The 123059-nt window shown below is 43.3% G+C and overlaps 8 protein-coding genes across 16 annotated transcripts in view; 6 read left to right on the forward strand and 2 right to left on the reverse strand.

Annotated features, from left to right (window-relative positions):
- Positions 1-2700, forward strand: part of ndufv2 (NADH:ubiquinone oxidoreductase core subunit V2) — a 6981-nt gene extending 4281 nt beyond the window's left edge. The window contains exons 6-8 of the mRNA XM_076021752.1: positions 1003-1112; positions 1736-1812; positions 2504-2700. Coding sequence (XP_075877867.1) covers positions 1003-1112; positions 1736-1812; positions 2504-2597 — 281 coding nt within the window. The 3' untranslated portion in view covers positions 2598-2700. The remainder of the gene's footprint in view (positions 1-1002; positions 1113-1735; positions 1813-2503) is intronic.
- Positions 2701-3855: 1155 nt separating this feature from the next.
- ankrd12 (ankyrin repeat domain 12) lies at positions 3856-38490 on the forward strand. The gene is made up of 13 exons (XM_076021753.1): positions 3856-4046; positions 17456-17569; positions 19530-19680; positions 21577-21648; positions 22071-22208; positions 22459-22662; positions 22926-23068; positions 23413-23560; positions 23742-28144; positions 29359-29457; positions 29632-29775; positions 29880-29975; positions 37263-38490. Exons 2-13 carry the CDS (start codon positions 17510-17512, stop codon positions 37446-37448), a joined length of 5844 nt encoding a protein of 1947 aa, XP_075877868.1. The 5' UTR covers positions 3856-4046; positions 17456-17509; the 3' UTR covers positions 37449-38490.
- LOC142885361 (leucine-rich repeat and coiled-coil domain-containing protein 1-like) lies at positions 30373-34241 on the reverse strand. The gene has a single exon (XM_076021750.1). It carries the CDS (start codon positions 34043-34045, stop codon positions 31199-31201), a length of 2847 nt encoding a protein of 948 aa, XP_075877865.1. The 5' UTR covers positions 34046-34241; the 3' UTR covers positions 30373-31198.
- A 628-nt stretch (positions 38491-39118) lies between the features above and the next one.
- On the forward strand, positions 39119-69957 carry tep1 (telomerase-associated protein 1). The gene is made up of 56 exons (XM_076021781.1): positions 39119-39285; positions 39850-40340; positions 40433-40618; positions 40777-40926; positions 43780-43944; positions 44658-44795; positions 45001-45072; positions 45244-45368; positions 45619-45776; positions 46375-46484; positions 46574-46652; positions 47139-47331; positions 50821-51085; positions 52528-52680; positions 53555-53611; positions 53983-54107; positions 54196-54264; positions 54638-54781; positions 54901-55192; positions 55713-55834; positions 56052-56165; positions 56332-56449; positions 56601-56792; positions 56897-57081; positions 57174-57315; positions 57388-57567; positions 58084-58176; positions 58398-58533; positions 58657-58816; positions 58895-59028; positions 59109-59197; positions 59516-59630; positions 59775-59801; positions 59886-60093; positions 60203-60323; positions 60523-60647; positions 60734-60833; positions 60942-61097; positions 61339-61548; positions 62220-62276; positions 62367-62502; positions 62731-62982; positions 63497-63648; positions 64015-64122; positions 64248-64352; positions 64450-64579; positions 64706-64776; positions 64915-65041; positions 65142-65272; positions 65354-65475; positions 67090-67233; positions 67896-67998; positions 68184-68295; positions 68407-68489; positions 69178-69282; positions 69521-69957. The coding sequence occupies exons 2-56, from the start codon at positions 39852-39854 to the stop codon at positions 69644-69646; spliced, it is 7761 nt and encodes a 2586-aa protein (XP_075877896.1). The 5' UTR covers positions 39119-39285; positions 39850-39851; the 3' UTR covers positions 69647-69957.
- Positions 69958-70574: 617 nt separating this feature from the next.
- On the forward strand, positions 70575-87821 carry apol1 (apolipoprotein L, 1). 5 transcript variants are annotated; one of them, XM_076021756.1, is made up of 33 exons: positions 70575-70824; positions 70924-70980; positions 71955-72026; positions 72385-72447; positions 72581-72649; positions 73018-73089; positions 73166-73237; positions 73370-73432; positions 73933-74001; positions 74101-74169; positions 74347-74466; positions 74549-74620; positions 74726-74785; positions 75220-75285; positions 75569-75616; positions 75712-75783; positions 75945-75992; positions 76158-76226; positions 76326-76379; positions 78827-78877; positions 79094-79159; positions 79259-79318; positions 80474-80557; positions 82426-82479; positions 82587-82682; positions 82829-82879; positions 83166-83258; positions 83581-83637; positions 83989-84042; positions 84728-84805; positions 84896-84935; positions 85320-85371; positions 85886-87821. In XM_076021756.1, the coding sequence occupies exons 1-33, from the start codon at positions 70822-70824 to the stop codon at positions 86853-86855; spliced, it is 3024 nt and encodes a 1007-aa protein (XP_075877871.1). In that variant the 5' UTR covers positions 70575-70821; the 3' UTR covers positions 86856-87821. The 5 variants fall into 5 exon arrangements, with proteins under 5 accessions (XP_075877871.1, XP_075877872.1, XP_075877873.1 ...); XM_076021757.1 differs by having other exon boundaries at positions 74347-74418; XM_076021758.1 differs by lacking the exon at positions 72581-72649.
- A 702-nt stretch (positions 87822-88523) lies between these two features.
- Positions 88524-107755, forward strand: LOC142885366 (uncharacterized). Its single transcript, XM_076021755.1, has 48 exons — positions 88524-88598; positions 90870-90922; positions 91790-91816; positions 91927-91995; positions 92972-93052; positions 93315-93374; positions 93590-93655; positions 93802-93879; positions 93975-94028; positions 94408-94512; positions 95197-95259; positions 95356-95424; positions 95594-95662; positions 95762-95830; positions 95957-96028; positions 96108-96164; positions 96248-96319; positions 96572-96634; positions 97032-97100; positions 97408-97467; positions 97569-97625; positions 97796-97807; positions 98126-98188; positions 98332-98403; positions 98540-98590; positions 98686-98757; positions 99100-99153; positions 99235-99309; positions 99488-99553; positions 99627-99695; positions 99799-99870; positions 100149-100214; positions 100375-100428; positions 100518-100583; positions 100697-100765; positions 100852-100926; positions 101034-101105; positions 101617-101679; positions 101961-102014; positions 102108-102167; positions 102293-102364; positions 102603-102656; positions 102891-102953; positions 103143-103217; positions 103436-103475; positions 103718-103769; positions 104186-104600; positions 105429-107755. Exons 2-48 carry the CDS (start codon positions 90875-90877, stop codon positions 106992-106994), a joined length of 4830 nt encoding a protein of 1609 aa, XP_075877870.1. The 5' UTR covers positions 88524-88598; positions 90870-90874; the 3' UTR covers positions 106995-107755.
- A 2330-nt stretch (positions 107756-110085) lies between these two features.
- On the forward strand, positions 110086-116642 carry LOC142885368 (heterogeneous nuclear ribonucleoprotein C). Of its 5 annotated transcripts, none has more exons than XM_076021761.1 (9): positions 110086-110243; positions 111888-111997; positions 113567-113832; positions 114375-114447; positions 114556-114606; positions 114873-115042; positions 115297-115410; positions 115508-115683; positions 116258-116642. In XM_076021761.1, the coding sequence occupies exons 2-9, from the start codon at positions 111993-111995 to the stop codon at positions 116369-116371; spliced, it is 969 nt and encodes a 322-aa protein (XP_075877876.1). In that variant the 5' UTR covers positions 110086-110243; positions 111888-111992; the 3' UTR covers positions 116372-116642. The 5 variants fall into 5 exon arrangements, with proteins under 5 accessions (XP_075877876.1, XP_075877878.1, XP_075877879.1 ...); XM_076021763.1 differs by having other exon boundaries at positions 115511-115683; XM_076021764.1 differs by having other exon boundaries at positions 114559-114606.
- A 400-nt stretch (positions 116643-117042) lies between these two features.
- Positions 117043-121551, reverse strand: LOC142885370 (putative ferric-chelate reductase 1). Its single transcript, XM_076021766.1, has 7 exons — positions 121402-121551; positions 120963-121060; positions 120208-120411; positions 118952-119050; positions 118581-118701; positions 117903-117992; positions 117043-117612 (listed from the first exon to the last, which is right to left on the reverse strand). Exons 2-7 carry the CDS (start codon positions 121056-121058, stop codon positions 117548-117550), a joined length of 675 nt encoding a protein of 224 aa, XP_075877881.1. The 5' UTR covers positions 121059-121060; positions 121402-121551; the 3' UTR covers positions 117043-117547.
- Positions 121552-123059: the final 1508 nt, after the last annotated feature.

Here is a 123059-nt window from a genome sequence, read left to right on the forward strand (position 1 = left end):
TATTTAATATGTGACAACATGATTTCAATTTCACTTTTGTTCGGTGGTGTTGATTGATTGTGCTGTTGGGTAATACTGTGTTTAGTTAGTACTTTAATTTATGCCACACCCAGGTCCTGGATCTGTGTGACTTTTTGTTGTCAGTCGCCGTGGTACACTGTGGCGACTAACCACATTTTCTCAGTAATACACAGTACAGCAAACTACAATACCATCTCATGCTAACACAGGGGGTCCTGTTATGTACATAATCAGTGTCATAATCATATAACATGCACTCTTACTGAGTGTTGTGCTCTGTCAGAATAAATCTAAAGCTGTTTTGATTGTGGTGAATATGCTGTGTCATTTTGCAGAGGATCCTGCAGACGAGGAGGCTGCGTTAATTCACAGGGAGCTACACATTTGGCATGAAATTATTCTCAGATCACTCCTGAGTCTTCAATGAAGGCTTCAATGAAGATTTTATTCCCAGTCGATAACTAGTGTCTGATTAATGATAATCCTCAGTATGTTTGTGACTGCAAAATACAGTTTGCTAGCTTACCCTCTACCGATAGGATAGGATAGTTGATCAACAATTTTCTCTCATGCTACCTCTTTCTATCCTTTGCTAGGATTTTTTTCTCCGAACAATATGTTAAAATTCATATGTTCATATACATTTCTATGAACATGTGACACTTTCTTGTTCCTACAGTATGTGGACTTCCTCTTGTTGATAGTTGCTATGGTGACCTGTAATGGCTTCATTAATGTGGGCTTTTTTGTAAATTGTGGAGCGCACGCTTAACTCGGAAGGAACAAATTTAGAGTTTCAATACCCAGAGTGCATCAACGCAGAGTCCATGGCTACGGTTAAAGTTTGTTACAGGTCTTTCATAAAATAGACTCCTAATCTTGCCACCTGAATTCAAAATGGTTTGTTACACTAAAATGGTCTGTAGGATGTCTATAGAAACCTATTTGATGTAAAGTGCATTGCCATTTGCTTCTCCATAGGCATCAAGGTTGGCGAGACGACTCCAGACAAGATGTTCACACTAATAGAGGTGGAGTGCTTGGGTGCCTGTGTGAACGCACCAATGGTCCAGATCAATGACAACTATTATGTGAGTACTTCACAAACTGTCAAACTTTCTTGCTTTTTAGGAATATTTCTGAACAGTCCGCATAGGTCTCAAGGGCATGAATGTCAATTATTTGGAAGTCAACAAATATAATCAAGCTAACACTTAAAACAACCAATATTATGAATTTGGTTTGAATAATATCATTTTGTTCATGGTTTCTGCTTGAGCAAAATTAACTTCAGGTGGAGGCACATCTAACACAAAAAAAAAATAACTTGGTCCTTTCCATTTCTGGTCAGACAGTATCTGAGTCTTATTCTGCACTGTGGACATGTGACTGATTATTTTTTTACACCTAAAATTGCTTAAAAACAAACAAACCTGAAACACGTTGACCAAAAAAAGTATTATGCAGGTTAGTACTATTTGTTAACAAATGTATTTTTCTCCATTGAACATTTGAAACCCAAAACACTGTAAATGTTTTGGGCTCACAAAAACTGTAATTTCATATGGGTCACCCAATTTGCTGTTACCAAGTCTGTTTTGGTTGCTCGGGTTACAGCAAAATTTCCCTTAGCAACTGATCTGTACAACTACCATGGAGAATTGTTTATTATTTTGCCTTCCTTTCATGGATCCTTCTTTTGTCTGGGTTACAGGAGGACCTCACACCAAAGGACATCGAAGATATTATTGATGAACTTAAAGCAGGCCGAGTTCCACCACCTGGACCCAGGTTCATATTCAGTTTAAATGATTTTAGCCTGTTTCTGAGCTACGCAACTCATTTTCGAGTCCTTTCCATTTAATCCACAATGCCCCCAATGGGAGAGCAGGCCACGATTTTCCACTCTAGTGGTGGATGAATTTCTGATATGTCAGAAATTTTAATCAGCCAAATCAGGGTCTCACCAAGTTGAAGCTAAACCAAAAGCAGCTTCCCCTATGACAATGCCTTTTGTCCACACTGTGCCTGGTGCAGGCGACAGGGTATATGAAAACACTATGGTGAGCGATGTTAAAGGCTGATAACTGCACAACAGAAAAAAACTACTCGAGTACCTAGTACTAGTTAGCTGCAGAATAGACTAGCCATACTGTCGGTATCTTCAAAGCTTAGTACACCTCCATATGCACTGAGACACACACAAGACAGCTCAGACTGGTAAGGTTCACATTCATTAAGCATACCTTGCGGTTTTCAAAATAATCTTTATTGGCAACTGCCAATCTCAGAGCTGGAAGCCACAGCTGACAGGGCTGAATAGATATAAAGGGTGAGCACTCGGGTCTTGGCTTATACAGGATGGGGGGAAAAAACATTTTGGTGCATGCCCAGCGTAACCAGCCATCGTTCTGTTTGGGCAGTAAAGTTTTTGGGCTGAAATGACAACTGCACTCTGACGATATGTTTTCTTTCTCACCAGGGGCGGGCGTTTTTCGTGCGAACCCGCAGGTGGGTTAACATCTCTGACAGAGCCACCTACTGGACCAGGCTTTGGAGTAAGAGCAGACCTGTAGACATTTCTGCCTACCATCTGACACATTTTCCCTAAAACCTGTCCTTGAAGATGAACTGTTCTATTCAAACACACTGTGTAAATAAACTGTTAATGTACCTAAAGTCTCTGCCTCGTGTGATTGCAACATTGCATGGGGAAAAAAAACAAAATAACAAAAAACAGGAGTGCAGATTGTGAGCTATCATAATATAAACTTTGAGGATATTTTTGTGAACAAACCATGGCATTTTTAACATGAGGCCAAACAGCATCTTTACAAGGATGTTAGTTGTTTGGGTTTTTTTGCGTTGGAATTTAATTTTTCACATATTTAGTCAGATTTTTTATTTTTTTTAAACGTTTCCTTTGTCTATTCCATTAATCCTCTTCACCCATTAACGATTTCAAACACTGTTTATATAATTTGGTTTGAAAGGTTAGTGAAATGTATCGTGATAAGGCAACGGGGGAAATAAATAAAGTCCTGTTAAATACAGCCACGAGCTATTTTTAAATGAACTATTTATTATTAATCTGAGGATTTTTCTCCCCCCCTCCTACCTAATCCGGTCACGTTATCGTGAGACAAATCCGACTCGACGCACAGCCCCCTTTGCTACAACCGCTCCTGTCATTTCCAGCACGCCCCGGTGGCGTTTCTCGCGTCTCGCCTATGCCCCTCCCCCCACTTCAATTTCTTCTCCCAAACTCGTTCTGCAACAGAATGCAACTCGACGCATGCGCACACTGCGCGACACGATGCAAATATCACTGCGCCACCGACTCAGCCAGAACCGGCCCGTTGCGAAACATTTCCGCGACGAAAACGCAAACGAGGCCCTCGCTCGTGAAATGCACACGTCAAACTCGCGCGAACTCTGCCGCCACGCTCACACGGGACGGCTAAACTCCTCCACCGCTCTTTTTCTTCGGGAAAGTTCCCACCGACCGCAACACAGCAGCGGAGAAGATGACGTCAAGAGCCCGTGACTGCTCGCTCACTCAGACCCTTTCGTTCCAAGATTCACACGTTTCTAACCCATCACCGGACACTGCACACGCCACCAACCGATGCATAAGGGAACGCATTCCTGACATTCGGGGTCTAGAGCTCGCAAAAAATAAAACCATTTTTTTTTTTCTATCATCGATGAAAACGAGTGAAATCGCTTGACACATACCCCGCTCAGTCTACCCGGGCAGACGGACAACTTGGAACGTTGCTGCTGCTCAGGCGGTCACGTGGTTCCGTTGGACCAATGAACGCGACGCTTGCATGTTTTGCTCGGCTTATTTTTCGAGAGGACGGCCGACGAACGACTGGGATGTTTTCAAACCAGCCATGAACGTCACACAGCCGTAGGCTACGGTTAACGTCCAATATTTAGGAATTAACTGCATTATTGCGCAATATTCACGTATAGCTTGTCCAGAATGAGTCGACGGGAACGTGAAATCCGGCGTAAAGGTAAGCTTTAGATCAGGCTTAATCGCTGTTGCGCGAGATTGTATTTCATATAAATCCTTAGTTAGTTCACGTTAGCCATCTGGCTAAGTTACAAGCAAGCGGGCTGCGCTGAGCAGGCTAATGGCAAGCTAACCTGAAGTAAACTGCATGCGAAAATGGTTTTGTTATGTGACTGCGGGGTTTTGTGTGTGTGTGTGTCTGTGTAGTTGTGTGCCACGTGTGGTACACACACTGAACACTTTCCCATCGCTTTCCGACATCTGAACGCAATATTTTGGCTCCCAATAAGCAGCCGCACGTGAAGCGAGAGTACAAAAGGGCGATAGGAAAATGTCGGGGCGAAACGGAGGGAGCTTGTGTAGCCACACACACTCAGCGGCGGTGGTGCTGCGTGCGGCTCGCAACGAGCTCAGTGAGCTAGCTAGCTCGATGGATAAGGCGCTGGGGAGGGGGACGTTCTTAAGGGCAGCCAAGGGGCTGCGGTGAGCTTTTGTTTCGGGCTTGTGCTGTGGATCGCAGTGCAAAAATATTTTCAAACGGTTGAAATTAACTCGGGACGTCTTGATCGCCGTCTCGCGCTCACATACGCATCGTATCCACGCGTGGAACACCTCAGAGAATTTTGTGAAAGGCGCAGTAGCCCTCATTCTGACTGATATTACGTAGAGACGCATTTAGAAATGTAGCGCTCATACATAAGTACGTCGCCTATCGCTGCACTGTGGACAAGCGCGGGCGACAGTGTCATAAGGAATGTGTGTCTTTTATAATCATCGTCAACTCACCATCGTTTAATTACCCTATGGCCGGTTGCGGGCACTGTAACTGTTGTAAAAGGGCACTTTAGAGCTGCTAATTCTTACAAGGGACTAGCACAGCTCGAACAACCAGGAGCTTGCGCCTCCCTGCCCGTGTCTGTGACATCTTGGGGGGTGTGTTGCCTGATACAAAAGCTGCCTGTTTTGAGACGTCTGGCCATGCAACGATGGCTCTGCACCATTATGTTAACCTAAAATACCAATATTGTATTGAAATAAATTGTTGATTCGGAGATTATTTAAATGGGCTCAGATTGTCCACATCATTTGCAAAGTCACTGCAAACATTATAATGTCAGAATTGCAAGTTGCCTTGCACGTCTGTACACCACTAGCATTATTTGTGAGAGAGGTCGTAAGTCGTATAAAATATAGCTCTGTTTGCTGAGATAAATATGAACACGTGGTGATGGTTAAGACTTTTGTTTTAATTTCTTTGGATTTAGATTTTTTTTTTATACAGCGTTTTATTAAAAAAAAAAAAAAAAAAACATTATTCTAGATAGGTAGAAAATGCATTCAATTGCAGGCTTATGAGCACAACAATAAGATTTCTCAAATGGCATTTTGTAATTGGAACAAGTCACTTGTCTGTCATTACCAGGCTGTCATGACTTTAACTAATTCATTATTTATTTATTTATTTTGCCTTCCACTCTATTTGCTTTATTTAATAAAATAAACTACCAGTACTCGTTCTCTTTTTTTTCCAACTAATATATTGCAGTTTACATCAGTACTAAATCACAGTAAATTAAGCAGTATTTGTGGTGCCCATTTGGAAGAGCTCACCTGGCTTTGCCTCACTCCTATTCACAATCTATAAAGGCAACATTTTAAAAAAAAAAATGCCATTAGAATTGACAACCTTTATTATCCATATTTAGTTTAGCATGTAGTCATTCATTTTTCAGACTTCCAGTGGTTTGATTTGTTGAGTGTATGTTCATCTTAATGAAAAGGTCATTGTTATTGACGTCAAAGGGAAGAAACTCTTAACCATAGCATTGACATCTTCGACCCTAGTACTTCATATTCAAGTGTACCAAGCATTAATTACATTAATTACAAATGACAGTGTATTTCAGTTTGTAGATACTACCTAAAATGAAAGAAGAAGCTCGCCTTTTAACCTTGGTCCAAGTCCTTTTGGAATTAATTTGTATAGATGAGTAAACTTAGTTAGAGACCTCTGACTTTAGTCCTGACTGTCATCTTTTCTTACGCTGTCGTTGCACCATTTGAACCAATATCAGGAAGTGGTAACCACGAGTAATGTTTACATCGATTTCGGTGTTCGTAATAAAGCAAGATGAAAGTAGTTGTGTAGTTACTGTTTACTTAGTAAAGCCATCAGAAATGTCCGATATCAGAAATGTATGTGCGTGCGTGCATGCTTTTGTGAGAAAGATACCGTTTTCTCTTTTTCATTTCTGTGCCCTAGGCCTACACCATAGTCTTTTGGCTGTTAAAAATGGGGGTTTTATGTTTGTTTGTTTTTACCTAAATAGTCAATAGCCTTGTGAAATTAAGTGATATTTACTGCATTTATTGCTGGGGGAGATTTGGCGTGGCAAAAATGCTGGTGCTAAGTGTTCTTTGGGAACACTCAGTTCCAACATTCATCCTCTGACCCCTCCCAGACGCACTGAGTGACAGGTCTGGGAGCAGAAAAATCTGATTTCCCTCTAATTTCTTCTAGCTAGTGAAAATCCAATGAGGCGGGGCTGCAGGCACATCAGTTGTGCATGTATAGGTCATGCGTGTGTTCATAAAAGCTGAGACAGGGAATGGGTGAAAAATCAAATGTAGATGTATGTAAATTCCTCAAGAGGCACACAATGGAGTCCTTTGCTGTTATCTCGGAGAAAGATATATATATATATATATATATATATATAAATATATATATATTTTTTAATCTTCAATATTTTCTCAGTCCAGAAATTGAAGTTTTCTGTATTTATGAAATAGTCAGCCCATACCATGGCTATTCAGAAAGAGAGTAAGCCTCTTAGAGGATGGCGTTCTGACCAAGGTGCTTTACAAAAGGAATCATTTTGTAAGGGCTTGTCCTCCCATTATGTACTGGCAGAAGCCTAGTATGTCTGAAATTGCTTTTGCATTTTCTGTCTAGACAGCCATTTCCTATGATTTCGTATAACCTGTTCCTTGAAATGTGAAACGTTGCTCAATTTATCAGAATATATTTCGAGTGTTTCTCATGCATTCATTTTTGTCCCAACATTTCTTTTCAAGCAGACCTTCAATAGACGGCACACTGTCTTGACATCGTCATCAGTCACACAGTTAAGATGTGAAGTGCAGCACAGAGGCCTGAAACTCTGGCTCTGCTTTTTCAAACCAAAATGTATTTCAGCAGCTTCTGTAGACCTTGTTGCTTAATTATTGGCATCAATATTACAAATGTTCTATTTTACTGTTTAGTTCTTTTTACGTCTCCCCTCCACCACAGATGCAGTCTGCAACAACTGAATTCCTAATTTAGGAGGCATTGATTGTCATCTGTCTCATTTTGTCTCTTTCTGTTTTTAGAGAAAAGGGAATGGCTGACCAGCAGCAGCGGTTGACAGTCCAACCTGTACTTTAATTGCTGTCATTTTTTCTTTTTCTTTTTTTTTTTAACTCTCACAAGTTTCATTGTTCCGCGCTGTCTGAGGATTTGCAAGAGAAGTTTCAGGTCTCTGTGCAGAATTGTGCTTTAGTCTCATGTGTTTAACGTAGCCAGACCCAATGGATGCTGTCAAATTGTGTCGTTTTGCTTTCCTTTTTTGTGTAAATTGTTGAAGATTTTAGTTAATAGCCTCAGCGGGTGCCAGGTCGTTAAAAAAAATGAGCTGAAAGGAATGAAATGTTGCTTTGCCAATGACCAACGGTATCATATGATTGGCTTGTTGATTGATCAGTGTCATGATTGGCTTGTACAGATTCCTAAAATTGAGAGCAGTGATCAGAGCACTCCGATTCCCCAGGCAATGCTTTCTTCATTACTGGTATTGATAGCGTCCCACCTATATCTTTTTTTTTTTATGATTTTGACCTGAAGTCTACGTTAATTTTGAAAGCACTAAATCTCAGCCGAAGGTGTCACGGAGCGCTTTACTGATCCCTCTGGAGCAAGCATGGAGTGAGGGTGGCCAGGAAACACTCCAGTGGGAAGAAACCTTGGACAGACCTCTGCTTTAAATCTTTAACCTTACTTCAAGTGGGCTCTGAAGGATGCTTGGCCTCCACTGTGCCCCTCATGAGTATCAAGAACAGGATCGAAAACTTTTCTTTCTGCTAACTGTACACCGTCCTGCTAGCATGACACACAATATTTCATTGGTTGTCACAATGAGCTATTTCTTGTCCCTCCTCCATAGTCACGTGTGATACTTTAATATGACACAAAGACCTTAGCACATGGCTTAATGTAGTCAGCAACTTGTTTAGAATGTAAACGGTCACATTAGAGGTACCAAACTGGACGAACTAGTTTTTATTCCCAGTGAAATCAGTGCCTTATTGGTCTTTTTGGATCACTTGTCAATTAGCACATGATGGTTTTTTTCTGATAGATATATAATGAACTTTCTAATGAGTAAAAGGTATTTTACTATATGTCAGAATGTGAGACACCAGATGTCTCTCCTAAATGATCTGTCATACCTTCAATGTCCACAGTGAAGGACATTTCCTCCCGTAAAATCTTTCGCTAAGTAAATGGACTTCAAAAGGGGTGAAATTAACTTTTAACTGTAGAATTTCATTATTTGTTGTATGTACAGTATATTTTGCGGGCCATCTTTGCCGTATTTCTTTCATTAACATTGATAATGTGATCTGAAAACTCTAAATAGTATTTCACATTTACATAACAGTTGTTTATGTTTTCAGTTTGTGAGGGTTCCTCTTTTCTCTCTGATCACTCGAGCCCTGTTCAGGGATTCCCCCTGAAAACGGCTAGTTTTTGTTTTCGTCATCCTCTCCCTCGGTGTCAGCTCAGCTCACTTTGAGCGTCAACAAATTAGTGTGAGTGATTCTTTTTGGTCTGTCACTCAGGTGTTCTGGTCTTTTTCAGGGAATCCCTTCTTAACGTGGTCACAAGCCAATGGACTTTCATTTTGGGAGGAGTTTGCTTTATTTAAAACGGCACAACATTTTTTCACTTTTGCGTCATCAGATGGGAATACTTTTATGGTGTCTCAGTTCAAATATTTATGACGCTAAGATCCTTTCCAATGTGAAATCCATAACGCAAAGTGTTGCCATCTCTAGCAAGCGGTTGGTTGTGTTTATCTCTCGGAGAAGAGGGCGTAGCCCCCTGACTACAGAATGTGTGATAGCTTTGCCAGCAGTCGAATATGGTCAGTGTTGTTTGAGTTTGGTACTGTGCGTGTTCTTGATGCACCATCCGTGATCTGTCTTTGAGGTGCCGTTTTGATAGCCTCTGATTTTAGAGCCAAACTCTAGGAGAAGGCAGGTGCGTGCAACGCTACTGTTTTAGCTTCATAGTTTGTAGTAATTTTTTCCTGTAAGGAATATTCAAATAATTTAGTGGCACAATTTCACAGTGGTTGTCATTTTCATACTTCATTGTAATTTAAATATGATTATGCATTTACATGGCCACTTTTTTTTTGTCAGTTTCTTTGAATCGTTTTCAGTTTGAGAGTTCAGATTGTCCCTTTTAAATGAACTCTGACTAATGATCCCACCCTAGCGATACCCACTAGCCCCTCAGTATTTAGGACAGATTTGTTAGCTAGACTAATTAAGCTTCTTGTTTCTTATTGCATTAAAAAAAAAAAAAACTAACACCAAAGAAACATTCTCCTTGTTTGACGCAGGAGCAGGAAGAGACCAGGGCATTGTCGCACAATTGTTGCGCTACGTACACAGCTATGAAAATGGGAAGCTATCCGATGTGCCATTTGCATGGACTGAGATCGGATCAAATGCAAAGTGACGCCACCACCCAATTTAATTGGAACGGAGTGTCGGCACAATGTGACTTAAATCATATTGCCGTTTAATCTGATTTCTTAGGGTCTGCACTGATAGAGGGGTAAAGATTTCTAGTAACAAAACAGGGTAATGCATACTTCATTCAAGTTTTTATATTGCATTATTTTTTCAATTCTTGTTAAACAGGCACAATTTCTAGCTTTAAAGTGGTGCTTTTATCATTGGTGCTGGTACGATTTCTGCTTCCTCATTATTCATCATGTGCTTGTTTCAATTTGCATAGTATAGTGGTAAGCCCGGGATTTAAAAACAGCCCTACGTAGTCAAATCTGTGGGAGGTTTCACTGTTATCCAGGTGATGAATGTTGGTGTCCACACTTCTAGTTTATTTTTATTTTATTTAAATATTGGCAAGTAAAGCAAATATGCATTAAACCCAAGGATCATTCTGCATGTGTGCGCGTTTCTGAACGGCCGTGCTGTGCCGTCTGCTCTGTGCCCTGCTGTCCGGCAACACCCACTGGCTGCGGCAGGCGCTCAACTCCAGCCTGATGCAGTTTGGTGTTAAAAACCAGAGAGGAGAAACACGATGCGTCTAAACCAATGAGCTGAACAACGATCCCCAAAACAGCCGTCCCATTCAGAAAAAGGGTTGGGCGAGTGACCCGTCTTTGCTTCTTGGTTTTCTGCCTTTAGGGATGTTAATAATTTAGAATCAAGTACTGGAACGATAATTATTATTTTCATCTGGTAAGCGGTTATCATGTCTTGTTATTGGGTGAGTTAGCGTCGTAAAATTGGAGACGCTGTGAAGAGCGGATGCATTATTTTGTCTTGGCACTGGGCTGTTCTGTGCCGAATTGCAGTTTTGTGCTCTGAATTGGACACAAATAGAAGCTCTGCGTATTTGCTGTGAGCAATGAAGGGCCAGTGTAAACCTCGAATACAGACAGCTCTGCTGTCTTACTGGAGCTAATGTGCCGCGCAGTGCACATGCGTCTGCCGTCATTCTTGTTACATGTGATGTCCAAAATACATTGCAGAAGCAATAGTGTTAAAATAGAAGGTTAGCTTTCAAATGCATGTGTGTAATAAGTGTTGAACTTGCCATTCATTCATTTGATGATAGTTGCACCACAGGATGTCCATATCTAGATTTCCCACCATTAGAGTGGATCACTATCTCCCACTGACGATCATCTTTTCTTATGACTGCAGCTGCTTCAGGAAACACCTTCAGTTCCCTTGAATTAAAGTGAAGTTGCAACTCCACAAGTATACAGGAAATCTGTGAATGAATTTGTGCTACGAATTGTGACTTCTTTTAATATCTTGAAGTGAAAGTTGCTTTCTTCTGCCATGTAGTTCTATGATTTGAGGAGGTCAAACGAATTTACATAAAAGCCCAACACATCTATGCTCTTCTCACTCCTGCTATCATGTTATAAGTCATAATATCAATAGTTGTTTTTATTCATAGAGAAATAAAATTTATTATTAGATTCTTTGATTTGAACCTCTGTGGTTTTCCAATTAATAAGTAGATTAAAAAAAACTTAATCAATGTAGTAAAGACTTTCAAAAGACCAGCGTTTCTACACTTTTTATGAAAATGTATTGGATGCTTCACACAGATGATGTGTTCTGCAAAGATGCCGAGTCACTCTCTACTCTCTGGTGTTGCCAGTACTTTGCTCCACTCAGCTTTTGGTTCTGGCACAGCTTGGCCTGCCATGTGTCAGGCCTTTGGATTGGATCAACTTGTGATCCAGCCTAGTTGGCCGTGCAGACACTGAAGTTGAGCCTCGCATCTACTCACGAGAACTGAAACATAAATTCCCTCATGCTTTGTTTTGCATGTTGTGTGCCATTTCCTTAATTGTTACTCGGCTTCTTTATTTTAGCATTTGGCATTTTGGTTTCTTTGAAGTCGGACTTTCAATAGTTCCTCACTGTTGAAGGCAGTCAGTCATGTGAGTGGTGGAAGTGGACGAGACCCAATCTTTGCTCCAATCCCTCTTTTTGATTTAGCTGAAACGGTTAAACAGTCCCTCTTGGCTAAGTGTAAACCATATGTGGCAAGGCGCAGAGGGCCCGGGCGGGCTTCGAACCCCAGACTCCCGGGTAACCATTCGGCCAAAGCGATATCCCTTTAGCCAAGTAGCCAGGGCGCATGATCAATTGGAGGTCACACATATACAGTAAATTACAGCAAGGACATCTAAACCACCCTGAGAATATTGCTTGAATGAAAGGAAACAAACTCTAGAGCTAATTTTAATTATTTCTTTCGCTCAGTGTGGCATTGTGTAAATGACATTCAGTGTTGGACTGGTTGAACCAAAGCGTGGGAGAAGACTGACTGACTTTTTTCAACCAAACAACAGCTGTGACTGACGCCAGACTGGTTGGAAGGGCGGTGTTGTGTCTGCCTGGTGTGAGGGCAGTGAGGTGAGCAAAGCGCCTTCAGGTGTTCAGTGTCATTTGCTGTTTGCTCATCAGGTTTAAAGTTTGCCTGCTGTTTACTCAAACCAGGCTTCTAAAACTGAACAATGTGAGTTGCTTATTAGATAGATTACATGCGTTTGACAGTTGGTGCTGAGGAGTTGACTGCTTGTGACTAAATGACACAGGTAAGAAGTGTGAAGGATTACATTTTTAGTGTTTTATCTTTTCAATTATTTATATTTTAATTGTTCCTTGCATTTGGAGCTATGTCAGGTGGTGCCACAATACAACATGCTTGTATTATGCCTTGTTTTTTATGCAAAGTGTTGTTACTGTACAGTCTATCGTCACTAGTCAATAGTCCTGTATTTAGACTTGGAAGTGATTTTGTCTGACAAGTATTTTTTGTGTTCATTTTATAAAGACACAAACTTGGAAATAATTATTTTTCATTTCAAATATTTCATGTAGATCATTTTCAATTACTTCTCTCGTTTGAGTGGTAAATGTTTGTCTGGTAATTCTGATGGCGGTTGATTGTTATCTATACATCACTGATGAAGCGTCCATGTATCAGCGTACAAGCAAGTGAGATGTTGCATAATCCGTGCTTGGAGTCTGGTTGTGATCGCGCTGAAGATGGCTGGGTATTGTTGCTCTCCCCTCTTTCCTGCAGTCACGGTCATCGGGCCTTTGTGCCTGGCTTTGTCCCTGCTCCTCATTAGGGAGTCAGGAGGAGGAGGAGGAGCAGACGAAGGCTAGGGATGGATAAGAGCTGGGAGAGGCCTCCCCCATCATTTAGCCTGACAGCGGAAGGGGCCACGGTCACATGACCAGCTGTTTACTGTTTGCGGTGGCAGGCGTAGCGAGTCTTCTAGAGCCTGGTGCAGGATTCACTCCGGCACCACCGCTTTAGGCTCAAATGAAAGCAACAGGAAAGGAACGACTTCAGCTTTGGTCGACATGTTGAACTATTATTTTGGTCTCTTAATGTTTTGTTTGTTTGCTTCTTCTTTTTTACATTTTATAGATGTCTTAAATTCATTCTTTTTTGATGCCAGTAGGCTCCTTTTGCGTGCGGAGTGGGAAGCACAGCTCAGACGTAGATGTATTATTTTCCTCATGGCTGTGTGCGAGCGCTCACAGGAGGCTGCGCTCTGGAAGCTATAGTGGAGCAATGTCATCGTCGCTGCTGCTGCTGCTGCTGCTGCTGCTGCTGCTGCTGCTGCTAGCGACGTTGCCTCTTCTCTGTGTTGGGCCCGATGCTATTCTTAGCTTGCTCCCTTCCCTGTCTCAGTCCAGCAGTCGGCGGATCAGGTTACTGCACTGTGTGCTCCTCATCCAACGTTCCACCCAACCACGGCACCCCTCACAGCTAGCCGCTAAACCCCTTACCGGCTTCATTCAAGCAGGGCCACACACACACACGCACGCACAGACCGAGGCAGCAGGTCCAGCGTCAGGCTTCAGCACTTCACTGAAATGGTTGTTGTGTTGTTTTGCTAGGGACTGTGAAGACTCGAATGTAGTAGGGCAAGGTTATAAACAGTGATAGCAGCATATTCCAAGGAACTAGCGGCGTCACTACTATGTTAAACTTGCCACCTTGTCACTTGTGTTTTTGCCCTTTTATGTATGTTAATACCTTATAGTAGACAAAAGAGACTTTGTATTTGGACACAGGGTAACAAAAAAGATGAACTCTGAAATAAAGAGCCTGGTTGTACTGTCCTGCATTGCTGGACATTGCATATTGCTGTATTGTGTATATTGGTGGATATTACTGCACTTTATTCCCCTTTATTGTGCTGTCCTTAATCTAGCATGTATAGCCATGGTACCCCATTATCAAAAAAAAAAACTGAAATAATAAAAGCTGTAATCCAGTGGGCATCGTCATCATCATTATGTCCATTCGTATTCATTGGGTTATTGTTCAACTTGACCTCACTTTGTGCACATCTGCTATTTTGCACATTTACCTTTGGTTTGGCAACAAAATAAAGAGTACATCTATGATCCTGCATTAAGTAACTTAGTGTCTGGGGTTTAACATTTCAGCACAAGATTTTACTCTTAGCGCCCCCCCCATCAGTCAAGAAGATGCAGATAATGAGTCGTTATAACTTGGGCCTCACTAGGTTTTGTTTTGCCTCTTCGTTGTCTCCTTGGCTGCTGAATTATTTACTCTACCACATAGCTGTGGAAACCAGCCACCCGTGAGTGTGTTTTGTGTCTCCATTGCAGCCTCACAGTTTTGCTTATGATTCTGTAACTGTTTAACTCGGGTTATGGCGGTCCGGGTAACTATTGCCGTCACAGTTTCCACCGCTAATTGTCCAGCGTTGAACCGATCTTAGCTTTAGCCGAGACATTGTAGTAGCTGCGAAGGAAAGGCTGGAGCTTGCCTTCAGCCGGGGTCCAAGGTGAACAGTGGAGCTCGCGAGGGCCTGTGCAGCCCTGAGCTGCTCATGAAACTCTGCAAATTCGAACGTCAAACTGGCACTGGGCCAAATACTTGTGTAATTGTAGTCACACCCTCTTCACCTCGGCTCTCTCCGGCCGGATTGGAGACCTGTCGCCGTTTGTTTTCTGGTCTGGTCCCATGCTAGCATAGCACTTAAATGCCAGCGATGCACGAGCCTCGTTGCACCAGTGTGTCCTCTGTGCTTGGTGTGGACTGCTGCTCAATTCCCCCTTTCAGCAGCCTGAATGACGATGCTGCTGCATATTTGCAATCTGCTGACTAATGTTGGAGCCCTTGGCGCACACCAGGTGGCCAACACATCTGTGTGTTTTCTCTTTTTTTTCCAAGCATACCTTCTTTTTTCTTTTTTTTTTATCTCTTACCAACGATGGAGCTGCGCAGGAGGATCATCAAAAGTTAAGGCAGACAGGCAGTTTTAAACTTTTGATCTTTATTAAGGTACACCATACAACACTATGTGTATTCACCTTTATATTTTGTGGCTTCTAACAGAAATGATTCCTTTGTGTATGTTTAGTTTTACTTCTGTTACAGGGCCTTTATAAGTAAATGCAAGATACACTGTAATTTGTAAAGTACCTCTGATTGTGCAGTAAAAGTGAAACCATTTCAGTCCGTCACTTGTCATTACTTTTAACTTTTGTATTGATTATTATTAAGTACATTACAGGAACAAGCAAAAGTCTTTGCCAGTTGAATAATTTAAAACATTGAAAATGAACCAATTTTTAAATTAGCTAATGAGGTTTTTAAGTATTGTATTCTGGAATTAATTGTAATGGGTCTTTGAGGTTTTAAGGAATTTACTCATTTAATTATTTATTTTTAAATCAGATCAGCTTTTGACTTTGTTCAGTTTCAAATGAATACTCAGTTAGCAAAGTTAATCACCTCGTGTGAAAGCAGTGTAGACCAAATTTAGATGTCCTGTTCGGTGCCGTCTTGGATTGAAAGCCTGCGGATTTCATTGACCCATCGATTTTCATTCGTTGCATTAGTTTCAAGTTGTGATGCAGATGCTAATGTCAGCTCTTGGCTCTTGAGCTGTGTGTCCTAACGCAGCTGCCACAAATTATCCACAGTCTTGAGCTGCGTTCACACACTGCAGGCAAAAGTGGACAAAATCTGCCCACTTATGACCCATACCCGGGTCTCCGCATTCAGGTAGACACATGATGTGTTGCAGTGCAACATCTCATCTCACATTTCCTCTGACTTTTCCGCCTCTGAAAAACGTCAAACCTCACAATCTTGCACCGGAGGAGGCGGGCGGGACCCGGCAAGATCTGATGACGCTACAGAGGAAGCTAGCAACAACGGGGATTGAGCCAGTCTGTGGGAAGAAAGTGAAATGTTGTTATTATCACTTGGTCATGGTTTTATTGCACAACATGCAAAACTCCCCATGCTGTGCCAAAAGCAAACGCATATTGCACAACAAGAATTGACTTGATTGACACTGCTGATCCCTCTGTTACTCTGATAAACTCCTGTGTGATTGCAGTTTGGTTGTACTCTGGTGAATTAATCTAAAACAATCCAAAGTATATGCTTTGGCCTAATTGTACGCTGTTGCATGCCAACAGTGGAGGTCCTGGGTTGACGAAGGTCAGCGGTCTCTGGCTAGGTTACATTGCAGGCCGAAAAGCTTGGGAACGGATGTTGTTTGACGTGGTTGTTGGCTGAAGGATACTTTATTTCATGGCTGTACAGCGCAGTACCTTTCTCTGGCTTCATGCTTGGAGTAGACCCACTCCTCCTCAGCGTCTTATGAGAGGTAGAACCTCCAGTTTTGTTGTCATCAGTCAGGGGAGCCTGTTGCAACCACCCACCCAACACACAACTTTGAATCTGTTGGGAAACACTGGTGTAGTGCTCATTTAAATAATCACATGTGTGTTTTTCTTGCTAAATGAAATGCCAACTGTTCTGGAGTTGAATGTGGTGCGCACTGAGTCACGGGGGACGTCCCACTCATCCACTACGCAGCGTAACAGCAGCTTTCACATCACTGAATATAGACATTACCATTTGTCTCATAGAAACTGATGCTAAGAGTTGCTTGAATAGTAATGCCCGCAATAATGCTTAAAATGCCCTGGTCACTAAGATAAGGTTTTGTGCGAAGGTAGAAAAAGTGAGACATGGACGCCGGCTTCATCCTGCGTGTGTAAAGCCGACGTGCCCACAGTGCTCCCACTCGGTCTGCATGTGTTACTATGCCGAGACAGACCACATCAGAGGGAGCCTGCTTTCCACTGATGAGAAGGTCACGGTGACTGCAGGCGAAGGGACCGGTTTCCTTGATGAACCTTTTAAGAGTCCCCAAAGCTCTGATTCACACCACCTCGTGTGCTTGTTTCCTGTCTCATTGTTGAAGTATGTCTCACACAGTGGAATGGAAATTTTAGCAAAAATCCCAGACTACTGATCCATCCACTCAACCCACGTTCTGAAAGCACAGCTGATGTAGCAGCCCCGTGTATTTCTCCTTCTCTCGTCTCTGAACTTTCAGAGTTCTCTCTCACGCACGACAAAAACCTGGAAACACTCTGAAAAACATTAATCAGCAAAGCTTTTCTGTCCTCTTGCTCTCGGCAAATTGTTCCTTTTGACCGGTATATCAGTGTTTGAGCCCTTCTCACTGTTGTTGTTGTTGTTTTTTGTGGGCTTTGTGTCTCCAGGTGCATGATGAACCTGCTCTGCTATAGCTGTCACAGCTAGTCAGGTGCCACGCCATGGCCAAACCTGGGAGCGACAGAGATGGAGCCATGGTCGACAAACAGACGGGGAAGAAGGTTCGTAAGCTGAGATGCTAAACAGCCGTACAGACGCCCTCCAATAGCCTTTATTATTATTCATTCCTTCTTCTGTCCTCAGTTATTTGATTTTCTACTGTTTTAAGCAACATGATACTGGACTTCTTTTTTTTTTGTTTTTTTTTTGCTTTATAACGCAACCGTTCCTTTGTTTGATGTCCTGTGCTTACAGAAATAACGAGGTCTAAACGTTTTTACCCCCTAACAGCGTACAACGTAATGCAAGTACAGAGAGCTCAAGGTTGAAGTTAATTGGCTCTTCTGGTTCTCAGCACTGTTTCGTTTGCTGAAGCATAATTCATGAATAATATCAGTAAATGCTAAATGTTCTGAAGTGAAACATATTCACATAAATAAAACTTTCCACACTAACAGGGATACAAATTCACAACCAGAACCCAGAGAGATGACTGAGTAACAGGACATTGTGAAGGTTCAGAGTGCTTGGGCAGGCAGTATGCAGTGTTTGCTTATTTGCTGCTGAGAGAAGAATAATATAGAGGTGATCTAGCAAAAAGAATCATCACTAGTGCCACAGTGCTGCTCCGGGTTAAAACTTTTTTTTTGTTTCTATCTTCTGTTTTTTTCCATTCGGTTATACATTTAACTGATGCACGCATACACATCTTTAAATAGAAAGCAGTGCAGTTTCTGACTTGCTTGATCTTCACTTGAGTTTCCTATTTTCTCTCAAGGCAAACACTGTGCCTTTTTCTTTTTTACTGAGCGATTTATTTGTTTCACATCTACATTTATATTTCAGGCAGATGCTTCTCATCTTAACTTCTCAAACTGCCAGGCACTGCAGGTTTTGCACAGTTGGCACGTCGCTGCTTAGATCAGAGAAATCTTGCACTTCAGAAATCTTCCTCCTGCCAGAACTGTCTTTAACTCCACCAAGTACAGTTCACTAACATTGTGGTACTGGACCGTCTTTATCTGCAGAAGATGGCCGAGCATTTCATATATAATTGAGGATCCAGGACTCGATTGTTAGTTGTGTAATTTCATGGACTGAATGAATGCTATGACTGTTAACCTATCTCAAATATACGACCATGTAAACACAGATATCAACTCTGCGTCTCTTACATTTTGCAAAGGCAAATTGTTATCAAGGTAACATCTGTAGCGCAACTTTGCTGGAACAAATCAAAGCTTTCTGCGGTGACGTAGCTTTTGATGGGTGCATCTCGTTTCATGTTCCAAGATCAAATGCACCGGAGATGCAAAGTAAGAAAAACATTCAATCATAAGCAAGCAAAACAAACTGTGTTGGGGAGACAAGAGAGGTAGCATGCTGGTCCACAACTTTCCTTCCTTCCTTCCTTCCTTCCTTCCCTCCTTCACTCCCTCCTACTCTTTCTTTCTGAATGAGTTTCGTGAATCTCGCCCTGCAACAGTCAATGTGTGGCCTTGAACTGTGATGCAGAAGTGTACCGTTGCCTCGGCTACTTCACATTTGGTATAACTGACAAACATTCAACATACGTTAAGTCCTTTGTTCTAACACAAACATTATGTGCATGGTTCATGGCAGTTTGTCTCCAGGTGTTTAGGTCATCCTGGCAGCCTCCGAACTTCACATTTTTTATAATTTGGGTTTTTGTTTTTGTTTTTTTGTTTGTTTTTTTTAAACATGCACACACCTGGCAAAGCCCATGTCTGCTGCAGCAAAGTTGTGAGTCATAGAGCAAAACCTGCTGGTTGCTCTAAACATTGTTGTGCTGTAATGCAGTAATCTGCACATTATGTTAGTCTTGTTATGGGAATTCAGGCTCTTCCACTTAGCACTGAGCTCTTTAGTAAAGCGCTTTGTTGGGTCCTCTCAGATGCACATATGTTGCCCTTTGTCATAATCCTCACCCCTCTAAGATGCATGTTTTGATCTGTTTGATGCAAACTGATTTGGCTGTTTTCCTTTTCCTCATTACCACAGAGCAAAGACAAGTTGTCCCCATACACCAAAACTCCGAAACTGGACCGGAGTGAATTACTGGGGAAGGAAGGGAAGGCAAAGCCCTCCATGAAGCGAAAGATTTCCTTCACTTCCAGTCCGGTCCGGACAGAAGAGCGAGACTCAGACACTGGTAAGAACAGATCTCGTTCCCTGTCTGCCGTTCTGCTGGCTTGCTGCCATGTGTGCACTGCCCTCGTGTGGCTCCTTGTTGAAAATGTCTCCCAGAACTGACCACACCTGGGAGGGGTACTGGCGAACGTTGTGACAGACACAACCTGCAAGAGCTTTCATGTTTTCTGGGTGTTTTGTTGGAGGCAAGAGCTTTATTCTGTTCAAATTAAACAATATAAACATAATGAACTACACGACTGACTCAGACAATTACTTTGGACTGACTGTAGGCTGTGTGGTGGTGTGGCTATGTTTGTTGTGATTGCCTACCACCACAAAACCCCCATGCAATTTAATGCTAAACAGATGGACCGTACTCTGTGAGACCAATCCTTTGTTACCTGCATTTCAAAATGTGTTACTGTGTCATTGCAATTCAAGCTGAAAGTATGAGAAGCTCCTCGGTGAAAACAGAAAAACACTAAACCCCTCCTCACTTTCTGGACACTAGACCACCAGCTCAGTGGTCTAGTGGTAGAGTCAATACCAAAGACTGTAAAAATGGTACCCATTGCCTCCCTGCTTCGCACGCAGTATTCAGGGTTGGACCGTGGGGGGGGTTGGATCACCCAATGATTTCCGGGTGCGGCACTGCTGCCGCTCACCGCTCCCTCAGGGGATGTTGGGTCAAATGCGAAGGACAAATTTTGCATCCTTCGGAAGTTTAACTCTTGTGTGGGTTACATTTTAAATGGTGGTGACAGCAATAACGTGTAATTTGGAGACGGTGCCAATGAGGAGAAGACACGATACAGAGCTGTAAGTAGCACACTGGGGTGGTTTGGACAGTGGATGTCTCGGTAGAAGGATGCTGAGGTTGGAACTGGGAGGCAGGAGGTCTAGAGGAAGACCAAAGAGGTTTATGGATGACATGAACGAGGACATGAGGTCAGTTTGTGTGGGATAAGAGGATGGGGACAGGGTTAAATGGAGGCAGATGATTGGCTGTGGCCACCCCTGAAGAGAACAGCGCCAAGGGGATGAATTTTGACGTCGGTGCAAAACCTGGATGTGCAGAATTACTGAAATGATTCATTAACACGCAAGGCTGATTAATGTCACAGTGTATAAAAAAAAAAAATAGGTGTGACTGACAAGTGGGAAGATGGATCTCGAGCCGTGACTGTGGTCTTGTTCTCCTGTCATTTCTTCATCTTCATCTTGGGTCTCTGGAGCTCAGTGCTGTCAACATGCTTGGTGCCGAGAGCTCTCTGCCTCTCCGACCGTTCAAAGCGCTGCTCTCTTGTTTGGGTAAACCTCCCGACTGTATGTTTACATCCTTGTGTCTTTGAATCGGGTTGGAGAGCTAAAAATGTTTTGGTTTTTTTTCTCCTCGCATTTTGTTCAGCCATAATTCTGGTAAACAAAGTGCAGTAATGCACTGCAGACCGCTCGGGGTCTGGCCGACTTGCCTTCATCTCCTCTGTAGAGCGGCGTTCTCAGAGGGGACGACTTTCATCGTGTGGACCCAGCATTCTTCTCCCAGGCGAGAACCGTCAATTTGTGAACATGCAGCGTGTAATTTATGTTGCACGCCGGCGTCCTCCAAGACACGTTAGCCGTGATGATGGCCGTGCAATCCAGCCGCCTTCCTCCGGTGCCTCCAGTTCCTCACAGAGGGCGGCTGTAGAAGCGGGAGGCGGGGACCTCGCCGACCTCCTCGGTTTAGAGCTCTCGTCTCCTCTGCCGGGACTCGTAATCTGTGCGTGGAGTCCGCCTCTGTGATGTCTGTGTGAGGAGGGTGAGCGAGAGAGAGAGAGAGTGAGAGAGTGAGCGTTAACGCAGTGCTTTCCCACTCTTCCTCTCCCTCCCTACCGTCCCCTCCCCTCCTCATCCTCTCTGCTTTGCACTGTAGATGACTCAGACCCAGGCCAAGCGAGTGAGACCTGGGGAGAAAGATTAGTGCCTCCCTGCGGGATATACGCAGGTAACCGCTGCAGCTCCAGCCCCGGACCCTGCGCCTTCTACCAGTCATGTCACGCCACGCACTTTGCGCCGCTAAACTGCTGTAAACACACATGCACGAGTGTGTGGTTTATTGTTTAGTTTTTTTTTTGTTTTTGTTTTTTAATTCACCCTCCGTCTGCCCCGTTACAGCTCATGCATGTCTGTGTTTCGTTGAAACTTAGCAATGGAGAGGCTCAAAAAGTGCTCTTTGCACTTGTCTGGCTTTAGAGAATGCTTCTTTTTGTCCCTCTTCCCCCCCGCCCCCCCCAAAAAAACCCTCACACTTGTCATCTGATTCTTCGTACAGATACAAGAGAAGGAGGGAAAACGTCATTCTAACAACGTATTTGTGGCCTTCACTGCAACTGTTTCTCAAACATATTTCTTGGGTTTCTCTTCTAGACAAAGATGGACCGGACAAAAAGAAGATGAAGAAGGAGGGTGGAGGCAAAAAATCCCAGGCCAATCTTTTATTTGGGTATCCTCTGTCTGAGCGCAAACAGATGGCTCTCCTTATGCAGATGACAGCCAACAGTCCAGGCAAGTGTGCGTGTGTGTGTGTGAGAAAATCGCTTTTGTCATTAACAAGCAGTTGTATAGAAATATATAAAAACAAATGTAAAACATGTTACTATCCTCTAGTTTTGCAGCAGGCGGTCTTTTCAAAGTAAAATCGTGTCCACTAGTTTGGGGGCAGGGAGTTGACAAATTTAAGCAGATTTTTAGAGAATTCAATTTAAGGATTGTCAAGAAGCGTCAATTTGTTTTTATTCTCTTCTGCTTAATTTAGACTCTACTCCCAGTCACCCCTCCCAGTCAACCCCTGTACAGAAGAAAGTCCCAAGCAGCGCATCATCTCGGCAGAAGGACAAGGTCAACAAGAGAAACGAGCGAGGGGAGACTCCACTACACATGGCTGCAATCCGTGGAGACGCCAAGCAAGTGAAAGAGCTCATTAGCCTGGGAGCTGATGTCAACGTCAAAGACTTTGCTGGTACGCTGCCCCCAGCTGGCGATCATCGGGACACTTTCATCTTGTCAGTATGGGCTGGCAACAATTAAAGCTTACCATCGGGTCCTTACTGTAGTCCTGCCACAACCACATACGTATCCACAGTCTTGCTTTGCTCCAATATAGAAATCAGTCAACATTTTCAACTTCAATCTAGAAAGCTTCATTTTAATAGATGTAGCCCTGTGAACACAGAGTTTATGAATTGTGGCATCTCCTTGATGAATGTTTTCCTTCCTCACCAGGCTGGACGCCTCTTCACGAAGCCTGTAATCTTGGTTACTATGACGTGGCTAAGGTCTTAATAGCAGCAGGTGCAGAGGTGAACACACAGGGTCTGGATGATGACACGCCACTGCACGATGCCTCGAGCAGCGGCCATAAAGACGTAAGAGCTCTCTTTTTGTACGCGCTGCACATGTTTGTATGGATAACTTTGAAGAGGAACTTCTGGATGTACAGTGACTTGTATAGGGACTTGGACCCATTGTCCTTGAAAATAGTTTAAACTTTAATGGAAAAAATGGAACAATTCTTACATTTGAAATGTGAAAAACTGACTGTGTATTGATGTTTGTCTTCGACAAGAGTCAGACAGAATGTTGCTTCTTCACGAAAAAAAATCAGAGCAAAGGAAAAATATGTTTGCTCTTATTTTACAGTTCCTTATCACATATGCTTGTCTGCAACTTTCACATTCTTAAGTTTGTCACTCTGGTTTTTTGCTTACAGATTGTTAAACTCCTGCTTCGACATGGAGGTAATGCCTTCCAGGCCAACAAGCGTGGCGAGCGTCCAGTGGACGTAGCAGACTCCCAGGAGCTGGAGCAGCTATTAAAGGGAGAGGTTAATGTGTCTGATCAGGATGATAGTTCTTCAGGTAGGAGCACAAATCAACGTATCTAACATTATGCTCAATATTCAATATTCATTATTTGTACATAATGTTGTATTAAGTGTACCAAATAGTTCTCTCAGTGTGCTCTGTGTAAAAAGAGTAGCTTCTAACGAAATGGTTCGTTGTATTTTATTTGAATAAATCTTTTTTTCTCATCCCTCAGAATCTGAAGACCCGCCGTCTGTCAACCCATCCAGTGTGGATGACAACATGGACGACTCTGATACAGAAAAAGACTCGGATGGCAAACCAGCCACAAAAGCATCGTCATCCATGCCAGGTCTGGATGAGTACGAGTTCAAGGATGAGGAAGAGGAGGAGGACCTTAGTAAAGCCCTCAACGACAGACACATCCTACGGAGGGAGCTGCGGCAGAGAGAGAAGGACGACAAGCATAGGAATCACGTGGCAGGAAAACAGAGCAGCAAAGCGGATTCTTCCTCAAAGTCCAAGAAACAGAAGACGCCACGTGTGCACTGCAGTTCCGATACCTCCAGCGACGAACTGGAGAGCCTTTCAGAGAAGAGGAGTTCGCCCACCTGCTCTCAGAGCTCGGAGACCGTCAGGACGGACGCGGGCTCTAAAAAGGAGAGTGCCGAGCAGAAGGAGAAGGGCAAAGTCAAGAGGAAGAACAAAAGCCAGAATAAAAACAAGGAAAACCAAGAGGACGGGAAAGAGAACAGCAAAACTCTGCTCCTTTCACTTGCGACTGTGTCCGAAAGCACCGAAAAGGGAAGGGAAGAAGACTCCTTCAAGATGTCTTTTAGTCCAAAAGACGACTCGTCCGTCCACCTCTTTCATTTGTCGTCTATCAAGTCCCCGAAGCATAATCACAGCCTGACTGATAAACAAACGCCACTCAAACAGGAAAATACTAAAATGTGCATCTCCATCAGTGACACCTCGGCCTCGTTGGACGGTGTCAAATACAACCACTACACAGACACGGACTACTGCACCGAAGGCTCCAGCACCAAGGGCTGCAAGCACAAGGAGAAGAGCAAACACCAACAGAAGGACTCCATTGCAGACGGGGATGACGTCCATTCCAGTCCTTACAAGGATGGCAGCATAGGAAACAGTGTCGACGGTGCCGACAGTGCCTTACGGAAGAGCGACCTGGATGGCAAAGTGGTGAAGAAGCACAAACTGAAACACAAGGAGAAGGACAAACACAGGAGGGAGTACGAGGCAGAGCGCAGCCGCCACAAGCAGAAGGAGGCCAGGAAAGACGGCCACAGGAATTTAGAGTTTGATAGAGAGTTCTGGAAGGAGAACTTTTTCAAAAGTGACGAGACGGACGAATCCGTGCCAGTGAAGAAGGAAGGCGACGACAATGGCTCGCTGCAGAGGACGTGCGACTCCTCTTCGGTTAAAGAGGAGAGAAACTCGAGAGAGAAGCACACCAGCAGCAAGGACAAGCAGCGCACGAGAGAGGAGCGGGAGAAAGACAAGGCCGTGAAGCGAGAGCGGAGGGAGGAGAAGGCCAAAGACCCGAAGCCGAGCGAGCGAGATGAGAGAGCAGACGGCCACAGCTCAGGGCGGATTCCTGAGGAGACGCTACAGAGCAACAGCATGAAAGAGGAGACGGAAGAGAAACCCGTGAGCGGAGCGGCAGCTGATCAAGAACAGCTGGAGCTCTCTGAGAAGGTCTCGCGTGAGAAAACTGACAAGAGGCTCCCAGGAAAGGAGAGGGATCAAGAGCGGACGGAGAGGAGGCATCTGGACAAGGAGAGAAGGGTGAAAGGGGAGCATGGCGACAAGACGGAACCGCAGACTTCTCTGGAGCGCTGGAAGGAAAGGGAGAAGACGGGAGCGCTCTCTTCCCACTCGCCAGGAGATAAAAACTACAAAGAGAGCGAAAAGCTCAAGTCCTTGTCCACGGCCAAAAAGCACGAGGACGGCAGGCGAACGAAGGACAAGTCTGACAAGCGGTCGGACAAGGAGAGGCAGGACCGGGAATACAGTGCGGCAGATCACAGGGAGAAGGATCGCTCCAACTCAGACAGGAGAGGGAAACCGCAGGAGAAAACCACAGATCACAGCAAGTCAGAGCGCTCCAAAGACAAAGACTCTGACAGGAAGAAGAAAGACAAGCTGAAAGACGGCACCTCCTCCAATCTGAAGCTGCTCCTGGAGGAGAAGAAGGGCTACCTGTCCGAGAGCAAGTCGCTGTCCCTGAAATCAAAGGAGGACGTCTTGAGAACGCCCGAGAAGGACCGCGAGCGGAGAGACCGGGACCGAGACTCGGACAAGCACAAAGACAAGGAGCGGCACAAGGACCGCTTGCAGCAGGTCAAAATCAGCAAGAGCAAACCCGCCGAGGCGGACGCAGACCGGGCCAAGTCCAAGGCCTCGCCCGCCACCAGGGACGCCAAGCCCAAGGAGAAGAGACTGGTGAACGACGACCTGATGCAGACCAGCTTTGAGCGCATGCTCAGCCTGAAGGACCAGGAGATCGAGCAGTGGCACCGCAAGCACCTGGAGAAAATCAAGCAGAAGGAGCGCGAGCGGCTGAAGCAGCGGCCGCAGCCGGACTCGGCCAAGTCCAGACCCAAAGACCGGACCAAGAGCGAGCCGTCCCTCAGCAAGGAGCTGACGCGCTCCAAGAGCTCTGAAACCTCCGACAACCGTGACAAACCCCCCAGGGACGCGGCGGCAGCCAGAGCCGCCTCGCTTGACGGGAAGACGGCGCCCCCCGCCGGCGTCAAGGCGGTGTCGGCGGTGGAGAGCTGCCTGAGCCGGTCGCCGCGGCCGGACGGCGAGCGCTGCATCCTCATGCCCCGGTCCATCTCCCTGCTGTCGGTCGCCAGCTCGGAGGACTCGTGCCAGGCGGCCACGCCGACCCCCCGGCAGGCCGAGTTCGACTCGGACGCCAACCCAGAAGCGTCGGACTCGCAGACGGCCTTCCTCCAGTCTTCCCTCGTCATCCAAGCCGCCAGGTCGTCGCCGCCGCCTCCGCCACCGCCGCCACCGCCACCTTCTCATGACAGAGACGTCAGCGGCCACGGGAACGGCGGCGGTCTTCCGGACATGTGGCAAAGTCAGTGCACGCCGCAACCGACGGCCAGCAGGCAGCCCGAGACGCCGTGTCTCAGGGCCATCCTGGACGAGTACGGCGAGCCGTCGGGCGAACGCACGGGCGCCGAGAGCCAGTGGAAAGCGAGCACGGAAAGCGAAAGAGACGGTCCCACAGAAGCGGAGGACAGTCCTGCCGCTCAGCAAGTGAGCACGTGTCCATCTGCCGAGCCTGTGCAAGAGGGAGACGGCGCTGCTGCAGCCGCCGCTGCTGCTGCAGCCACCGCCGCCGCCGGGTCGTCGCTTCCAACAGGACGAGACCCCGAGGTGAAAACCCTGCCGGTGACGGAGAGCAGCACCCCGGCCGAGCAGAAGCCTCCCGATGCTTCGGCCACAGCGGACGAGAAGCAGCCAGAGTGCAGCGTCAAGGACTCGGAGCAACCGTCGGCGCTGGCGGGTCGGCTACCCGCCGACCCAAATGCTTGCCGGGAAGGGGAACCGGTCCCCGTTTGTGGAGCGGAGAGCTTTCTGCCGACGGAAGCGGCGCCCACGCTGGAGGAAGGCGCCGAAGGAGCGGTGCAGGAGAGCGTCGGTGCCTCGGAAGTCTCGGAGGCACCGAGTCCCGGACCCTCCAGCAGTCTGCTCATGCCCTGCGCGGCATCGCCCGGCTCCAGCCAAACCCCACCAGGATGGGAACGCTCCCCGGAGGAGGTGGACGAGGACTGCAGGACGTCATCGCGGCCCTCCGACGACGATGCCGCCGACGCTCAGGTGGAGAAGGACGGCGCTCCGCTTGCAGCGTGCGGCGGCGCCAGTCCCAAACACAAAGTCGAACACGCCGGCGACGTCGCACAGCCCTGCGACGACAGTAACGTGGTTCTTTCCGCTTCGACAGAGTGCAACAGGGAGAGTTGGCCGGGCGAGGGCGAGGCCCTTGTCGCGCCGGAGGGCTTAGCCGAGTGTAAAGCGGAGGACGGCTCGGAGCCCATGGAGGTGACGCCTGCTGACGAGAGAGCAGAGTCGTCTCCACCTGCCGAGGAGCAGAGCAGCAGCAGCAGCAGCGGCGTCCAGTCCACGCTGCACACGCACTCCAGCAGCTGCTGCAGCAGCGGCAGCAGCAGCACCACCGCCTCAGGGAGCTCCTCGCCACAACCCGCAGACCGAGACTCGGACGCTTCGGGCGCTCGGCTCAAGCTTCGCTTGGCGGATGAGGACATGGACCTGCACGTGCCCCACCCTCGCAAGAGGAAGATGCCCAAGCTGTTGGGCTCCCAGGCCTGCGGCAGCGCTCAGCAGGACAGGGAGCCGCACCAGCAGTCCCTCGCCGCCATGGTGGACTCGGTCAAGCTGGAGGAGATCGAGCCCTACCAGACGGAGCGAGCCAACCCCTACTACGAGTTCCTGCACATCCGCAAGAAAATCGAGGAGAAGCGCAAAGTGTTGTGCAGCGTCACTCCCCAACCGCCGCAGTATTATGACGAATATGTGACCTTCAACGGGTCCTACCTCCTCGACGGGAACCCACTCAGCAAGCTCTGTATACCAACAGTGAGTTCCTCTTTTTTTTTCTCCCAACCACCAGGCCGCCTGGGTTGAAAAAAAAAAAAAAAATCTGTTATGTAAATATTTGGCTTTTTTTCTGCAGAAAGTGTTACATTGTGTAGTTTACTTTACTTTGCACAATTAAAAAATAAAAAATATATACAGCACAAGAAGAGGCAAAAATACCAATGGGCGGATTTGAGGCCTCCATCTAAATTGATGTTAAAATAACACATAGAGAAGACAGAATTGACATACAAAAACAAAAATATACATTAGTGTTGACAAACTAAAATACAAAACAAAGTCTGTGTGTGCATGCACGCATACGTTTCATTTATTTCTTAAATAATAGCAGCAGGAGCATTTCTTTTAATTTTATGTGCAGGGTCAAGTTCTTGTTGAGAAGAATTGGTTGCATTTCAGATCAATTTCTATTTAGGGTTATGCTGCTTTCCACTTACTTCCTGATATTTTATAATACATTGCTTATCAGACTGAGTTTTTCCCAAGGACGTTAGTTTAGTTTACACATCCATCTGGGATGAAGCTCATAGACGGCTTTTAGAAAGAGAAGGCCCTGTCAAACACATGGAAGGTGAATTAACAAAGCCTTCGATGAAGTTTGGCCAATCAGTTTTCTTCTCTTTTCTGCTCAACTGCTCGCGACCTCCACAAAGACTAGCGGCTCATGTATAAAGAATCCTGTTCTAGCAAGGGCCGATGCAGGGTTCAGTTGACCTCAGTCTGATCAAACACCTTGAAAAGAGCTTCAGAAGAAAAGCATGAACAGCTGAATGACTGTGTGATACTTTAAGAAATTAGTTAATGGTCAATTTAAATTCATCATTTTTAACACAATGCACAATTTTGTAAAGTCGTGTTTGTACAGTCAACTTATTTTATACATAGTTTGTACAGTTAATTTTGTGCTTTCACTGCAGAAAATTAAAATTGTGTGTCAAAGCTGCACAATATTATTATATAAAAGTGTAGGCGCATCTCAAATCTGTTGATTAAGTGATGTATTTTTTGCCTTTACTAGATGACCCTTTTCATCATTGTGTTGTTATTTTCTCCAATCTGAAAAAATAGCAGGGGCGCTACATAAGCAAAAAAGAGAGGGAGCCATCTCTCTTTACAATGTTCCCTCGTGAGGCAGGAGACCATAGCCTCCATTCATTTGTGTTTTTATTTGTCTTTTCTCGTTGTCTAACCAGATAACTCCGCCCCCATCACTACCTGAGCAACTTAAAGAGATGTTCAAACAACAAGAGGTCGTCCGCATGAAACTGCGACTGCAGCACAGCATTGAAAGGGTATGTAGTCTGTATGTAGGAGCTTTTTTAGTATAGTTTGGTGCATGCAAACTCATAAGTCTGACTGTGTGCTGCTTAAAATAGAATTGCTAGTAAAATGGCCTGAAAGTGAAGCTGTCTAGTGTGTTTCAGACTGAATGTGCAATAATCACTGTCCCCCCCCCATACACACAGGAAAAGCTGATTGTTTCAAATGAACAGGAAGTCTTACGAGTCCATTATCGAGCTGCAAGAACATTAGCCAATCAGGCTCTGCCTTTCAGTGCCTGTACAGTGCTACTGGACGCTGAAGTGTACAACATGCCACAAGACATTCAGGTAACTTATTGCTATTTTTGTGAAAAGTTCTCCTACTGTACAGCAGTTTTTGTTGTTGTTGCTGTTTGTTTATACAAATGCTTTGGTGTGTGTTTGTGTCACAGACTGATGACGGCAAAACGTCGGTGAGAGACCGATTCAACGCTCGGCAGTTCATGTCCTGGTTACAAGATGTGGATGACAAGTTTGATAAACTGAAGGTATGATTTTTGTTTTCCCATTGGTGTGCCTGGTGTAAGGTTGAAGGGGCTGCTGTGGATTTTTAACCTCATCTGTCTGACCATTTCAAAGGTTTGCTCGCAGTGAAACGCTTTTAAAAGCACATGGGCCTAGCTAGCATTGAGAGAAGCTTCTATTGTTAACAAAAGCAAGACATGTTGCAGGAGGTAATTGTGTAGTAGGTTCACTAGCTGGCCTTTGTTTTCCGTTTACACCCAATTGGTCAATGTCGCATGGTATTTACCTCTAATTTACCTGTAAAAGCGCGACTATTTCCCTGTGAAATGTCGGGCTTTGCTCTTGGTGAATTGTTGAGTTTCAGTTCGACGCGCCCAAGCGTGCTTGTGATAAACAATAATTCTGGAGGATGCGGCGATCCACTGTTCAGATTGTTTATTTGTAATCCAAAAACAAAAAACAAAAAACAAAAACGGTCTTACCGCGACAGCGGACAATGCGGCACAGGTTGTTTGCAAACTCACAGATCGACAAAGTAATCCAACAATCGTCAAAAAATGAGAAATCCAAAGAGTGCTTGAAAAGCGGTCTAAAACTGTTTGGCTGCATTCAACTCAAGAGACCTGCCGGCCCCGTTAACCACCCTAATATAGTGCAGGTGCTGCAGTCACCTGCCTATGGTGATGTGGGGGCGTGGTCCTTAGCGCAACCAATACTAAGAAAATACTAAATAAATAAAACAATTACTTTTGTGTCCATAATTAACACATTAAGCCACAGTACCAATAAATCAGAAATAAGGAAAGAAAATAACTATTTTGGCTCCAACATTCCGGCCCCTAATTGGCATGCAGGAAACAAATGTCAATTATCAAAACAAAACAGAGGAGCCAAAGTTCTTTCACATCTTGTACAATATTATCGTCTTTTTTTTTCTTTTTTCTCTCTTTTTTTTTCACAATATTGCAAACTTTTCAGTCTCTTTTGAAGATCTGCAACAGTTGATGAGTCCAAGATGTGTGCATATGTGTGAGTGAATCTTCAGGTGCTGCTTGTAGGTGTGTGTGGTGGGAAAGGGAAGTGTGTGTGCGTGAATTTGTGCGGGGACGGGTGTGAGTGTGTGTTTGGCATGTATATGCGTTAGTCTCTGTCTGATGCCTCCAGAAGAAGCACGAGTTTGGTGATAGGCCGGCAAAGAGTGCTGGTCTTGGTCCGAACTTGTACTTGTCTTACGGCTCCCTTGGAATCAGGCACGGGTTGAGTCACTTGGCCCATAAGCCATGATCCTCTTGGTGCCATTTCGTCCACAATTAAAACGATGTCTCCTTTTTTGAAGTTTCGTGTCTTCCTTGTCCATTTTTGTCTTTGTTGCAGTTCTGGCAGATATTCTTTTATCCATCTTCTTCGAACTACATCTGCCATGTACTGAACTTGACGCCACCTCCTTTTGCTGTAACAGTCGTCCAGTATTGTGCAACTTCGCTACTGCAGCCCTTTGTGCATCGGTTGCTTTATTCCTTTCTTCCAGCAACACAAGTTCCTTGGCTTCAAACTTCTCCTTCATGCGCTTCACCTGGCTCTCCAGTTGAGTCAAGAAGTCTGTCTTCTCCTGCCACTTCTTGATTGTCTCACCGTGAACTCTTTTGGCCTCTTCCAACTCGACATCCTTGTCCACCAGCTGCTGTTTGAGCTCCTCCTTGTGGAGGCTCAAGTGCTCCAACTGCTCTCTGGCTTCTGCCTGCTGAGCGCGGGCCACCTCCCGCTGCTGCTGGAACCTCTTCTGGGCCTGCGTTGCCTCTTCACGCATCCTCCGTAGCTGGTCGTCACGCTCCTGCAAGGCCTCTTTAAGTTTGCGGATGGATTCAGTCTGGTCATCGACTATTTTGGCTTTAATTTTGAGGGCATTGCCGTCCCTCTCACTCTGCTTCTTCCGACTCTCCAGCTCAGCACCCAACACCTCTATCCTGGCTTCCAAACGTCCTCGATCCTGAGCCAAGGACACTCCTTGATGAGCGAGTTCCTGGCCCCAGATCTTCCTCTCTGCCCTGAGGCCGTCTATCACAGACTTGTGGGCTGTGAGCTGAGACATCAGTTGTGCCTTCTCTTTCTTCAGCAGCTCCAGCTGCAGACTCGCACGTCTGTCCTGCTGCAATTCTTCTTCCAAGGAACGGAAGCGGCTCTTCAGATCTGTCACAGTGTCATTTTTGGCTTTGTTCAACTGAGAGATGCGGCTGTTCTGTTCTTTGACCATTGCTGTCAGCTGCTGCACCAGAGAGGCAGATTTCTTCTCCTTCTCCTGGAACTGAGTGAATGCCACCTTGTGACCCACAAGCTCCTCGGTCATCTGGTCACAAACGTCTTTGACCTCAGAGAAGCGAGCAGCCTCAATGGTGAGCGCCATGCGGAACTCGTCCTCCAGGGCAGCGTACTGTTTCTTGCCCTCTGCCAGTTTCTCCTGCAGCTCAGACTCCCTTTGGCCGTGTTTCTGCTCCATGAATGCAACTTCTTTGGCAACTGCTTGGCGGAAATCTGACCCATCAGGCTGCAGCCGCAAGTCCAGTTGTTTCCTGTGCTCCTGTTCCCTGGAAACCAAGAGCTCGTGCAGCTTTTGAAGTTTGTCTTTCTGCTGGCGCACCGCTGCTCTCTGGATGTCCAGCTCTCTCCTCAGAACTGCTGCTTTGTTCCCCAGCTCCCGCTGTCGCTTCTCCTCCTCGGCTTGCTGTTGCGCCCTCAGTGACTCCCCCTGGGAGATGTTTTCCTCCAGCCTGTGCAATGCAGCCTTGTGTTGCTCTTCGCTGGTGCGGGCTTGCTCCACCTGGTGGGTGAGGGATCGACACCTCACCTCCAGCTCCTCAACACGATTTTTCAGTTCACAGCGCCCTGACCGCTCCCTCAGCAACAGTTCTTTCAATCTGTCGGTGGTGTGAAGGGCCAAACTCTGAAGATCTTTTTCTTCGCCGGCCTTGGTCTGCCAGCACTTGAGTTCATCTGTGAGCTTCCTAACGGCCTGCTCTGCCTTCCAGCGTCGCTCTCGCTCCTGGTCACGCTCTTCCAAGATAGTCCTGTAGGTTTCTGCCTCATCTTTGGGTTTACTTGTCACGTCAACAGAGGCTCCAATGGCTCTTTGCAGGAACTTTCTCACTGGCTCGACTGCTTTCGCGCCGCGTGCAATGTTTACTTTTTTCCGGGTTCTCACTGTGGCCTCTGAACTCGTCTCGATGCGACACTGTGGATCACTGTCTGATTTCCTGCTTCTGATCTCCTTGGCAGGCCCCTTCTTCGTAAGGCTGTTGCGATGTCTGGGGATCCTGGACCGCCTCCGGTTTTCCTTCCCACTGTCACACTCGCTCTCTGACGTGTGATCCGTGTCCCTCTTGAAGATTTGTTGTGTCACGACAGCAGAGGAGCTACTGGTTGTTTTATCAGCAGGGGTCAACTTGATGAGCTGGTAAACTTGTTCCTCCAGTTTTTTGATGCGTTCTTCATTGACAGAGTCCACTGTTTCAGCTACACAACGATTGTTTGGAAATTGTGTGTCCTTTTTCTTTAATGGCAAAGCAATGCTGTAATGTCCATCTACCATTTTGATGGATGCAGAAACACTTTCCATGAACAATTTATCCTCCTGCGACATTTCAAGACGCTCTTCTTTCTCACGCTCCGGGAAGTCTTGCTTGATTTGCTGTCGTATCAAGTTCTCCAGCTTGACAACAGAGATCCTGTGAGCCATGACAACCCGTTTACCATTTTTGGAGACACTTGTTTTTCGAAAGGGACCATTTACAGTCCATCCTAAGGCTGTCTTAATGGCATAAGGTCCATTTTGCTTGCTGTTAATTACCTTCCAAGGTTCCAGTGCCATTGGAACGTTGCTGCCGATAAGCAAGCCGATATCAGAATTGATTGGATTGAGTTTTACCTCCTTTAGATATGGCCATTGCTTCAGATCCTCATGCGTGGGAATATTTTCCTTCTTAACAGGGATTTCATCTTGCATGTATGTAGTCGGAAGATCAAAGTAATCGTTACTGTCGACACTGCACATCTCTAGATCACATACAGATGCTGTCTTGACAACTTGAACTTGAACCATTGTTCGTAAAAGTATATCTGTGGTCCTTCCAGTGAGTTGAAGCTGCTGGAGAAGTGCCTTGCTGCAAAAACAATCAGTGCTGCCTGGATCTAAAAAGGCATATGTGGTGACTGTTTTGTTGTTTTTCTTGTTTCTTACCTTTACAGGCACTATAGCTAAGACCGGTTCCACTTCTCCAGTGTTGTTATCACTTGATCCAGTTTCTTTGTCAACTTCAACTAGACCACTTGTGACAGACTTTTCTTGGTCTTTATAAGTTTTGGCTCCTCCTTTATTGGTGATGTGCAAAACAGTAGGGTGCTTGAGAGAACAAACTTGACATGTCAGCCTTTGTGAGCATCCTTTGCTCATGTGCCCTGACTCCAAACATCCAAAGCACGCTCCTTTCCTTTTCAAAAAATCCAGTTTTTCATTGTGAGCTTTCCTGTTAAATTGAGAGCAGGTATCAAGCGTATGAGCGCCACTGCAAAATAAACAAGGCTTTCCATTATCTTTAATAGATTGGACATGGGAAACACTGCCCCCTGCTGGTCTTGTCAATGGGGACACGCTGGTAACTAAACCACTCTTGCTCCTTCTCACCATGCTGCCTTTTGGCAGCTGTGGTACCTGGAAGTTTCCTTTTAAAATTGGTGCAACGTCTTTTAAGCTGCCGAATACTGGGTGGGATAAGACTTTAGCTTGATTATCCACAAAATTCACCAAATCTGCAAACCTGGCTCTTCTTCCACTCTGCTCTTGCAGGTCACAAGCTTTGAACCTCCATTTTTCTTTCAATTTATAAGGAAGCTTGGAAATGATGGCTTTCATATTCGTTGGATGATCCAGTTCCTCCAGATAATCCACCGTGTTCATTGCGTTGAGGCAGCTGTTTAAAAACAATGAGAAGCTCTTCAAAGATTCAGCATCCTCCACTTTTATAGATGGCCAACAGATTGCCTTATCCAGGTAAGCTGTGGCAATTGTGTAGTCATCTCCAAAATGTTTTTTCAGCAGTCTTTTTGCCTCCAGATATCCTCTGTCTGCTGGCATATACTGGCAGCTGCGCACAAGCTCCTGTGGCTGGCCGGCTGTAAACTGCTCCAAAAAGTGAAGTCTGTCCCTGCTGTTGTCCGTTCTCTTCTCAATTCCATATTCAAACGCTCTGATGAAAAACAGATAGTCCAATGGTTCGCCTTTGAAAACTGGTATGGAAAGTGAAGGTAATGATGACATATTGTGCTGCTTTACCAGAGCTTCTGTAATTTTGTTTTGCTTTTCCATTATTTCCGCTAACTTGTCAACACTGGTATGCTCTTGCCTTGGTGCAGAGTTGAACCTCTGCATGGTGGTTGATTTGTGGTCATGCTGCTGAGCGCTCACGTGAGTTTGCATGCTTTGTTTCACTGTGTGCGGCAGGTCATAACCTTTGACAGAGGTTTCTCTAGTTTTTGGTCTCACCACTTGTGGATGTTGTACCTTTTCAGTGGAAACTTCCTCGTGTGGACTTTGAGCAGCGCCCTTTCTGTAGTACGAGCTCATTCCATCAGATTGAAGAGATTTTTTGGAGCTGTCTCTGGCTTGCATAGACTCCAACACACTGATTTTTGCATTTGCTGCGGCGAGTTCAGTTTCCAGCTCCAATTGTTCCTGTCTCCTCTTCAATAGCTCCTGTTGCGCTTCAAGCTCGTGTTTTTTATCCAAGGCCGCAACTCTCTCCATGATGGCTGCTCTTTTGGCACGAATACGAATATGCGATGATGTTCCGGATGAACCTGACCATGACGTAGCCTTTGATTTTGGGGCATTAGAAACGCTGTCATCTGGTCCAATGTCATCCCAGTTTACATCACCTGGTTGCTTGTCGTTATCCACCATAGTGAATGAAGTCATCTGCTGTCCATCTCCAATACTTGACTGTTTGACTTCACACAACCATATTTGCACATCCTGTCCAAAAGCACTCAATTCAGCAATCTTATATTTAAGCCACTGCACTTGTTTAGCATATTCATTGTCAGGTAGCAAACCTTCAAGTGAATTCTGACATGCATTTGCTTCGTCACAAAGTCTGTTCAGTTCATGCAAATGGCCTTTTACTTTATTAGCATTTTCATTTGATTGCATGAGCTCTTTCATTATTTCCATTGTTTTTTTTGCCTGTTTGCACTTCAAGTTTCTTGTTTTTTGGGTGTTGAATAAAAACATCTCCCAACCCTTGGCAGTTAGTTTGATAACCCTTTTTTCCTTTACAGGGCCCGTCACATTTTCCATTGCGACATTTTGCTTTTCAGCATCACCATCTTGTCGCTGAACAACAGGATCAATGTTAGACGTGACGTTTTCATCCATTGCTTATATTCAACTTTGGCGTTACATTTACAGACTTCAATCCTTCGGATGTGCGAGTGCGACATTCCCAATGAATGACGCTTCATTGAGTGGGCGTGACAGATTAATGTTCATTGACGCTGCGTGCGTTCCATTTGTTTGCACAACAGCGTTCGAACGATCGTCATGCGCCAGTTTTAGACAATAAAAGCGCGACTATTTCCCTGTGAAATGTCGGGCTTTGCTCTTGGTGAATTGTTGAGTTTCAGTTCGACGCGCCCAAGCGTGCTTGTGATAAACAATAATTCTGGAGGATGCGGCGATCCACTGTTCAGATTGTTTATTTGTAATCCAAAAACAAAAAACAAAAAACAAAAACGGTCTTACCGCGACAGCGGACAATGCGGCACAGGTTGTTTGCAAACTCACAGATCGACAAAGTAATCCAACAATCGTCAAAAAATGAGAAATCCAAAGAGTGCTTGAAAAGCGGTCTAAAACTGTTTGGCTGCATTCAACTCAAGAGACCTGCCGGCCCCGTTAACCACCCTAATATAGTGCAGGTGCTGCAGTCACCTGCCTATGGTGATGTGGGGGCGTGGTCCTTAGCGCAACCAATACTAAGAAAATACTAAATAAATAAAACAATTACTTTTGTGTCCATAATTAACACATTAAGCCACAGTACCAATAAATCAGAAATAAGGAAAGAAAATAACTATTTTGGCTCCAACAACCTGCCTGTTTCCCACCAGTATTAGAATGTTACCATGAAAAACAGGACGTGTTATTCTGCTGTCTTTTAATCGTGTTTCCCCACATTTCTGGGGTTGTTTGCGTCCCGGTTTTAAAACGTGATATAGTCGCCAGTTTCTAAAACGATAATGAATTTCTTTTCCCTTCACAGACGTGTCTTCTGATGAGGCAGCAACACGAGGCAGCGGCTCTCAATGCAGTGCAGCGTCTGGAGTGGCAGCTCAAACTCCAAGAGCTGGACCCGGCCACGTACAAGTCCACCAGTATCTTTGAGATCCCCGAGTTTTACATCCCACTTGTGGAGGTCAATGACGACTTCGACCTCACACCAATATGATCCGCAGAACAGACGCACTTTGCCACCGCAGCGGCCAAACGAGAGACGTGGTGGCCCAAGAAGAAGACCTGAAGCACTTAGATTGAGGCGCTTATACAAAAGAGCAGTTAGCAAAAAAAAAGACGATTCAACACAGAGCTCTTTCTGTCAAAAGTGGCATGCCAACCACGGGCACGGGAGAGGAGAAACTCTCCCAGGTACGGTAGCAGAGACCAAAAGCCGAGTTGGATGTCACTCCAGCAGGAAACAAGCGTGGACGACAGCAGACTTTTACTGCTCCACATCTAGCAGGGTGACGCAACTAAGATTTCAATTGTTTGCAAAGTAGGTGTTCATATATTGTGTACAGACTGTGCTCTTAATTTTCTTTTTTAACTTATTTTATACATAAACTGTGCATTTGTAAATAGTTGTGTAATTAATGTTTTAAACTTGTAAAGACAACAAATTATTAGATATTTTGATTTTAAACTTGTTCCGTCTCATGTTTTAATGGACCAAAGTTGGTTTTTATATTGTGTCCTCTCTGTCTGTGATGTTCTTGTTGTCGTTGGCTTCAAAAAATCTTAAGCATGTGTTGGCTTTTGTTGTCTTTTTTTGTTTGCTTTTATTTTTTTCTTCCTTCCCCATTTACAGTTACACGCCACAGCTTGTGTTTTTTGACTTTGGCAATTAAATGCTGTGCATGCGTTGCGTTGTTTGTAATTTTTTCCTAAAAAGCTGTACTGTGGACTTAAGTGTGAGGTTTACTGAATTGTTCCAGCTTTCTCTGCACCATTGTGTTCTGTCCCATCTGCAGCCTCACTCCTCATGTGTTGTCCATTGTGTCTCATGTGCACATTAATTGTCTGTTGTGGCTTCCAAGAAAAGGGGAAAAACAACTTTTACAGATTCAGTGTGAGAACATGACAAAACCTATTTTTTCAACAATGCCTTTTGAACGATAGTTCTAAAAAATGTCTATTTTAATATTTACTTGTTACATGACCTGTACATATTTGTAATAAATGATTGAATAAATTTTATTTGTTGTGAAATTAAATCTCTGCGTTAGTGTCATTTTTATTTTTTATCTAAAATGGCTGGAACCTAAATATTTAGACAAGGAAAAATTGGTATTGCTGTCAAGGGAATAAAGATAACAATCGTAATTCTCATTTCTATTAAAAAAAAAAAAAAAAAAAAATCTTCCCTTTGGCCTCAGTTTGTGCAGTCTATCCTCAAAATGTTCTTCTTCAATTTTAGTTCCGCTTTTTTTCTTCATTTTTTTTAACTCATAATGTCGTATGAAAATACGACATTATGAGTAAAAAAAAAAAAACGTTACAGAAATGTAACGTTCAATACTAAAAGTATGAGCTGCTATACGGCCAAAAAAGCTGCAACCAGACAAAATGTCTCAGAACACAGCAAAGCTGCGCTCGCCACCACTGAATCCGATCACTTGGCTGAGAGCTTTCAGTGTCCTTTATTTAGACGTGCTAGAGTTAAATTTTCAGCGGCAAGTATAATCACAATACTCTTTTTTTCCTCTTCTTGATAGCAGGTGAGTTCCGAAAGACTCAGTTGCGTTGGCGTAGTCGGTTTAAAAAAAATAATAATAATAAAAATAAAAAATCAGACACGAGCGCATATATTTGGTATTACGGTAAAAAGAAAAACAGCTTGGACCAACCAGTGTTCCCTACTCAAGAGCAAGCGCTCGCCATGTGACCAGCGGAGCAGACCTCGGTCTTTTAGTGACGCTTGTCATAGCTCAGAAAACGACTACACACTGAAATACAAAAGTACCCATTTTGTTTGGCGTCAGCGTGAGGATTTCATTGAGGGGTTTCCGGTGAGTTTTCGACCTGTGGTCAAAAATCGCTGCCACGCCTACGTGATTTCTTGAGTCATGCAAATAATTTGACTTCCGGGTAGCTTTAAATCGTTGAACGTAAACTCGATTCCCCGTTTCAGTTAATTCAGAGGTTTATTGAACGCCAAGTACGGCTTAACTGAATTAGGGCTCGGCAATGTATCTAGATGTGAATTAACTGCAACTTTTAAATTCAAGTGTTTGCTTGTCACTCTTTATTGAACTTAATGAGAGCATAAACTCATTTGTGTTCTCATTTAATCATATTTCTGCAATCTCTTGAAGATTTTGTCCTATTTCTATCAAGAGAAACCATAAATGAGTTGGGGCTGTGGACTGTGTTCCCTTTTTGATTGTGTTTGATGAGGGAACACACCCTACGTTTGACAACATTCCAACGGTTGTTCAAACAGCAGTAAATGTGTTGCTGAACTGCTTATCTCACTCCTATGCTCCATTTTTCTCTCTAACCAAACAGTGATTGTGACTGGATACCAAACATGTTACAGCCTTTGACCCCTCTGTATGATTGTCATCATACAGAGATGAAGGCGCTGACTCTGCAGTCTGTGGCTCAAGGAGACCAGCAGTGGGCCACAAGTGGGAGAAGTTTGTCCTCCAACTATGCTCCTCCAAATCTGGAGAACAAGATCTTATCACAGAGCCCCACACTGATGCACATCTCTCCACTCCTGACCTCTACAGCACAGCCTCCATCATGCCCATCTCTCCAGCCCTCTAGTCTGTCTTCTACAGTGTCCTCCCTTCTCTCCTCCTCCCCCTGCTCAGCTTCACCTACCTCTGCTCTCCTCAACACAGAGAACAAGCTTCTAACGAGCAGCTTACCTCTGTTTTCTTCCTTAACTGCTGTCACTAACGACTCTCTGCTCTCAACCTCCTTGGCCAGCAGTACTCTGCTTAAAAGCATTTGTGAGCCTTCTTCATCCTTACCATGTGGTCTGGGTGGAGAGCATGAGAGGTATGATGATGGAGACAAAGATGAAGAGGAAACATCTTTCAGAGGAATGAGCGTGGTAGCTAACTACTATTTTTCATGACAGAAACACCACTGTATATACATCCATTTGATAGTAGTACTATTAAAATGTCACTTGCTCTGCATCAGACTCATTCTGAGGAAGGTGATTTGCCTGAAGAGGAGATGGAGGAGGATGTTGAACCTATCTCGGAGCAATCTGGTCCTGGGACTGACTTGGGCATCACAGAAGTGGAACTCCCCTTAAGACAAGAGGAATTTGTTGAGATTGATAGAGGAGAGGATGCAGCGAAAGAGAAGCTGAATGAAAAAAAGGTAGCCACAAATAATTCATGTGTTGTTGAAGTGACTGTTGTTTTTGGTCTTGCATGGTTGGCATGTCTGCACCAGTGTCAGTGTCACTGTGTTGTTTGAAGTAAATAGACCTTTTTTTGTTTGCATCATAACACAAAGTCTTTCTGTATCTTCCTCAGTATCTGCTGCTGAATGAAGTGTGTTGCTCCCTGGTCCATAAGAGCACAGCTCCAGGCCAGACGGACTGGAACTCAGAGGACAGTGTTTGGAGCAGGATCATGAACCTAGCAAAGGACATTTCTGTGTCTGACCCCCAGTTTCTTCTCAAGGTGCGTTTTCGTGCTTGCATTGGTTGCTTTGTATCATTTTTGTTCAGTTATGTTAATTAAATATTTAATATTGGGAACCAGTGTTGGACTTTGAAATACCACATACATGGAGGAGTAATTAAGAAAAACCCCACACACGGTCACAGCATTTTGTCACGAGTCTACTAACATAATTTACAGAATCAACATAAAATGAATGTAGTAGAAATAGGCTTTACACCGATCATATCGGCTATATCGGATCGGCCGATATTTGGCATTTTTTGAAATGTTCGTGATCGGGATTCATGTCATAAATCACCGATCCTATCAATGACGTCATGGTTGTGTTGAAACTTTTTTCATCTGTCTCATTTACTCCAAAGTAGTTCCACAGCATCGACATGTTTATTTGTTTGTATCCGAGAGCTAATGATTCATGATTCAAAAAACTTAATTTTTGTCTTCGTGCCTCTTCCTGTTTTGAGTACTGTCGCTATGTGACGGACAATAAAGTTTATTTGAATCTTCACGACGGCAACATCCATGGGCAACACAAACAAACATGTCAGAGGTGTGGAAGTTTTTCAAAGTGAGAGAAACAGATATAGCACGAGCTATCTGCAATATATGCAACGCTACAGTACCTCGCGGGGGAACATCGGCAAAAAATTTCAACACGACAAATTTAATCAGGCACTTGGAAAAGATACACACGGAGGAGCATGTCGAGTTCAAGAAACGCAGCGCGGAGAAAGAAAAATAAAAGCAAACTCCGAAACGGATGCTAATAGGGTTGCCACCCGTCCCGTTTTTCCCAGAATTGTTCTCTTTTTTTCACCACCTGTCCCGGGAAAAATAAAATCTCTCCCGGGACACAATTTGTCCCGTTTTTTAGGGAAAATGAAAAAACCTCATTGGAGTTCCGTCTGTGGTCTACTCCCGTAAAATACGCGATTGTCCCAGTTTGTAAATACATCAAAGATGCTGTTATAATCATTTCTAATGGATAAAGCCTTGGCCTGGATGAGAGGTCATCAGGTGGTCTCCAATGTTCATCGAGTGTTTCGACCCTTAACCACAACACTCTCCGGTTGGCGGGTCAGCCGTGATTGGCCAGATCACTGCCCCTCTCATCCAGGCTTCCAGCTGTTGTCCTCTCTTTTATGCCAGAGCCAACAGGAGGCTCTCTCTGCCGCTTCTCCCAACCTTCGAACAGCTGTTTTCCTCAAGTGGCCTCTCAATCCGACCTTTTTGTCATTAGATTCCACACAGATTGCGCTGGGAATCCTCGACATCCAACTTCCACTGTCACCAGCCATATTGTCCACCCCTTGTCCCTGCAATCCTGGGCAAGTTGTTGGTACTTGGTTTTCTTTCTCTCTGCCGCTTCCTCACAGCCCTCCTCCCACGGGACAGTTAGTTCCACCAGGATGATTTTCTTTCCCTCTGGAGACCACATAATTATGTCTGGTCTCAGAATGGTGGACAGTACTGCCTCTGGGAAGTGGAGCTTCCTCCCCAGGTCGACCTCCATCTCCCAACCCTGGGCCAACTGCAGGAGGTTTTGCCTGGCTTGCTTGGCCTTGGACAACTGGTCTATGACCTGCTTTCACGAAGGTGATGGTGCTCGGCTGTGGTCTAGTTTTGGATGGATGTTTCTTTCTCCTCTCTTGCTCCAAGATGTCTGCGAGCAGTGCCAACACCCTGTCATGGCGCCACCTGTATTTTCCCTGGGTCAATGCTGTTTTGCATCCTGAAAGAATGTGCGCCATAGTCCCTTTACTGCCACACAACCTGCACAGCGGGTCCTCCCTCATTCCCCACCTGTGCAAGTTGACTGGGGTTGGTAAGGTGTCGTACACTGCTCGGAGCAGAAACGAGATACGGAAAGGCTCCAACCTCCACAGTTCACTCCACGTGATGGTCCTCTTGGGAAGGTTCCACCTTGTCCAGGCACCTTGAGTTGCGAGCTCGACGGATTGAGCTCTTCTTCCTTCTTCCTCAAGGTTCCGAACTTCATCCTGGATCATGGTCCTCCTTTCCCTGGGAGTGGACTTGGACCACTGCTGGAAATGTGATGTTCCCAGACCCTGTCTTCCAGTGCAGGGATTTCCGATGGTATCCCTGGTCTTGAGAGAAGATTCTGCCTGGTTAATGGCGGTGCTGGCGGCCCACTTCCTGCCGGATCTTGTTCTTATTCCTGCTTCCCTGATGAGTTGGTCTTTGGAGTCCCTATATATCAGGGAAAGTCTGCACTTGGCGACTTTAAACTCCTCCACAACTGAAGACAAGGGGAGCTGTAGCTGACCCGACCTTATGTAGAGCCCCATAGATGTAAAACTCAGGGGTATTCCCAACCATATTTGGCAACTAAAGAACCTGTCCCATAATGAACTGATACGGGACGCACTTCACTTTGTCCCGTATATTTCGGGGACGCCTCTCCGCCTCACCCCCCCCCCCTCCCCGCCCCCCCCGACATAAACAAGTAATTTAAATATTGCTCCTCACGTGATCAGATCGGTGATCGGTTTATTTAAACTCACTGATCGTGATCGGCCCAAAAATCGTGATCATGTAAAGCCTAGAATTTAATGAACATTTGTTGGCAATCACTATAGCACAATATCATAATACCATGATTAAATAGAAACCATTGATATGTAATTATCTTCGTATTACAACTTAATTTACATTATCAACATGTAAGAACAAAATGTCTTAAGTCCTTATGGTAGAACATACAGAATTCAATCCATTCAGTTTATTGATGTCATGTATTGTTAATTAAATTTGTTGTTTTTGTTACCGGAATAGATTTATTGTTGTGTTAGTCAATTATGTTCCTTGTTGCTGTATTTTCCCTTTCAGGTGGCAGTTTACACTCGACAGGAGCTGAACATTCGCATCACAGCAAACTTCTTGTTGGCACTGGCTGCAAATCAGCCGTCCACAAAGCCACAACTTCGCAGATACTTCTGTGCTGCTGTGCAGCTGCCCTCTGATTGGCTGGAAGTTATCAGGATCTACAGCACGGTGAGAGTTTGTAGGAATCCATGGCTACGTTCACACTGAAGTCCAAAATGTGTTTCTATTTTCCTGAACCTGATCGTATCTGGATCGATGAATGTCTGATTTTGTGACGTGTGAACAGCAACAAACAACAACAACATGAATTCTCGTGATTGTGACGGAGGTGGTTTCAATCAGATTCAAATCTGATATTTACTAATGCCACTTCTGAGCTGACTCATTGACTCACTGCAGCAGGAGATCTTGATGGACAATTCATTCAGCTAGATGGTCACAGAGACTGAAATGACCAGAGGCGCATCCAAAAGTGCCAAGCATGACTTGTTACTACCAGTTGTTACTTTGATGTTGTCAAACCTCTTGCTGTACAATGAAGCCTGCAATAATTGCTAAAAAAAAATATAAATCAGTTCAGAATCACAACTTGAAACTGCCTGTAATTGGATGGCAGGGTGGGATGTTGATCTTCAAGGCACTTTCCATGTCATCAGCGTACGTGCTGATGAATACATCATTACCATAGTGACCAATGCAGATGGGTAATGAGACAACATTAATGTGTAGACAAGACAAAATCCGATTTTTATTACTTTTAAACAACTGCATGGAGAGAATGATATGAGAAACAAATCTGGTTCGAATGCAGTGCGAACATAACCCAAGTATATCGGTGTTGTTTAACCTGCTCAGTTTTAATAGAGCTTGTCTGGTTCCAGTGCTTCAGCCACTCACTTCCAATGTGCCTGAAGAAGGCAATGACTGACAAGTTCAAAGACTTCAGCGAGTATCAGCTGGCTAAATACAACACTCGCAAACATCGCTGTAAACACAACCGCAAGAGTGGCAGATCCAAGGTATGCGTTTATTAATGTAGATCTGTCTTTTAAAGACATCATAGAATCCTGTACATACATGCATGCATGCATCCCTACATGCATTAGCTTCATCCTTTATGATGTGTGTGGCTATTTTGTTTTTTATTCCTATTTTATTCCTAAATTCTGTTATGTATCTCTTCCATTTTATTTTCTTGGACACTTTTTATTTTATTTTTTTCAGAAACCAGAAGCGGAGAAGCTGAAAAAGTGGTCAAATTTGCTGAGATCAGATCCAACTATCCTAGAAAAGTTTGTAAGTTACCCGACAGCATCCACATGTTTTACAGAAATGTAGCTATTCATTCATTTATTCATGATGAACTTGTTTTTGTTTTTACTTTTTGATATTTTAGTCTAGTTTTTGTCTCAATATCAACCATGTTTATAAGTAAGACACGATTTGTATTTCTGCCTCTGTACACAGCTGAAGTTTGAAGACAACAAAAAAGTGGTGGATAAAAAGCAGAGTGAGTTCAGTATGAAGAAGATGATCAAGAAGCTTCATATCAAAGAGCCGGCCGAACAGGTCATGGCCATCTTGGGGAAAAAGTAAGAAACGGCAACAGAAGTTATCACTGACTTTTGTCGCCCCCTTTCAACACGATTTGTCAGTATAAGCACATGCTTGTATGTAAACAGTTTTTTGCCTTCGCCTTAATTACAGAAATGAAGCTTAAATACTCAACAAGTGTGGCAGAATTAAAATGTGGAAAGAATGAGGGGAACATCTATAGATTGTCAATGGCTGATTTCCTTTATAAAACTTAGTTGTATGTTTTGCTTTGTTTTCCTATCTCAGGTACCCTTCTGACATAAAGCAATTTACTCGCAGTGGGATAAAAGGAACATGGGAGCCGAATAGATCTGGACAGCGAATGAAACTCAAAGAGCCAGAGACATGGGAACGCCTGCTGAGTCAAGAGGGCAACAAAGCCTCCACCTGGGAGAAGCTCATAGGTCTGTGAAGCGCATTCATATTTTGCTTACAAAACTTATGGTCTTTGTAATGAGCTTGGTATTTTATTTTGTTAAGTTAGAACCAAGCAAACAGAAACAACAGCATTATAACGAGAGCATCCATTTTCTCTCATTTATCAGAGGCCAGGATGGTAACAAGATTTGTTTGACTCTTCTTCTTCTTCTTCTTCTTCTTCTTCTTCTACTTCTTCTTCTTAAGAGGAAATGCCAGGTTTTAAACTTTGTTTTAAGCCAGGCTAAGTTGGGGGTGTGGTTGAGCAGTAAGAGAAAGATAGTTGATGGGGCAGAGGTCGACCCCTCTGTCATCTGAAAAAAACTCATCCAGTCCAGGCTGCGCATTGATTTTATGTTTTACAGGAGGTTAGGGGACTTTTAACAGTGCATTGTGTGCAGTGACAGAGGGGGAACTATTTTTTAGCGACGTTCTTGTGTAAAAAACAACAAGAAAATTATTTATTTATTTATTTATTTAGTTTGATTGATTGAATGGAAATGAGATCGGCAAATAAATAAAAAAAAAATCTTCTTCTGATACTGATACATTATGACGCTTATGAATAAGGCCTTTTCTGTGCAGACAATAAGTCTCTTCCATTCATGGCCATGCTGAGAAACCTGAGGAACATGATTACCAAGGGCATCAGTGAGGACCATCACAATAAGATTCTCAGCAAGCTGAGCAATAAGGTGAGCAATCTTCATGTATCTCATAACCAGGCATTTGGCACAGTTCTTTAAGTGCCTTCTATAACCTAGTGTTTTTCAAACGTCTACAGAAAGCTGTCGTTCAGAGTCGACAATTTCCCTTCAGGTTCCTCACTGCATATAAAGTAATCATGGAACTTTACAATCTGGGTGAGATATGGGCAGTTTATATTATGTGGTTTTGAATATTAAACAAAGGAATGTGTTTCCCAGGCAGCTTGTGACTAAACGTTACAGTACAACATAATAATTGTCATGTGATTTGAGCCTATCCCCCCCCCCAAAAAACAAATCCCAGTAACAAAAATCAAGCATTAAATTCACATATATCCAATTTATCACACAAATATTTTACGAGATATGAAATACTACACACATTTTGGACAGTTTTGAGTTCTAGTATTTTTTTCATGCAGTGACATAATTAATTTCTAATTAAACAGTTCAATTAATTCTGTACGCATGACTGAAAAAACTCCTGATGTTTTTGTAATTTTTGAGCTTTAAAATAATTATTAGGTTTTCCTTTTTTGTATCTTTTTTTTGCTATTGAAGTTTTTAATAGCTCTCAAAAAAAGCCATAATTTCAGGTTAACTTCTCTGTGTATTTTAATGTTGTTGCTTCGTGTCCTCTAGCCTCTGCATCAGAGAAAGAACTTCCTCCTGCTAAAGACATTTTGAAGGATATCCTCAAAAAAATCCCTAAAAGCCAACGTTTTAAAAATCAGAAGTGGGATGAGACTCCAAGGAAGAGGATCAAAGTCACACTTGGAGTCCCATTTGTCTATCGACTGTACCAAATAAAGAAAAAGGAGTTCCTGAAGGCCAAGTATGAATCAGTTTATGTCATATTCTCCACATTTTCACTAGGAGAGGAAAAATCGTCACATCAAAATTAAACCTGAAATTGAAAAGAAGAAAAGAGTAAATAATGTGTTCTCTTTCCTAATATTTGTTCGATGTCTCACTGTGGGATGCATGCCTCTGCTGCAGCCCCTCAGAAGCATCAATGAACTCATTATGTCAATCCTGATTGGCTGGTGAAACATATCTGTCCGTATCAGATAGTCCCACCTACCATAAATGCCACCTGTGAACGGTACCGCCTCATTCAAACACCTCTTCTGACTTGGAGCATATCTTTCGTCTCGCACTGGCTCGTTTAACTGTCCACAGACGGACCCGACCGGATTCAGTCGCCGGACGCTAGTTAGCTCGGGACATTAGCACACCAGCTAATTTTCTGCCAGGTATGTCGTGAACAAGCTAACTTTCCTGCTTCGGTTAGCACACCAGCTAACTGTCTCTCCTTCCTACTGGCACACCTGCTCTTCAGGAATGAGCTGTGAGGGTCGTCGTCACGACCCTCACAGCAGAGGATGCAGAGACTCAGAGGCCCGTCCTTTTTGCTGCGGGAACAAGAGCTCGAGCAGGGATCCACACAAGGTCTGCTCGAGCTGCCTAGGGCCGGAACATGCCCGCCTGGACATCGATGTTCCCGGCTCATGTCAACACTGTGCAGTGCTCACTCTGAAGAGCCTCTGCACACGACCCCTTTCTCCCCTCCGGCGACCATGGTGTCGAAAGGAGGGGAAGGGAGCGGCACCGGACACTAGCGCCAGCTCGGGCTCCCAGACTGACCTAGCCGCCAACGCCCCGCCAGTTGAATACGGCCTGGAACTGGGCATGGGGGAAGATGAGTACGCCACCTCGGACATCCTCATATCAGAGGATGAGGAAGAACACAACGTATTCATCGCTCTGTCTCGGGCTGTACAGCCCAGAGCTCCCGCAAGCTTTTGGGATGACGATGAGGAGAGCACACCAGCTTCCCCTTCTCCCAGCTCTGACATGCTCGTGTGCAAACACACAGCGGTCTGGCTGGGCATCCTGTGGCCAGTCATTGTTGTGGAGACCACCAGGTCCCACTATGAAGGGAAGAAATTGCCCCTGGGCAGGAGTGCTACGAAGCAGCTTCTCCCCATCTTCTCGGAGCTGCTGGCTGACATAGCCTGCTCATGGAGAGACCGTCTTCTCAGCAGCAGGAGCCCAATCTCCGGAGCCTTTTCCCTCGACTGCAAGTCGAAGGAGAGCTTGGATCTGTTCAGAATGCCTCCTGTGGATTCACTCGTCGCGGGCCATCTTCAGCCTCAGCCGACAGTGCTTTCCAGGAGCCTTAGCCTGCCATCCGGCAAAATCTGTGCAGTTCAGATTGTGTCTTCGGTTGCTTGGACTGATGGCATCTGCCATCCTTGTAGTCCATCTTGGCTGCCTCCGCATGAGCGAATTCCAGCTGTGGGTGGCCTCATGTGGGCTGAATCCCATGCGTCATGGTTCACGGCGAGTGATGGTCACACTGGAGTGCGCCAGGGCACTGCGTCACTGGTGGGTCCCGTGCTTCCTGAGCCACGGGGTCCCGATGGGCTCAGTCCTGTCCAGGAAGGTGATCACCACAGATGCCAGTCTCTCGGGCTGGAGTGGCAGTCTCTGAGGGGTTGCTGGAGCGGTCGGTGGTGGTGCGGTCTTACGTAAATTTTCTGGAGCTCTCAGCATTGTTTCTCTCCTTGAAGCACTTCCTTCTGTCTTCCCAGGGACATCATGTCCTGGTGAGGATGGACAACACAATGGCAGTGGCTTATATCAACTGTCAAGGTAGTTTACCTTGGCGTCGGTGACGCATGCTGGCAAGCAAACTGATCCTATGGAGCTGCGGCGGTCTTCTCTCATTGAGAGCGACGCACGTTCCGGGTGTTCTGAACACAGGTGTGGACCTGTTGTCCACAGGCGCACCAGCGTACAGGGAGTGGGCTTTGCATCCGGAGATTGTGAAGCAGATCCAGGCTTGATACGTTCGGGCTGTCGTAGATCTGTGTGCCTCGAGAGAAAATGCGTGATGCGCACTGTTTGTCTCGCTACGCCAAACAGACGCTCTTCTGGGCGTGGACGCACTGGCGCACACTTGGCCGTGCATCCTTCTGTATTGTGACGTTGTTGTGTTCGTCAATAACCAGGCGTTGTTGCGGGTTTGACAGCTGGCTTTTTTTGTAGCTCCTAACAGCCTCGAATGTGGTATTTTCTTGGTAACCCAACAATCAGAACCGGAGACTTGACATGTCTCTCTCTCTCAACTTCCTCTCGAACTCCCACCAACCCGTGTGCACGCCCCTTTTCCCAGGAACCCCCGCACCTCCTTAAAGGGACCTTAGCACAGACCCCAATAAACAGTAACACACGCTGGAACACATTTCTAGGACGTTACAGTATGTTTTTCCTTCTCTGGCCCTGATACTCCCGACTCTTGCCAGAGTGAGGGAGCACGGCCATGATTTGATTCTGGTGGCTCTGGCCTCACAAAGCGTGTCAGTGACATCCATGCACTTTGAATGCACCCGTCATGCACTCAGCTCTCTCCAGGGGCCGTGAAGATAACTTTGAGACCCAACCCGGCTTTCGTGCCTAAAGTGGTGGGCTCATGTCCCCTTATTGACCTGATGCCGTTCACTACGTCACCAGAGAAGCTACAGCCACAGGCCTTGTGTCCAGTCCGTGCTGTCACTAGTCATTTGTCTAATCCTCACAAGGGAAAACCTGTTACAAGGCAGCGCCTTGTAACATCCCACTGGTTGGTGGAGGTGATTTCCTTGGCGTACGCAAGTTAGGGCTTGTTGCACACTAGTGGTGCGCACTTGACTCGAGGAGTGGCTCTGTTCAGGACATTTGTACTTCGGCGAGTTGGTCCTCATCACTCACCTTTGTCCGTTATTACATGCTGGACGTCTCCACTCTGTCTATGGTGCAAGTGGTTTTGCAGTGCTGATTGGAACAGGCTAACATCGTGGACGATTGGTGGATGATGGATAAGCTTGTCTAGCAATACAGGAGCTGCCATATCCCATAGTGAGACATTAAGCAAATACTGTATTAGGAAAGAGAACTTAAGGTTATTGACATAACCCCTCTCCATTCTCTGAGTAATATGAGTGAGATGTCTCACCAGACAACCCTTATTGCTTGGAGGAGTGAAAATAGGTGCTTATTTTGAAAGAGGTGGGACTACCGGATGCGGACGGACACGTTCCACCAGACAATTTGGATTGGCTTTGTGAATGATGCTTCTGAGGGGGTGCAGCGGAGGCGTGCATCCCACAGTGAGACATCGAACTCATGTTACTCAGAGAACCGGGGTCATGTAAATAACCTGTAGTTTTTGCCTTTTCTGCACTGTAATCAAGAAACACAAGCTTACTCTGGCTAAAAGGCAAGATGCTATAGCACCATGTTTCTATTTCTAATTTGTTCATTTCAACTGTGTCTCCAGTCAGAGATTATACTCTACTGATTTATTGGAGCGCTACCGCAAAGCTCTGGAGAAGGCTGTTCAGATCTCCTGCCAACACAGCGTGCCTCCTCTTCCTGGACGAACTGTCATCGTGTTTTCCACTGACCTGAAAGATAAAGAAACAATGGCGCAGGACTTCTGCCTCCCACCAGACCCTGAGCAAGATAACAAGGGGGAAGATGAAGATGATATGGATTGCGGGAGGAGGAGAAACAAAAATAACAAAGACAAGTTGTCTCCAACTGTAAGTACTTATATATACAAATGTATATATGTATATGTACTGTATGTACAGTACATATATATATATATATATATATATATACATATATATATATATATATATACACTATATTACCAAAAGTATTTGCTCACCTGCCTTGACTCACATATGAACTTAAGTGTCATGCCATTCCTAACCCATAGGGTTCATTATGATGTCGGTCCACCTTTTGCAGCTATTACAGCTTTAACTCTTCTGAGAAGGCTGTCCACAAGGTTGAGGAGTGTGTTTAAGGGAATATTTGACCATTCTCCCAAAAGTGCATTGGTGAGGTCACACACTGATGTTGGTGGAGAAGGCCTGGCTCTCAGTCTCCGCTCTAATTCATCCCAAAGGTGTTCTATCGGGTTCAGGTCAGGACTCTGTGCAGGCCAGTCAAGTTCATCCACACCAGACTCTGTCATCCATGTCTTTAAGGACCTTGCTTGTTGCATGTTGGAAGCGGAAGGGGTCCGCTACAAACTGTTCCCACAATGTCGGGAGCATGGAATGGTATCCTGAAGCATTCAAAGTTCCTTTCACTGGAACTAAGGGGCCAAGCCCGACTCCTGAAAAACAACCCCACACCATAATTCCTCCTACACCAAATTTCACACTTGGCACAATGCAGTCCAAAGTACCGTTCTCCTGGCAACCTCCAAACCCAGACTCGTCCATCAGATTGCCAGATGGAAAAGCGTGATTCATCACTCCAGAGAACGCGTCTCCACTGCTCTAGAGTCCAGTGGCGGCGTGCTTTACACCACTGCATCCGGTGCTTCGCATTGCACTTGGTGATGTATGGCTTGGATGCAGCTGCTCTGCCATGGAAACCCATTCCATGAAGCTCTCTGCATACTGTACTTGGGCTAATCTGAAGGCCACATGAAGTTTGGAGCTCTGCAGCAATTGACTGTGCAAAAAGTTGGCGACCTCTTTGCACAATGCGCCTGAGCATCCGCTGACCCCTCTCCATCAATTTACATGGCCTACCACTTCGTGGCTGAGTTGCTGTTGGCCCCAAACTCTTCCATTTTCTTATAATAAAGCTGACAGTTGACTGTGGAATATTTAGGAGCGAGGAAATTTCACAACTGGATTTGTTGCACAGGTAGCATCCTATGACAGTTCCACGCTGGAATTCACTGAGCTCCTGAGAGCGACCCATTCTTTCACAAATGTTTGTCAAAACAGTCTGCATGCCTAGGTGCTTGATTTTATACACATGTGGCCAGGCCAAGTGATTAGGACACCTGATTCTGATCATTTGGATGGGTGAGCAAATACTTTTGGTAATATAGTGTATATATATATATATATATATGTATAATATATATATATACATATATACACACACACACATACACATACATAGCAAATCAATACTGACCTTGTGATGTTTTATCTGTGTCCTATTTTCTTAGATGACAGAGGTGGCAGTGTTGCTGGGTCTCATGATTGGCAGCAGTGCTGAAGACTTTGAGCTCATTAAAAGTGAATGGGATGGTAGTCAGAAACTGGAGCTGAAGTCTGATGTTCTTCTGGAAAATGTCCGGAGTGTGGTAAAGCAGATACAGGTCAGGGGCTTTCTGTGGGGAATAATGAATGAGGGTTGGAAGTGTTACTTTAGTCGCAACAGAGATGGACAAAGACCCATCCTATGTGCTTGTAATTGGCAACTACTCCTTGCCTCTACGCCTAACCCTTACCCTAACTGCTAACCCACTCAGGCACAAGTGGAGACAGGTATTTGTTGATCTCTGTTCTCAAACAAAATAGGTGGTTGGAATTGTGATTTAAAAAAAAAAAGTGAAGAAAGAATATTGATTCGTGGCTGTAAATATATTCGGGAGGTTTTTTCATTCACTTACTTTCTCTTTCTTTACTGTAGTGTTATGCCTCGCTCTCACAATGTCCACTCCAATTACATGCACATCATTTTAAAATAATTACATCCAAGTGATGTATCAATTATTAGTCTATTTTTTGGCTTTTGGAATTCTCTGTAGGTGTTTTTCTGACCTAGAAGTTGGCCACACTGGCTAATCGACACCCACCGTTTCACAGCATAGATCAGCAAAGTGCTTTTTTTGATACACTAACTGGGTTGCAGACTTGTCACAGCTACAGTTTCATTAACTTTGTGCCCCTAAAATCCACTCTGGTTCCAGTTAAAATACAGTTAAAGTGCACTACTTTTTATAAGGACGCTTTCTATATGTAATCCTTTTTCTTTCCGTCGGTAATGGCAAATTTATTTTTCCCTGACAACAGAAAGATGGATTCCTTAGTCGCTCTCACTCAAATCACAGTGAAAAATGTGTTGGCTGATCTATCTTTATACCTATGCGTAGCTTCATACCCAGTGTGACATGAGGATTTCATGTTAGACAACAATTATATTTCAAAATAGTTATTATGTGGTAACTGATTTATATTTCTCTTTGACAGAATTCTGATGAGTCAAAAAAAGATGTGCTTCAGTCATTGCTCACAAAGAAGAACAAAGTAAGTGTATTTAATGATATTTACCCCCCACCCCCCACCCCGCCATTACCTACCCTGGACTGTTGCCTGGTTTGGTGCTGTGCAACAACTACACACTCACTCACTCACAAGCTCTCCCTTTAAACATAAATCTTTCAGCAATATTAAAGACATTCAAAGCCATTCCGCCTTCCCATCATGGCCAGACAGGTCAAAGGAGCTAATTGAAGTTAGAATGATTATTTTAAAAAAAAAAACAGTAAAGTGAAAAAATAAAAAATCCCCCACCTTCAAAACAAACACAAACGATACACAAGTTATTCTCGTTGGAGAAAAGTAATTGATGGTAATCCCATGCGTTTTGATTAATCCAGTGATATTTCTCACATTAGGTGGACAACATCATTGTGCTGTGTAACAGATGGTTCAGTGATGATGTGGAGTGGCCAATCAACAACTACAGAAAGGACATAAATGAGAAGGCCTTGATGGTGAAAATCCACCTAAATTCAGAATGGTAACTGTCCAGTTCATGGATGTCAGTCTCTCTGCTGTCATTCACACTAAGTGCTTGATTTTTATTTTATTTTATTTTTTTTTTACAGTTACAGCCATGAGGAGACCATGGAAATGAATTGTGTGACTCTGCGAGGGTTCAGTGACCAATTGCTGAGGTAAAAAGTCTATTTCTCATTTCACTCCAGAAATGATTTACATTGTTGACTACTGACAGTTATTTATGACTCCGTGAAGACCTGCTGCAATAAAAATTCAATAAAATCCTCTTTTGCACCTTTTTGCAGTTCAAAGCTAGAACTAGCGGGGGGTTCAATTGAATTTCTAAAAACTTTGCCAGCAAAAATTTATTAACTGTCCATTTAGTGTAGTTAGTAAGTGGGTTAGGAAGCTAAATACATCTCGACTCTTTAGCTGGTTGTTTTCCAAATGTTCAGTCTGTGTCCAAAAGGCACAAGAGTGATATTTTTTGTGTGATGTGATTCTCACTAAAAGTGTATTTCTCATAGTTGCGTATGTTCTTGCCTCTAGGTTTGTGGCAGAACGAGGGTCATCCAGGCTACTCGACCATGTGGAGCATTTAGACAAAGTGTACAATATTCCACCAGCAGAGGGAGCCAAAAGCCCTGAGGCTATAAACAACGTTGTCCCAATACCTGCTATTCCAGAGTTGAGGTAATTGTTGGACGCATTGCTTTTAAGTTACTGCCGTCCAGCAGTCTGCCATGCAAAATGTTCTGTATCTTCTTCTTCTAACTATTTCAACATGTCTTTCCTCCTTTGTCGTCCGTCAGGTGGCGAGTTGTCCGCGTGTTTATCTCCTCCACCTTCCGAGACATGCACGCTGAGCGAGACGTCTTGGTGCACAGTGTGTTCCCAGAGCTGCGTCGTCGCGCTGCGTCTCACTGCCTCTACCTGCAGGAGGTGGAACTGCGGTGGGGTGTGACAGAAGAAGAGTCTGGCCGGGCTGCTGAGTTGTGCCTGGGGGAGGTTTGCCGGAGTCAAATGTTGGTCGGGATTCTGGGTGAAAGGTATGGCCTGGTGCCTCCCAAACCTGTCCTTCCTGACCTGCCAGAGTATAAATGGGTGAGTCATTATGAAGCAGAGTTTACTGGTATTGGTTCAAGTGCAGCCTGTGTCAACAGTGAGCTCAGAACTACTTAAATGTTGTATGTGCGTCCATCCAAGTTTAAACTGAATGAAAATTAAACTAAATATTCTGATCAAATTTGACCTTTTAGGAATATTTGATCATTGTGGCAAATGTGCCTATCACAAACACATTCTGCTTAATTACTACTGCCTGTATCAGAGGCACAAGCTTCACAGTAAAATGAAATGAGGGTGAATGCTTCAGGTCCCTCTTCCTCAAAACTCATCAAATACACAATCACACAGATACAAACCAAACTCGTGGAAAAGTTGTGACCTCCACGTCCACCACGCTATGAAATAATGATGAACATTTCAAGACATTTTACAAAGCTTCCAAGAGGTTGTACTACTATCCCTTTAATAGTGCTCAGGATAAATAGAAAGACAGAATGTTTCAATGTGAATCTAAAGTAATACAATTCTGTTGCATTGTTTGAAATGTTTTGTGCAGCTGGCGTCGGCTCCAGCAGGTCTGTCCATCACAGAGATGGAGATGTGTCAGTTCAAGGCTCTTTATCCCGGCACTGCACGCAAGCGAATGTTCTGCTACTTCAGAGATCCAAACGTCATCAAGTACGTGATAAATTGTCTTCTCACACTACCAGAAATTGTCTGCGTATGTGTTCTTGCAGGAAAAGTGTTTGATTTTACTCTTCAATTCAAATGAAGGATTCATTTCACATATTTGTGCATTCCTCTGAGGGTGAAGAATAATTAGAGATTGTGAGCCCATCACTTCAGTGTGTACAGTCAGTGAAGGTTTTCACTCCACTTTTGCTGTGCTTTTCAGATCAATTCCAGTGGCTTGGAGATCTGACTTTGTTGCTGAATCCAAGGAGGCTGAGTCCAAAATGGTGTCCCTGAAGAAGTGGCTGCAGTTTAGTGAGGTCAAGGTCACTAAAAAGTGAGTCTTGTCAATCATCAACTTCCAATGCAAGCTTCAGTTGTTGGCCTTGTTTTTATACCTGTTCAGAAGTTCTAGTATTTTGAAACTGTTCTTTTGTCAGTGTTGAAGTTATACTTTATACAAGTAGGCTTGCCTGAACTTCTCTCTCCGTTTTCTCTTATAGTTACCCATGTGAGTGGGGAGGTGTTGTGGATGGGAAACCCTATTTGAAAAACCTGGAGGTCTTTGGCAGGGCTGTGCTTGAAGATGTGTGGACGGCTGTTGTGCAACAGTTTGTTGAGGTCATTCTTTCCGTTTTTAGAAAAAAGCTGTTCAATTATGAAACTTCCTTTTTCTATATTGTGTTCAAGTCCAGACACTGTTAAAGTCCAGACACTGCATCTGTTCCAGTATAAAATACTTACTGTGTGAAACAAACATTTTCTTATTCAGGAGGAGGATGACAAGGCCACAGCCGAGTCAAACATGAGTGAGCAGAAAGCGCACCAGGGGGCGCTGCAGAGGCAGTTCTTCGGCAGGGCCAAGCTGTTGGCCAAGGCTGTGGAGATGGTGGATGTGGCTCAGAGCAAAGGAGGGATGATGGTGGTGGAGGGAGCACCTGGAGAGGGCAAAAGTGTCTTCATGGTAAACTTCTCCACACACCTCTGCTTACATCACTTCTCCTGTTTGTGGCTCACTTTGTGATCAGCAGACAAGATATGCCAACCATCATCTCTCTCTCAACACAGGCTGCACTTGCAGATGCTCTCAGGACCAGAACAAAGTGCAGGGGAAACCTGGACTGTGATGTCATATCCTACTCTACCGCTGCCAGCCAATCGGCGCGCTCTGTGGAAGACCTTCTCCAGTTCCTTGTTCAGTGGTTGAGGGAAATGAAAGAAAGTGAAGAGACGCCAAGCCCCCATTCTTATAGGTAGATATGGTTTTGTCCATGAATGAGTTGACATTAACATGTGTGGTGCAAGCATCAAAGCTTCAAACATTTTGAATTTCTTTTGATCGCAGAGATTTGCTGTCAGAATTCCGCTCCACTTTGACTGACGAGAAGACGAAGAAACCACTGGTGATGCTCATTGATGGGGTGGATCTTGTCAGAGACGGCAAAGCTCAGCTCAGCTCTGATTGGATACCACAGCAGATTCCCAAGGTGAGTAAGAGGCAAGTTTATGCGGCTGCCTGGTTTCAAAGTGTAAGAAAACAAATGTGTTTTCCTTCACAGGGTGTCTGTTTGGTAATTAGCCTGACATCAAAAACTGCACTGTTGCAAACCTTGGCCAAGAATAAAAGTACACTCCTGTTTACACTGGGGCCGCTCACCATGCCGGAGCGCAGGGAGATCGTTCAGAAGGGACTGGACACGTTCGGGAAGAAACTCAGTGACTCTGCATTCAACAACCAGGTTCTTTTTTAAGTTTTCTTCTCAGCACCAGACTTTGTACCTCATAGTGAGTTTCGTGGTGTCTCCATTGAAGATGAATGTGCAGGAAGTCTTTATGATTCAGTGTGATTTGTGTCTTTCTTCTCCATTTCTGTTCTGATTGGCCATCACAGCTGACTGGTCCGTTCACTCACAGTGCGCAGGAGTCTGCAATGTTGATTCTGAAGGCCTAGAACCTGACAACACCAGCTAGTTGAAATATGTTTGGCTAAAAACTCTACCATGATATACAACAATGGAAGCGGCGCAACCAAGAGGATAATATGTATAGAAAACAGACTATGGAGAGTAACTCTACTGTCATGTTTATGGGAGAAAAGTCACTTTTCTGAGTATGTTTAGGCAAGCAGAAAAGGTCTTGCTGGGCCTGATGACCCACCACTGAGTTTAATGTGTTGCTCCTGGAAAGATGAATGCACAAGAGGTTTGTTGATGTTTCATTCTCTGTCTTCTCAATTCCTGTCTCTGCTTTCTCAGCTCCAGACACTGATAATGAAGAGGGGAGCAGTGAGCCCGCTGTACCTGCACCTGGCCTGTGAAGACCTGAGAAACTTTGCTTCCTTTGATAAGGTTGTGTTATTTGTGCATTCCCTCAGTGGTTTGATTTTCTCTCTATTGGGTTTTTACAATTTCCAAAATAATGCAACTATAGCCACCATCAGAAATAATACAAATACAAAAGGTGAACATATATTATTTCTGAAACCTGACTGCCTGTCTCCTCAATATGTTGACATGAGAATTGTGCCTGTGGTGCACACTAACCTTGAAATACCTCCTTTGCTTCTCAGTTGAAGGAAAACCTCCAGGGTCTTCCTCAGTCTTTGAGCCAGTTGGTGGAGCACAGCCTGGACAGACTGTGCTCACAGCACAGGGGTTTGCTGGGGCTTCGCTGGGCCCTGGCAGTGCTCACTGTCAGCCCCATTGGTAAGAAATGATGAAACACCATGAGGTCTTCAATTAGAAACTAGACGTGTAAAGTCAGACGGAATTAGAACACTGATGAACTGTCTCAAATTACCCACAACATGGTCTCCTCCTTATTGACAGGCCTGAGGGAGGGACACTTGTACTCTGTGCTCAACACGTGCAGTGACCTGTCGTCCCAGGATGGAAAGATGTCGTGGCAGGAAGCACTGCAATTGTCCTGGAAGCCCAAAGAACGGATTCCAATGACCGCATTCACTCACATTGTCCACAGTCTGAAGAGGTAGGAATCTGTGAAGTGATCTGAACTGAAGCTGTTTGAAGATTTTGTGTGTCTTACTTTTCCCACTGTGTCCTGCAGTCTGATTGGTCCATTTCATTGCCACAACAATGATGACATGCTGACCATAAGCAACCCAGAGGTGCGGAAAGCCTTTGAGAGCTTTCTGCTTTCATCAGAAATGGACAGAAGCAGAGCTCACCTTGTCCTGGCAGGTAAGCTACACACTGCTGAATGATAATTCCTACAAATAGGCTGCCGGTTAGTTTATTGACTGTTGTTGCTCTTCATACAGCTCACCTGTGGGTACTAGCCAATCAAGAAGACAAAGACACCTTCCTTCATTGTGAGGCCAACTCTGTCAAGCACCTGTCATCCAGTCTGGTTAGTCGCACGACACAATGTATGCTATAGACTGCATAGCTTGACCTCGAGCTGAACAAGACGTATATGTACACACACACACACACACACACACACTCTGACTTGGATTTTTCAATGAAGTTTGATGCCAATTTTTAGTATTTCTTGACTTACTTCCCACAAGTTTTATCAGTTTTTGAAGTTGTTTTTTTGTTCTAGAATCCTCTTCCTGATCGGGTACAATGCATGAACTTAAATAACATTAACAGTGTGTGTCCACTCATTACACAGATCAGTTGTGACCATGACAGTTGTTCTCGTTTGCGTTGCTTTGTACAGATTCAGAGTGGTCAAGTGGAAGTGCTTCATCGCTTGCTCTCCAGCTTTCACTTCCTGTATGCTAATGTTCGCCACGGCCTCCTGCAGCACCTCATGGAGACCTACAGCTTGTTTTGTGAGGATGATGATATGATGCGTAATTTTTTATTCAAACACTGTGGGACACTTTGAGTCCCTCTGAAGAGTTTTCCTTTATGAGCACTGGTTAAAGCAAAAGTCCTGACATTTGTTTTCTATTATCTTTTTAAATATCCTACAGATGAAAAGCACATGCCAGCTCTACCACGTAAGTTGTTAAATGTCTCCAAATGACCAAATCCTAGTAGATCTGCTTTGTTCTTGTGACAAAAGTTTGTCTTTGTGCTCTCAGAGGCCTCCCGTGCTTGTGTAGAAGACTGCTGGAGTTTCCTGCAGCGTCACGCCAATCTGCTGTCCTCCTGGCCAAACCTTTGCATCCAGCAGGCTCTCAATGAGCCTCCTGAGACCCCTGCTAACACCTGGGCACAAAGCCTTGTGGGAAAAGGAGGCATCCAGGTGGTTGAGTGGCTCAACAAAGATCATCAGCATCAGGAAACCAGGTGACTGGGTCAACTGCTAAGCGGTTGAAAGAAATGTGTTGTTCTGCATTCTGGTACAACTCTGATGGTCCGTCTTTGTTCAAAAGGTGTCATGTGTTCTCTGTTCCAGTAAGCTGTTGTCAACGTTCTCCTCTGCACCAGCCTGTTTGGCTGTGAGCTCTGATGGCCAGCTGATGGTGGTTGGAACTGGCCAGGGAATGCTGCATGTCTTCAGCACACTAAGTGGACAAGTACGAAAAGCATTTCTGACGGTGTCCTTCAAGAGATACAGCTGCTGTGGGAATGAATAAATAATAATACTAAGACATAATAAAAAGTATTTTGTAACAACTATTTGAAAATGTGTCGAGCTGAATTTCGTCTCTAAATGGCTTCTGTTGTCTCCTCTAAATGGCCCATCATTTCCAAAACCGTGGTGGCTGTGAACAGGAAGTGAAATTGCTGGTGAGCAGCTGTGACGGGATTTCAAGCTGTGTGTTCCTGAAAGATGGCCGTCTTGCTACCACCTCCTTTGATGGACATATAGAGATCTGGGATCTTAAGAATGGCCGCAGGTGAGATGAGGGCTGCAATATCACCATTCACATGGTTGGATTCTTTGTGTGACAGTATGACAGCTCCCCGTTGTATCTCTTTGCAGGACAAATATGATCGATGGGCACACAAATGCAATTACAGCAAATGGCCTCACTGCAGATGGGAAGCATCTTGCCACTGTGTCTCTGGACTCCACACTGAAAGTTGGTCTTGCACAAAACACACTTTCATTTCTTTTCATGATGGGATTTTTTCTGGATATTCCATTCAATATTAACATGTCATAAAGGCGTCTTTGCATACTTTTTCAGGTGTGGTCTCCTATTAAAGGTCAGGAGATAGTGTCTCTCCTCAGTCCTGGCCCTTTGAACTGTGTGACCTTTGACCCTGATGATCAGTTGCTGGCAGCTGGTTGTTGGAATGGTGATGTTATTGTGTGGAACTGGCTCCAGAACAAAATTCAAACGGTGAGTTTGAATAATTAGTTCATGACTGATGAACGCTATACATAAAAGCATATAAGCAGTCAACCTTGATTATTCACATTTCTATCGATAGATGTGGAAGTGGCTGAGAAATGACAAAAAATGCACTTTGAGTAGGGAAGCTGTGATCTTATTGCATACATGAAACTAAGAGGTCATTTTCACTCAGATACTGGTTTCTTCTTTATTAATATAAAATAACTTGCTTCTTTTTTTCCCCCAGTCCCTATGTGGACACAAGCGCTCAGTGCGCAGTCTGTGCTTCTCTTCGTCCTCCATGCTCTGCTCTGGCTCTGTGTCAGGAGAAATCAGGGTGTGGTCAGTGCCCTCCTCCACCTACGTGGGCTTTTTCCAGGCCCATTCAGGAACTACAGAGGCCCTCACCTTCCTGGATGAAGGGAGGATGCTGCTGAGCGCTGGCTCTGATCACATGGTGAGTCAAGGCTGTTTGCCCAAAGTGACACTTCACACCGTGTTAAATTTTACTTGGATTATGCTGGTGAAAACATAGGTTGGCTAACGAAATGGGAGTGCGGTCAGACACCAAGAGCCTCAGAGTTCAGGATGCAGTTGAAGATGTTTTAATTCACAATGTGTGGCTGACATGAGTTGTTTCACTGGTATTATCTTCTAAAAAAGTAAAGTAAGAAAAGTACCGGTAAGTAAACATGAATATAGTAAGGCTTTACTCAGCATGGTTAAATTCAATTCCAAACAATATAAATATTCCAAATTAAATTAACCAGAATGCCACAACTTTAACATCAACAAATGTAAGAAGCATCACAAATAACACAACAGCAGCTGCAGGTGTAGTGAGAGGAAGACACACCTGTAGCCATATTTATGCCTTCCAGCAGGAGGGATCCACCCCTTTCTCCTCTTCCTGTTCCTCCTCCTCTTCTTCCTCCTCTTCCTCCTCTTAATCTTCTTCCTTCTCATCTTCCTTTGTGTTTCCACTTCACGCCATGTAAAATCAATGGTTGTGTATTGTTGCTTCATCTATACAGATTAGGACGATCAAGAGACCTCCTTGTAAGCTGTTTTCATGTGCCAGAACAAAGAAACAACTCAATTCTGTCTGTCGTCCTCTCATTCGAACAGCTCCAGCTCTGGTCAGGGGGACTTGGACACTCATTCAAAGCATTTAAAGCAGATAAAGTAAGCCCCCCATTTACATAGTTACTTGATCCACTCGCCACCCTTTCTTCCACCCTTGCTCCAACATTGAAAAACTGTTTCAATTGGTAGTGTGAACAAGAGCCTCCTCTGAAGAAATCCAAGTCGACCACCTCTGAGCCTGCAGCTTTGTGTCTTGCACTCAATGGAGATCTTGTGGCAGTTGGTTACCATGGTGATGGCATCAAAGTCTTCAATCTTGACACAGGTGGGATTTCCTATGATAAATTTAAAAAACGTCACTCTATTTGATTTTTCATTGTTGAGACAAAATTTAATAGAAGAGAGTTTTGTTGTAACTTTATTTTCCTGACCCGTTCTTAAGGAAAACAATCATTTCAGAACAAATAAAGCAGAAAAAGGTTGTTGAATACTTAATCATTCATCTGACACATGTTCTCATCCAATTGCTAACCTGCTTCTGTCTTCATCACAGCGGAGAAGATTTGGACCCCAGAACACCTGGATGTGTCTGTTCTATGCTTGAAGTGGGTGACTCTGAATCCAGAGAAGCCTGATGAGAAGGTGCTGATGTCGTCAGGAAGTGACAAACGTGTGAGGGTGTGGAAGAGGAAGGAAGGAGAAGAGGGGTTGCTTGGAGTTCTGGAAATGATTGGACTCTTTGCTGGACAACCCGGCGTCATTCTGGCAATGGAGCAAAACTCCACACACTTGGCCACAGCTTCAGGTTTGTGAAGTTGACATGCTACTTGTTTTGGGAACATGATAACATAATACTATACCTCAACTTTGTACTAGTGGAAGAATTTGTTGAAGGCCACAGGACAAGTTTTGGTATGTTGAAGACTTTTCTCCTCTCATGTGAAAGGCTTCTTCAGTGCTGAAACCAACTGTCCTCCCTATCCAAAATGAGTATGTTTGAGTCCTTGAGGCCTTTCTCCTGCAAAAATAAGTACACAGCTGAATCCTGACCTGAGGTGCTGGCCTTGGTACTATGGAGGGTTGTTTGGTCCCACTGAATAAAGACAGGGATTGGACTGAGTGGACCACGTTGCTAGGATGGTGTTTTAGTCTTTTGGTGTTTTGTCCTTTGGATGGAGCAGCCTCCGAGTGTTGCCAGGACTGAAATGGAACAGGATGTTGTGTTTGGGAAAAATCCTCCTTAGGTTTTCAGAAAGGCCTCCTGAGCTACACCTAAAACTACTGTTAAAACTACTGCTGTCTCCTATGTGTTGACTTAGAGTCCCACTCCATCGATCTGTGGCAGTTGAGCGAAATGGCTGAAGAAATCTGCAGTGATCCTCATGATCTTCTGAGGGGCCACAGTGGAGGAGTCACCTGTCTGGCTTTCAGCCCTGATGGTGGACGGCTGCTCTCTGGTGGGAAAGACAAGGTGCGTGTCTTGACAAAATCTGAAGTTGTTTATCGTGCTGCAAATATTCTGTCAGAAATGTGGGCAAAGTATGCAATGAATTTCTTTGCACAATCACCTTTTTGTTTTAGTTTTTTAACATACATGACTTTTCTTGGCCTAACTTGTATGAAAGGTGTCTTGTTTTGAGCAATACAGTGAGTTGGGATTGCAATTACACATTTTTGTTGTGAACGTTTTCATCAAATTTTCACCATCACAAAGTTACAAGTTGCGTCTTGGTACAAATGAAGGCAGTTCAAAGGTCCAGTGGTTCTATCTTTCAGATATGTGCCACACTCTTTGTTTCCATCAAGAGGCAGCTAAACCTGTCTTCACTCATTTCAGGCTCTGATGTTGTGGGACGTGAGTGTGTCTCCTGCTGTTCTGTCCAAGTCGCTCCCTCACTGTCACAGAGACTGGATCACCGGCTGTGTTTGGACCCCAGACTGTGTGGTAAATGTGTATTTCATATTCTATAAGAATCTTGCTAGCATTTGTCTCACAGCTTTATTTTTTTTGCTGCAGAGTCAAACACCTGTGTCATATGGTCACATTTCCGCGGCCCTTCTCTGTTGCAGATTAGCTGTTCAAACGACGGCAGGTTGTGTTTATGGGATGTGGAGGCAGGTCGGCGTCTTAAAGAAATCTCCTGGAAGAGTCCTCTGACATCTGTCTGCTGTCTGGTGAGCAGATTATTTCTTGATTTTATTCTTCAAAGAAAACAACAGATTGATTGTCAATAGTCCACACACTTTGATCAATGTGAATGTGTGTGTTCAGGGCCAGTATGTGATTGCTGGCTGTGCAGAGGGAGCCCTCCATGTTTGGATGTGGGAAACCAGCATAGAAATCTGCCACATTGCTGCACACAACCAGCGCATTCACCACTGCTCTGTCCTACCAAACCCAGGTTCACGGCGCAGAGATTGCACACAGTATCACTTCAAGTCTTGGATTTTCTTTTATTTCACTTCATCCAAAAAGTGTCCTGAATCTGACGTCCATGTCTCTCTCTCCCTCTCTTCTTTTTTTTAAGACAATTCAGAGGAACTGACTGTGTTCACTGCATCTGATGACGGCACAGTGCAGCTCTGGAAACCACTGGAGGTTGGACTACTGTCACAACTACTTTCAAACAATTTTCAGATTTCATCTTATTGTGTTTTTGTCCACATCTCATTTCCCATCCAAACTGGTTTGCTTTTAGTCCTCCTGATTCAGAGCATTCGTCTCACATTTGTACAGGTGGAGAACTTGAACACCTTTCGGGGTCACAGTGGCACCGTATGTGGACTTGTTTGCAAAGAAGGAGTCCCAGAATTCCTCACTGTTTCAGAGGACTGCTCGTTGCGATGCTGGACATGGGAGACAGGTACTCCATACATATGTACTCCAACACATATATACTCCAGTGATACTGACTTCACAGTGTCCATGTTCACAGTCATAGTCAATGTGTTGTGTCTTTTCAGAGGTTACTCGTGCACACAGGGGTGATGTTTCTGCTCTGTGCTTCTCTCCACGGGGTGATGTGCTTCTCGCTGGCTATGAATCTGGGTTGATGGAGATTTGGCAGAACAACTCCATTTTTGGCCACAAGCAGGTGATGACTCACACCAGTGTAAGATCAATGCTGAACATATGTTTGTTTGTCTAATTCTTACATGGTGTGTCTGTGTCGCAGACTTCAGACTGCAGCGTCACAGCGATCTGCTCAATGCCAGATAACCAGTTTGCTGTCAGCTACATGAAACCTGTTGTTGATGTGTTCAAACTGGTGTGGAACCAACAACACAGTGCTGCAAGGTATGAATAACAAATAATAACAAAGCAATCATTCTGCCACGTCTGACCTCAAATGTCTTTTCTTCTTCAACTTTGGTTTTGCGAGGGCTTTTGAAAAATCAGGGAAGGGAGAAGAGACAGAATTAAAAATCCAATAATTTATGGATACCTGCATCTATACCTCGTCGTCTACAACTTATCCGGGTCTGGTTTGAGGGGGCAGTGTCCTTGACAGGGAAACCCAAACCAACCTCTCCCCGGTCACTTCCACTAGCTCTTCTGGGCTTGCCCCAAGGAGTTCCCAGGCCATCTGGGAGACAAAGTCCCTCCAGCGTGTCCTCCTGGTCACCCTGCAAAGGAAACTTATTTTGCCACTTATATCTGCAACCTTGTCCATTTGGTCATGATCCAAAGCTCATGACCATAGGTGAGAGTTGGAAGGTCAACTGACCAGTAAATCGAGAGCTTCATCTTTTGACTCGGCTCCGTCTTTACCTCGATGGATTGGTTCAGAGTCCACATCACTGTGGATGCTGCTCCAATCTGTCTGTCAATCTCCCTATCAACTAGACCCCAACCCATAAGACCCAGAGATACTTAAGCTCCTCAACCTGGGTCGTAGTGTGATGTAGTGGATTTATTACTATAATTATAAGTGGTAAACACAACACGACCTGGTATTGAACCTTGTGGAAGTACTTTTGTCTGTGATAAAAATGCAGAATATTTATACTTGAACGTCAGACACTGCTTTTTGTAAGGTGGTTGTCCTGGAGCCAGCACCTCAGAGAATTCGATATATATTGCAACAATTATGGGGGTAATACGGTGGCCAAGAGCTGCAAACGCACTGCAAACACAGAAACACCGAACTTCTCAACTTCTTCCACCTCTCGCAAAATGAATGCAGAGTAATACATCCTTCTCTCTGTTTATAGTGACCAATCCCACAGAGTTGGTCAATCCCTCGGTTTGGTGCCCCGGTGTACTTCTTTTTGGTGCACTTCCGTTTTGTTTCTTGAATTTGCAGGGTGTCAGTGATTGCAGCGTGTATCTGTGTTTGCAGCTCTTGGCCACCGGCTACTGTATGTATTGCTACTCCAGCGTTGAGCCTGTGAGCCTGCGCTCAACCAGGGCTAAGGAAGTTACAGACAACTCTTCATTCTACACATCGCACTGCGTATCTCTTTTTTACACATTTGCGGATCTGCCACGGCAGAAGTGTAGCAAAATTCACATGTGTGACGACTCACAGCTGTGTAAAGAGCTCCCGCCAGAGTTGTAAATAATGACAGACATTTACCGATCCATGTTTCACACACACAGATGTGAATATGCACAGACAGATCTTGATTACACACACAAATATTGTATACGCACACACTGATGAGGATACGCACACACAGGTTGAGATGTGCATTTGCAAATCATTTTGCTACAATCATAGCCCCATAAACAATCTATGTCTTTGATAACTTCTGCAGTTTTAACAGTCCAGGCAAGTGTGTGTGTGTGTGTGTGTGTGTGTGTGTGTGTGTGTGTGTGTGTGTGTGTGTGTGTGTGTGTGTGTGTGCGCGCGCGCGCGTGCGTGCGTGCGAATGATCACTAATCAGGTTTTTTGCTCTTGTTTTACAGCCTGGTGAAAATGAACACATACCAATTAAAAGTCCAAATGGTCCGCCTCATCTACTGTTCAGTACTGATTGGTGCCACAGAAAGTCACCAAATAATAAAAATTCCTCCTAACGAAGAGGAAGAGTGGAACTACAGTGTTACTAGGTAACATTGAATATTGAACTGCACAAACAGGGTCAGCCAGGGTTGCTATATTATTGTAGTTTTGTGTTTGTCGAGTGTTTCTTTCATAGTAAAGGGAAGCATACATCCATAATTGGGATGTTTTCGCTCATCCAAGTTGTATTTATACAGTCCACTGACAGAGTGCTTTCTTAGGGTGGTTACCATCAACAGCACTTGACTGATGAAAGAGAAAAAGTTTCCCTTGTTCATGTTAGCATGTTACCATTATTGAATGATTTCTTTTTGAAACCCAAATGTACGGAAATATCTGTTGAAGAATGTGGACTTTTTGTGTTCAGCCCAGCAAATGAACAGAATCATGACTAAATGTATTTAAATTTGAAAATCAGAATTATTGTACATACAATATTGCAATTTCCCTTCAATCAGTAGCCATAACTGGCTAATTGAGTAATGTGGTTATAGTTTCCTGCCTGTGAAAGCCCACAGTCACCGCCTGGCCCTCTGGTAGCAAGGATACAGTTTTTGTGGCCGTCTTTTTTACTTATGTTGGCCATCACTATAAATAATGCACTATTCACAACTGCTGAATATGGATCAAATAGAGCAAATTAGTTTGGCCAAGACATTTTACTATTTGTTTTGTTACGACTGCACTGAAGAAACCTTTTTTTCCACAGCTGGCATAGATCAGTCCAGATTTTGGAGGTAATCCCGAATGATGAGAAGAGCATGTGGTTGGTTGGACGTGAGAGTGGTGGAGATGTTCAGATTGGCTTCTTTGTGAGTTTTTCATCATTACTAAATGTTTGCTGGTATTTTGATTGTCCTTGAAAAAAATTATTTCATGTTGGTTGTCATTGGCATAATTTGTGTAAAGAAATATTTCTTTAGTTCTCTCTGTTTTGAGTGTGTTGCTCGTGCAAGGTAATCTTTCTAATGACTTAATCATGACGTCTTCATCCTAGTTTACTATGGGCCCCAACAGACCATTTAATTCAACATTTGGCAACCTGACCCTAAACGCTGACGATAAGGAGAAACAGGGGAGAAATATCTCAGCTTCAACTATAAACAAAGGTAAACTGTTTAGCACCCAAATAATTGCATGTATATATTCATTTACTTGTCTGCTTTTTGAAATTTATTTAGATGTTTTGGTGTTGATATTATTCTGTGTGCCCTCTTTAGATTTAGTGGTTTGTGGAGATGTGCAGGGCAACATGTGGTTTATCCAGGCTCATGAGCTTTCTACATGGAGCAACAGAAAACATGTGGGTATTGAAAGAATCTGGTAAAAAGTTTATGAATTTGGCTTTTTTTTTCATGTCTATGGTTGTCTGATGAAATTTCACATGTGGGCTGTAAGATTTTTTTTCCTAACTCTGGTGTTTCTCACATCAGGTTCCTACGTTATACAGCAGCTGGAGTTCAGTTCTATTTGAACTCTGTTCTTCATTTTTCTCATCCATCATACCAACCTCCAAAAAGCTGAATACACTTAATATACTTGTAATACTGTAGTTGCAACTGTTTTTTTTTCTTCAGAATTTAATGTTTTATTTTTACAGGGGTTTCACTGCCATTTATTTTTCATTCATTTGCACTTTGTATGAGATCTTTATTAGATCCATCAGGATCAGGACAGGTTTAAAGGATTTTTGGTGCACTTGTAAGTTTATTTAGACACATTTTTTTGTCTGCATAAACTTAAATGCCTTAAAACTGCATAATTATAAAAATACCTTTTGGTATATCTTTGGAATTGCAAAAGAAAAGTTTACTGTTTGAAAAGACCTTTCGTCTGAGTCTTAAATGACAACAGTTGAAAGGAAGTTTTCCTCCACTACTCAATAGGGTTATTTGTCCTCTTACAGAATGGAAGTAAACATTACTACCTGGTTGCTTCACTGTGTGTGTATTGTTTTTGTTGTGTTTTTAATGATGATGTTTTCTCCTCAGGCTCACAATGACAGGATCAGTGTGCTGAGACTCACTGAACACACAATCATCTCAGCCTCCTATGACAGGACAGTGAAACTGTGGGACAGAAAAACCAAGAAACAGGTATGACACAGTTCAGTGACCCGATTTTCCTCTGTTGTCAGTCTTGTTGCTAAGCTAACTGTTCTGTTCCAGCTAACTCCAAACCAAGAACTTGATTCTGATCTGTTAATTTAAATCATCCACCCAACCCCAAAAAATACCTTAATTTAATTTAATTCAACTCAATTCAATTCAATTCAATTCAATTCAATTCAATTCAATTTAATTTAATTTAATTTTTTCTTTTTTTGTACTCCAGGTGGGCATGTTTGTGTGTGGGGGACCAGTTCTGCACATGGCTGTGAACCCTGAGAGGGCCACAGAACTGGTTTGTGCTGATGGAGAGGGGAAACTCTACTTCCTGTCCTGGAAAGAAAAATTCTGATCCAAAACACACAAAACACTTTCACTATATAAACAAGGAATGTCAAAATATTTTTTATGCACTATGATTTTTCTGAAGTATGCACTACATAAATAGACTTATCTCTGTAATCAATTTATTAATATGTTGACGTGTGCCTTTTTGTGTAGATTCTGAGCATAAAAAACTGCTTTGCTTTGACCTAGATTTATTAAATCTGAAACTTTTTTGGGGGTTTGAATAATGTAAGGAATTAAAAAAACAATAATTTGAAATTTGAAAAGGCTTAATTTGAAACAGAAAATTGTTGAATAAAGGGAAATCAAAAGCTGTACACTGGCCTCAGTTTGTGCTCCGTTCTAAGATTACTTTTATTTTGATGTAACGGCACTGAATAGGTGGGAGTGTGGAGTCTTTGCAGCTAATCGGTGAATGGTTCTCTAATTTATCTTTTTTTTTTTTTTGGAAGTGCTTCTCTTACATCTTCATTCTTAAACGTATATAATGACAAAATAGGAGCTGTGTACATATTTTACATACATTTATTTAGATTTTTTTTTTTTTTTTTTTTTACCTAATTAAAGGTATAATTACAGATGGTGCTGAATGTCAAACAATGAACTTTTTATTTGTTAGAAGACCTCTGATCTCTGCAAATTCTTCTATAAGGTTCAATAAAGAATAACTTATTTGATGTGGGTTTGAGACATTAAAAGTCTCATTTAATATAACTAGAATGAAGTCATTTCCACTACCATTTTGATTTAAACACACTTCATATATACCTATTACATTTATATACATATTGCATTTAATCTGCAATTAGTGACGCAAAATGCGTCCTGGACAGTCGATAGTACAATTTTCCGAACTACACCTGAATGCAGCATCAGACCTCCAGGTGAGTTGAACAGACACGCCCTCGAAGCGCAGAGGTAAAAGACAAAACTGGATCTGCCAGTTCCACTGCGGTATCAACTTCATCAAGTCACAAAGACGTGTAGGACGTCTCGGATCGCCACCTTGTTTTTGTTGTTTGGAGGGTGGAGCTTCAGCGTTGGATTAGTGCGTTTAAAAAGAAAGAAGTGGAAGACGGACGCGAGGAGAAAGGGTCACAGAGCTTTAGTACTTGTGAACACTTAGCTGACATCAAACCACAGCGGGGTAGTTAATAACAATTTCGGGCTGACGCACAAATGGTGAGTTGACACTCCGTGTCACTATTAACAAGTTGCAAGTTTATCTGTAACACTAACAAACAGTCAAACGAAAAAATAATGTCTGACTTTGTTCGGCAGGAGCGATACGACAACCTGGATTTGGACCTGGAGTGTGAAGGAGGAGGAGGTGTCGCTGTGAGTAACTGCCTTACTGCTGGGTCCTACCTGGAAGCTAACTGGGCGCTAGCCTCGATTTACGTCATTCCCCTTTGACAGCGAACACTCAAAATATCTTGTTGAGCATTTAACAAAGTCACAGCCCCCCCCCCCCCCCTTTTTTTTTCCTTCTTCTTTTTTTTTTTTAATATTAAGAACAGGTTGACGTTTGACATTTACAACAGCTTTGGCGAATTCTCAGTTGGTCAGTAGCCATTTGCTGTCCTTGAGGTAGTTGGAAGTCACTGAATGACATCAACGGTTAAGATCAACAGCAACACAGTTGGTGCTCATTTTCCCTTTTGTCAAAAATAGTTGATTAAAACAAATTGATCTTGATGCAAAGTGCAAAGTAGCAGCTTTGAATTTCACAGTCAAAATGATATCATGACATGGGCACCTTCTGTGAGCCACATACTGTATAAAGTTTGTATAAAGTGGGTAGGACCAGGAGCCCTGGTGACTAATGATGAGGACTGGAGATGTGCTCACTTATCACTTTGTTGCCAAAATGTCATATTGTCAACTTCAACATTCCTTCAAGACTGGATGAAGTGTGGCTGCTGACAGTTGAAGCTGCTGACAGGGTTTAGGGAAGTCACCAGGCCTTGATTCGAGGGTGCCAAGTTGGAAACACTGGCCTCAGATTGGAGCTACCTGGTAAAAATGGCAATAAAATCCAGATGAATTAAATCATCTTCTTTGTTTTGGTTTCAAAGCCGGCTTCTTTTGGATCTAGCATATTGATATCTGAGATACAGTATATACCGTTATCCAGAAAACATTTCAGGTGTGCCAGGTGGATAGACAAAACTAATCTAACAATATAGTCAGTGATTTATTATCTAGCAATTTCAACAGTTAGTTTTTGGTAAGTCGTAAATGTGTCTTTCGTGTCTTGTTACTTTTTTTAGCCAAAAAAAAAATCCACCTTATTTTCTCTCCCTCATCAGCAAAAGACATTGTTATTTGGTGGCATGTTTAAAAAGTCCACCAAGTCTACAGAACCTTCTCCTCATCCCCAGGTGAGCTCATAGTGTTATTCTTCCTTCCATTCTTCAACTTGACACTCATTGAGGCTGAAAAGTCTCACTCATTTTAAACATTTTTATTATTTTTTTGTGTCATTGAAACACTGTAAACTGTCTAATTTCAATATGAAGAGTTGTAATGAAGTTTGTTTTTTTCATAAGAATGAGCAGTTTTACAATAGTCACAATTACAACTGCGTCTGCTCAGAAAAAAACAAAATTGTACATTTCATGTTTGTGGCTTTTGCTTATTCAGAGCTTTTGTATTAGTTGATCTTTTTTATTTTATGTTGTGTGTAAGTGCACATTTAAACTTATTTCTAATCACACATGCTTTTTGTTTATTTGACAGGGGAGTTTAGCAGTCAACAGCGAACTTTCAAAGAGCAACGACAGTCTGACTGACAACACAAAGGTGATGTTCAGTGCACTGTAAAATATACATTAAGTTTTTATGAAACTTCTTTTACTCTGACATGTTAGTTGGGTAAAAGCACCATGTCATTAATTACTGTTGATTTCCTGTGCATTTATTAAATCCCTTTCAGGAGAAAGGAGGTGTGTTTAAAGGGATGTTTAAAAAAACAACCAAAACTACCAAAGAGCTTCAGCCGCAGGTTTGCAGCGTTCCTACAATAACTGAGCTTGAACACGTTCTTTTTTTTCTCAAGATGCCAAAGTTATCTTTTTCAGATAGAATTCAACTCTTTTCTAAGGGACTAAGTTACTGTATTATGAACGAGATTTATAGGTTTCATGTCAGTCTGAATCAACATCAGCCGTCCATATGAGTTTTAATCTTAAGATTTGAGAAAGTTTGAAAAACATTCACTATACATAAGATTTGAATAAGTTATTGTAATGAAGCAAAACAAGTAAAACTAGAACTTGTGCCTCTACAATGTATCAATTTTTCCATTCTTTTTAAGTAAAATTCACCACATTTAAGAATAAACTAGAAAACCTTCACTTTATTATTTTGTAGGACAACCTCTCGTTGCAAAACCCTGACCTGTCTGCCAGTAGTGACAGCTTAACGGACAACAAGTCAACAAAGGTGAGTTTGCGTTCTGATCGCAACATCTATTTAGTTTTCTTCTTAGCAAAACTCTCCTCTCATCTCCTGTGGTCAGGAAAAGCCAGGCATGCTCGGCGGAATACTAAAACGCTCTCCGAAACCCGGGCACGTCCGGAGGCCTTCGCAGGTGAATCGTGATCTTCTGTTGTGTGTTTGTGTGTGAGAAAGGCATCAGCAGATCCCAATAAAGCGCCAAAACAATGACCTGGAGGATTTTGTTGAATTCAGTCGTAAGCTAACGTAAGATTGTGCTCTTCAGGATCTTTTAGTGGACGACTTTACTTCGAGCAACGGCAGCCTGAATGAAAACACCTCGACTAAAGTGAGTCTCAGCACCATCATCTGTATTTTTAGCGGACGGTTTTAAGGAAAGGGCCACTGAAAACAGACACAATATTAATCAGATCAAGAAGATCTGAGATTACATTTTGCAGATATTTATCAACTTAAACCCAAAACTAAAAAAAAATATTGCATAACCACATTATTCCGTGCATGAACATGTACATTTAACAGCAACATCTTGGCTTTCCCTGCTCTCTGTTCGTTATTACCACATCTCATTTAAATGGTGTGTCACCAGTTGTGTTGAATAGGCTGTGTGGTTTGTGTTGGAGGGGTGTGTTTTTGTTTTTGTGGGTGTTGGAAGCATGCGGTAAAACCGCGTGCATCAGCAATTCAGAAGAATGCTGAACAAAGTGATGCAGCCGTCAGAGGGACAGACGGAATCAGAGCTTCCGGGTTTTTCCTTTTTTTGTGTGCGTTTCAATTCAGTTTCATTGAGGTTGTTCTTAAGTGGTTAACGTGCAACTAATCCTCTAGGAAACAGGAGGGATGTTCAAGGGCATATTGAAGAAAACCCCAAACCCTTTTGCAAGGACACAGTCCCAGGTGAGTTGTGCGCCCCACCATGGTCACAGTGATATTGTTATAATATGATCACAACAATGACCATGATCAGTGTGGACTGTTTTTTTTTTTTGCCTACAGGAGGATTTGTCAGCACCCAGCGAGCTGTCTGGCACCACCGACAACACATCTCTGAGCACAAACACAAAAGTAAGCTATTAATAATTCTCATTGAGTAAGTTGGAAGATTTTTCTAAAGAGCCTGGACAATAGAGACTATCCTGCAAGGTAATGGCTGAGACGGTAGAAGGGTTCAGTCCCTCTGAAATCAGAAGAACTTTATGCCAGGCTTTTTCCAACATTTTTAAATGAGGAATGTGATTCCAGGAGGGAGGAGGGGTGTTCAGTGGGATGTTCAGGAAATCCCCAAAGCCCTCTGCATCAAAGACACGGTCTCAGGTGCGCCCCACGCAGCACTCCCGCCATTTAATTGAATGCCATGAGATGGTGAGGACAGTTTTGGTGGACAGGACGGGACGGCGGGGACAGTTTTATAATTAATCTGTGGACGCGTGCTTGCCACCCTCAGGATGATTTGTCCGCATCCAGCGAGCTCTCAGCCAGCACTGATAATCTCTCGGAGAACAACAACAACACTAAGGTGAAACGTGTTGATGCAGGTCCCAACGTTCCTTTTGCACAGTCAAACTGATCATAGTAATCATATAAAAAATATAAAAATCACTGACTTGGTATTGATTCTTAGGAGAAAGGAGGCATCTTTGGCGGAGTGTTCAAAAAAAGGCTTGACAAATCTCATTCTCGGGTAAGACGATCAGATATGTCAGTGATTGATTTTCAAGTGTCGTTTACCATCTTACCTCTTGCTTTCTTTGATTATGCAAAAATGTTTGATTTGAACATTTGTGCAGAGCACAATTACATTTCACATCCATAACTATTTTGCTAGAAAACAGGGATCCATTTAAACTGAGGGCTTTAAAACATAAACTGGGAGTGACTGAGTCAACATACAAGGAAGCAGTATCTTATTCTCCAAGAAAATAAACTCACTGAAACTTGACACTTGGTCTCTTAAAAAGCTCTGCATGAGGGCTATAAGACCTGCTCTCGAGCTTCTGGCTGTGAATCTATATCATAGAAAGTTTGACAGCAAAATGCAAACGAGCTGATATTTATTATTGGTAGCCACTTGTGTTTATTCTACATGACGTGTTTTAACTTTATTTGACCGGGCAGGACAATTTATCAGTGGAAGGTGACCTCTCAGGCAGTAGAGACAGTCTCACAGACAAACCCTCAAAGGTGAGAACCTGCACTAAATTCTACTCTCACAGAGCATGCAGTCAATTAATAAACAAATGCTGTTATTTATTGTTGGGGCAGCATACCTTCCCTGTGTCTGCTGGCATTCTCTTTGGGTGTTGTGGCTTCCTCCCACATCCAAGGAGCATTCAAAGACGGAATCTAAACTCTCTTTGAACTGGTTTCTTGTCCAGCCACCTTCACTCTGAGGATGCCTGTGTGAGAAAAAGAGTTAAAAAATGGATGGATTTATTGTTGGTAACTGCTTCGTATCATTGATTAGGGTGAAGCAGGATCAAAACACTGGAATCCCTTCTCCTCTTCGTCTCAGGTAGTTTGACCTCCTAAGTGGTAGTGCCTCACTTTACCCGACAGCAGTATTGTGCTGTTCTGTCTGAAATTAAGTACTATAAATGTGTTGAGCAGGAAAAGGCGAAAACTGGACACCCGGCAGAGTCTAAGGAGAATCCCTCTACAGAGAAACCAAAAACCAAGCAGGTTGGTGGAGTGGTTTTCTCTCTAAGAACATCTTACTGTGCAAAAGTCGAGGGATGACGCTGATGATGATGCTGTCTCCAAAAATGAAAGTGGGAACGAGACACTCTTTGTGATGTATATAGATAGATATTTAGCGATATTTGATTTTTGTGTTGTTTCAGAATGGCTTCAGCGAACTGATGAGAAGCACATTCTATAGTGACAAGCCGGTAAGTCTGCTACAGTACACGGATATTTTCACTAGACCTCTTTAGCACTCCGTGAAATGTCATGTAAGGACTTAAGATTTGAATGGAATGGTTTAAGCAAGGACTTCTTCAAACTAGTAGCTACTGTTGTTGATTTGTCACAATAAGACTTGATTCCTTCTGCAGGGGAAGAACTCTGACTCTGACTCAGAGGAGATTTTGGACAGTGGGGAGGGACAGACCACTCAGAAGCAGGTCTGTAGGTTTCACTCTGGCGGTTTACCAACACGTTACTACGTCTCTGTCTACAAAGTTTCTTTTCCGTGCTCTGTTTATTCCTTTATTCCTCTCCAGGGGAAATTTGCTGAGGCAATGACGAAGCTGAATCCATTCCGAGCTGCAAACAAAGTAAGGGAGAAATTTTGAAATTACTTTTCACATGCCAACCATGTCTACAGGATCGAAAAGACTGGATGGAAGGATGGATAGGTGGATGGGTGGGTGGGTGGATGGATGGATGGAAGGATGGAAGGATGGATAGGTGGATGGGTGGGTGGGTGGATGGATGGATGGAAGGATGGATAGGAGGGTGGGTGGATGGATGGATGACAAATTCTGACAAATGCTTTCATTTGTTGTCTGCAGGAGAAGATGATTTAGTACTTCAGAGCAGTCTTGGTTTCTACTTTTAGTTATTCGCTCTTCGTTGATACTCTCTGGGCTTAAGTTTGTCTTGTTTTCCAACATCAGGGTCAAGCTGGTCTTGGTGCAGTACTATTATATTGCCCTCTTCAAATGCAACCAATAAGGCGCATCTATTTTAAAAACATGTTTATTGTCTATTTTTTTCCTCCCATTGGGGCTACTGCTGCTACCTCTGAGCCGAGTGAGATCTCATGTACTGCTAAGACATCATACCACAATAGGGTGGGTGGATGGATGGATGGATGGATGGATGGATGGAAGGATGGATAGGTGGGTGGGTGGATGGATGGATGGATGGATGGAAGGATGGATAGGTGGATGGGTGGGTGGATGGATGGATGGATGGATGGAAGGATGGATAGGTGGATGGGTGGGTGGGTGGATGGATGGATGGAAGGATGGATAGGTGGGTGGGTGGATGGATGGATGGATGGATGGATGGATGGATAGGTGGGTGGGTGGATGGATGGATGGAAGGATGGATAGGTGGGTGGGTGGGTGGATGGATGGATGGATGGATGGATAGGTGGGTGGGTGGATGGATGGATGGAAGGATGGATAGGTGGGTGGGTGGGTGGGTGGATGGATGGATGGAAGGATGGATAGGTGGATGGGTGGGTGGGTGGATGGATGGATGGAAGGATGGATAGGTGGGTGGGTGGATGGATGGATGGATGGATGGATGGATGGATAGGTGGGTGGGTGGATGGATGGATTGAAGGATGGATAGGTGGCTGGGTGGATGGATGGATGGATGGAAGGATGGATAGGTGGATGGATGGATGGAAGGATGGATAGGTGGGTGGGTGGGTGGATGGATGGATGGATAGGTGGGTGGGTAGGTGGATGGATGGATGGAAGGATGGATAGGTGGCTGGGTGGATGGATGGATGGATGGATGGATGGAAGGATGGATAGGTGGGTGGGTGGGTGCGTGGATGGATGGATGGAAGGATGGATAGGTGGCTGGGTGGATGGATGGATGGATGGAAGGATGGATAGGTGGGTGGGTGGATGGATGGATGGAAGGATGGACAGGTGGGTGGGTGGATGGATGGAAGGGTGGATAGGTGGGTGGGTGGATGGATGGATGGAAGGATGGACAGGTGGGTGGGTGGATGGATGGATGGATGGAAGGATGGATAGGTGGGTGGATGGGTGGATGGATGGATGGAAGGAAGGGTGGATAGGTGGGTGGGTGGATGATGGATTGAAGGATGGATAGGTGGGTGGGTGGATGGATGGATAGGTGGGTGGGTGGATGGATGGATGGAAGGATGGATAGGTGGGTGGATGGATGGATGGATGGATGGGTGGAAGGATGGATAGGTGGGTGGATGGATGGAAGGATGGATAGGTGGATGGATGGAAGGATGGATAGGTGGGTGGATGGATGGAAGGATGGAAGGATGGATAGGTGGGTGGATGGAAGGATGGAAGGATGGATAGGTGGGTGGGTGGATGGATGGAAGGATGGAAGGATGGATAGGTGGGTGGATGGATGGAAGGATGGATAGGTGGAAGGATGGATGGATGGAAGGATGGATGGATGGGTGGATGGATGGAAGGATGGAAGGATGGATAGGTGGGTGGGTGGATGGATGGAAGGATGGAAGGATGGATAGGTGGGTGGGTGGGTGGGTGGATGGATGGATGGATGGATGGATGAGCATCATGTGAATTTGTTTGACCTGTTCAGAACACACCTGTGTTCACTCTGGGCAAAATGCTCTTGTGGAAAGCTGAACAGTAATCTTTTGATTTTTGCTAGTCAGGAATAAGTGAGAGAAAAAAAGTTTTCACACATGAAAAGTGGAGGTGTGAGGCTTGGGGACATTGCCAGTAGCCGCCCGCAGTGGTGACGGGCCGGCGGTGGTGCTGATGGTGGTTTATTAGGAACTTGTATGTTTTGGTAGAAGATGTTGTGCAACTTAAATTAACATTATGTCAGTTTACAAATTAGATCCCAGGGGGCATATTTTGCTTACTAAAGTGACTGAAGTGTTTTTCATTTATTATACAGGGACTTCCTGGATAATAATGAAATAATTAATACCATCAATTGAAAACAAGCATTTGCTCATTTATTTATTGATTGAGTGATCAATTGATTTTCTGTATTTTAACAATGATTAATTTCCTTTGATCAGAAAGAGGACAGTGAGGACACAGACAAACAAGTGGAGGAGAAGCCAGAAGGGGTCAGTCAGTCTTATTTTTGCTTCCCTTGTGAGTCATGATTGACCACAATTGCCTACACACAGCCACTCCCCCTAAATGCTTCTCCTTCCGCCTCTCTACAGCTCCTCCTTCCGTCACTTCCCTTATAATCCTGCTCCGTCCAACCCTCTCGCCTCTGCTCTGTCCAGCACTCTTTGTCGACCTCTGCCTCTCTTTTTGTGTGTTTTATTTGTCAGGCTAAAAGCAACATGGTCCCACGCGAGAGAAACACACCAGCGCTCCCACCCAGACCCACTGAGGAGGTGTGGAAACGGTTAAACTCGGCTGCGTGCTCCTTTGCATGTGCAAGTGATTACACATCTGCTCTGGCTGTCGACTTATGTTGCTGGTCTTCTGCGCAGGAAATGAAGAAGACGTCTTCGTACAGCAAGGCAAAACTGAGAGGACCTGAGGAGAATCAGGTACTGTGCTGTGCTGCCACTGAATTTCACGTTTGAATTAAAGTTAAAGAAAGTTTAATACTCCGGGAACCTGCAGTGCTCGTGAGAGCAGAAGCATTAGTACATCTTTTCTGACAAATGCTTTCATTTGTTGTCTGCAGGAGAAGATGATTTAGTACTTCAGAGCAGTCTTGGTTTCTACTTTTAGTTATTCGCTCTTCGTTGATACTCTCTGGGCTTAAGTTTGTCTTGTTTTCCAACATCAGGGTCAAGCTGGTCTTGGTGCAGTACTATTATATTGCCCTCTTCAAATGCAACCAATAAGGCGCATCTATTTTAAAAACATGTTTATTGTCTATTTTTTTCCTCCCATTGGGGCTACTGCTGCTACCTCTGAGCCGAGTGAGATCTCATGTACTGCTAAGACATCATACCACAATAGCTGGACTGATTATATGCACTCCTGAGCCCCAATATGATGCTCGGTATTGGTCTCGGTCTGGGTTGCAGAGGGAAACTAAAGGAAATAGCTGCCCTCCCATCAGAGCGGGACATTTATGCTTTGGGGGATTGATATTTGGGTCTGATATAAGAATATCACCCGTGTGGTAAAGGAAACAGCTGTGCTTGTAATTCCGGAGCTGAACAGGGAAGTGAGAATTGGGCAGCAAAAGGAGAAGAACAGCCACCAGATGCTGACTGACGTGTTCACACGCTGCAGTTCAAGGGCTGGATCGTTTGGATTGCCTTTCAGTTTGGATCAGTGTTAGCTGATTCCTGATTATTAGCTTCTGGTTATGATTAGGGCATATTTTTTTACGATGGGTACAGAAAAGTATTAATGGCTAGATAATATCTGTTTTTTACCGCCAGTTGGAACTTTTCAGATGCGTGCACTGTTTTCCACCGCTGAACAAGACACACTCTTGTTAAACCTTTCCAAAAAAGGCAATATTTTATATGAGCTAATGAGTAACTTGCAAATTCCAGGGTAGGATATTGGTGTACAATTGTCTACTAGCCCTTTACAAGATTTCAAGGAGGCTTTTTCTCCCTATGTTATGCAGTTGGAGCGTGCACTAACAAGCGCAGTCTATAACTTACAAGTACACACTCACACAATGACTTTCCATAAACATGACATTTACAAATTGTAATAAGTTTATCCTGCCGCAGGGCCGATCCGAAGACGGAGGCTTAACTAAAGAAACACGAAGTGTTGCCAAAGAGGGAGACGACACAAAGGTGGAAATCAAAACAGTAAGTGAAATTCCTCATTGCTGGTGGGTAAATCTCATGAAAGTCTAGCAATTATAGCTTAATAAAGTTACATTTCTGCATGTTTGATTCAATTCAAATTTAACAGAAAATTAAAAAAACACAGATGATGACACAGTTTTCACAGTGACAAAGTGCACCCGTCTTTGATGGTAAATCCTGTGCATTGCAGTTACCAGTTTGTTTTTTAAAACTGCTAGAATGTAACCTATTTTTTTCTAAGACTTATAAACTGGTCTCAGCAATCACCAAAACACTTGAAAAGAAAACAAGCCCAGGGAATAGGCACCAAAGGTTCCTGGAAAGGATCTGATTGCGCTTCTTCCTTTTAAGGCTTTTTCACTCTAGAGCCACGGTGTTGACATTTGGCAATTAAGGAAAAAATATTCATAACCTAAATTATATGAAAAACGTTAGTTAGGATGGTGTGTAACATAAGCCGGCATTGGAGGCTGGAACACGACTTTAAAAGTTTAGGGAGGTGCTACTGAAGGCACTAAATAACAATGGGATAATTTTGTTGCTCTTTAGTTTGTTGAAATGTCTGATCACCCGCAGCTCTTAATATCATCAAAACATTGTGAGAATCTGGAGAAGTGTCCTCGTCACAGTTTGCTTTGCCATCCACAAGTGCAGTTTGAAAGTCAATGCAAAGGAGAGGCAACATGTGAGCACAAGATGCTGCTGTCGTGTCTGGCCTGAAAGCAAAGTGGTCATATCAGACAAACTACACTTTGATATACTTTTTATGTAGGAAATATTAGTTCAAAAGTCCACAACTCTGAATGTTTGGTGATATATTAGTGCCTGTGGCATATCAACCCTTTTGACACACATATGTATAAGATGTTTGTCGGCAGTTAATGAGCTACAAATGGTTTAACTCTGCTTGCATATTTCCAAAGCCACCACATTGCTAAGAGGTTCATACAGGTGTGACCGGGACGTGTGCTAGTAGACATTGTCTGCTTTGGGGAAACGGCTTTAATATTTCAAGTAGACATTGCCGAACCACAAAGTGAGCCTGCTGAAACAGAATGGTGCCGAACTGCAGCAGGAATCTTGTATCAGACCCGAATGAGAAAACAAACTCTCAATTACACATCACTACATCAAAAAAAACAACACACAAAATATTTTTTTTTGTGGATTTCTCCTCATTACTTAAGAAATGAGTATATTTGGTTGTTAAAAGTTGGTGAACATTAAAATGAACCAAACTCCAGAGGCAGGTTTCAGACTAATAAAACTGATAAAACTCTAAAACTCTCAGAAAATAGACATCTGGGTGCCAGACTTGGTTTCCTCACCTCCCCCAAATATTTACAAGGTGTGATTTAGAGGAAGGTGCACCAAACAGGACGCTCTCCTCACCTTTTTTTCAGTTTTTTTTTGTTTTGTTTTGTTTTTGTTTTTTTTGTGTGGCTGGCATCAAATTCAAAACTACTGATTATTCCCCTTAAAATCTACATTTTTGTAGATTTAAAATGGTGTGTGTGTGTGTGTGTGTGTGTGTGTGTGTGTGTGTGTGTGTGTGTGTGTGTGTGTGTGTGTGTGTGTGTGTGTGTGTGTGTGTGTGTGTGTTTTCACTCATGACTGTTTGGTGGGTGGCTGCTGGCAGTGTTTCCACTGCACATTTCGCCACAGAGTTTCGCATTCACATCATACTGGCACAGATTATATTTTTTGATTAGAATGGCCAGTTTGTCATGCCAGATTTCAGTTTATTTTTTGCTGATTAAATACAACAGCTTAGAAAAGACTTTACTGTACTCAACAATTTGTTTCCAGTTGCTCCACTAAAATGCAGTTATTCTGTGCGTCCACTCAGTCTGACATTTGCCTTACAGACCACGGTGAAAAAGCACAAACACATTCACTTCAAGCCACGAGCTGCTGCAAAGGTACGTTAAGTGTCTGATGAATCCATTGATGGCAGAATTAGATTTAAAATTTGAAAAGGAATTGTTGTAGAAGCCCGTGTCAACAGGCCTTTTCACACTTTTTTCAGGCTGCGTCTGATGATGAAGGGCTCAAAGAAGAAGAGATTTTGGTCACCACAGAGGCAGGGGAAGACGAGGAGGAGGACAAAGACAAGGCAGAGGAGGTCTTTCGCCTTATTGGCTGCACCTTCCGCTCCAGCTGACGCCATTTGAATGTCTAAAATATGTCCTCACAGATTAGTTTGTTGTTGGAATACCTAATCCTACCCGTCACTTTTCTCCAAATGGTATTAACTTGTATTTGTTGCAGGTAAAAGTCAAGAAGCCTAAGAGACACAATCCCTTCATGCCTCGAGTCAAGGTAACATCAGCTCTTCTTGACATGATCACTGATGCCTTTATTCTATGTTTATGCCCATGTTCTCCTTTATAAAAGACCCCACAGTCCCGCATGTGCTCTTAGCTAAACGTCGTCTTCAATTTAATGAAAAATCATGATAAAAACACGGTAACTTACATCAAGACAATTTCTATTAACTAATTATTTTCTTTCAGTTTTCTTGTCTGCAGATTCAGTCCACATGTTACCTTTTTGTCACATATAATAAGATTTACAATTTACAGTTGTTGAATGTTGTTAAACACAGGCTTCATCCGATGATGAAGGGCTGAAAGAAGAAGATGATTCTTCATCCAAAGAGGAAAAGAAAGACGAGGAGGAGAGTGACAAGACAGAGGAGGTATTTCATCTCATTACCTTCTGCTGAAAGAATCATGAGGGTGTGCAACAAAGTAGGCGCACATTGCACCAAGACAAAATGTTGGACACGCACACACACTCACAAAATAGTTTATTTGCTTTTTTTTAATGAATGTACCCAGTGTTATGAGTCTGCATTACTGTCATAAAGTTGTGCTGTACTTTTAATATTGGTTTGAGTTTTACAGTTGCACTTGTTACATCTGTGCTTTATTTTCTATGAAATACTAATCATTTTTAAAAGTTAATTCCTTTGGGCAGCACCGAAATAAAATTTTGGATTTTGTTTTTTGTCCCTGTAGAAGAAGAAAGTTGTGAAGAAACCGAAGAAACATAATCCCTTCATGCCTCGGGTGAAGGTAACTTTCAAATTTTCTTCCTTTCCTGAATCCCGGCTTCTTTGAGTTCATTATCTGTGTACATTATTCAAAAGCCTTGTCAGGGGGGCATAGCTCAGATTCCAGGTGGACATCACGGTGAAAAAGACACGCTAAAGCAAAGTTGTTGTTTTTTTTCATCTTTTTTTTTTCTGAAATATTTTGTATTATTTGCACTCTTAGTTTACTGTGAAGCTCTTCAGGCTGTCAAATTGCCTGACGGATTTTATGTGACATAATATATAGTATTTCTTCTTCAGTGATATCAGTATTTCAGCTTTTGTATTGAAACTGGCAGTGGTTTGAATGTATGTTTGTGTTCACTGATTTCAGGGAAAAGGTTTACAGAGAAAAGCCCAAGACGATGCAGAGGACAACTCAGCAGAGGTAAAAATAAGTGAATTAACGCTCTCAACCAAATTTCTTCATTTTCATTCGTTCTATCCTACATAATATCTTTCACTTGGGTCCTATGTCAGTCTCGTAGATCACAACGCTGACAGGCTTTAGTTGCAGTGGTTCAGGATTACAAAAGAAGTGTTAGCACGTCACCTGACCTGTCTCTGGGAACACCCTCTGGTCTGTTTGTCCCTGCTCGGTTGCCACCAGAGACTATTCCAGTCGTGCATGTTCTTTCCTCCCCCGGCCATTCTTAGTGAGGACCCCACCCCCACCCCCTCACCTCACCTCACAGCACCACACCGTGTTCGTGCATGCCCTCCACTTGCAAGATAAGCTGAGTCTAGTTTGCAATGTGCCCAGACCGGTTCTGTTTGTTCCTTTTGCAAAGAGTTTAAAGAAGCATTTGATCACCAGGACGTCTGAAAAACCAATTTAAAAAAAAACAACAGCCAAATGTTGTGAGACATTATTTGCCTGCACTGCCTTCTCTAATGTAGAAGTGACACATGGATGGAAGACTCATGAATTCTTGTTTCTTTCTTTATGTTCATCAGTCAGACGTCAACTTCACCAACATTGCTGACTTTCAGAGTTCTTCACATTAAAAGAAGTGGCGTCAATCTATGTTTCTTTTTTTTTTTGTTAAGTGATGTTATTTTTGCTCTCACAGAATCAAGGTGGCAACAGGTCCTTGTTTGACCAGTTGGAGGACTTCCGTATTGAACCACCATCGTCTGAAAATGCAGAGGTTGAGTGTTGTATATGAATTCAGATTTCCAGAGAGAAATTGAACATAATCATGCAAACCAACCAAGATTATTCAAATCATGTCTTTCAGGATGTGGACAACCTTATGGACTGGTGGGAAAATGTGGAGTGTAAGTTGGAAGTTGAATGTCTATTGTTTTTTAACTTTTGTTGAATATTGTTTAGAGAATTGTGTTCACATAATTCACTGTACCCTCTAGTTAAATACTTAAAGTATATTGAATATTTAATGAGGGGAAAGGCCCTTGGTTTGTTCTCTAATTCTAATCATTCTAATAATCACTTGCACATTTTTATGCTATGGTTAAATTATGTTCCAGTGGACATTATGGGCTAAACACACACACACACACACACACACACACACACACACACACACACACGCACACACAAATTGAATTTAAGATGTTTAAATTTAAGTCCAGATAGATTTGAGTGTTTAATACATTGTGGTCAAATATTCATTAATATTTTTTATTTCTCTATATGATAAGCCTGGGAGGACATGCCTCAAGATGAGGACATGACAGAAAAGGAAGAGGCAAAGTAAGTCGGCACTGAAATGGGTGTTTTGAATCTAGTTCTAATTGGGATGATATTTAAATTGAAAATAATTCCACTTGAAAATTAATATTTGTATGGTTTCCCATCATTTTCTAAACAGGTTATGGTTTGCTATATTAGGGTTATTCGGAGATTGTTGTAGGCCAAAAGTACTATTATATATAGTTGCATTTGTAACTCTTATCATTTTAGGAAGAATGTGTTTGCCTCTACAGACTTGTGGCCATTGGACCATAAATCTCCTGGAGATTGAGTTTCAATTGTTGGATCATTTTTTTAAGGGTTTAAATTCAATTTACTGCAGCAGAGCATTTCTAATGAGCCCAAAGTCACATGGGCAGAACTTGAAGTAGTCATATTAGAAAACTATGTTAACCAACTCTGTCTAATCAAAATGGATGCTGCGGCTGCCTTTGCTTTAATGGTAAGAGAAATGAAATGTCATTAGAAATAGTGTTGTAGCTCTGTGTCATCACCCTTGTCTTGCCTTTGGAAGGGCCTTTGCTGTAACAGCGGAGAAGGTGCAGAAGGGCATTCGCGTCTTCAACAAACTCTTCTCAGAGCGCGCCGAGAGCCTCTGGCAGCACGTCATCGACCTCAACTCCATCGCAGACGGCTTGGACAAGTTCAGCAAGAACACCAAGATTGCCCAAATCACCGGAGGTTCCACCAGCGCCATCGGGGGTGTGGCCACCATCGCTGGGCTGGCGCTGGCGCCGGTCACCATGGGGACCTCTCTGATTGTGACCGCGGTGGGACTGGGCGTGGCCGCGGCGGGCGGGCTGACGTCAGCAGGTGCTGGCATCTCCAATCAGGTGAACAACTCCATGGACCGCAAGAAGGTGGAGAGGATCGTGCAGGACTACCAGGAGAAGATGGTCGACCTCAACAAGTGCCTGAAGTTCATCAAGCAGGGGATCGAGAACCTCAAGAAGTTTGACCTGATCAAGATGAAGAATCACGCTTACAACCGCGACTTCCCCGTGCTCAGCACCAGCTTCTACGAAGACGGTGCCATGGCGGGAAAGGCCATCCTGATCAACGCCAACGAGATCATGCGTGTGGTGCAGATCGCCAACGTGGCGGGCAGCACAGCAGCCAGAGCAGTGCAGATTGCCAGCATGGCCACCGGCGTCCTCACGGGACTCTTTGTCGGCATGGACATCTACTTTGTGGCCAAAGACTCCAAAGAACTGAAGAAAGGTGCCAAATCAGAGTTTGCTGCTAAAATCAGGGAGGTCGCCACGCAGCTGCACGATGGCCTGGTGGAGCTCAACTCCATACGAGAGGAGCTGCAGAACACCAGGTCAGACAAGGAGGAGGAAGGAGGTGCCGTTGCTGTTGCGGACAACCAGGACAAAGAAAAGAAGGAAAAGGACAACAAATATGACAGTTCAGACGAGGATGAAATTGATCGCATTAAAAAAGCCATCAAAAAAGACATAGAGAACCGGGAGTATGTTTGAGAGAAACTTTGAAACTGCTAGTTAAGATTTTCAGTTTAGCTGCTTTATTTTCTTCCTGTTTTTAGGCTCCATGCTGTAGCATATGGTATCACTGGTAGGTCTTGGGCTTACTGAACTACATTGGTTTTAAAACGGGGGACTTGTTTACGCAGCTGGTTTGAACTTCGGTTTTATCATAGGTCAAACACTGTATTTTGGTATATGCAACTGACGACAATGATGTCACTGTAAAGTAAAAAAGCAGAATGAGGTAAGAAAGTAAACAAATAAAAGTAAATGCATCAGATTTTTAATGCTATTTTAGATTGCAGAGTATTTTTAGCTTTATAATATTAAAGAAAATGTAGTGCAAATTCATGTCATAATTAATTTTACTACTGGTCATTTTAAGCAATACAGTTGAATATGCTGCCAAAAAAAATGTGCAATATTTACCAATCTAGCATGTTTTCATTTAGCACTAACCTTTCCACAGATGCTATTTGAGATTTGTGGAACCTGTTTGAGGTGAAAACTAAATGTAAAAGCCTTTTAATCAACCATGCAAAACTCCATGTCAACATACAGCGGGTTAACGCAACAATAGAAAAGCAGGAATTGCACAATATTTATTTAGGTTTACTTGGAGGCCTTCACTGGGTGAAACATTCTGGGTCATGTTTTGTTGTCAGGTGTCACAGAGCAGGAGACAAACCAGTTAAAAAGAACGGGTCCTCTGAAAAAGCCTGACATTTCTTCTTTTCCTTGGGATCCTGTTATATCATGTCTTCTGTTTCATATGCAGTCAAGTGTAAACTGATGATGATGCTAGATTGACAATGATGTAGTATTTATTATATTGTTGGTGTTATTCATTTAATGATGTCTTTATGTGCAATAAATGTTACTTTAAGTGCATTAAAAGCTAAATATTAAATTGTTACAGAAATTGGCTGTGTGCTTCAGATTAAACCCTTCATTTCCTTCTTTTTGCCTTCTTTGTAGTTGCAGTTTGCATTTTCACTGCGACTAGTTAAATTGTCCTTGAGGTCTGTTGAGATTTCTTGAGGTCATTTCTATCATAACTGCGAGTCTGAAAGTATCAAATGCAACGACTTCCCGCCAGTTTACATGCTGTTTGTTCTGAACTACTTTACAAGGGACTTCTTTAGGGCTTGGTGTTGTTAGGTAACTCTAACACAGCAACATTACAAAATCAGAGACAATTCAGTTCAATATCAGTACACTGTTTCATTTCAGTTTGATAACAATCAATCTCTTTTAGTTAAAAAAAAAATAATAATAAAAAATGGGGAGTGTTTTTAAAATACCGAACCAAAAACATTATATTTGTGAAGCAATGGTATGTATATTGGTATAATGGTTTGTTATTTGTATTGGTGCTCAATGTGTTTTGCATTGCAACGCAACTGGCACTCAATTTGCTCACAGTGTGTGCAGCTACTGCAGACATCCAACTCCATGCAGATTCCAGTACCATCACAGTGGGAGTAGGGCAACACTCAAGAAAATTGATTACAATGCATTGGTGAATCCTAAACACATTACGTGCTTCCTTTTCTATTTTCGACCTGTCCCTATGAAACGCACTTTGTTTACATGTGGTCACATGAGTCAGACTGGAAGCCTGTTTCTGCCCCTCCCATTCCCACAGGTACGACTGGCCACGCCCTTTTCCCCAGGTGAGTTCATTAGAGCCCGACAAGTCAGGAAGAAGCACTTCATATCTGCCTCAAAACCGAGGTAAGACATTCACTTTCAGTGTGTTTTTTTTTATTTTTTTATTTTTTTTATTATTATTTTACTAGACTATAAGTGTTCAGAATGCTTGGTGTGGCAATTGGTCCCTTTATACAGCACATGGATCTGTGACAGACGCTCTGTAGACTAGTGGCGTTGAAGATGCTTTGTTCAACGTGTAGAGAGACTGTTGCTTTTGGGTGTTGTCGGAAATTCCTGAAATGAAGAAATTACAAGAGGGCACGGCGTTGACAGGTTGAGAGTTTGTCAGTCGCTTTGGCGTTGAAGCCAAAACGTTTTACAACAGACATTCGACTTTAGAATATAAATAAAGTTATAGCCATAAATGTACGTGTATACAATCGTCTAACTTAACCAGCGGGAGTCCTTACGTGCAGGCCTGTCCACACAGCCTTGACCTCGTGATCGTGCAATCCAACTCATAACACTGCCAGTTTTATTTATTCCCCCCTATTTTCTTATTTGTTGTAGCCTTCAAGACAGCAGCTACGTCCATTCTAAAAGTGGCACGTATTGCAAATTCTGGTAGCATGTAAACAAACTGGGTGACTTACCAGGCGGGGCTAGAAAATGATTACAGTTGTGCGTGAACTATCTTCTTAATTTAATTTAAAGGACCTTTAGATGTATAATTCAACTGTCTGTTGTGTCTATCTGTGATGACGAACTAGCCACTTGTCCGAGGTGTAACCCCGTGCTCTGGAGTGCAGCAGAGGCGGAGAAAGAAAATGGATGGATGACTTCCTCTAAATATGAAGTAGTAGAAGTATCACATGATTAGCTGCTCTACATATCATTGCGTAATCAAACTAATAAATTGAACGTAAAACGCTCGGCAGAAGCAGCAGAAGTGACGTGTGTTGTGATTTAGGAGTTTCGGGAGTGCTCTTGAACGCCCCCCCGTGTACAGATGTTGTGCGGTCGGTTCGCTTTCAGGGGTGCGTTTAAAAGAATGCGGTGACGGCGGAGGATCCTCCTGTGCCCTCAGCGCTGCCTCCCAGCTCTCTTCTCACTCTGCCTCCACCGTCTCTGATTGACCGTCAATACTGCGTGCGGTGAGTGTCATTTTGGTCGGAGGACGGTGAACTACGACGACGGCGATGACGACGCGTGTGCATGTTTGAATCGCTCCAGTCACTGTTTTCCCGGTGTTTAAAAGTCGCAAACTGTTCGCAATGTAAAAAGTTGTGTCGGTGCGGAGACTCAGTGTTGAGCCGAGCGACCGACTTCCACTTTAAGGAAATGTGATTTGTGGGACTTCTCCAAAAACACCCGGGCAGTAAGAAGATTCTGAGGCGTTTCTTGCCGGGTTGACTAATCAACAAAAGTGGCCTGTTCCGCTCATCTCCTGAAACAGCTGGACAAAAACATTACCCGCCCCCGTGTTCTCTGATGCTGCAGGTTAGAGTTATCAAGTAAAATCATTTCTTTGGTGTGCTTCTTTTTTTCTTTCTTTTTTTTTTTGTACTTGCAATACTGTGGCAACTGACTTCATTGGAAAAACAAAAGAAAAGAAACTGAGTTGATCATTTCAAAGATCATGTAACTGATTTTTCTTAAGGATGCTGATCGAAGAGGATTGGCGTGGTTGACCTCAATGGCCATTTTTATGAATAACTAATCATAAAACTAACTCTGTCCTGTTATTCTTTAGAGTTACACTGCTTGAATAAATTTACATGTGTTGTATAATTTGCGTTTTTATTTTCTGTTTTGTTATGGCTTTTTAAAAAAAAGAAGATTAAACAGCTTAACTTTGCACAAAAACTAGATCATCCGATCAGATCTAATTATAAGACTAAATGTTTTTTTTTTTAGAGATCTAAAATGTATTATCGTGAAATCACGTTCTGAGAGCGTAAACTATATCTGCACTTGCACTCATTACCTCCTTATCATAAGTGGGAAAACTGAGGACTTGATGACCTTGAGAAATGTGATTGTGTCAAGACAGAATGTGTTTTGGGCAAACTTTTCTTCCTGTCGACACTGTAGCCGAATGTCTTACCATTTTGAATGATGTTCTCCTTCTGAGGTGCTGTCAAATAAACCCGCAGTTATAGTTGGCGACATTACAGTATTTCAGTTGTGTAAATATTAACAAACAAACAAACAAAACAGGGTAAATAAGTCAAAGTGTCAGATTTCTTCCTGGTCTGGTTCAGTTGAGATTTGAAGTTTAAATGCTCTGATCAAACACTAACAAAATAGCATTTGATCAGTCTTGTAACCAGTTATTTCTCACTGCCACAGGAAAGATGGAGGCCTGCATGATGAAGCCAGGAGTTAAAAAGAAACCAGAGCCGGTGAGAACATTTACAGCTTAAATAAAAACAGCAAACTAATGCGCAATCTCCCCAACATTACCGTTTTCAGCTTCTATGGACTTTAAAATAGCAGCCTCACCAAAGAAAATGCCTGTGGGTTTCAAGAAAGGAGAGTCGCAGGAACAAGCAAATGTGCGCTTATTCGCAAAAAATATGGAAAGACAAAAATGAATGGAAATCTCAGAATTAAAGAAATATGTTTGTGAAAGCCACATCACCTGCCTCATGTGCCGCCACCCTCACTGTAGATTGGCCCTCAGCACATTGGCTTTCTGCAACAGAGACCCACAACTACTCGCTTCAGGGGCAGTCCTCTCCAATATCTCTGGTGCACAAAAAAATTGCATCTCAACCAAAACATAGTCTTTTTCTGCTTCTGATTTGATTGGTGATTGGCAATTATCGCCACCTATTGGACCGGCGTGTATAGCGGGAGATTGGCGGGGGGGGGGGGGGGGGCCCTGAACACTTCAAAGGCAGAATCTGATGACAGCTATGGCAAACTGTGGTTCAGGTGTTCTTCTTGTTCTTCCACCTTCAGGGAGTAGACTCGCGGCGCCACAACAGGTCGAGCATAAGTACTGTATTGTTTTCAGTCGTTCCCAGCGTATTCGTATAAACGTGAATTTTTTCGAGTGCGGTTTCGAAAATGTGCAGTTTCAAAAAAATCTGACTTTGTGCAAGCGGCCCCTGAGAATCAACGACTCCAGTCACCCACTTTTCAACTTCAAGTAGTTCACACTCTCATAAACAGCTCTCCCAATCCTTCAGTAGGGGCCAACAAAGGACCATCTGTAGAGTACTCTCAAGTTTTACCCTGACTCATCTTTTTTTCTCTTTTCACAGCCCAAACCTCCTCCAAAGCCTGCAGAGGTAGTTTGCTTAGATTTAGGGTTTATTCACCTACATTAAGATTTCGTCAGTACAGTTTTAACATATAGAGGCAGAAAGTTTTGAAACTTGTCCATCATTTATTATTGCAGAGAAAGAGAAATGACTTGGAGAAGCTGGACAGGCCTAATCCCCAGGCGCCTCCTCGACCCTCAGACATCGTAAGTGGTTTCTGAGGTTTGGAAACTGCTGCTGTTGGCCCTGTTGCCTTCAGGATTAAATAGATTAGAAAATGACCTTGAAAATGAAAAGGCTAATATGACCAACACAACAAAGAGCTTTACAAATAGTTGTGTGTCAAGGACTGATTGAGGAAGTTTCAATTCACATTTCACTTCCCTTTATGAAATATGACAATTAACGAAAGTGTAGCAGTCTTGCCTTGTGTTTGTAAAATAGTCTCTGACTCCTCTAAGAAGGCTTCGTCAGATTGGCTTGATCTAAGTTTTTTCTGTGACGCCTCAAGTGTTTATTCAAACATTGGACCCTTTAAAGTTGTATCAAGCAATTTTCAAATTCTGATGTTTCTCGGCATTGACGTCATACACACAGACTCCAAAACCTTTTTTGTTTCAAACTGAGCAACACTGTGAGGAGCCTAAGGCAAATGTGGCATTTTACTGAGAAACATATAACACATAAAACTAGATAAATGAATTCTGTTGCCATCACTTCTCAGCTTAGCAGCTAAAGTAAAGGCTCTGTTCAGATGTCTGTCTGCCTTTTTTTTTTTGTGCAACTACAAATTGCAAAAAAATGAATTTGTCACAGCGTCACAGATATAAAACAGGGGAAAGCATAATAATTAATTTGCTTAATCACAATCTTTCATAGATTTTAAATAGATTATCTAAATCACTAAATAAAAGAAGAGAGGAAAAATGTCTTTAAAAGTCTCCAAACAGACTTGACGTGGTCAGATTTATGTTTTCTGTACTGTAACTTAGTGGCTTAGCGGCCGGATTGAAAACAAAATGCAGTGAGGTAAACAATACGCTTTTTAATTTTTTTAAATGTATTTTTTAGTGTTATTTGAATCTCTATCCCTCTTATAGATCAAAATAGTCTGGTACCTGTTTTAAATGTAAAACACTTTGGGATCTGATCTGCTAAGATTTTTATTTTCACCTGAATCAGGCCAAAGAAAACCTGAATCAAAGGGAGACAAAAGAGAAACTGAACAAAACTCCTGTGGTTCCACCAAGATCAAAAGACAAGGTGCTGTACATACAAACACGTTATATAATAGCTCTCATCGGTTCCTTTTACCCTTTAAAGTTACTCATGTTAAAGGTGAACATGAAGTTAATAGAAGCTTGCATCTGCATGTTTTCTGCTTTACAAAGATGAGTAATTATTATTCAAAGAATCACCCAATTTCTCATTAGCTTTCACATTTTTGGTGAAAATATGTTTTCATGTGTCGGGGATTATATGATTTTTTTTATGTTTATCTAGCTGTTTATTTTTCCATGCACAGGAACGTGTCTCCACTGCCACAAACAATCAGTACAGGTCAGACAAGAGTGAAGAAACACAGGTAGACACACACACACACACACACACATGTTGACTGCTGCTGTTGCTTGTTTTTATGCACCGCTCAACCACTGCTCCTCACCTCCTACATCACAACTCCATTTACAACAAACAATCATGTGCTTCTGAACATACCGCAGAAATCATAGAGCTACAGAACCCAGATCTGTTATCTCCATCTTTGACATCTGATGTCTCATACGTCTTCTGTTCTAGGGCACTCCGGCATTCCATGTTGGAAGGTTTCACCGAAGCCAAAAGGAAAAAGTCCCGTCGTTCACTGTAAGTTCTGCTCCAGTGTGCGTGAAGATAAGAAGTATGCATCATGAAAACAATATAATTCATGATTAATTCATTCATGCGTTAATGTGCTGAGTCAGCATGTGTTTTTGTCGAGTGTCTCTCAGGTGTTTGTCTTTTCTCTCTAGAGCTATGTGACTGGTGACTGTGAGAAAGAAGAGAAGACTGAAGACGTCCCTGCCAAACAGGATCCTAGCAGCAAACAGGTTAGTGTGCGTGTGCATGTGCGTGCGCATGTGTGTGTGTGCGTGTGTCTCTGTTCTCCTCTCAGTTCCTTTGTGACATGTGACTGTGATGTCAGCAGGGCATTCTTAAGGGAGTAATGAAAGGTTTGCAGCTGAAGTCATCACCAAAGGTATGAAGCACCACCTGGCCTGGTGTTTTTGCTGTAGGTGGTGGGCTCAGTACACGACTGATCATGAGTTGAATGGTGGAAAGGATTTTGATTCAAACATGTCCATAACCACAGAGACGATGTCACAACATTGTAATAACAAGTCCATTAAAACCTTCTTTTTTTTTTTAACACACTGGAACTGCACAGAACCAGTGACGCTCTTGTGTCTCGGCCTTGACTTGCCCTTTACTCTCTCACCATCTTTCATTGTTTCAATAACTTGACATTCTTACTACCGTCTGGTTCGAAAGCCATGTCTCAGTGCAATATTGGTTTCTCTGACTAATTTATCCTATTCTGTTCCATCGTCTTGAATGTTTTTGGTTTTTTTGTGAAGGCCAGCACAGATCCGAATGCAGACGGCAACACAGAGGAAGAGTCTTCGGAAAAAGAACAATCTGCAGAGAAGAACAAGCAACAAAAGAATGCAGAACCCAAACAGGTTGGCGGTTGATAGCAGCATCTCACTGACGTCTACCAAAGGGATACCAGCTCTGCTTTTCACCCTTTAAACACAAGAATTTTACAAAAGAATTGGTTGTTCTGGAAACAGTGGGCTAACTTGACTGACCACAGAGCTCTGAGGTCCAAATGCCATTAAATATTTCTAGCCAGAACCAATTATTGTAGGACCAATCCGGCAGTGTGTCAGCAACTATGGCAGCGATTTACAGGAAAACAGGAAACAGGAAGTAAACCGCTTGCTTGCAAACCACATGGCCAGGGCTTGGGTTGTAGAATGTCAGAAGTTTAATCAGAACGTCATGTTTCCTCATTATTGAATAGTACAATAGAGCACTAAAAGCTTTTCACTCCTGGCATTTGTGGCAAGCTTGCACCCACATGATGCCTGCTGCTGATGAGTGCACTCATCTAGACTTGAAAAAAAATCTGATCGTCACACTTTGAATGTGCTAGACCATGTTTGCTCATTAGCCTCAGCGAGTATTTTGAGGCACCACTTGGTTTTGCAACATGGGGAAAATTCCAGCTGCAATCTGCAAAGGAACACTGATTTAACAGTTTTATTATAACAGAATTCATCATAGTGAATTCTCAAAGAGCAGTAGTTCCATTTTTGTTTCCGTTTGGTCAACTGCACGTTGAGCCGTCTGTTTTTGTTCAGGAGAAAGGAGGGCTGATGGCTGGAATCTTCTGGAAGACTCAAAAAGAGAAGTCGCCGGAGACGGTTGAGTCAAATTTGTTTTTTTTTGTTTTTCAAAAGCTCATCAGTTAATTTTCTGCCATGCGTGTGTGTTTCTCAATGTAATTCTCTCCTTTTCAGGTCCAAAAAGCAGACAGTGACAGTGAAGATACAGAGGAATCAGAAAAGAAAAGCACTGAACACGCCAGTGTAAGCGCTTTGGCTCATTTGCCGTTTTCATTGAATTTTTTTTCTCATAAATAAACACATCATTACGTATGACTGAGTCAGTTGAGGATTCCTGCTTTTCATGTATATTTTTTTGTCTATTTTTTTTAAAGGAACAGTTTAATGTTTTTAAAATGTGATGTTTTAACAGGAAAAGGGAGGCCTATTTTCAGGTATCCTCAAAAAGTCCAATAGAACAGCAGATGACACTCCAGCACAGGTAAGCAACAAAAAAAAATTTTTTTTCCTTTTTGATTCCTCTTTCCTGTATTACTGACTCACCCCCCCAAACCCCCCACCCCCTTTATTGGTGTTAAAGGAGAATCTGAGTGGGAAAAGTGAACTTTCTGCCAGCAGTGACAGTCTGTCTGAGAACAGCAGCAGCAAGGTGAGGAGCTGCGATAGGAAAGATAGTGATCTTTATTTACAGTGCACACAGCCAGACTGTCTCAGCTAAAGCTTAACATGACCATAATGAGTCTTTCACCATGGTTGGGCTTCTTTTCTGCCTTAGGAAAAAGGAGGAATATTCAGCGGAATGTTCAAGAAGGCCCCAAAACCAACTGACGCTGCTCCAACTGACAGGGTGAAGTTACAAGAAACAAATTGACTGGTCAGGCCGGTTGACTTGGAATCACATTAAAGCAAGTTATTCTGTGTTTTAGGGCCAACAGCCCCAGTCTGACAATCTATCTGGCAGCACTGAGAATCTGAGTGAAAAGGTAGTGAGCACAGGAAGTGAGCAGAATGTCGTTGTCCATGTCAGTCTGCCAGTCAGCTATAATTCAAATTCATTTCCCTGCAGGAGAAAGGAGGTTTTTTCAGCGGGATCCTTCGAAGATCTCCCAAACCTCCTGAAGACGAAACACAAGGACAGGTAAAGATGATTTTCACACATCAGAAGCTCCAATAATCAGAGAACATACTGTCTGCATCACACTCATTTTCCACAACAGGGAGTGTTCGAGAATCATCAATTATTATATAAATATATATGGTAGAGCATATGTTTATGGTTCTATAAATATTTGGTTCTATGGGCAAATAATAACACATGAGCCAAAAACTAATGACATGATTTTAGATTGTACTGTTTTTGTTAAATGATGTTTGATTATCTTTGCATCAGGACAGTCAGCTGCTGCAGGTCGGCCAGTCGGACAGTAATGAGGTGAAGAACGAGAGCGCAAAGGTAGGAAGTCCAGAGTGATTTGAACAAAGAGAACGAGAGAGTCTCCTGTCTTTACTGTCTTTCTCCATTAAAGCTGTTGTACATATGTTTCTGTGTTACCATTTGCCAGAATTGAGATTACCGTAGTTTGTGAATAGGGGATGAACACTATTTAAACACTGCGTTCATGCATTGACCAGAGATATCTCAAACTGCTCTACGACTTCTGTACAGTGGAGTTCAGAAGCCTTTCTGCTATTCCCGCCTGAAACATTTTGTTTTGTGTTTGTTCTTCAGCTTTACAAAATGTCTTCATTATTCAGTACAAACTCTCAGGGTGGCCCCTGGAGTCATTGAACTCATTTATTCTCAGTGCAAATATGAACTGTAATGAATTTCTCCCTTCCTAATGTCCCAGGAGAAAGGGAGCGTTTTCAGTGGCATGTTCAAGAAATCTCCCAAACTATCAGAGGCTCCACGTCTGCAGGTAAAACACAGAGCTGGCTACTGCAGGATAGCAGCAATAAGGACATGGACAAAACAAGGGCAAGCTTCACTGCTGCGTCCACCCCTGACTGCATGCAGTTGTCTTCCTCATTTGTCTCAGAACTGTGTGTGTGTGTGTGTGTGTGTGTGTGTGTGTGTGTGTGTGTGTGTGTGTGTGTGTGTGTGTGTGTGTGTGTGTGTGTGTGTGTGTGTGTGTGTGTGTGTGTGTGTGTGTGTGTGTGGCTGCTCTGACGGGGAGTCTCTCTCTCTCTCTCTCTCCCTCTGTCTCTCTCACTCTCTCTGTTCAGGGTGCAGGATCGCTGCGTGCTGAGCTCTCTGCCAGCTCTGACAACCTATCAGAGAGCAAGGTGAGTCTTCATCAAACAGGTGGCAGCTGGACGCACCCACAGACACCAAGTCAGTGCAACAAAACACCTTTTTACTTTCCTCTCTTTTCTTAACTCTGCAGGAAAAAGGGAGTTTGTTCAGTGGACTCCTCAAAAAGCCTCCCAAGACACCTGGAGAGGTGCCTTTTCTCCAGCACCCATGTTGCACACACCTTTTTTGGGGGGGCGTGGACAGATTATCATATTATGCATAACTGTAGCCAACAGACTTCTCATTTTTCAAAACCAACCTGTCTTAACAATTATTATTATTATTTTTTTTTTCATTCATCCTTCACTTTCTGTTCAGGTTACTGTCCAGGTTAGGCAGATCCCTCATGAATTCAGCATGAACACACAATCAGATTTTGCTTTTGTCGAGTTAAATGTGTGCAGGGTTATGATGCTTATACTGGGCGTCCTTTAATTTCAATTCGTTTAAATTGTACATCCCTCCATTGTGAGGACTGATTGGATTGAACATACAGTCACACACAGTCACTGTGACTCTATAAGAAAATGTTGTGTCTGCAATGCTCTTTAGCGTCATTGATTATTTCCTTTGTAAGAGAAAAGAAATAATGTTTGTATGCCAATGTGACCCCGCTGCTCCCCTTGACTGGCTGTATTGTTCTTTCAGGAAAACCTGGACAAACAGAAAGATCTCTCTGGCAGCAATGACAGCCTGGCTGAGAACACAAAGGTCGGGGAACATGTCTCATGGTGTTGACTGTTTTTTTGTTGTTGTTGTTTTGTCTCAGTCAATGACTCCAAAGGCATTTGACAATTGTCAAATTTAAAAAACGATGTAACATTGAGAACCTGACGGATGAAACCTTGTTTCAGGAGAAAGGTGGGGCTTTGACTGCAATATTTAAGAAGTCACTGAAACGTTCGGAGAGTCCTCCCTCAGAGGAAGTAAGCTGTGCTTTGTTAGTTTTCATTTCCTGATATCCCCTTTCACGTAAAAAAACGAACCTTGTTGTGTTAAATTACTGAAAAAGCCATTACAATCATGTCACTGATCCTCACTTCTTCTTCAACCTCTTCTCAGGAGACATCCGACGTTGAGCACTCAGATAGTGAAACTTTGAAGAGCACTAAGGTGACATTTTCTCAGTCATCATTTCAGAGCGAGGATGCGATCGTCTTCTTCTCTAAAATAAATAACTCTTCGTTTGATTTGATTGTTTGTCTCAGGAAAAAGGGGGGATATTTAGTGGCATGTTCAAGAAGACTCAAAAACCTGCGGAAGCTGCACCATTGGATGAGGTCAATGCACTACAATATTAAACCTGTTCTTCTTTTCTCGGGTTTCACTGTAATATTTGCTGGGTGAAGAGAATACTTATATTTACAGAGCTGTTAGAGTTTTTCGAGTAAAGAAATGTGGAAGTGGAAAGTTGTCAGAGAAATCTTGTTTGGAACGATATTTCATGATATCAAAGTACAGGTTTTGCACATTTAATACGTTTCTACATTCAATGACTAATAGAATTCCTAATATGTTCAAATTAAAGTCTTGAGTAGTGGCTATTAACAATTAAGACAATTTCATTACAGCTAAAATATGTTCTCAGTAAAAATTTTCAACCCCACTCTCACTTTTTACAGGAGTCTCTTAACAAGCTCTCAATCAGTACCGAAAATCTTCTTGAGAGCAAACAGGTCAGTGGGTCAAAGCCATGATGATCGGAGACTATCAACGCAAGCATGAAAGACGTCTCACTCTTGTGTCTCACTCCCCAGGAGAAAGGTGGAGGCTTGTTCAGTGGACTCCTGAAAAAGACTCCCAAAGCATCTGCAGAGAGGCCAGAGTCACCGGTGACGTGGCCTTATGTTTCCTGGATGTTTGTGATCTGAAGATGATTTTCCCTTTGTTCTAAAACATGGTGTGTGTGTGTGTGTGTGTGTGTGTGTGTGTGTGTGTGTGTGTGTGTGTGTGTGTGTGTGTGTGTGTGTGTGTGTGTGTGTGTGTGTGTGTGTGTGTGTGTGTGTTCAGGACAGGGACGTTGAGAAGGAGCTTTCAGCCAGCAATGATGACCTGTCTGAAAGTAACTCCGCCAAGGTGAGCAGCAGGACACAGGAAAGGCTTAAAAGTTCCCTGAAATACTCATTAACAGCATTTTTTGTTTCACCAGGAAAAAAATATTTTCAGCAACATGTTCAAGAAGCCACACAAACCAATGGAGGCCGCCACAGCAGTGAAGGTACTTCTTGTCTGATTCAGTTTTTTTAAAGCAGAAGTTCTTCTGAAGACAATTCTTGACATGTGTGAGAATTGACATTAATGTTTGACATGTTCTACTCCAGGAGGCGGAAACAACAAGTGAAGATAAATTGTCTGATAGCTGTGAGAATCTCTGTGATTCCGCTGCCCCGAAGGTAATGTTTTGTCTTTTCTTCCATTGTTCTCATTCTTCATAAAGATCACAGCACATGAAAAGAACCTTAGGAAAAAAATGATGCCTTCTTCTAGGCTTTAAATTTGCAGCTCATTAAGATGGAAAAGCCAGAGGTTAAACATTTAAATGTGTAAGAAAATGAAGCTCTGCCATCATTTTGAGCACGTTCTCATTTTTTTGCTCTGCACCTTGACAACAAATGTAGCTGTTTGATTGTATTGTGTCAACTGGGGAAACTGACAAAACCGTGTGTTTTAGGAGAAAAAGGGAGGCTTTGCAGGACTCTTTAAAAGGTCAGCCAGCATTGAAAACCTGTTTGATGAGGTCAGTGACATGACACCAATCTGACTTGATTTCAAATAAATGAAAACATGTCATGGCTAACTTGCTAAATCCACTGTACTTTCTGACCATGATACCGCATTACCCCTATTACACGTGACAGGAGATAAATGTATTAAATGACTTTATTCTCACCCATCAGGAGAAAGGTGGCCTGTTCAGTGGACTCATCAAAAAGAAAGAGACATCTGCAGAGGTGACTAGTCACAGCATCACCATCTGTAGTGACTTTTACAATGACTTTCCTGTCAATGATATGAACTATGAGTGTATGTCTGGTTGTAGGATAAGGAGTGGCTGAAAGAGTTGACAGCAAGTAATGAGACTCTGTCTGAAAACAGCGGTGCCAAGGTAGTGACCAAACCAAATTTCAATGAATGATCCATCAGCCAGTGAGCAGTGCAGTGACCAGTAGGTGGACAAATAAAATCATTTTCACACTTTGCTTTTCTGCCGCCTGACAGGAGAAAAGTATTTTCAGTGGCATGTTTAAGAAGGGCCATAAACCAGCAGAGGGAGCTCTCGCGGACGAGGTGCGCTGAAGACCCTGAGACCTGACCCAGGTTCCCACTTTGTCGTTCGTCATCACGACTCATGTGATCATTTCTTCTCTGCTCAGGAATTAAACCCAGACGAGGCCAAGAGTCACTTATCTGCCAGTATGGAGAACCTGTCAGAAGCAGCCACATCAAAGGTGTTGATTGCTGCATCACGCTCAACGCTTCACACGTTTGTTTTGTTTTTTTTTCTTGCTGAGGATAATAAGTAACCGCAAGTGTGTCGCTATATGATGTGTTTCAGGAGAAAACTGGGGGACTGGCAGGGATCTTCAGAAGGTCTCCCAAACCGGCTCCACGCACCATCGTCATTGAGGTGAGCAGGAGACTTTGTTCTACTCCGTCATCCCTGGGAATATTTGGGGTTGCATTTTTTTTTTTTTTTTTTTTTTTTTTCTTTGCAGGATTTTTACCATAGGCACATAGAAACTGATGATTGCAAAATTTCCCTCGTATTAGCATGGCTGTTCTCCTGATACTTGCCATTCAATTGTGCTTGCTCCTTTGCCGGCCCATTGTAGATAAGAAGGCGAAGATTAAGCTGCAGCGGCTATTGATCGACTAGCTTCATGGTGGTAAATGTCCACCAGGGAGGACATAAAGTATCACAACATCATTTTTTTTTATTTAACATTTGAAACAGAAGACAGTGTAATTTACCTCAAATTATGTCTTTTTTGCATTTTTGTCAATATCCCCCATAGTATATCTTGAACATGTAATTATGTAATGACTCAAAGTCACCATTCCAAAAAATGTACCGATCTCGCAATCTTAAAGAATGTCTTCTGACAATCCAAGAGACTGGATTTGTTTTTGTTTTCCAGGATCCTCTCATGAAGTCAAAGGAATTGTTCTCCAGCTGTGACAGCCTCGCAGAAACTGCAGAGGTGAGAAATTAAAAAAGCTGGCGATAATGTTGTAAACACAGACACAGTGTTGTCGGTGCTCTTTAACGAGATAATTACGGTTTTGATTGTGTGAAAACACAGCTAATATTGAGGCAAAGAGTTTTGTTTTATAATTCTTTCCCCCAAGCAGACGTTACTCTTCACTCACCAGAAAATAGTTTTAATTTATTTAATTTATGAAAAGTTTTACTGTGAACATTTTCGACTAGTTTATGATGCTTTGTTCTCTGCTCATAATGTATTTTAAAATCATTGTACAGGACGAGCTTGGTCGATTTTCAACCAGCCAGGATAACCTATTAGAAACTGCAAAGGTAAATATTTTTGTTATGTTTTACAAGAGAAGAAAATGTTCTCTAAAAATTGAGAATCTTGCATAATTTTTTGAAAAAAATAAAAATAAACAGGAGAAAAAAGGTGCATTTGGGGGAATCTTCAGGAGGATGCCTAAAACACTTGAGCACCAGGTAAGATTGTTGTGATATTAAGACTTCATTTCAGTTTCGGTCAGTGGGGTTGCATATAAAAGAAACCAACGTTGCCATTTCTTCGCTGCCCTGTAGTTGTGTCTTACAAGTGTCTTCATTCACAGGAAAGTGAAGATGTGAGGCCTCTGGAGGGAGGCGGTCTGAGACGGAAGAGAACCATCAAAAAGAAAAAACGAGTATGTTCTTTTTTTTTTAACACATTGCACAGAAAAAGCAGAGACTCTGCAAAGTAAAGCAGGAAAAAGCAAAGTGTGTTTCAAAGTTGTTGTTTTTTTTATCATCTGTACATGTAATTGTGTGTATAGCCCCTTTTAAATGATGTGTAAAATCACTCTTGCGCTGTGCACTAAACTTTGTTTTTTTCTGTTGTTTTTTTTCCTCATAAGTGGTTTTGCCCGTCTGTTTGTTTTCCAGGTCGTCTCTTTCCGCATCAAGAAAACTCTCACCAAGCCTCCAAAGCCTAGTCAGGTTTGCATTCATTTCCTCTAACTGCACTTGTTATGTCTCTGCTCAGCTTATTACTCCACTGCCACTCTCAACAGAAAAAAAAATCTCAACATATCAAGATTATGTAGAACCGGCCTTTAAATCTTCATAGGTCCAAGAGTTCTGCTTGATTTCTGTCATTTTGATGCACCTCATCTCCTTTTAAATGCATGTTTCTTTTGGTTGTTCATTCATTATTCGGGTTTCCTCTTTAAGGATTCAGACAAAATGGCCCTGATTGAAGAGTCTGTTGAGCTGCAGGAGATTAACCCCTCACAGGTACATGTGATATCAGTATACTCAAATCAGGCCTGTATGCAAACCGTAAATGTCTGTTATTGTTTCCATTTATTTAAAAACCGAAAACACATACCTTGATGAATAATGTCACGTTATTCATTCTAATGAGGTGGTTGCACAACTATAAACTGTTTGAAGCTGCCGATTAACCTCTGCTGCTGTTTCAAGGAGAACTCGGTGGTGGTCCAGCCGGTTGAGATGGCAGCTTATCCAACTGAACACAACACGGCGGAGGCTGAGGAGGTGAGAGACTTTCAGCGGCCTCAGTCCTCTGAATCATCTGCATGAGCATCTAACGCAGACTAGGACATCAACAACAGCAGATTTGTTTTCAGACGAGCATGTTTTTAATGAGATGGATCAGGAAGGACGTGTGTGGGAAGCTGTTTTGGAGCTGACCGCAGAAGCTTTGCTGTTTGATGTCATTGTTCCACTTTTCTAAACTTGAACTTCTTTTTCAGGAAACTGATGAATTGATGGAGTGGTGGAATACAGTCAAAAGTTTGTATAATTGTTCAGTTGTTTCTTGTTATTAACCATGAGGGCTGCACATTATGTTCAAAGTTAATGTGAATAATAACATGCACCATAGCACTTATCGCAGAGAACCACTTGAACGGAGGGAGTTGTGATCAATGTACCTTCAGTTCACACTTTGTGTTACAATATAGTTCAAGATCAGATGGGTTTTTTTCCCAATTGAAAATAGTCAAAAAATGAACTAATGAATTTCTCTTCTTTAGGTTGGGCAGAGTGGAACGAGAACTCCAATTTCCGGGAGGGAGATGAAGAACTGTAAGCACTGATTGTCATCTTGAGTTGACTAATTTTGGCTATGTATAATTTTGCCTATATGTCAGTCAAAACCATCTTATAAACACATCAAATTAGACTGTATAAAAGCACAGCTACATGTCTGAATGTAGCTGTAAAAACAGCACACACAGCTGTACTATTGCAAAAACACTCTAGCTACAAAGTTTAACCCTAAAGCGAAAGAAGGCTGTTATCGATTCAATAACCTTTACTTTTGTTATACCTTCAGTTAAATAACTGCACGAGTCATTAAAAGATGATCAGCTCCTGTATAATCCCCATTTGATGAGGATACATCCTCTTGAGTTCAAGTCTTCTTCTTCTTTCTCCTCGTCTTCCTCTTCTTCTTCTTCTCCTTCCTCTTCTTCTTCTTCCTCTTCTTCTTCTGTCCTCAGGGCTGTAGAGCAGGCGGCGGATCGCGTCTACATGGCAGCTCGTCTCTTTGTTCGCCTCTTCAACCAGCGGGGGGCGTCCTTGCAGCATCGCATCCTGGAGCTTGTAGCTTTGGCCGACGCTGCCGACCAGTTCCACAAAAAAACGGTGAGCGCCGCCGTGGGCGGAGGCGTGGCCAGTGTGGCGGGCAGCGTGGCCACCATCACAGGCCTCATTCTGGCTCCTTTCACTTTCGGCGCCTCAATCATCGTCACGGCGGTGGGGATCGGCGTGGCCACGGCGGGCAGCATCACCTCCGCCACGGCCAACATCACAGACACCGTCCACTCCAACATGGATCGTAAGAAGTTGGAGAAGATGATCCAGGATTACCAGGATGAGATCAAAGTCATCAGAGAGTGTCTGGAGTTTGTACAGGTGAGGGCGTCTTAGCTGAGGGCTGGAACACACAGTCACAAAGTGCTACACAAGTCCAATGAAGACATAGAAAAGCTGAAGTATTTGCACAGTTTATGGTGACTTTGACTTTACATATCAGTAAAATTTCCAATTGAAGCTTTTACTTCATTTGCTTGCTCTACTTATCAGCCTTTTTGAAATGGCCCGTGGACACCGGCACCACTGCTAGCAAGATGTCTTTTTTTCTTTGCCCTAAGACTACCTCGACCCCAGCTTGCTGTTATCACCCGTCAAACCAATGGGAATACATGGAAGCATCAGTTCTAAAGTAGAAGGGTTAAGTTGGGGCAATTGGACTTGTTCTTGTGATCTCAAGACGCAAGAACAATGACTGAGATGACTGAGAACCTTCACAGACATCAGTTTTACCATGAGGCTAAAACCAGTCATTTTTAAGGAAGACTGTAAACAGAGGCTAAATATGCTTGTTTCTGGGGCACTCTTTTTTTTGGATTTGTAATCACATGATCATAATCACAGTGGAAATGATCTCCAACAGGACGTTAACCTTGGTGGAGGTTAATGTCCTTTCATTTAATGAGGGATTACGTACCGTTTGACCACTGTCACACATTCTGTTGGTTTTTAAATGCTTAAAGACAAATATGAGCCGCATTGCTTTATTTAAAAAGGTTCCTCAAAGTTTCCAGAAACAGCATTACCTTTTACCATAGTCCGCTGATGTTTTCTGTGATTAACTGATTATCGTTGATGAAAACACAATCACCATGATCTCCTCATTTTTAACCGTTGCCTTACCCCCCTTTTTGTGGTGTGCTCTGACAGGCGGGTATGGACACCCTGCAGGAGTGGGACTTTGAGAAATACTCACAAAGTGCTGCCAAAAAGGCCCTGAACCACAACCTGAAGCACGTGATGAAGGAGGGTGGCCGTGCCGGCAAGGCCCTGATGATCAACACGGACAAGCTCATCAGCACTGTGCAGATTCTGGGCGCCGCAGGTGGCGCCGCCAAAGCAGCCCAGGCCATAAGCGTCACTACGGGGGTCATGTCAGCTCTTTTCCTGGCTCTGGATGTTTTCTTCCTCGCCAAAGACTCCCATGAGCTCCGCAAGGGCGCCAAAACTAAGTTTGCCACCAAGATCAGGGACGTGTGCAAAGAGCTTCAGGACGGCCTCCTGGAGCTTAACAAGGTCAAGACCCAGCTGCAGAAGACCATGGATGGCATTGAGGTGGAGGAGTACGAGGAGATGCAGGAGGTGGAAGTGGAGGTGGACGACGATGACCTTGAGAGCGATCCGAAGAAGCTGGCGGAGCTCGACCAGGAGCTGGACCTCATGGAGCAGAAACTGGACCAAAAGACAGAGGAGGAGCACAAGAAGAGCGAGGAAGCGTCAAAAGTTAAAGAGAAATCTGATGAGGAGAGTTTGAAAATTAAAGAAAGTCTGAAAGACAAGAAGGAAAAGGGGGAAGAGGAAAAGGGAAAGGCGGAAAGCAAAAAGGGTAAAAGTGAGACAGAGAGCAAGCAGGAGTCAAAATTGGAGATTGTTAAAGGAGAGCAGAAACAGGAGTCTGTCAAAAGTGTCAAACAAGGAGCAGCGATTGAAGAACCTCAGAAAGGAGCGAAGAAGGAGAAAGAAACAGAGAACCGCATAAAGGCTGCCAAGGACAAGGAAGAGAGCAAAAGAGACAGAGACAGCAGTTCAAAACACCAGGCGGACATGAAGGAAAAGGAGAAAGACAAGGATGCGAAAGAGCCCGCGGAGGTAAAGATCAGGTCGGCTGAATCAAAACGAGGGGAACGCGGTGAAGCGCCGCGTCACGACCGAGTCAAACCCGAGAGGGAGAGCGAGAGGAAGAAGGGCAGCAGGGAGGAGAAGGAGGTGGAGGGTGCAAGCACGAAGAGGCACAGCAGCAGGAGCGACAGAGAGAGAGCTGACCGGGGACGGAGGGAGGTGGAGAGCTGGAGGAGGAGGGAGGAAGAGGAGGAGAGAGGAGGGCAGGAGCGGAGGGAGAACAAGGAGGCGAGGGAGTCCCAGAGAGGAGCCAGGAGGGAGTCTCACCGCGGGCAGCACGCTGCGCCACCAAGGCCAGAGGAGGGGGGCGCCAGAGAGCAGCCGTCCTCCAGGAGGAGGAGCAGCGGCCGCAGGGAAGATGAGTCGAGGCGGGAAAGCAGAGAGGAGAGACACGGGAGTCGCGTGGAGGCCGCGAGGAGGCAGTTTGAGGCGCGGGAGGTCGGCGGGGAGCAAGAGGAAGAGATGGAGGAGGAGGAGGAGGAGAGAAGGAGGAGGAGGAAACACGGTGGGGGGAGTCAGAGGAGGGACAGGGAGGTGGGGCAGCGAGGGTCTCGAGGACGGTCCAGTGTGCTGCTGGAGGACGGCCTCTACATCTAGCCGCAGACAGCACGCACTCCTCCAATATAGCCCTTCTCGCCATGGGGGGTGGCTACTTCCTGTGGCGCATCGGGGTGAGATTACACCGGCGTCGTGCCGACAACACCAGCAATTAAAACAACCAGTTTGTGCGTTCAAATAAAATAAAATAAAATTCTTAGGCTAGCTCAGGTAGCAGTGAGATGTTAATGTTACAATAGACCTGGTGCACTTTAAAGCAACACTTTTTTTTTTTTAATGATTTATTAACTCGTAACAAGGAGAATGTTACTTCTGTCATTGACACAGCGCCCCCCCAGCGGGTCGGATGTAGTACTGTATAATTTGTCAGCCTGCCCACGAGGGCAAGCCCTGTGTTACTGCAATGTTTGACACCTGCAGCAAGGTACCTTGATTTAGAAAGTTGGCTCACTAGTATGATTGACAGGGTAAATGGAAATGGAAATGGAAATGAAAACCTAGGTAGTTCGATACCAGACCAGCTGGGAGAAATGTAATAATGTCAATGTTGTCCCAGGGGAAATCTAATTTTAAAGTCGAAAAAGAACCCGACATAATGTTAAGCTAGCGTGGCTTTTTTCGTGTCATTGTGCTAAAATTGCATGTGATCCCTTTTATTTAATTTTCCTTGTACTTGCTGGCATTGTCTTAAATGTTATATGTTCATTATTTGTTTGTTTTCTGAAAATATTTTTACGGTGTTGGCTTCTTAGCAAAAGTATAAACAATTATTAAAAATGTATTTCATTACTATCTGCTTATGTAATTCTTATTGCTTGTTCAATTTTTTGCTTTTTCATATCACTTGACTTTCATTTTTGGCAAACAAGTTTGTTTTTTCTTCTTTTCTATCAACAAAAATAAAACAACAACAACAACAATCTGACGTCATGCTCCATCCCCCATGACCCTCTCAGCAGTTGCAAATTGGCATCAATAGGGGGAGACAGAGTCAAGATCTTCAAAATGTCCCACATCGCTGAGTACAGGGGTTCACACACTTTTTCCAACATGCGAGCTACTTATAAATTATACTATACTACTATGTAATACTATATACTATATACTATATAATACTATAAAATTGGAAAACATATTAATTCAGCAGTCAACATGTTCCAATGTGCATGTATGTTTATCCTTGCACAGCAAATTGTTGAGGTTATATCAGCCTATGTTTTATTTTATCAGTAAAAGTGTTTACGTTAAGATGTTTTGCTGTATATTTTTGTCTTTTTCATCACATAGGTTAGGGGTAATTGGGCGTGTGTGTGTGTGTGTGTGTGTGTGTGTGTGACGTAGACGTTTTGCTAGCAGGATCTCCCAGGATCTGCGGTGCGTGCGCACTTTAAAGCGCATTTTCCGAGCGGAGGGAGGCGTCTCGCGTGGCGTCTCGATGAGTTTACGCGAGGATTGCAAGATCGAATGGTCTCATTCAAAATGCAGGTATCTAAAGTATACATTGATTTTGTTCATTATAGTTTCATATTTAAAATGAAATCTGCTTTATGTCTACTTTATTTGATCTGAACATTGCCGAAGCCGATACGTCACATTTACGTTTCACTGTAAAATACAGCACATATAAAAACAAAATCCAGCACATCGTACATTATGACGAAAAGACTTAAAAATCCACCGTGTGTTCTAATCATTGAGTTCCTGCCTGAAAGATTCTACCTGCTGGAATTGACGCGGTTCTCTCTCTCTCTCTCTCTCTGTGTCTCTCTCTCTCTCTCTCTCTCTCCCTTTCTCACCTCTCTCTCTCTCTCTCTCTCTCTCTCTGTGTGTGTCTCTCTCTCTCGCTCTCTCTCTCCCTTTCTCCCCTCTCTCCCCCCCCCTCTCTCTCTCTCTCTCCCCCTCTACCTCTCTCTCCCTTTCCATGCGATCGACCCAAATTACCTGGTCGTTCCCTGAGGAACAGCAAAAGACAAATAACTAAATAAATAAATAAATAATAATAATAATACTTTAAACAACTCAGCTGTCCAATCAAACCTTAAGTCTTTTAAGCAGCCAAATGCATGCCTGCTTATGCAACTTTAAACTCGAGGCGTTGTGTTGTGTGGAGATTTGCCACATTTTAACTCGACTAAAACAACTTAGATTTAATGTATTTAATTCCATGCATTCCATGGTGCTCAACAGGGAAGTTGCTATGCCAGCACTTTTACAGGGGCACCAGCTCCCAGCCAGACTGTGGGATAATGTATAAAAAGGTGAGACACTTTCATTGAGCTACTAACTGGATTCTGAACGACAGACTTCGAAGCAGTGCAGATACAGGGACAGCATGAGAATAAAGAAGAAGATCTTAGCAATTTGCGAGGGCTGAGGTGAGGATATTTAGTGTAATTCCTAAAATATTATGTTGAAAACACTAACTACTGACTCCCTCTCGGACAGTATTCGCATTCAAGACATATTCAAATAGCAAAACAACTTTTATTATCATTATTATTATTATTATTATTATTATTATTATTATTATTATTATTATTTATTTTATTTTATTTATTTTTTTTAAAGAAGAAAGAAAGAAACCACACACAACTTTTGGGGGTGCAGAATTTCATGTTAGGGTTCATTTTTTGCGTTTTCTACAGAAGACTGTAAAGTTTTACGTAGTAATTTAAAGTTTACCACCAACAGTTTAGATAAGATGTTTATCAGATCAGACGTCATTTAATGACCTAATATGATAGCTTAGCCAACAAACGCATCCATCAAGCTGATGCACAAAGGAGCAACTCTGCATTCTGCAGACAGTGCTAGTAAGGCTATACTGGTGCTCTCTTATCGATTGTGCTGCCAGACTGATATCAAGCCGACACAATGACCACAGCCTGAGCTAAGGTGCCAGTGAACACTGTGAACGGTCAAGTAAAGACGAATGTTTGACTCGCTATAAGAAGACTGGGTGTTTTAATGCTAATAAAAGCCTTAGTTTAGAAGGAATTTGAAAGAAAACAGATTAACGTGTTTTATTCTACTGGTAAAGCCGGACTTTTAGTTTTTCTTCGTGTATCCCCCTCGTATCCTTCGCTGCATACATATAACCCCGCTCCTTTGGGCAGCGCTGTGATTCAAAACCAGTGCCCGCGCTCACCACTGGCCCGTCTCGCTGCTCTAGCTCGGCGGTGAGAAGAAAGCCAGGTTGCTGTTTAAGGGGCGAGTGGTTTTGTTGCCGTCACTAAGCAATTTGACAGGTTTTGCCGAAAGCAAGACATTTTACACGTAAAGGTCGTGGTGAGTATTTTGTCCCAAGACATTTTTCATTTTTCCTTACTTTTTCTTTTCTTTTTGGATTTTTTTCAACGATGCTTTTTCTATTTTGCGAAAGGACAGAAGGCAATGCGCTGGCTAGCCATGTAGCTAGCTTAGCTCACTTGGAGACATTCAAGCCCTTGAAAACAAGAACGCTGGTTGTGGTTTTTAAGAAATTCGACGCTATGGATCCCCCTAGCTGAAGTTTTGTCCATTTTTGCATCTTCGTGTAGCTCTGTTTTTATATCACATATTGTAAAGACTTTCTTTGGCTGGAACAGTTTGTTTTTGGCACGCTTCTCATCCAGCCCCCCAGCTAAATAGACCCTAGCTAAGATGCTCTCTTGGTTTTGATAGTAACAGCTTCATCGTGATCAATCCAGTCATCGTTTACGGAGTGTCTTCCACGCAGTGAAATTTGCTGGTTTTGGTTTTTGCAAGAAGAAGAACTGGTCCGATTGCAGTGTATTTTTGTGCTATTCAGTTGATGTGGGGCTGCCTTTAGCAGCCATGCTAGTCGACTAGGAGCCGCCGAGGCTTGTGCAGGGCCTGTGTTGCACACTGAAGCCTGGCGATGGCGCTGTCGATGTACCAGGCGGGTGTGTTGTGAATGGTTTAGGTAATTTTTTGACAATCCTCAGATTTTGTATTTTTTTTTTTTTTTTTTTTTCGGCTTTCATGGCTCAGTGCTTGTAGTGTCTTTTTTGTTTTGAGATTATTTTTTTTCCAAGCGTCTTTTCTTTTTCCCTCCCCCAACGAAGAGCGCATTTTTGATTTTGAACTCCTGGGACTGTGAAATGCATCATCACTGTTACATAACGTTACAAACACATTTCTTAAATTAAACGTGTGTCACTGTCAAAGGTATTATGGCTGTTGTGTTGAACTCACGACTTGACGTTCTCCCGGAGGTAGCCAGTTCCGCTCCTTCCACGCGATGGACAGTTGGGAATGAATAAAGTTTATGTTTAGCAGACAGTCAGAGAAATGCATCATTGACCACTGCGAGCCTTAGAGCACCATACAATAAAGATTGAGATTTTAATTATCCTTAAGTCATCCTTTATGTCACACAGATAACAAACATTACAAGCCTCAGAAATGCTCACATATCTTTTAATCGTTATTTGTTTCCCAGCTCCTGTGAGTCCACATCAATTTCCATTCAACTACATTTAAAACAAAGCACCCTTGTTTATTCCTCTGTGTATCTTTTTCAGCATAAAACGGACATTTCCAGAATTTCTCTGCAAGTTGATCCTCTGTTGTAGTTGCATTGTTAAATATTACTCTTTGAAAATCTCATGCAGTCATTATTTAAAAGGACTGCACAAACTGAATTATTAATGATTATTTCACCCTGGTTTTCTGCCAGTGTAGAGATATGATGAAAATTGTTTTAGTGTCAGATTTGACCATTTCCAGTCTTCCTAACTGCATCACCACTCGTGCCACAGATCCTGGTAAATAGACTCACTGTCAGAGGAGAGGCACCTTTTCTCATTCCCAAAAAACAATGTCTTTGTGTTTGCCTCCCTAATTACTCCTGTCCACATTCCAAGCAGGTAAGACAAGGCACAAGATAACCCTTTGCAGCCTGACTGAGTGTGTTTTCTGTCACCTCAGTATAAATCGTGAGGGGTGAAGGTGAAGGTCGACACACCCAGCCCAAACTGATCCCAGCCCACAGGGTCACACATCAGACAGACGCCAGCCCTGCACACAGACGCTATGGAGTGAGTGATGACTGTTCAGTCCCTCCCTGTCAGCAGGGGAGGGGGGGTTACTGTTTAATGCCACTACTGTTCTCTTGTTTTCTGTATGGACAGCCTCCTTCACCTTTACAAATCTGCGGGGCACTTGCATCATCCACTTTATCCAATAGTAGAATATCATCTGCTGAGATGTATGGAGTAGGACAAGCACACATACAACCGTGGGTGTAAAAAGAAGAAGAAGAACTGTGACTTGGAGTAAAGAATAACTTTCCCTCTGCTGGTTTTCAACTGCGTTCCATCTTTGAGACCTTTCTAAATGTGTAAGAGCCTGATGGAATTCCCCTCAGCTAGTTCATCACATAGTGAGAGCACTAACATTCTCCTCTGTTTGCACAGCGTTCACATAGGCCCTGATCTCATTGCTCAACCACTGCTGCAGTTAAAAATCAAAGCCTCTCCTGTTTGGGGCTATAAGCCCTGAATAGAGGTGACCCGTGTGGTCTGATCTTCTCACAAAGCAGCAGAATGCAACTGTAATGTGTAGAAAGACCTTAAAACCTCGCAGAGGAACCCCGGACATGCGTGTACGACAGCGCTGAAAATGACTTTTGCATTGCATCAGTGTGATTTGTGGACGCCGCAGCATGTTGACGGTCTTGTGGAGCGATTTCAGCAGCGACACCCGTTTATAGTAAACATTGGAATCCAGTTTTGCATTCTGACCTGTCCTGCCTGCTGCGTATTCAAAATAGTCAGCATTGATTCACTGTGTTGTTTATAGTGCTGTCCGATCAAAACGCTGGCATAAGAGTATCAGTGGTGCTATAGTTTACATTTTACACAAAACAACGGATGTTCACTTGTTTCATGACTGGCTCAAACCAGTGCACATCGTCTCGACTGAGCTGAATAAAAGCTCTGTATGCTGGTTCCCAATTAATAGCAAATACATCAGTCTGTATATTGGAGGACTTAATGAGTTGCATGACTGACTTTTATTGTGGCGCCTTTGAGTTGTTGGAGCGTGCATGTCACATTGCTTCCACTAGGTGGTGTTGGAGTCTAATGGCAATGTTATGGCAAAGCAGAAACAATATTGTTGAACATTTTCTAAAGGCAATGATAGTGTGTTTGGAGCAAAGCTGTGTGTCTCTTGTTGAACAAATGTTATTTTGCTGCAGGTTGGGCTTATAGCTCTTCACTAGCGAGATACTGACACAGGGGAAAGTTTTACACTTCTAAAGCACCAAATTGTATGCATGGTTGTTTAGGTGCAATATTAGCTGTCAGTCAGTTCAGCTCTTTTTGGTTGTTTTCAAGCAGAAATGAAGGATTTAGATTATTGATGCTATTGAATCATTCTCCTGGTTTTTAGGTATTTTATTGTGGAGAGTCACTGAAATGTGGCCTTTTTTTTTCTTTCAAATAGAAAACTCTTCACAACCAGTTCTGATTCCATGAGGATTTATTCATCCATTTCCCCGCAAGGCTTCTTTGATTAGTCCCTCGCTCTCCCCCTGACTCTCTGCTTTTCTTGTCATTTTGCCTGGGTGTCTGTGTCCCCCCCCACCCCCCCACCCCCACCAGACGTTCACCCACCGCCGCCAGCCTGATGGCCAGCAACGTCACCAACAAGACGGACCAGCGCTCGCTGAACTCGCGGGTCTTCATCGGCAACCTGAACACGCTGCTGGTCACCAAGGCGGACGTGGAGGCCATCTTCTCCAAGTATGGCAAGATCGTGGGCTGCTCCGTCCACAAGGGCTACGCCTTCGTTCAGTTCGCCAACGAGAGGAACGCTCGGGCCGCTGTCAACGGAGAGGATGGCCGCATGATTGTCGGACAAGTTCTTGGTAGGAATCTTCAGTCTTATGGGTGGTTTCAGAACCTTTAAAAAAAAAAATGATAACAATAATAATAATAATAATAATAATACAAAATAATAATAACATTGCAGTTCATGTCTAAAGGCATACAATTGTCTTTGCACAAGCACGTATTGCAAACGGGTGAATGAAAGCATTGTTTTTATTTACTCCGACCATTAATTGTATTTTTTTTTAATGTGAAAGTTCAAATTCCTTGTTTGAGTAATGAACATATCTTTTCAAATTTTCAGAAAGTCTTTGTTCTTGCTTGTTTACTTGTTTGCATGTTGTTCACACGGTGGAGTCTTATCTACTCTCTAACCAAACTGGTCTTTCATGGTCTCAAACACCACATGCGGTAAATGACACCAGATGCAGAATCAAATGCTCTTTTCCTGACAAGCCTGACATGCATTTCTTTCCACCTCCGTTTTCTGAGAACAATGGCGCTCAACTGTCTGAGCACCTGAGCATTCAAGCTGCTGGATCAGCAGTTAATCCCGGCTTGTTTTTTTCCCCCCCTTCAGACATTAACCTTGCTGGTGAACCCAAACCCCACAGATCAAAGACCACCAAGCGTTCTGCTGGGGAAATGTACAGGTCAGTCAAAAACAAAAACCAAACATTTTCACAGATTTGCAACAAGTAGTTGGAAGTCAGTTGGGTTGGGCTTCCTGCACTGACCTCTCCACTCTTCATCCTGTGCAGCAGTTCTTCTTTCGAGCTGGACTACGACTTTCAGAGAGATTATTACGACAGGTGAGTCAGTCAAGTGTTTGGGCTCCGTCCTCCAGAGAGAGACCAATCACTCAATCACAGTGCTTTGTGTTACTCTTGGCACGCTTCCCCTTTCCTGATCTGCTTTCAAAATAAGTTGCACAAACTGGTTTTTAATCTTTGAGGAAGCTTTTATAGGTCAGTTTTGTTGTTGCTACTGCTGTTTTGTATAAATTAAGCTTTCGATAACCACCAGAGCGGAAATGAGACATTGTCAGGACTGACGTTTGTTTCTGTTTTCATGCTAGAATGTACTCGTACCCGTCCCGTGTCCCCGCCCCCCCTCCTCCCTTGTCACGGGCGGTGATGCCATCCAAGCGTCCGCGGATCAGCCTCAGCGGAGGGAGCAGCCGGCGAACCAAGAGCAGCTTCTCCTCTTCGTCCAAGAGCAGTCAGAGGACCTCCTCGTCCAGAACAAGTGTGTAACTCAGCAGGGCAGCAGTAGAAAACAGGACACGGCCCTCAGAAAGACAAAGAAGTTTGTTTCAATTTTGTTCTAGTTCAAAAAAAGCAACCCCTAATTTATCTAATGGCCCTACAGATCAAAGCTCAGTCAGGAACATGAAACAGTGGCATCCCTGTTGTTGTTCCAACAGAGGAGAGTTACACAATTGTCTGTTTGTCTCTCTCACTCTCTCACACACCCATCTGCTGTGTACACTTTGACTGCAGTGAAAGTGGACGAGCTGCAGACCATCAAGCGGGAGTTGAGCCAAATCAAAAGCAAAGTGGACGATCTGCTGGAGAGCCTGGAGCGCATGGAGAAGGACCACGTCAAGAAGTCAGGTAGGGCGAGAACTCTCAGGGAAAGTTCTGCGATGGGATAATGGCGTTCCGCTGAGGCAGTTACCGCAAGGCCTGACTGCACTTCCTCGTTTGACAGAAGTTAAGAGCATAAAAACGGAGCCGGGGGAGGTGACATCGCCGCCGCACCCTAGCAACAAGAAGGATGACGGAATGAAAAGGGACCGGGACAGCCAGGAGTTAAACGACTCGGACGAGGACGAGGAAGACGAAGAGGAGGAGGAGGAGGAGGGAGACCTGCTGGAGGAGGAAGAGGTAAAGGCTGAAATGTTCCCAGCATTGACGTCTGTGGAACTCTGCTATGAGGAAACACAGAGTCGGGAACAACACAAGTGTGAACTTTCTGGAAGCCTCGAGGCAGCTGCGTTCGTGCCACGGTTAACCAGGAAGTTCAAACACAACTCCTGTCAAGTGACATTCATGAAACCTGACGCTTTTAATACATCTGAATTCTTTTCGAACCAAATACAATGAAAACATTTTTTTTAATTGATTTCATGGGAACTCTTGGTCAAGTGTGCTAATATGGCCGCGGGTACAGGAAGCAGTTGTGTTGGTGTGGTGAGGCACCTCAGACCCGGTCTCTGGTACACACAAACTGCCGACAACCAGCTGGCGCCCAGTGTTGTAGAGTTGTTGGCTATTAGACACACTGTGACTGCAATGGCAGTGAGCGTTGGCGTCACTGGCAGCAATCCCACTACACCACCACCAAGGCCTTCAGACCTGGCCCGCTTCTCTTTCTTCCTTTATCTTTCAAGCGTGATTTTTATCTTGGCAAAATCTGAACATACTGCCCAACAATACATTGATAAAAGTTTATACGCAGGTGAAGAGTCAGAGGGAAGAGGAGGAGGAAGAGGAGGAGGAGGAGGAAGAGGAAGGAGAGCACGTGGAAGACGACGACGACGGCGACAGCGTCAACGGCGAGGACGACTCGTAGGCGGCGAGCACGCAGCGCTCACACGGCTTCCCAGAAGGTTTTAACACACGATGTCCATAGAGCTGCGCGCGCACGCACACATACACACACTAGTGCATGCTACACACGCACACACACACACACACAGAGACAGACGTGCACGCACATACGCACATACAGGCTGTTGTTCCATTGTCCCTCGAGCTCCTTGTGTTTGGTTTGTCTTTTTTTCACCTAGTGTTACTGTAATGGGAATAACTAGCTGTAGGTTTGTGCTTTTACTGCGTCATTGCTGCTCTTCATGACGAAGGCAGAAACATGGACTGTTCAGTGTTCTCAGAGGCGACGGCTCGATGGACATGTCTTAACCTGAGGACAAAACCCAGTTCCAAGACCGTTTTTAGGTTTAGTGTGTTTTTTTGCCCCTCAATGTTTGAGCTTGTGTGTCTGTATGTAAATGTCATTTTTTTATACTATTCAGTTTCAACTTAACTCTAAAGGAATAAATTGCAATAAAATATTAAAATGGAAGAAGCATCTGTGGTTTTGTTGGTGTACTCGCTCTTCATTGGGCCACTTTGTGGGTCAAAAGCACTTTAAATGTCATAATCAACCTTTCAAATTTTTCTCACAAAGCTTTTTCATTGAATTTGAGGCTGAAAGGTCAAAATAAGTCATGTAGTAGCCAGGCATTTCATTTAAGTAGTGACATTTATTTAATGATATACAAGTAAAAATTACAACTCAAACTACATATCAGTTGATTCATACCACAGTATCAACTTCATTGTAATTTTTGTAGATGAATTGTCAACAGCTTACTTCAAATACATAAAGAACAGTACATTTATTAATTATTGGTTAAACCGAGATCTTCAGGCATGAATGTTAAATTAGCTTAATGAGTTGTTAAACTGGCCTAACTTTTAGTGTTATTTCACTGGCAGTGCAGGTCCAGGAAGTGTTGGACTTTTGGGGCCTTAGTCCCCCTCAAGTCAAACAAGACAGATGTGTACCAGAGAAAGGAGGGAAAAAACCAGAGACGTAAACATTAATCATTTAAACTGGTGCTTCTGTGCAAAGTAAATGGCTTCAAAGACATTTAAGATATCCCAAAATAAGTGCGCTAAAGTCTTTCATGAAGTTCAGCGATGGCCTTCACATTCTCATTGTGGATGAAGCATCCAGCTGGGACAATCAGGCTGTCAGCAGGGCGGACAGGAAGGAGGAGGCGATGCTGAGCAGGACGAGCAGAGTGGTGACTGGAACACAGAAAAGAACTCCATCAGAAAACACTCCTCAACACCAGGTTTATTTCAATCCGTGGAGCACAATTGTAGAGTCAAGGTGCACTCAGTTTGAGGGAGCCTGTCTCTACACAATTACATCATGGTGATATACAAAATAAGAGTGTCGCAAAACTGAAACAATCTTTTTAATAAATAGCAGTCCGTTCTTGTTGGTGAAGTGGGCCGGAACCGATCACCTAGTCCATGCTGTGCTCAGCCTTCCGTGTTGAAAAGTGCTGTGTGAATGTTCCTGTTTTTCTTACCGTGAAGGCTTGCATTGACAGCGTTACTGGTCGCGTTGGTGATGTTCAGAGGACCTACATTAAGACGTTCGCTGTCGAAAGTGGGCGTACCTAAGAAATTAGGAATGGCAACAGAGAAATGTAAGGGGTCAGAATGAGATACACATTGCATTAACTTTAACCCTCAAGGAGAAATTGAATCCTGGATTAATGAAAAGGAATAAAGAGGAAACTTGACTCTTGATATATATTCACATTTCCCTTCTTGATTTCATCTAAAATGTTACGGCTGTATCAAGGGAAAAAAGTTGACTCTGAGTTGAATGTACTGTTCACTGTAAAACATGGATGCTAACCGTTGGTTACAAAACAGGTGACACATCAGGATATTGTTGATGGCCAACAGTAAATATTTAGTCGTCAAATGGTTCTTATTTGATGTTTCTTGTGCCTACAATGCCACAATGAAATTCCTGCAGCTTGGATGTTTAGAGGCGCACATATATCTACTCACAATTGAATTCTTGATTGAATTACATGACCCACCAGTCCCCTTGTCAAATCAGCCCTGATGTGCCCGACTATGAAAAGATTTTCCCATTTATAATCAGTACACACTGGCGTAAAGACTGTTCCTTTGTGAGCCCTGCTGGCAGGTGTTTTAACATGAACAGGACTAGAGAGTGTGCGCGTGCTTACCATTACTAAATGTTCCATTCGCAATGATAATGGAATAATTAGTGCTGATGTCAAACGGCAGGATGTCGAACTCGCACTGGACCCTCCTTCCTGTTATATTGCCACGGATCGCTGAGACAAGCTGACAATGAAATGTTATACAGAAAATAAGATATAGCGAGCAAGGGTAAGAAGAGTCATTTGCAGAAATTTCAAGTTACCGCATGCTTATTAAATTATTTGACACAATGTCTTAAAAACAGTGCAAGAAAATGCATTTACATTGGAAATGTGTACAATTCGTAAGCATCATTTTATTTTATTTAGTTTCATTTAGCTTAAAAAAATACACATTTATGAACATAATAATGCAAATGTATTTGAGGTCTCACCCGCTCCACGGCAGTTAACACACCGCTACTGTTTCTCTCCATCGTTCTGAATCTGAGCATCCCATCACGCATGTAACAGAAGAAAAACGCGGTGGTGTTCTGGGGTAACAATAAGTGGTGACAGAGGGTTAGGGCATCTTGAAGTAAACAAATACAAACTGGGTTTTCTATTCCTAGAAGTGGACAAAAGGAAATTGTGACATGGGCCCAAGTTTGTCAGCATTCTCAAAACTTCCCGTTGTGCTCACCTGAAAGCCTTTCAGAGCCCATTGTCTATTGTATTTTAACATTTACTTCCTTATTTGCATTCATATTATTTTCAACAGCTCTGACACACGCACACACACACGTCTCACAAATTGCACAATGGCTTCATAACAACCCTTTTGTCTGAAAGAAAGGGTTGGTTGATGTCATTAACAAATATTTAGAAACACTTAAATTCAGTGAGCCAACAGGCGCAAACCTTATTATAACAAAACCTGTTGTTCAAAAACTGTTTTATTTTTGTAACAATTTAAAATGGATGTTTTAACCTGACAAAAACAGTCTCGCTCTGTTTTTGTCAGGTTATAAAGCAGTTGCTTGCTTAAGTTAAGTGAGCTAAAGTGATGCAGTATTACTGATGAGTTTGCATAAGTGTAAAAAAAAAAAAAAAAACATGTTGATGAGCTTTTCAACGCCATTTCTAGACATTTTTGTGCTTTCTATGCTTGGATATTTCCACAAACGATGGCAACCGTAGTTAGCATTCTGTGTTTCGGTGTTCTGTTCCTTATTAACCTCATTCTGTCTGTAAAGTGCTCATTACAAATAGCAGGAGGTGATTTGTGAGGATTTTTGTTGTGAAAGTTATGAAGCAAAGATAATATTAGCACTTGTTTTTTTCCTTGACTCTCACAGTTTTTACCACGAACAGATGATAATTAACCCCAAGAAACTTTCTACACTACTACAACTACATTTCTGATTGACAGTTAGTTGAAGTAGAGGAGCTGGGTTACACCTATGCGATGAAGCCTAGAAGCTCCCATACAAGAGAGTTTGCCTCACAGTCAAATAACTTTGTGTTGGCTTGTGGAGAGGAAGTATATAGAAATGTTTGACACACCAGTGGGGTGATAAATAATTTAGCGTTTTTGTGTCTTTGTATTATTTGGACCGACTTTCCTCTTTCTTTGGGCAAGAAGTGAAGCTTTTGGTTCCTCTGAAGGAGTGACCATCTTGAAAGTTGGGGCATGAGATGTGGGTTTTACCTGTGAGTTGTCTGGGGTGAGTCCCAGTGCAACGAAATCCATGGAGTACCCTGACAGTTCAGTCACCAGCGCAGTGCCATTGGGAGGCCTTGATTCTGTGTCAAAAGTTGCCAAGAAGCACATGTTGTTTTCATCAGGATCACAGTCCTCTGGCTCTGCCACGCACAGTTTGCTCTCTCCACAACCATCCCGAGAGATATTCACCTGTTGAAGCCAAACACGCACACATTTAGTCAACACTGCTGTTGTTCTTCTTCTTGTTGAGAGAACTTTTGCAATAACTCTTTGCATCCAGTCTTGATTGTCTGATAGTAATATCTTTGTGGTATAAGTGCTACCAGTTTTGCACACAGGTTTCAGACAAGATGTAATAAAATAATTAGTCATATTCAGCACATAAAAAACCTACAATATCTTCATATACATGTGTTTGTGTGTGTGTGTGTGTGTGAGTGTATTTTATATATCTATATTTGGGTTTTTGACATTCCCAACAGTTTCCAGACGGTTCTCAAACTTGTAGTCTCGTCCATTAACAGAGAAGTTCTTAATGCCACAGTGATGACACGGGAAAATGAATGGACTGACGGTGAACTCTAACTCAGTAAATTATGTCTGTAATGGGAAATGTTAGTTTTCAGGACAGCCTTTCTTGCAACTGTTCAAGTCTGGGAACAGGTCGTTAAACAAATATTGCGTTTCTCTTTGCAGTAAATAGTCTGAGGTGGTTCAAATAGGCAAGTGAGCAAGCAAACCGTCATGTTGGAGAATGACAGATGAAACGTTCCCTCCACCTCTCTGGCCCCAAAGACCATGAGTGTGGCGACCAACAGCAAGAGTCCTCGCTCCATTCCTGGCAGGAAGCACATGGGGTACACAGATCAGAGAAAGTGTTAACTCATATCTATATTTTCATTCAAAGTCCAACAAAGAAAATCGAGCCACTGAAAAAAACTCTAGCTTCGCATTCCATTATGTATTTTATCTCTTTGTTCAATTAAGCAGTTAATACAAATAAACACCTTCATATCCCCGTTAAGAACAGCAGACAAAGGAGTCAATTTTGCACCATTAAAATAAGCAAAATTAGGCTTTTATGTTTTTAAATGATGACAATAAAAAAAATCCACAAAAATCACCAAGAGATGTGTTCATATCTCCCAACCCCCGTTTTTCCATCCAGGCGAGCCTTACCTGCACTGTGTGAATTGACTGTGAAGGTCTGCGTTCTGCTCTTTGCTCACTTGCTTCTGCCTCTCAGTGTTTGGATCGTTCCTATTTAAATTGCGAATTGTCAGTGCTGCTGGGGGCGGGTCCTGCTGGCTAGAGGGCATGGCCTAATGAGAATTTACCTGACGTGAAGAGCTGGGAAATTACACAATGACTAGTTCTACCAGAAAGTTTTGTTGTTTTTTTTTGGTCTGTTTTCTTTGGTTCTGCATCTGACGATCATGGGTTTGCTGCCACTGCTGCTGCTGTTGTTGTTGTTGTTGTTGTTGTTGTTGTTTTTACTAATCTCCAGATAACTTAGAATTATGTATGAATGCACATTAACCTTTTTTTTCTGACTCTCTGAGTCTTGTACGACACAACAGGGCAGATGAGACGTCTACTGTCACCTACTGATGGTAGTGCTGAAATATTCCATTTAGGTAGCTTAAACCATATCTGGTTTCTGCTTACGTATGAAGTCCTGGTTTGTTCCCAACTTGTATGTTGGGCAAGTTGATAAAGAGGCAACCTTTCTCAATCAAAATCAAAGATGAGAACACAAGTGCATGGCTTATATATCGTCACCCTATTAAAATAATGGCCTCAGGGTTGTGGTCGCTGAACTAGGACAGACAATGTTTAATCCCACAGTTGGGGTTTTCCTGAAACTAAGTCCTTTAAGTACACTATGTTCACTTTACTGAGTCAAACCTGATTTGAAAAAGGAGGAAGCAGTTGGATTTTATTATTATTTCTTTACTGTATTGCAGTTATTACAATCTAACATTTTACCATCATAAAGTCATTTTGCATTCACTGTTGAGTCTTCACTTAATGTTTTTTTGACACACATTTATTCGTTCTTCTTAATGGCTGCTCTGTTCAAAGAAAAGTAAAGTGAGGATTGTGTCACAATAAGTCATAAGGTGTGTTCTGTAACCAGGATTGATTTCCTGTCATGTCCTTTCAAACACGGCTGTCAGCCCCAATGTCTTGTCAGGACTTACGACATAATGTTGTGACATGTTCGCATTCTGATTCTGGACGTTATCTTTGGTATTTCACACGACAAATACAAAATATTTGTTCATTTTTCCGAGTAGAGAACTTTGAACACATTGTAAGGTGGCAAATCAGAATTCTTAAAAAGGTTTTGTAGGATGTATTGTTATCATTTAAACAAACTTAATGATTCCACTTGTACAACAAAAAATATACTAAATTCAAAATGATATGTTTATCAAGTTTCTCTACTTTGACACTATTGGCCAGAAGGAATACTTGATTTAATTGCAGTTGACTTTCCCTTCACACACACACACACACACACACACACACACACACACACACACACACACACACACACACACCGCATGATTAGCTCTTTAGAGGGGAGAGAGTCGCTGTGACGTCAAAAACAGTTTGACAGACAGAAACTGCGCCTGGTTTCGACTGCGCTGTTTCCGTCTGTCAAACCACGTGCGGACGTGACGCGACGTCTTTGTGGATAGTGACCTGCGCTTCGGCGCATTTCCCGTGCGGTCTGCAGTGTGGACGCAAGTTGTTTTGGATGGAGCTTCGCAAAAGCCGGGCCATCGCTTTGAGGCTTTGGCTCACTTCATTTTTCACTGAATTAAATC

This window comes from Nelusetta ayraudi, unplaced genomic scaffold (assembly GCF_046127955.1).
Source record: "Nelusetta ayraudi isolate G7.1 ecotype Tasmania unplaced genomic scaffold, CSIRO-AGI_Nayr_v1 ptg000011l, whole genome shotgun sequence".
Lineage (NCBI taxonomy): Eukaryota > Metazoa > Chordata > Actinopteri > Tetraodontiformes > Monacanthidae > Nelusetta > Nelusetta ayraudi.

What these genes read in the sequence shown, in the direction of transcription:
- ankrd12 (XM_076021753.1), top strand. Translation starts at nt 17,510, where the DNA reads ATGGCCAAACCTGGGAGCGACAGAGATGGAGCCATGGTCGACAAACAG. An exon ending in CGAGCAGCGGCCATAAAGAC is followed by an intron (nt 23,069 to 23,412) that starts GTAAGAGCTCTC and finishes TTTTGCTTACAG; the next exon opens with ATTGTTAAACTCCTGCTTCG. An exon ending in TGCAGCACAGCATTGAAAGG is followed by an intron (nt 29,458 to 29,631) that starts GTATGTAGTCTG and finishes CCATACACACAG; the next exon opens with GAAAAGCTGATTGTTTCAAA.
- LOC142885361 (XM_076021750.1), bottom strand. Translation starts at nt 34,045, where the DNA reads ATGGTTCAAGTTCAAGTTGTCAAGACAGCATCTGTATGTGATCTAGAG.
- tep1 (XM_076021781.1), top strand. Translation starts at nt 39,852, where the DNA reads ATGAAGGCGCTGACTCTGCAGTCTGTGGCTCAAGGAGACCAGCAGTGG. An exon ending in GTGTGGTAAAGCAGATACAG is followed by an intron (nt 52,681 to 53,554) that starts GTCAGGGGCTTT and finishes TCTCTTTGACAG; the next exon opens with AATTCTGATGAGTCAAAAAA. An exon ending in GATCTTAAGAATGGCCGCAG is followed by an intron (nt 60,648 to 60,733) that starts GTGAGATGAGGG and finishes ATCTCTTTGCAG; the next exon opens with GACAAATATGATCGATGGGC.
- apol1 (XM_076021756.1), top strand. An exon ending in GTCTGACTGACAACACAAAG is followed by an intron (nt 72,448 to 72,580) that starts GTGATGTTCAGT and finishes AATCCCTTTCAG; the next exon opens with GAGAAAGGAGGTGTGTTTAA. An exon ending in CATTCCGAGCTGCAAACAAA is followed by an intron (nt 76,380 to 78,826) that starts GTAAGGGAGAAA and finishes TCCTTTGATCAG; the next exon opens with AAAGAGGACAGTGAGGACAC.
- LOC142885366 (XM_076021755.1), top strand. Translation starts at nt 90,875, where the DNA reads ATGGAGGCCTGCATGATGAAGCCAGGAGTTAAAAAGAAACCAGAGCCG. An exon ending in AAGACGAAACACAAGGACAG is followed by an intron (nt 96,320 to 96,571) that starts GTAAAGATGATT and finishes TCTTTGCATCAG; the next exon opens with GACAGTCAGCTGCTGCAGGT. An exon ending in AGAGTCCTCCCTCAGAGGAA is followed by an intron (nt 98,404 to 98,539) that starts GTAAGCTGTGCT and finishes ACCTCTTCTCAG; the next exon opens with GAGACATCCGACGTTGAGCA.
- LOC142885368 (XM_076021761.1), top strand. An exon ending in GACCTCCTCGTCCAGAACAA is followed by an intron (nt 115,043 to 115,296) that starts GTGTGTAACTCA and finishes CTTTGACTGCAG; the next exon opens with TGAAAGTGGACGAGCTGCAG. An exon ending in ACCTGCTGGAGGAGGAAGAG is followed by an intron (nt 115,684 to 116,257) that starts GTAAAGGCTGAA and finishes GTTTATACGCAG; the next exon opens with GTGAAGAGTCAGAGGGAAGA.
- LOC142885370 (XM_076021766.1), bottom strand. Translation starts at nt 121,058, where the DNA reads ATGGAGCGAGGACTCTTGCTGTTGGTCGCCACACTCATGGTCTTTGGG. An exon ending in GAATGGAACATTTAGTAATG is followed by an intron (nt 117,993 to 118,580) that starts GTAAGCACGCGC and finishes CTAATTTCTTAG; the next exon opens with GTACGCCCACTTTCGACAGC. An exon ending in TGTCAATGCAAGCCTTCACG is followed by an intron (nt 117,613 to 117,902) that starts GTAAGAAAAACA and finishes TCTGTGTTCCAG; the next exon opens with TCACCACTCTGCTCGTCCTG.